The sequence below is a fragment of the Ambystoma mexicanum genome, chromosome 11 (genome assembly GCF_040938575.1).
Source record: "Ambystoma mexicanum isolate Mex_15411 chromosome 11, UKY_AmexF1_1, whole genome shotgun sequence".
In the NCBI taxonomy this organism is placed as follows: domain Eukaryota; kingdom Metazoa; phylum Chordata; class Amphibia; order Caudata; family Ambystomatidae; genus Ambystoma; species Ambystoma mexicanum.
In genome coordinates this window covers 1,216,049,358-1,216,193,536 of record NC_090934.1, presented here as the reverse complement: position 1 = coordinate 1,216,193,536, position 144,179 = coordinate 1,216,049,358, and positions in this window count along the sequence as shown.

Genomic DNA, 144,179 nt, shown 5'->3' with positions numbered 1-144,179 from the left:
GTGCAGAAAGATATGTGATGAGTTCCCCTGTCTGGCTTTGGGGAGCATTTGGGAGGGGTCCGGGTGTTCCCGTAAGCTAGAAATGATCTGCCTGGGGTGGCATGAGGAGGATCCCATGGTCACCCCAAACTAAGGCCCTGTGTTGCACGAGGGGATGGTCATTTGAGGCATAAAGACACTGCCCCTTTAAGAGAGTCAACTCGTGACTAGGGAATACATGTTGAATGGCAGCAGTGATACAATGGGTCTCATTATGAGCTCTGTGGTATTTGGGGAGTAAATCTGCCGAGATACCACAGCACTGTACTACCGTTACAGCCACTTGTCCAGTGGCATTACAAGTGGTGATGGTGATGACAGTCCCAATTTGACGTCTTGAGAGGCTAGCGCAGGGGCAACATGCTCGCCTTGGAAGCAAGACGGCGTGGAGCAACACAGGTTCGATCCCCGGGTCTGCGCTTGGAAATCTCTAGGTATTAAGCGTGTTATAAATACCCTATCATTAATTCCACCAAAATTTGTCAGAAAGGTGGAGGATTTACCTCTAGCTGTGAGCTGGCGGTGAATCTTCCAACTTTCCACCAAACCCATAGTTGGATGGTGCGGTAATGCGGCAGTAACGGTATTGTATGTTTCCTGCACTGCCCAACTCGTATTGAGGCCCAATGTTTCCCCTGACATTGCCATTAATTTATTCAGGAATCGGATACAGTTGAGAACACTGTCCCTTTAAGAGAACAGGGCTCTGAGACGGAAAACATACAGTGACATTAGTCCGTTTTCTCCAGTGCTAACTGCACTCCAACCTTAGGGCTGCTTTTAAGTTTCTAAGAGACTTGCATAGCAAGCCTGCATAAAGCGAACGAGCAGAGTAAATCTTTTCTTGTGTTCCACACTGCCAACTAGCACAGACAACAAACGCATATTTCATTAAATCACATCACGGCACGCGCCTGAGAAGCCAACATGTTTATAGAATGCTGTGCTCGGTCTCAGGCAGCGTCCACACAGAACCGTCGCATAAAAACAGTGCTGCCGCCAACGGTGCTGTGTCTTAAATCACAATCAGTGCAAACTCCATTAAAACTGTGAGCCCAGGCCCCAGCACAGATGCAAATTGGAGAGGCATGGTGGGGAGGACAGAGGCACATAGGAGCCGGAGTAAAATCTGAAATGGCGGCCTAACATACAAAGTCTTCGCCCCAGCTGGATATCCCAGAATCGCACTAACACAACAATTACAAACAGCCAATCACAGGTGCAGATCACCTCTTACAGGGGCAGATCCGCAACAAGTCTAACTCCAGGGAGGATTGCTGGTTTATATAAACACAGGTTTGCATTCCACCTGGCTATAGCATGAGCTGGCAGCAGAGGTTTGGACGAAGTTGGACAGAGGAAGACGTTTGGTTGAGTTTGGAGAGAGGGGAGTACGTTGGGAGGCAATGAGGACATACGTCTCGGGCGGATAGCTCAGGGGCAACGTGCTCGCATTGGAAGCAAGACGACATGGAGCAACACAGGTTCAATCCTCTGGTCCTTAGACACCTCTGGGTGTTAAGCGTGTTATAAATAACCGATCATATCATTAACGTCAGGCGGAGGGGGAGGTGGTAGAGGGAAAAAGTGGAAGAGGTTGTCAAAGAACATCACGATAAAGCGAGAAGGGGAGAACCCAGCTTCTCAGATTAGGAAGGTTTGGAAGACAAGCTTGGCCTAAAGCAGAGATGAAGGGTGAGAACCCAATGAAAAGAGGTGAAGCCCATGGAGGATGGAGGAACAAGCATTTGAGGAGCTGCGAGGAAGAGCATGATGGGGCAGGAGTGGTGAGAGGGGCAGGCAAGGGAGGTGACAGAGGCCCCCAAAACCTACACATCAGGAGAAAGAAAGGCGTGGGAACTCCTTAAGTCCAGTAGCCAGAACCAAACCAGGAGAAGAGCCTGAGATGATCATCGAAAGATTCTACGGGAAAGTAAAAAATCTTGATACAGGGAATCAAAAAGAAACTCTACTACTATCTGTGGTGGCGACGTAGTGATGCCTGCTGGCGGGTACGCGTTATCTAGAGACTGTACCGGACCGGGAGGGTTCAGCATCACTACATATCATCCCCACCAAAAATATTTCTGTATATATGGTCGTATGGAACGGCCATAGGCAATATTTTTTGGGGGGATCATTTTTGGTGTTTTTGGGAGCGGGGGTGCCCCACGCAGGTTCCATGCCTTAATATTGCAACACAAATATGGCGATATTTTTGAATGGCGATAGTTTTGCGGGGATATTAACACATGGAACCAAGAGTTCACTATCTACTGTGAACTATATCCGGACGCATTCAGAGCATTGAACTGTTAATGTGAACGCCATTTTCAATTTGAGATTGATTCCAAGAGGAACTGTTGCCTTAATAAAAAAAATGTGCCTCGAATTTGTATTCAGCTTTTTTGCGTTCCCCATTCATGACAGATGGCATACAGCAGGAACTGGGGCTCAGGGCCCATGTTTCAATAAGTCAATTCTAGGAGGCTGTCCAGGGCAGGCCCTCGGGGAAGAGCACAGCAGAGTGCTATTTTGGCCCTATACATATCTAACATGGCCCCATTATAAGAGAGAGGAGGCCCCCAAATAACCCTTTGCCTGAGGTGGCTACATGTTTGCACCTGTCCTGCTTGGGTTGTTCTCAAATCCAAGAACGCACTTTGTTTGAATCACACACACAATAAGGGATTTGGGAACTCCCAAAAGTCTGTTTTAATTTCCTAAAAACGACTCTACTGGTAAAAGGGGTGCAGGCACTAGATGCAATGGCCTGTAGAATGCAGCGTTGCAACGGACAGAGGCAATGAGTCAGATGGCAACCACCAATGCAAATGATTGGCCTTCACCTGCCTGGTGTGGGGCGAGTGCAGAGCACCGTCCCTCACTCACTTGTTTTCTTTTGTCAGGAAACTCTCCTGTCGGGCAAGGGGATTTGCTGAGACTTCAATGGAATGATGCCATATAGTGGGAGGGTGGACACAGCCATTAATGGGCACCCAGTGGTGCGTGGAAGTGCCCGGAATATTTCTTCTTGCTTAACTCTCTCGTGCAGCAACAACTTTTGACTTCTGGCTTTGCTGCCACTTTTATGTAATTGAAGTCCAGTGTCTGAGAGGTCACTATGACGGAGTTAGGAAAGGAGTGTGCTTTGCATACGTGAATACTGTTGCCTGGGCAACCAGAGTACTGCCGCTTGTTGCAAATCTATAGCCGTGGAGGTGGGGTCTAAATGGTCGTCTAAAAGGTACGTTCATATTAATGCTGGCTGTGCGTTGGTCGCCATGGGCACCCGCGCAGGAGGACCAGCGGGATAGTGACTCAGGCACTTAGAAAGACTTGGTTCCAACAGATGATGAACACAGCTCTCCCCACTTTGCTGCAAGGAGGCAGGGCCTCGGCCATCTCTGCCAAGGTGAGTTGAGTTCCATGCCTTCTTCCGCTTCTTCTAGGGCAGGGGTCTGCAACCTTTAGGTCTCCAGATGTTTTGGAGTACAACTCCCATCCGCCATAGCCAGCATAATCTATGGTGAAGGACCCTGGGAGCCGTCGTCCAATACATCTGGAGAGCCAAAGGTTGCAGTCCCCTGTTATAGGCTCTCCACTCCTTCTCGATCCTCACAGAGGAATTCTGCTTTTTAGGATGATTTTCCTCACGTAGATTAAGAATCTGAAAAATATGTGCCCAAGACAGGCATGAGTAATTTACGGAATCACAAGATGGCTGATTTGTGACACTCTGTCATGTAGAACTCTATGGTACCAGCATCCATTTTATTTTGCATATAAGTGTATCTTACTTTCTTTTCCTTCTATTATTAGAGTTTTGATGCACACAGTGCTTTAAGTGGGCCGGGGCTAGCCGGGACAGTGCACCAATAGTCTCCAAATACTGCCCTGTGTGGCTCCCTCGGTCACCCTTAAGCAGCCCATGGGATTTCTTGTATGCACGTGTCCTGAGTCTAAAGGCGTGTGGTAAGCGAGGTGGACTGGTTGATAACTTTACAAACTCTGTCAAGCTTCTACAGAAAAGAGGCATCGTCCTCTGCTCAACCAGTGCAGCCCATGCTTCACACACATAAAATGACACTGTCCTAATGATTATAGATAGCCTGAGTTTTGCTGACATTTTACTGAGTGGTTACATGTTGCGACACATTAAACCAGCAGGGAGCCCAGTGTGCATCACATGATCAGAGGATGTTCATACTTAATTGAACATCACAGACACATTTCAAATACAAAATTCTGTGGTCATGACAACCCAAAAATACTGTGATGTTATGCAAGTCGCCAGGAAAGCACATTGGTGCTATTTGCCCTTCTTCCCTCCCTTTCTCGTGGGTGATGAAGAATGAGGGTGATGTACTCACTGGTTCAAATATTTATGTATTAAGGGAGAGAGTGATTCATTTACAATACCCAGAAAAGCGAATTTGCAAAATATACTAACTGAGACCATCCTGAGTAACTCAACTACAGGGCCTCATGGTTTATTGTTTGGGTCAGACGGCTGCCCCCTTTAGGGCACGCTCTCTATTCTTAGAGAAACGCCTCGATGTTTAAACCTCCCTTTAAGCAGTGGCGGTAACTGTAGTATTTGAACATCCCCTTTTTTCTAAAATGAGAAAATGTGTGTTCTGTGGAAGAGGGCAACATTTGAACGGCTGCCTTCCCTTGCAACAAACTCTATATAATATCTCCACCACATGGATGTTTTCTGTAGACTCAGCTGATACTGCTCCTCCTGGAGATCAAAGTAGTGTAGCTGAAAGGGTGTGCAGGGTCAATTCGTCCTATACGAGCAATGCTGCTCAAACCCTTCCTCAGGACATTGTAGCAGATGAAGCTGAAGTGGCAGGGATATGGAATTCCTCCCCTACTGCCATTAGAACAAGCAATGTATTGTCTAGTGCTACTGTGGCCTCTAGTTGTTACATTTGCCTGCATGACCAGTTCACGTACCAGGTACAAAAAAAGAGAACCACAGAAAGTTTCAATTTTTAGGAACGGTTTAGAGGAGGTCCCAGCCCCTGCAAGGGGCGCTCGAGGGACGTCCAACATAGCGGGACGCCCCTTCTGGCTGCCCCCCCTTTCTCACTGCACTCCCACACCACTCCTCATGGAGGCAGGGATTTGGCAGTCCCCAGGGCAGGCGGGCACTTCCGGCCCGCCCTGGAGATCATATAAAAGGCACAGGGGGGCTGGACCACAGCCTCTTTTCCAGTCCCCCTGCCGAATTTCCCACCCTACCACACCCTCAGTAGCTTGCCTTGAGCAGGCGGGACTCGCAGGGCTTGCCACTAGGACAGCCATGGATTGAGGATTTGGTAAAGCCGTATATTTGAATTGCTTGGGGCTCAAGGTGTAGGTTGGGTACCATTTCCAGGTTTTGTAGCTACAGTACCACATGTAGATATGTGCGACATTTGTACAATTGTTACTGTGTTTTCAAGCAGATTTCGAGGTGTAAGTTGGGTAATACGGCTTGGTTTTGTATCTACGGTACCAGTGTCAAATATGTGTTAAATACGTACGATGGTTCATTCGGTTTTCAGTGGATTTCGAGGTATAAGTGGTAAACATTAAAAAGCATTTACGTTATGTTCCTTTATTTTCTATTAATTATTCCATTTCTGTCACAGGCAGAGTTCGGGGCAGTCCTAGCCGGGGAGGAGTAGGCTGCGGTTTGAACCGTGGGCTAGTTTCCCGATGGGCGTACTGGAGCCAATCTCGGAGGACAGGCACTGAATCCCTTATGGACGCTGTAGACTCCTCACCTTCAGTTCACTGGGCCTGAGGTGAAAGTACACTGTGCAGCAATCTGGGGCGTATGTCCGGTGCCTTGCGACAGCACTGAGCGGCAAGGGGACACGAGAGCATTCAGATGTAATGCCCACTTTTTTGAGCTAGCTTTTTTGTATAGCATGGTCCTGAACCATGATGCTTTAGGGCTGGGACTCCCCCTGTGTTGTATGTTCCAATAAATTGTTACCTGTGTTTCCAGGAAATGTAAACTTGTGTCTGGCTATTATTTATCAGCAGGTTAGGTTTAGGTTGTTCTCAGGACATGTCATCCCCTACGACAAAAGGGGTGGGTGGGTGTGCCAGTTGTTTGCAGAGTGGTTTGAGGAGATGATTTAAGTGAATTGAGCCCCTTGCCAGTTGCTGAAGCAACTTCATTGATGTTTTGAACCTATGGACCTGTCTGAATTTGTCCATGGTGGTTAGGTATCGTTCTAAGGATTGGCATCAATGTTCTATTTATTTTTTAAACAAAAGAAGAAAAGAACATAGGAAAAACAAATTGAAACACAAATAAAAAGAAGACAAAAAAGAAAAAATGCAATATTTCATACAATATACAATAAATGCAATATACACAATTTATATAAAATTCCACTACATACATAATACCAATTCCAAGAAAAAAAAAACATCTAACATTCTTTCTGAAATGCTTCCAAGCCCAAAGATTAAAAACAATTCACAAATGTAAGAACCGTAGAGGTCATGTGGCCAGCCAGACAAGTCGTACACATCTGATCACCATCCCCATGCTCTTTTGTCCGCAAAATGTCCCCACATATTTACATCTTTGCCCATGAACAGCTGGACATTCCAATAAGATATGTTTAAGAGTTTCAGTCACCCTTGCAGCATCACACAATCTACAATTTGCTGGCAAAAGGTCCAACGGGCTGTACCTAACTAACAATGTTTTAGTTGCCAACATATTCCACCTAAAACGTAAAATGTGTACCTAACATACTTGGCTGGATACATTGCTAGATAAGAAGACAAAATACCCAATCTCTTATGAACATATTGTAACTGAGCCAAAGATGGATACACATGCATCATTTCCACTGTCTTAATCCAGTCATATTCATATAACATCTTCTTTACACTTAAAGGATTTTCCTTAAGATCTTGAAAGGATGGGCCCAATTCTCTCAGAAGGGCTTGACAATATAACGACATCTCATTAAGCCACATGCATGACATAGAATTAAAGATAACCCAAGATCATCATACAGGGTACCCTCAGTGGGACAAAGAATCTTTCAAACAGCTGATAGAATATTCCACTTCCCTCTTGCCTTCAAAGAAACAACACTGAGCTCATACCTAATAGCATGAATAGGCACAGAACTCGGAAGCCGTAACACCTAATACAAATTAATATTGTAGATAATCCACCATTTCCAAAGGATATACTTCAATGTCATAAATGATCTTGGGTATACTTTTACCTTCATAATACCTAATAGCAGGCACAAGTGAAAACCTACAGAAGCAGGTGTCTATTCTTCTCAATTGGTTCGAATGTGCGATAGCACAATTCTTCAACCATTCCTTCATTCTAATTGCATACGGATGAGAAACAAGCAAGAACCCCAAATAGATTAGTGGTGACACTTTCTCCACTGGATCTTTACTGATGTGCCACTTATGTGAACACTTAACCCTACCTTTTGCGCATTGCAAGATTTTAGATTTCATAGGCTTAATTTGAAGGAAGTGTCCATCCACAAAGCTTGAGAAGGCATTTAGAAGTCGTTGCAGCCCAACCGCATTGCAATTGAATAGGAAAATGCCATCAGCATACAACAACCAAACTGGGCACAAATGAAAAAGCTCTGGTGTGACAAAAGGAGCGAATTTCATATACTCGCCCAGATCAGATATATATAAGCTGTATAGCAAGAGGGCCAACATGCACCCCTCCCTAATGCCTTGGATGGTCTTAATCGGGTGCGATAGTAAGCCACTTGGTTTAATCTGACCTGTACTACTGAGTTAGAGTGCAATCCCATCATCAGCCACAGAAGACCAGGTGGTTCCCCCATCCATTGAGCTTTCTCCACAGCAAATTACGATCAACCATGTCAAAGGCAGATGTCAAGTTGATCGATGAAACAAAGACAGATTTATATTTACCACCCCAAGCTAGTCTTGAATGCCCTTAACTATGCAACTATTAAGAGAGGTTTCAAGATTCTTCCTGAACCATATCTGCCATTTATCAAGTCTGCCCGCCCGAACAGGCCTAAGATTCTAAATGGGACAGCAAGATCCCAGCAAAGACCTTGCTGTCCGCATCTAGTATAGCTATTAGCCTCTAATTTATTGGACTTGATCTCAAACTTTTTTTTATATGTAGGGACTATTTGAGATTTCGACCAGGAATTAGGGAAGATACCAGTGCTATCAATGGATTTAAACAAAATCGACAGAACTTGTGCCCATTCATGGGGATCTTGTTTAAACAAGAAGTTTTACAAGGAATTTGGACCAGAGGCACGGGAAATCACATCAAAGACCATTTCTTCCTCAAAATTAGATGGACCCAAAATGTAGTCATGGTCACCGTCACAGCACACATTATTGGGAGCACCCGTCACACGGGAATACAAGGTATTGAAATGTAGCACCCATTTTTCTTCTATGACAGCATTGAACTGTCCATTGAATTGAGGGGAGTTCAAGTTATTAATCACCCTCCACAATGCCTGTGCATTTTTGTTTTGTAATATCTTCAACACGCCTTTGCATCAGCCTGGACCTTTTCTGCCCGATTTTGACAAGACCAATTCCGACAGGACAAACACACTTTTTCAACCATAATATTCTTCCTTACCAGAGTTAAAGCCGTATTCTTCCTAATTTGACTCACCAATCTATGTTCTGCCCATTTTCTTTCGGCAACCTCTAGACTATATACATCTGTATGGCTTTACTTTTTTGCATACTATTTCCACCCCTTGAGCAGATAGACATCAGTTTTTTGGCAAAATCCTCAGCCAAGAGGGTGTCCGTTTTCCATTTTCTAGAAGTAGAACTTAAATATTCAACCATGGTTTTATTGACCCTCGCTGCCGTTACCACATTCCAAGAGATTCTGTTACCTCGAGAATTGACCAACAGATCCCAAGGCCCATATTCATTCGCGATAATGGGCTCATAATCTACTTTGAAAGTGGCCTGTCGCAGGAAATGTTCACTGTATGCCGAATGAATAACCCTTAGTTCAGAGCACTCTTCATGTGTCTTAAAATCTACACAGATATGATCTATGGTTGACTCAGCTCTCCCATGTGACCATGTAGGAGAGGCAGCAATGTCCCCCAAAACACTACCATTAATGGGATACAGACCCACTCCCTCCAAAAGGGCCCACCACATATGACCCTATCGCTGTTTAAGGGAACATGCGGGATCCATAAGATCAGAGCCCTGTAAGTCAGTCATATCTGCACATTCAGAGTTCAAATCTCCCACAACCATAAGCCTTCAATTTTTATTCTCACCATGCCAATCCTCAATACAAATTGCAAGCTTTCCCAGCAATTCCCTTAACTCACTCATACCATTGTGCCAATAGATGTTAAAAATAAGAAGATGACAGGGGAGTCATCACTGAGACGTACGTGCACTATCAGGACACCAAATTAAAGATTCCAGTGCTTCACCACAGAGGTATATGATCCTGACTTAATCAAAGTGATGGGACCCCTATACAGGTGACCCACGTCTCCTCTCCTGCCATCCTGACTAAACACCCCACATCCATCAAAAGATGGGGTAGATTGATGCCAGGTTTCTTGCAGGGACACAATCTAAAAGGGTTCAATCTCTGCACATACCAAGGGGTTCGTAAAAATATGTATATGCCCCCTAGTATTCCAGGACATCACATCCAGGGAGCTACACACACTTTTGGCACTAATTTCAGTGTATCGCCGCCAGTAGCCAGGACCAATCACTCGTCGCTTCTGAAGCCCTTATTTTCCTCTTCAATGCAGATCTTTCCTCACCCAACACGTGTTCACCCTTGTTTTTTTCCACAGCCCATGGCCCTTTTTCTCCTCCGTACTGGGGCTCACATGGAAACCGTGGGCTCGCAAGGCATTGCATTCATTCATAACTGGCTCATACACAAACCTAGAGCTGAAGTAGACCAGAGCCGTATCTGATCGGTTGGAGTCTGCAAAATCCACTCTCTGGAAATCCTGGGTGGTTATGTCTCTCAACCCCTGCACTTCCCAGAATAGACGGAGTATAGTCAAACGATTCAAAATCACTGATCCATTCTCAACAAGTACATTTTCAAGGAGGATTGTATTACATGCGTTCCTATTCTCTTTCTCTCAAATAGGTTTCTTATTCAAACTAGAAGGACTCGCCAAAGCCCGGGTACCCATGGGAAAGTGGTCTGCAGAGCCATTTACCATGGTTTAGGTCTTAAATGAGCCAACATTGCCCTCTGGAACACAGCCAGGGGCAAGATTACACATGCACCTCACCCTCTCGTACACTCCCACAGGCAACACACCCTGAACAAGTTTTGAGGATACCATATGCAGGCCCTCTTTTTCAAATGAGCCACTTAGTTCCTCATTGTGTGTGAAAGACATGTCATCCAAGTCAATTGCATTCCTATTTACATTTACAATTACCAGAGGGGCGTCTCTTTTTGACACACGAGACACTGCCAATCGTGTTGCAGGGAAATGAGTGGACATGTTTGTGTGTTAAGCCCCTTTGTGACTGCCTCTTACAACAATCTGGGCTAATTATCACAGCCGCTCGACAAGCCCCTAAAGAGCGTATCGATCGGGGAACAACCAAACCTAAAGAATGAAGGGTACTTGTGTTGGGTGAGGGAGGCAGATTCACTCCTGCAATAATTTCTTCTTAGTCAGTAATCTGATTAGGAGACAGATTGAGGAGGCATTCCGGAAGCGGCACTACGAAGGGTACGCTGGAATTGCATAAAGTTATTGGACGTCCCAGTTACCAGCCGTGGCACACTAGCTATCCACTGGCCTGGCGGCCGGACTGCCCAGACTGCACCTCTACACAGCTTGTGCCGGTCTGCGGTATGCTGGCATTTTTTTAAAGGTCTCCTCCTCAAGCCGTGACCCTCCTCCAATAGCCCACAGAGAAAGACGTTTTACCTCCTCCATACAGCAAAGCAGCGTTGCAGCAACAACAAAGAAGGACGTAAAAAGGTGCTCTTCCCAGACTGACTGCACCTCTGTGCAGCTACGCAGTGTTCTGTGGCACACAAGCTGTCCAGGACTGCAAGCATTTATCCCATTTAAGGGTTGTCAGTGGACCATAATTCTTTCCTCATCAAGTTTACCCTCATTCATCTGTCCTGCTGTTCATGGAAACCATTTAAGATTTGAGGAAAGTAAAGCGGTAGCGGGTGCATGTTGACACATGCACTGGGATGTTTCCCTCAACCTCATGGTTCAGCTCTAGTTTCTCAAGTTTTCTGCTTTGGTTTGGGGGCCATGGCATAGCCAGTGATAATCAAAAGTCTACAGTTGTGCTTTGTCCCATGCAATTGTGGTGAAAAAAAATACATATGCTACCACTCCTTTACCACCTTCCATGCTTCATAGGCAAGGCTTTGCACCACTCAAGTTTGCCATATTGAATTGTGCTGCACCGCCTCAAACTAGTCTAACCCTTTGTCACAGCGTGCGTGTCCTAACCGAATATGCACCGGGTATCCTGCGAGGAGATCCCTGCTTCTTGACTGTCCACTTCTTACTTATTTCCTGTTTGGCTCAGACAAGCATGTTTTATAACAGGGCCTCGTTTGGCGAGATGGCTTTAGTGTATAGAAATAGCAACATTAGGCGGGCCAGACACTGCCTCAGGCCTTTGAGAACTGTAGGTATACCAGAATCGCTGAAACATATCTGACTATGTCTGCTGCAAGTTGCAGTTTTCTCACCAAGCTCTGAGAGTCTTCTTGTTGTTTGTACACCATGTTATGAGAACCGGGATGAGGATAACCTTATGCATTGTTTTTAATGTTCATTGAAAGTTGTTTTGTACACCCCTTCCATAGAAGACCATGTTATGTAAACATATAAAACCGATGTACACCAGGGAAGGGAAGGGGGGGGGCACTTTATAGCGTTCCGTCAGGACACTGGGTTCAGGTGTTTTGTGTTCTCTCCTGTCTCGTAGCTGTTTGTTTCCTGCTTTGACAACTGCCATTAAAGATGCTTACTGGCCAACCCTGTCATTGGATTCTTTGCTGAATGGTGAATTTTTCCACAACACAATTTTGGAAAAGTGTCCCTTTTGCCCACCGTCTCTACATTCAAGACCAAGTTCTCAGCCGTAAGTGGATTTGCCCATTCCTATTGGGAAATCTAGGCACTTGGCTAAGCGCTGACTGGGCGCCTGGCTACCCTCTGAAGCCAATGGGCCCAGGCTTCTCCACGACCTGCAAGCATCTGTACTGCCTCCACGCACTTAGGGGCTATATCTGTTACCCTACAGACCCCCCTCATCTTTGCACTACCCTGAGTTGGGTCCCCCGGCAAGCGCTGCCCTGACCACACTTCCCCTTTCCCTCCCCCTGGCTCTTCTCCTCTCCCCCGTCTGCACTTGCATAATCTGAATGACACAAGGCCCAGCAAGATGGTTTGTCTCGTCCCCATTTGTCTCCCTACCTTGTCTTGTCGCGTCTAGAAACACTTGTGTACAGGCGCATTATAAATGGCTCATCATATCATATCATATCATGTGACTAGCAATGCAAAACATTGATCTTCCTCAGGGACCACGAAGTGCAAGAGCACGGTCCTTTACTCTGATATAAGAAGGAAAATAACTGGACTCTAGGTGATCCATTTTATTGATGCGTGTACAATATGTGCTACCATTGGACGCGTGCATTACATAGTATGGTGTTAGTAAGCAATGTCTTTGTAGTTTAGGTTTTGTTAAAGACCTTTGGAGCTCTCTTCTAATATATTCCAGATATCCTATTTTATGAAAAAAATGGCTAAGGGCCTGATTTTGTGTCCTTGCTGCTGAGATGTTAGATTTAAATTGTATGCATGATATTCATGAATGTATAAACGTTGCACTTTTGAGATGCCTGGATCTCGCATACGTGTTTAATTTATTGGCCTTTATTTGCATATTGCTATATTTAATATTATCTCTGTATTGTTTTATTTTATTTCTGTATTTCATCTTTTATTTGGCTTATGTTTGATGTTGATGGAGATTATCCGAATGAACTATTACTAACTGACTTAATCCTAATCTTTCTTTTTTTCCTTTAGTGTGGGTGGTCTTGGCGCTGGAGGAGGTCTCTTGATATCAATGAAGCAGAAGTATGTCAATCCTTTTTTTTCCTAACCAGATGAGGGGCTGGGTGAAGTCAGTTTTTCCATTCTTGGTCATCCTTTCCTTGTTGTGGGTCATTTCTTCTCATTGTGAGGCTGTGCATGCTGAGGTCCCCTTCTTCAAGCCCTTGTAGATATTTTCTATTAAATTGATCAATGTCAGCAAACCTTGCATTCTCTGTTACCCATGGTCGCAGATTGGGGAGACCTAAGGCTTTGCTCATCCCTGGGTTTATGAACGGAGCAAACTAGGATGCTGATCCAGCAGAATGTATACATTCGCCAACCTGTAGCCTAATTTTAAAGGTGAACAGGGGTGCCTCGAATAGATGCAGTACTAAGCTGAGAAGCCTAATAATTATGATAGAGTATGATATGATATGTCATTTATAACGCACCTATACACAAGTGTCGCAAAGCGCGACGAGGCAAGGGAAGGGGAACAGAGGGAGGACAAAGACAATGATCTTACTAGGCCAGGTGACATTGAGATCGGGCAAGTGCGAGTAGCAGACCACAAACATTTGCAAAAACGCAGAGAAAAGTTACATAGAAAATGACCTCTTATAATTGCAGCTATGGTTTAATCAAGTTCAAAACTTGGCATTTTCATGTCCTATTCTGAAAGACACTTGTCCTGTCTTCCTCTCTCCCTCATCCTTCCCCTCCCCCCCAGCACTATCTGAATCGGTAGCAGACCTAGTAAAATAGTTGCCTCGTTCTGTTCTCCTCCTTCTCCCTCTTTCCAATTCCCCCTGGCCCACCCGCCTCCTGTTTTCTTTCCTGCACTACCTCAATTGCCATTCGGAATGGTAATGTAGCAGCATGTCTGTCTCACTCTCCTTCCCACCCCTCCTCCCAATCACTGTTCATTTTGCTCTTACTCTTCAGATATGTCCCCCAGAGATATCTGTTGCAGCTTGTTTTGTTTTCCCCTCCCTTTATGTTCCCCCCTCAACCCCCTGCAGCACCATCTGAATTTTCATCTGACATAGTAAAATTGTCCCTTGTTTTGCTCCTCTCCCTCTTTCAAATCCCCCCGCATCACCCTCCTCCTGTTTACTTTCCGGCACTACCTCAATTGCCGTCAGGCATAGTAATGTAGTTGCTTGTCTGTTTCACTCTCCCTCCCTCACTCCCTCCCTCCCCTTAGCACTTGCACTATCTGAAATTTCGTCAGGCTAATTATGATAGTTGATCTTTGTTCTTTTCACATTCTGACTGAAACACATTGTGTATAGGCGCTATACAAATAAACAATCAATCAATCAACCACCATGCTGGCATGTATGGCACACCTTTGAACAGGTTTTGCCTCGACATTGCTATGGCTGGATTGACTGGCTTCTTTGTATTAGTACTTTGCAATTTGGTATTCTCGGGGTACAATACTGGGATTGGAAGAGGTTTCTTGGCCCTCGAATCCAGTAAGGCCATATTCCCTGCTAAACACATACCTGTCCCATTGCCTGCAGATTGTCAACAACCGTACCCATTAGCGATGTCCACCCTCACCCCCTTCCCTCTTTATACCATGAAATGTACCTCAAAGGGAACCCTCCCACCTCCCTTCTACACTATGACTGCTCACACTGCTACCTGCCTAATCTGTTTCCTCTAATCTCTGCACCAACAGTACTATGCCTTATGGTGTGCCTCATACTGACTGCTTCTCAGCTGCTCTCTTAATGCCCTGCTTCATTTGAAAGATGAAAACAAAGCATGTTTAACTCTTTTCTATTATCTGGTTTGCTTCTAACTGCGCATCTACCTTTTTGTACTGCTTTAGAGTGCTTTTTTAGCTCAAATTGAATTCAGGTGTGCTTCCAACCGTGCAGTCGCCAAGCTGTAACCTAATTCCAAAGGTGAACAGGGGTGCCCTGAAAAAAAAGAGCTGTTCACTACTAAGCTGACACAAACCCAATAGTTATGAAAGAGAAGCAGACCACACACATCTCCAAAAACTAAGAGAAAAATGACCTAGCATATGTATCTTGTCATCTTGCCAAGGAGGAACACAGTCCACCTCTCCGTGTAGTTAGCAGTGTCTTCCTGCGCCTGACTTTTCAAGTGTATAAAAGGACGACCCTTTCCTTAGTCCAGCCTATTTATTCATCTCACCAATGAAAAAGAAATCTGAGCAGGAACCCCACCAGCCTTGCTGAAGTTCATTACTGACCGGTCTATTCTCCCATTAATGATACGTTCATGGAAAACAGCCCTCCAAACAACCTGCACCCCACATTTTTCTCAAACCAACTCATAAGCCCCTACTTTGTTGAAGACACAAGTATACTGAAACACTGGAAACAGTACCCCCCAGTGCTCAAAGCAAAACACACAAAGAAAGCCCAAGAGCACAAATGCCACCTATTACGAGTTCTACAAACATCAATAGCTCAGCACAACACCTGTCTGACGCCTCTTTCCACCCTAACCCACCCACTCCCATTTTGCCTGACAGAGCCACGAGAGCTCCTAGACACCATGCAAATGGCAGCGGTGTGCAGAAGAAAGCAACATAACAAAACATAAGCCAACTGTCTCCCAGATTTCTTTTTTTTTTAAATCCCTTCTTCTAGTCACCGATAGACTAACCCAGTGACTCACTGAAAGGGAACCAAGGTCTAATAGAAGCTTGACCCATAAGGAGATGCGGGAATATGACCTGAGTGGCTTCGATGAGAAAGACATGGCAGGATGGAGCTCTAGTGGTTCCATGTAAAAATGTTCCCTGACAAAAAAGTCGCAGATTTTTGCGGCGACATTATTACATTGAACATGCGGGGGGGGGGCACCCCTGCAATCCCTGTTTTTTTAAAAAATGGGAGCAGGGTACATCCCCACAACATGTCCCCAAACATAATATCACTGTATATAATGTGGTCAATGGCTTTTCCCAGCGACATTATGTATGGGGACATTATGTATGGGGACATTATTACCTAATACCACTCTAGTGACGTCGGTGCTAGTGTGGGTGCCTGACGATGTGTGTGCATGTGGTGGGTATTATGCATTGCATGGGTGACACATGTTAAACCCAGGTCTCTCACCATGTTCCCCACCAGCACCCCAGGAACATGGTCCGCAGAGTGCATATCTGTTTTCGTGTTAGGTCTTCCTTTGAAAAAAAGCCTCCATTCAGCACCCAAGAAAAGCCGACAAGACCCTTCACTGGCCAGCACGCTGATCAGGCTACAGAATGCCCAAAGGGCACCCATCTAGGGAGGTTGGATTCTGGTGCTCTCTGTACCAAAGCCAAATACACCTTCATTGAGGAAGTGCCATGCATTGGTTGGTCTTTAGGACCTTGGGGAGGGCATCCCCTCACTGATGTCTCAAGGATCCCACAAGTCCACAGAACCGAGGGAAATGGCGATCCAACAGCTCTCCTTTCGCCTCACCCTCCATTTAGTCTAGTGGTCTGCAGCTAAATGTGTGAATTAGGGAAACAGGCAAGGAGATATGAATATGAGTGCATGCCAACATTTTGGGTTGCTGGTACCCTGTCAGTTGCTGCAGGACTGCCAGAAAAAAGATGCGTTATACACCAAGGGATGCTCTTCAGACACTCCCATTGGACCTGCTGCAGGCTCTATGAACCCGGAAGTCCGCGGATAGTTCAGAATGCCTCATTCCAGGGCGCATCTGCAGCCAATTGCCCAAAACATGCTTTATCAACAGGCCTGTGTGTATACACAGAGTCGTCTTGGCTAACCAGGCAGATCCTTGAATAATAAACAGTAGTCTCCTGCCTACACATGTCCATGTAAATACCAAAAGCGAAGTGGGCAATACCCCCTGGAGGTAGAGAACAATAACACACGTACTATATAAGCATATAAAGGCCTTCCTTTCATTCATCTTTAATGCCCTTTTGTTGACTCTCTTCGTGCTCATGAAAGAGTGAGGGTGTTTATAATAGAATTATGGACTTAGCGGTTCCAGGCGTTATGGGCCCTTAAACCTTGTTTGTTGCCTTCACTACGCTTGGGCTTTATTTCGGCCTTCAGTGGCCCTAACGCCTAGTATGGCCCTAGGACTGACTCTTTCAAGCTTAGATGTATCACTGGAATGTGGGTGGGCCATTGTAAACAGCGATCTACAGAGGGCCTTAACAGTGTTCCAAAGCTTGATGTTTCTCTGCCAACTTTCTGCAGCAATGCTTAGCCTCTTCATTGGCCAACTTTCCACCATGGTAATTCTAACCTGTGGTAAAACGTTTTTTGTAATTTTGACCATGTTTTATTGGCATTGCAACCCGAGGGGCGAGGGTTGTAACAATTGTTATCGACCTTTAACCTTGTTCTGTAACCTCTGCTTCACGTCTAGCCCATAACTCAGTGTGAGCCGAAAACACCTGTTACAACCCTCATGTGCGGGCTATAATGCTCAATTATTTGGAGACAGTATTGGACATTTCAATTAAAAAAGTTTCAGAAATGCGGGCTGGGTTTTCATTTGCTCAGAATATCACAGTCTGTCTAATCTGTGGTACAAAGAAGCGCAACCACACCATAAATTGTTTTTAATATTCTCTTCTCTGTCAACCAGTCAAGCATGGAATCGTATTCAAAATAAGGGCCCTGGTATTTAAATGCCTCCATTCCATAGCCCTACATCATTATTATTACTATTTTGTTATGTCAAAATAGAACAAAAAGCATACTCTTGATACAATAGCTATGATATAATTAAGCCTTATAGAAAGAGTAAGTGGTAATTACCGTGGGATAATGCCCAAAGGCAATATGTTGATGGAGGACATTTTCATCAACTGAAAATGATCCCCTCCCCCCCCAAGATGTATAAGCCTATTAGCACTATGTTGTAAAATAATACAGTGTATGAAATGCCAGCTAAAAAAAGAACAAGAACATGAATTAGACAGTATTATTTTATTTTTGTCTAGTTATCAAATAATGTTTAAGTTGTAAGTACTTGACATTTTTTTAAAACTACATGGTAGTATTGTTTTAAAAATGAGGACAACTTTTGTCAGGCTGCTGCTGAAGTCACAGTGTTTGGAATGAGGTCTATAATATAGATTATTGACCGCTTTCAGAGCTTTCTCATTGGTTTAGAAAAGGTCAGTAATGACTTACTTCTAGTTAATTAGGATTCATGTCTCCATGTCTTGTACTGTTTATAAAGAACTATCTTTTATAAATACATTTGTTTTACAGTTAAACAAAGTTTGCCTCACTTACAAAACACTCCCCTTGGTAATGTTGCTAACATTTTACTCCCTAAAAAATCATTTAACCCAACTTTAAAATAAATATGGAATAAAATACTCCCCCTTCAAAACATATCTGGAGCCCTGCATGCAGACTTGCATTAATACATTTAAATATTGCTTTACACATAATATCCAGAATACCATTAATTTGCACTTGCAGTGGGGTGCAGCAGCCAATCAAGCTGGCCATAACGCAGGGATTTGGGGTTTAATCATGTGCTGTAAGCAGTCAGAGAATAGGTTACAAACCTACCAGTGGATCCTCCGTTCTGCCACGCACCCTCCACACAAAAAGAAACATAAATACAAAGAAACGTACTTGCCACCTCTGGGACCCTTCTCTGCAGGTCGCCTCTGTATCTTTTCTGTCTGCCATAGGAAAAGCCATGTGTCTGTTCCCTCTCTTGATGAATGAATGCATGTTTTATAAGGCTCAACACGCCTAAAGGCCGCAGTGTGCACTGAAGAAGCGATCATAGAGAAAAAAAGAAACCTGAAAATCAAAGCAGAGAACTACGCCACTTTTGGTGGTCGCCCTTTTGATTTTAGGAGCTTTTTGGGTGATCCTATGAGTGATTTCGCACACCCCACACCCTTTTTGCTGGGGTGCCAATGGTTATAATTACCTAGATGGTTCTCCGCCCCCTATCCAGGGCCTGCCAGAAGGTGGCGCTAATCAGGTTGGAGAGGTGCATAGTGCACATTACCTGCCCCATTGCAATTTCTCACTCTAATTGGTTGTATTTTTGCCCATGTGCTTCCAAGCCACTTGTCAACACAATTATTACCCTGACTGAGTCCGAGCACCCTGATTCAGACTACTGGCAGATAGGCTTTGGAACTCCGCTGAAGCTAATTGAGGAGAGTTGGAAAAAGAAACCCTCTCCTAACCACCGCTATGTGCTCTTGGATCAATTCCCTTCCTGATTTGCCCGGGACCTTGCTTTTGACTGCAGTCTCTCTTGTACTGACTCCAGTTTCTTGGCTCCATCGAGTATGGATATTGCATCATCACGCAGGTGAGTATGGGCGCGGACAAAGTGTGCCACAACACCTATGGTTATCCAGTATAAGGATTATCTGTCTCATTTTCTTCCCACCATTGGTTTTACATTGCAGAGCAAACTATCCTAAGTGGAGTGCTGCAGGGACACATTCTGGCCCCTAAAGTTTTCTCAAAGTAACATTTATTTATTTACGTATTTATTTATTTTATTTGTACATTTATATAGCGCATTTAACCCTTGGCCGTCTAGACACTGGTTACAGCTTTGTATGATACAGACAGTTAGCGTAAGTGCTGCTAATGAAATTGTCAGGGTGCATGCCCTGACAATTTGGCCTGCCGCTTGCTCCAAAGACAATACAGACTCTCTGTCCTGTCCGAGAAGAGAGTCCACATCCAAGCCTGTGTCTCTGCTGCCTCTTACAACACGGCCAAACTCTTTAAAATCTGCAAGGAGCTGGCCAATCCTTCTGCAGTCTCCACCTATTCTGTTCCCTCCCAGGCCCTCTGTATAGCCCTGGTTTCTCACTTCACTACTAAAACCCACACAATCCTGCCTCGCTCTCCGCTTCCTCTCCCTCTACTGCTCTCGGCCCCCCTCCGGCTGCCTCTCCCTCTCCTCCTCCTTTCTCCTCTTTCTCTCTGATAACACCTGACAATGTTTCTAGACAAGCCCAATCTATGAAATTGTCATCAATCAGGCACTCCCTTGCTCATCCAGAACCATCAATGAACACATTGACACCCTCGCTCCAGCCTTGGCTGATTTTTGCAATCACTCTTTAACCACTGGTGTTTTCCCTCCTCTCCTCAAGCACTGCCTTGTGCACCCCCTCCTTAAAAAGCCTTCTTCCGATCCTACCTGTCCGGCAAACTTCTGGAAAACTGGCCATCTCGCAGCTTACTTTCCACACTGAAACTGTTGGCTGTCTCCATGACCACCAATCTGGCTTCAGATCAGCCAGAGACACAGAAACTGCTCTCCTGAACCCCCATGAAGATCTGCTCTCCAATCTCGACACCAGCACCCCTTCTGTTCTCATCCTCCTTGACCTCTCCTCAGCTTTCGACACGGTCAATCACACCATCCTGATCAACCGACTCTGTGAGAACCAGGGAATCAGGTCCAACTTGGTCCTTTCTCTCCACCACCTCTCTCTCCACATGTGGTGTTCCCTAGGGCTCTAACCTCTCACCCACACTCTTCAATCTCTACGTGGCCCCTCTGGCCCACCTAATCTCCAATTTCTGCTCTAACTTTCAGTGTTTTGCGGAGGACACATAGCTTTATTTCCAACTCCCTACAGCCTCCTCTCCTCTCTCACACATTCCAGACTGTTCGCAAGTCAGGATTGGTGCGCCTCCAACGATCTCTGCCTTAATGCCAGTAAGCCAGAGATCCTTCTCATCAAGACTCCTTTTCCAGGTTTCCCTCTTGGCCGCCCTCCATGGGCCCTCTTCCTTCGCCTTCCTGTGAGGCACAAAACCTTTGTGTCATCTTTGACTTCACCGTCTCCTTCTCTTCTCACATCACAGACCTTTCCAACAAGGCCCACTACCAGCTGTATCTCCTCTTCCTTTTCTCTGCTTCCCCCAGAAGCTCATAGTATCCCAAGCTCGGGTTCTCTCTAGATTGCACTACTGTAACAGCCTCTTTCTCAATCAGTCTTCCTCTACTCTCCACCCTCTGCAGGTAATCCAGAACAGGACTGCAAGACTTATCCTTGGCCCCAAGTGCAAGGACCATATTTCTCCAGCCTTTAAATCTCTTCACTGGCTTCCGGTGGCTGCAATGATCAAGTTCAAGACCCTCTACATTGTCCACAAGGCTTTCTGGGGCTGGGGCACCCACTACAGTCAACACTCTTCCTAAATACCTTCCTTCTCGAGCCTTCACTCTGCTGCCTCCAACTCTCTGAGGGGCAGACGCTTCTCCAGGCAGAGAGTAGGGGGCAGATCACTTTACTCTGCAGGTGCCTCACTCTGGAACAGCCTCCCTGCCCCTTTCAAACTTGAGCCAGACCGCCTCAAATTCCAGAAGCAGCTCAAAACCTTCATTTTCTCCTCTGCTTTCTCTTGCTCCCTCCCCTTCTGACCTACCTGTCTGCTGTGCCGACAGGTTGCTTGGTTACCCTCTGAATCTCATGGGGTACCTGGGTCCACTTGATCAGTCTCCACTGTACTGCCGCCGGCCTGTTGCACACTAGGGACTGTATCTGTAACCTCTACAGTGCCCCGCCTACTTGCACTTACCTAGAGCCGAGCTGTCCGGGCTGCACTTATTCAGAACAATGCTGCCCTGATTTCACTTTCCCCTTCCCACCCCTCGCACTTCCCTCATCTCCCTCCCATGCACTTTGCGTTCCGCACTTGCATGATCTGAATGACACAAGGCTTAGTAAGATCGTTTGTCTTGTCGACCCTCCGTACCCTACCTTGTCTTGTCGACCCTCCGTACCCTCCCTTGTCTTGTCGCACCTAGAAACACATGTGTACATGCCTGTTATAAATGACATCATATCATAGCATATCACCTTTGTCAGTTCAGTCCATGTGGTAGTTCTTCACAATCGGAAAGTCTGAAAGAGACTGGAAAAGCTGCAGACCAGACCAAAACCAGACACTTGAAACTATGACTGTGTGCGCGATCCCGAACCTCTAGCTTTAAGATCAATGACGAGAGTAGTTGGTTTAAGCACCGATTATTTGCCTGGTTGTATTTTATTCCCTAGTCAGAGGAAGGGAGCTCACATAACTCTTTTGATGCCCAACCTCAGTGCTTCATTTGTAAAAGAATAAGTTTGCGGGCTCAAATATTTTCTAACATGACGCATCAGGACGAGTAGCTTTCCGCTCACTGTTGTCAACACCCACGGCAGCTCCCTTCAATGTCAACATGTATGGGATGAAAGCTGCCACTCCCACTGGTTCATTGGGGTTGATGTATGTAATGACTATGGCAGATGTGTGATTTACATAGTCCAATCAACATAACATGAAATAAAATACGCATTGTGTCTTAATATGTTACAAATGTTTAAGTGTGTCTTTAAACACAATCAGTGTTAACATTCTTTTCTGAGTTTACGGATGCATCTTAGGTGGCTGACAGTTAAAATAATAAAGTTGGCAAAAAAAACAAATACTAATTGAACTGAGTCCGAGACAATAAGTTACAGGGCTAAGAAATATGTGCCCGGGTTTAGCCCTGTCAAACACTGCCACAAATTAAGCACTGCCCAACCTGTCACCTTAGGGATCAAGAAGGTGAATGGTCCTCCCCTGAGGTACCCATACCTGGGCGTAGGTGGTGGAGCTATGGTCTAGGAGTTCTCTCCATGTTCACTCTACTGTCAAGGAATTGGGACTGCAACTTCCCTTAAGAGGAAACCTGTTTTCTACAGCTTGTATTTTCAAAATACAAAACCACAACTGTCTTGATCCTAATTCTTTCCTATAGGGAAAACTTGAGACTGACTCTCCAGTTCCCCTCCCTTAGTTCTCACGTAGGCTTGTGAGATGTCCCATTCCCCATCCGATCCTGTTCTTATGCAGCCCCTGTTCTTGAGTTGGGATGTGAAATATGGAGAGAGAAGAATAAAGCTAGGAAACAAGTAGCAAAGCATAAGGGGCAGTGTGGGCGCTGTAAGGCAACTTCGCGATACATGCCAACGAAGTCAAGGAAAGCCAGAAGGTGAAGATGGTGAGGGGGAGTGAAGTTATGTTAACCTTACAGGGGCCAGCTTAAAGATCTTGGGTTAGTAAAAGGGGTGAATTCTTTACACTAGGCACTGTCCTGCAAGAGGTAGCTGCTAAATAAAATCATGCTTTGCTAGTCAAAGTCATTGGGAGGAATCTTTGTTGATTCATGGCGATGTAATGAGGCAGCTGCATTAAAGGAAGGGACCCCTCCCTGATCTGGACAGATGGCTCGGATGCTTTCAACATTCAAAAAGCAATTCTAAAGGACTTGTATTTATGAAAGTTTTTTTTAGGGATGATTGACCTGGTTCAAATTCAGTTCGCTTCTATGAGCAAAAAAAAAAAAAACAGTTGTCCTAATTGGAGCCGCTTCAATAGAAAAGAGCACCCGCTGGCTTAAACTGATTCTAAATTTTGAAAGATTTTTATATTTTCCACGTAATTTAAATGTTATGTTTGTAAATGTATTTATTTACTTTTATTTGTTTTAATTCTGATAGTATGGCCTAATTCAGGTTCAGATCGTTTCAACCCAGTTATAATCCAATTATGGTTAAGTTTGATTCAAACTGAGCAACAGCTTCAATAAATTAAGCATTTTAAGGCCTGGTTTGTTAATTTGTTTATGTATTTATGTTTTCATTAATAAAGGGCCCTAAATCCAGGGGCATCCAGGTGCAGTTGCATAACAGATTACTCGCGTTGCTTAGCAGGTTAATCCAGGTACTATGGAAGTCTCAGTTTAGGCAAATAGCCACCAGGTTTTTAGGGCTCTTCTAAATGTGCAGTAAGATTGTTCAGCTCGCAGAGCAGGAGGTAGTGAGTAACAGTGTTTGGCTGCAAAGGATAGGAAGCTAGATCCGCCAGTTTAAACCCATTTGAATTTGCCTCAGCAAGGCGGTGGGCATAGGCCAATCTGTTAGGTCTAGAAGACTGGGCTTTCTTAATTTTCTGCGTGAGGTAGGCAGGTGCAGAATTCAATAAGCATCTGTGTGTGATAGAGTTTTGAACATAATCCATTCTCTTATCAGAAGTCAGTGCACATTTCTTCTGGCAGTCGATATGTGATCTGCTTTGGGACTGTTGCATGCAGCTCGGAGAGCGTTTTTCTGGATAACCTGCAGCTCGTGGATGTTTCGATCTCTCATCAGAATTTCAGGTAATCTAGCCCATTCATAGGGGAGATTTTCTGCTCTCGCTCCGGTGCCAGATAAGTCTCTAAGAAGCACAAGGAAATTCTTCTTCCTGCGCAGTAACTTTCTATAGTGCCCAGTCGAGAGAGTGCTGCCTAAAAAAAGGAGGAAAAATAGTCACATTTATGATCCTTGTAATTAAGCTCGATTATCCAGCACCATGGGTATGCAATGGTGCCAGATAACCAAAATGTGCCAGATAACTGAATGCCTGTCTTTCAGTTGCCAGTGAGATTGAAAGCAGATTAAAAACTGTGGATTCTAGAATTTCTAGGCCGTTTACTCAGTTTACCGGAACTCAGAGATCCAGAAACTCAGTTATTGAGCCTGACAACTTTATTATCCGGCACTTCCTTTATCCGAATGGTGCTATTACAGGAAGTGATATATGCTGGTTAATAGGGCGTTCCAGTTAACTGGGTGCCATATAGCAGGGATTAAACTGTATACATATTAGCGATCCAAAGTGCCTTCTCTCCACATTTCAAATTGGGATCTTGGATTATGAGGCTATTTTGCCTCCTGCCCTTTCTCTGGCTCTGGTCTCCACAAACAAAATGGCAGGCCTTAAAATTGAGGCATTTAAAAACGGGGACATTTGGGGTTTTATATAATCCAGGGTGTTGCTTGGTGGATCCAATTTTCATTCAAAATGCAGAATGGATTCTTAGTAGGGAATACATATACATTGCAGAGAATAGAGTCACAGCTGAGAAGGTCAAAGAAAAACTCAAAGATGGCTCCCGGTTTCCCCTCTGCTCTCCACCCCTAACCATGCGAGCGCAATGGGCTACAGTTTCTGAGATTTAGCAAGCAAACTAGCTGAACACAAAACAAGAAAGCTAAGCTCCCACTGCTTCCAGGACAGACGAGGAGGGAGGCCTGCATTCACACCACAAAGCTCTCCCAGCAGCAGCCCATTATCGAACCACCGGAATGTTTTGATGCAGAACCACTAAATTGAAGGCAAAATAAGAAAAATAAATGGTAGAACTATAATGCTTGTTAATACATGGTTGTGGATTAGTTGAGCATTAGAAATGAGTGGAGGTCATCTAATTTCTAATTCCTGGTCACTTCAACCTCTGACCATGGTGATGTTGAAGAATAAACAACACCCGGTCTTAGTACAGAAGAATTACCATAAGACAGCTGCATAATAATTAGTTACAACAGACACAAAAGCATGAGCATCCACATGGGCCATGTTGGGTGTACCTCCATGGGCCATGCAGGGATTTTTTTCCACGTCTTTGTGGGTGAGCAAGGTGCCCTACACACCATGCGGGTCTCGGCACGACTCACACGTGTCCCCTAAAAAACACAGAGAAGAATACCAGTAAATGTCTGGGCATTATCTAGGCAGATATTCTGAAGGCGTGCCCGCTCTGAAATATCAATTTATTAAAGAAGTTGTCAGACCCTGAGGATGGGCCAGATTTTCCAGGGTCATACCCCCATAACTCTGTGAACCCCACTGCTCACCAATGTAGTTGAGCCTCCATAATGTTTGTAAAGTAAGTGGTGTTGTATAGCACCCTTCTGCCACCATTGGTGGCCTCGCTACACGTGGCTCTGTAAGAAAAAGGGTTGGGGTGGTCATTAGTGGGACAGTGGGAGAGGCAGAAGCGAAACCTGTAGTGTTGATGGGTGCAGGTTGGAGGCACGTGGTTCCTGTGTGCCAATCAGCTTTCAGTGGAGTTGGTGGAGAAAGTTAGGGGTACCATAACCATAGGAAAGAGCCCAAGATCCTATAGGGGAAGGCGTAAAGGGCCAACAAGAAGAATGTAATCATGGTTTGGTTAGTGTTGGTCGTCTGGGTGGGGTTTGTGTGTGCAGTGTAAGGTGTTAGGAGATCTTTGAGGGTGGGAGTAGGCCTTACAAGGCAATACAACCTGCAACCCTGTACTCCTGCCAGTGACACTCTCGCAGACATGTCCCATTTCTCTATCTCACATTGCCACTGTGAACCCCTTTCTTCCCTCTGTCTCAAATAAATACATGTTATCCCATGTGCAACAAGACAAGTAGGAAAACCGACAGTCTGGAAACTCTGCTTTGCAATCTCTCTGGCACCTTGCTAGGAAAGGGTCTCTGGATGATGCCATTGCAAAGCTTTTGCCACAGCTAACTGATGAAACCCGAGCACAACAGTCATACTTTATTTATCCATATTTTGAGGGCTTTCCTTCCCATTGTAGACAGGCGTTGTCAGGGACCAGCATTCGGACAAGGTTTGAGATGTTCCCCAGACAGGGGGCTCCTCCAGGCCTGGAAGGTACCACCTCAGCCGTTAACATCTATTTACAGTGTAAAAGAGAGGACGTGGTAGAAAGAGAGTGCAGGTTTCTTGCTTGGTACTCAACACTGCCAGAGTACCAGTGCCCGACAGTAGACTCGCCTGCCACTCAGCAATCTCTGACATCCCCTCCTGTAGTGTAGGCCCTAGTGCTCCTGATCACTTCCTTCATAGCCCTTGCAACTCTCAAACTGCCCCTGCCCCAAAACAGGGAACGCTCTGCTGCTTCTGCTGCTACCACTCATTCATGCCTTTCCACTTACATTCAACACGCCCTTCACCCCATTGTAATTCCACGGGCAAATCAATGTGGAAATGTGTGGTGTGTGACAAGTCAGAATGCTAGTTTACGGGTGTTCATTTGCTTTCTCAGGCTATTTTAGGGGGCCCCCACAATGTGAAATAGTCTTTACAGAGTTAAAGCCTCTGTCGCTATTTTAGCTTTCTTCTCCCTGGGTTAGTACTCAAGCCATTCATCTGACTGGTCTATGAATATTAGTCACACTCACTCCTTTTCCCTGTCCCTGGCTTCCACATTTTCCTTTGCTCCTGTACCCTTTGGTGAGGGCCACTGGCTTTTCCTTTCTGTGCCTTGTCCTTGGCCAGAGATCTGGCCTTTTCTCTTCTCTTTGGCTTTGGCTTCTACCTGGTCTTCCTTTGCTCTCTCCTTGGCTGTGGTTCATCCGTTTCTCTTTCTGCCTTCTCATTGGCCAGAGCCTCTGCCTTTACCATTGTTGCCTTTCCAGAGGTCACGGCCTTCATCTCTCTCCTCTAGTGATACCGTGCATTCAAAAAATAAGTGTCAGGGCCCAAATATTTTCTAGCACGCATGTGGCACTGCAGGCGGGATGTTCCCCACCATTGCTGCCACCACCCACAGCTGCTCCCCACAGTGTTGACACATTTGAAGATAAACTACAGCTCGCACCTGCTCATTGGGGTTCATGGATGCTCTAGCATTACTTCATAATCAATCTGAGTTTGAGATAATAAGTGTCGGGGCTCAGAAATAAGTGCCAGGGCTGACCTCTAGCAAACACCCCCACAAATTAAGCACTGGGTGCATTGATATCATTCTCCTCTTGGGGTGAGCTGCCCCACTCATGCGTGTCTGCTCTTTGGTGTTAATCTCATCAGCATTTCTCTTTCTCTCCATCTTCTTCTCCCCATGTTTTCTCTTCCACTCCACCTCTCTCAACTTTCTGGGCATTCTATTTCCCCAATATCCAAGTTTTCTCACCAACATTACATTCCTGCCGTCCTCCAGGTTTTCTCGTTTACTCCACCTTCCTCCACTTTGTGGGTTTTCCAGAATGCTGCCTCCTCACTCTTTCGATTATGTTCTTTTCCACTGCGCAGCCTATGACTCCTCCGCTAACAGTTCTCTGCCTCTCCAATGTTACAACTCAGCACCCCAAAGCTTCCACCCCAGTCCTGTGAGCTGGCACTTACATAGGGCCCGGACTGAATCACCTCTCCCTAAGTGGCTGGAAACGTCATGTGCGCTGACTGAGCATGCTCAGTGGCAACAATGCTTTGCAGTCTTACGTTGAGAATAGAACCTTTAAAAGGGTCAGCCGCCATTTTGGATGTATTTTCTCTGTGGAGCTGTGAGCTGCTAGGATGGTGCTGCAGTCTTAATGCTCCCTCTCTGGCTGCAGTAGCCCTTCTTGGAATACACTCTTGCTATTCCCTACATTCAGCAGGTTAGTTTGTGTGCTATAAAATACTTTTCACAGACTGGCAGTGTAAAAAAAAAGTTTCTCCTGCATTCTGTGCTGTGTGGGTGTCTCTCCCATTTATTCCGATAGCGGTGTTGGCTGCGGCAGACTTTCTACTGGGATTGTAGCTTTAGGAAAACACGAGATTCCCTTTTCTCAAATTACCCTGTAGTGGGGCAGAAGAGATGGAGTCCTTTCATAGTGTCTGGCTGTTGCACAGGGAAGTGTTGAGCTTCTCCCTCTTATTGTAAGTGCTGCTTTGCAGAGAAGTGCATGTCTCCCATAACTGTTCTCCTCAGGGGTGAAAATGTATTTCTGTGGGTTTATTCGGGATTCCAGAGTTTTCTTTCCCTTGGATCTGTAGTTGAGTTTCCTAAGTCTGCTCCGGGTTTTGCCCTCTCTGAGGGGAATTCTGGGAAATCTAGTCCTTATTTGCGAAGTCTTTCAACATGGCATGGGAATCTTGCTCTTGGGACATGTTCTTAGGAGTACTTCTTGCTACTGGTGGTTTCGAGAGTCAGGTGTTATCACTCCCAGGTCCTTCTGACGATGGCCAGGTCACTTCATTACAGGTGCATACATCAGGAGCTTTCAGTGTAATGCAAAAAATGTGACACTGATACGTGTAGGAAAGAAGAAAAGCATTGCAATTAAAAACGCTGTGGACGCAGACAAAGGGGAGTGTGAAGGAGAGAGAGGGGTAGAGACTGCAGAGAGAGGGCGAAAGAGGCAAAGAGAGAGAGGGAGAAGGAGAGAGGTGAAGAGGGAAAGTGGAGAGCTTCCTCTGGGAGAGAGTGGCAGACAACAGATAAATATTTTTCAAGACCTGCCATGAAAAACAATAAAAAAACGACGAGAGAAAAAGAAAAAAAAACAACAGGCAAAGAGCACAGGTGCCAGAGTGGGTTAAAGAGAAATGTGAGGACAGAAGGGGATAGTGAGTTTTGCATGTCTGCTAATGAGTTTAGATTTAATTGGATATGAGAGAAGTAACAGTGCCATTCTTCGATATATTTAATTTAGCTAATTTGTAATACCCTTGGTAATGTCGGTGCCCAGAGGGATTCTGACAGTATCGCGTCTCCATTATTTAACGCAACCTCAGCGCTTTTCCCATGTTCCCATGTGTTGCAATCAGGAAATCAGGTGGCAGAGAGATATTCCTCTCCTGCCCTCTCCTCGGTTAGTGAATGGTCTGCAGTGCACCTGCGAGGGGAACAGATGGAGAGTTGCTTAAGGGCCTTTAGTAATGTGCCAAACCTGCCATGCATAGTCTTCTAGACTGATCTCCTGTCCTCCCCCAAATCTCTCAAACAAACTATAGTCTCTTGCTTCTTATTTTACCACTCGATAAAAAAACGACATATTTCAATTGTTTATAAAATGAAAAGGAAATCCTGTTAGGGTAGTTCTATGTTCTTAGAGCAGCAGTTTTTGTTTTCGTGGATTTTTTGTCGAATATTTTTGGCTGAAAAAAACTCATCAATATTTTTTCTTATTTATTGGGGGGGTACCCCCAAGTGCTCATTCCCTATTATCTAGTCCCTATTCCCCACACCCCCTATCCTGTATACCTCCTTAACGAGCCCCCATATTTTTTTATTTGTTTTTCCGTCCAAATATTTTTGGCAAAAATGTCGACGAAAAAAAGCCTGGCGATTTAACGACGTCATACAAAGTGGCCCCCACAGTGAAAAAAACATGGGGCTTGATTGGCAAGGATTTGCACTGGATAAAATGCGGATAGGCAGGTGAGCATGTAATGTGTGCCCTCTGCCACCGAATACCAGACTCATGTGATGCATCTGGGTCTGCTTTGGGCATTTACACATGTGACTTAGAGATATTTGCCCCAGGGCATCTCCAAAATGCTCTGTGCCTCTCCAGGTTTGCCCCAGTTTCATGCCTTGTGAATTCGGGGGCAGCCAGGTGCGAATCTGGGATTCTCACAGGCACCTCCTCATTTTCTCCAGTGCAGATTTTTGGCAATCAAACCCCATGGTGTGGCCCGAATATCCAATTAACCACCTCGGAAAAAATGGGCAGGATTCACCCAAAGAACGGGCATCCCTGGAGTTCTCAGTCGGCAGCAGCACAATGGGCTACCGGGCTCCCACTGATAAATAAGTATCTGCAGCTTTTAAGACACTTAAGTAATCATTGGCTTTCAATTGTGGATGGGGAGACAAGAGGGGCGTAATGATGTCAGCTATGCCACTGCCCACAGGGCTAGTAGCACAGTTTCGGATGACTAGCCTTGAAGGTTTGGGGTTGAAAGACCTAATCAGAAATATTCGAGGGAGAAAAGACCGAAAAGATTATTTTTTTCGAAAATAATCTTCAGTCTTTTCTCCCCTGAACATCACTGACTTGCCCAAACCGCTACCCACCCGCCCACCCACACCCCTACCCACACCCCCAACCCACACCTCCACCCCCCTACTTACCTTACATTCCGTCTCGTTGTGTCCCTGCAACGCCTGTTCCCTTTCACTTCCGTGACAGCTGCAGGCGTGTTCTGCTCAAGCCCCACTCACAATACAGTGAGCAAGGGTGCGGGGGACACCCTTGCAGCCCCCAGCACCAAATGCGTGATTTGGTCAAACTTTTTGACGTCAGATTTTTGGAATGGCTGAAATTCAGCCAAATCACGCATTTGGTATTTTTTATTTGGTCATTATGGTTGAAACCGTCTTAAAGGGCCCATCATTCTACATTCAAACATAAAAATAAAAAATAAAAAAATATAAAGCGTACATAACAAAAGGGGAATACATATATTTTTCGAAAGCAGTGGTTCATGCTGCTGCTGCCTCTAGTCAAGGCACTGCACAGGAGGGTAGTATAATACCCTTGTGTGCATTGCTTTGTTCATGTCATTGATCTGAAGGAGTGCAAAAGAAAGAAAAAACGAATGCTCGCGTGTGTCGGTGCATTCCTTTTGTGAAGGCAGCTTCCATTTACAAATGCAATGACAGCACCACATTTCATGTCTTTTGAAATTGCACAACGAGCACTAAATTGCACAGAGAGCACATATGAATTTGCCCATCTATAGGGCCCGATTCATGGAATTAATTGTGTGGAAAATAGGCTATTTGTACGCCATTCTGCGTGCAAATCCCTGTTCGTCGATTCATGGAATCGAATGCACAGTACTTTTCCTGGTCTTGTCTTGAGAGCGGAACACCAAAAATGGGGAAGAACTTGCTCAAAAATGGGCAATTCGAGGGACGGCCTGCAGGCAGTCCCTCGCATGCCCACAATTGCGTGGCACGAGACGTATTCATGGATTCCATTTTGCAACACCTCAGCTGTAAAATGGCTGCGAAAGTCCTTCATACGATCCTCCCCTTGAAGGCAGGAGTAAGTACACTTGTGCGTCAGATTTGCAGCGCTGAGGTGGGGTTGCATGTCGGATTTCGGGCTACATGTATGCAACTGTGGTTCCTAACTTACTTAGGGGAATGTGTTAGCAGTGTAGCAGGATGCAGGAATGGTTTACAGGGGTTCGCACAGAGATTTTTCGAGTTTAGACCGAGTTATGATTTTTCATATGGAGGTTGTCAGCGAGCCGGGAACAGTTACGGGCGACCCTGCACAGTGTCCCCAAAATGCAGGCCTGCTTGCAGAGGACCCCACAAACTGCATGGTGCATGTAATCGCGCACGAGGGGGGCTCAAAGGTGGCTTATCTGGCTGTTTATGCTTTGCGTGTGGGCGTGTTGGGGGCGTTCCGGCTACGACTTGCGAATACGGTTACTTTGCGCGAACAACTCCATCAATACACAGGGCGCGCATTTTTTATCTGCGCTTAGGCTCACACAGTGTCCTTCTCGGCGTGCAGTCCTCACAGGATTTCTGCGCACATTTCCATGAATTCGGCCCATAATGCACAAGTTCAGAAACAACACTTGTCCCTCTACACCCAGCAGATTATTGTATGGTATGGCGCTGAGATTTGAATGGCCTGTGCCCAGCACAGTATACACAATTGTGCGGTATCGCATAGCCGCAAGAATATTTCCCCTGAGCAGGGTCTCGTACTGTCTTTAAAATACTTTAACATAACCCTTTGTTCTGAGCTGAGCAGCAGTACACTGTTAATGGGCTTTAGTCAGACCCTCCAGGATTTTGTGGCACAGACCTTTATTTATGGCGGCATTTTTGCAGCACAATATTTATTGACTGGAGGGTGCAAGATAGGTACATTGCAGGAAAGAGGCCGTGTGCAAGGCTGCAAGAGAGCCAGGGTGTCACTATATGTAGCATTTGTATCAAATAGGTCCTAGATGTCTCTGGCTTGGCAGAACAGTGTTTGTTTTGGCGATGTTTTTTGGTTTAATGTGCATGCCTATTTAATATTATTAACATGGGTAATCATCATCAATTGTAAAGCTGAAGATATTCCTCTTTTTATGTTCCCCAATCCCGCAAGCACCCACACACCTCTCTCTCCCAACACACCTCACACGTCTCACCAATTCCCCATCACAACTTGTATTTTTGAACCTCACCCTCAGTCATACACATACTCACATGCTCTGTCACACTGCCAAGTCACAAATTGCACTCTCTAGTCCCTGCCAAACTCCAAATCATACTCCCAACTCACACCTTACGCTCCCCAATCCCTCCCGCATCAGACAGTCCTTCATTCTTGCATGCTACTTCTGCATCTTTCATCCTTTCTCCCATTCTATCACTCTTCCCTCATCCTTTCTCCCAATCTGCAGCTTACTGCCCCTTTCCGGCCAACCCTCTCTGCTTTTGACCCACTACTACCCCTGAGCCCATGTAGCTTCCACTTTCTGTACCTCCGCTCCCTCTCTGATTTCTGGCCCACCACCCCACTGCATCCACTCTGCTCTCTTGCCCACCGCTTCCCCCTCTGACCCACAGCTCTCCCTTTGAGCTCCCTTTGCTTTCTTGCCCACCACGCCACAGCTCACCCATCACACACCCTCTAACTCCTTTCCCTAACATATTGTGACAATTTTTAAATTTTTGAAGAAAACTGTAGATTTTGGCCTAAAGAAATGGAGCATCTAAAAATAGAGCAGAGGATGTGCTGTTTTTAGATAACCCATTTTTGACAATGAGCAGGCCATCTTAATCTCAAAGGTGACCTGCGCATTTCCACGGGCTGAGCTGTAGCGCAAATGATGCGCTGGCCAGCCACCTTGAATATGTTTGTGTTGGAAGCGCTCTCCCGACAAAGGTCTAGAGGATCCCCGTGCATTTCACACTGACTGGCCCTTAAGGGTCCTGCCACTGTAAAATGAAACCCAAAAAAAAACACATTTCTATCCCATTTGGGGAACTGTCACACTTAAAAAAATTATTTTTTTTTAATGTATTGTATGAGTCTGTAGGGTCAGTAAAGACCCTGTAAACAGTGGCACCCCTCGTGCACATATTTAAAGTGGGCGCATAGGGTGGCCTACAATTTCCGGACATTTAAAAGCGCATCTTTCTTGTCAGTTTTTTTTTTCCTCATGTGATGAGATCTGCTTGCGCATTTCATTTCTTGAGCCTAAAAAAAAGAGTTGCGAAACTGGCTTTGAGTATTTTTTTTTATTTTTTTGTTGCAATAACACCAATTTTTGTGGCTGTTTTTACAAAAAACAGCCATTTTTGCGCTTTTTTTGTACATCTGGGGGGCAGGTGTAAGTGGATCTAGGTCACCTGGCCTAAGCCCCACCCACCTGGTGCCTTCCTGGTTGCTGCTCTTTTTCACCACCTAGCAAACCCTGCACACCTGGTGCCTTCCTGCTTGCCACTCTTTTCCCTACTTAAAGAGCCCTCCAGCCTCTTTTCCTTTGCAGCTGGGGAGCAGGTGTAAGTGGATCTAGGTCACCTGGCCTAAGCCCCGCCCAACTGGTGCCTTCCTGGTTGGCGCTCTTTTTCACCACTTAGCAAGCCCCGCACACCTGATGCCTTCCTGCTTGCCACTCTTTTCCCTACTTAAGGAGCCCTCCTGCCTCTTTTCCTTTGCAGCTGGGGAGCAGGTGTAAGTGGATCTAGGTCACCTGGCCTAAGCACCACCCACCGTCCTAGCCCTGCTTCTTCCTTCCTGCCCGTAGCTCTTAGATCAAGGGCGTCTCTCGCCCGGGCATCCAGAGTGAAGGGCAAAGAAAATGGCAATTCCTGTTTGGACCTGTTCAGACCAGGAGGATCCAGGGTCCGACCCCCTGCTAAGACAGCAGGTAAGCATGCACCAACATGTGTTTAGCCCCTCTGTCCCCACAGGCCATCCCCACCGTCTCTGGTCCCCCCGTATTGTTCCCTTGTGCCCCAGGAGTCTGTTCTGATACATTCTGGTTTCACCATCACCGTCTTTTGGCCAATGCTGGATTTTACTTTTATGGACTTCATTGATTCACAGTGCGTCACCCTTTCTCAACTCTCATGCTGGACTTTCTTTGCATCTTGTAGGTATGGTGGACCTGAATCATGCTGTTCCCATCTTCATATTTTATCCTGGCTTGCAACATTATGTGTTACTACTGACTTCTGCAATTGTATTCGCTCTCCCCTCTTGCTTCTCCACTCTTTTTGACTGCTTACTCTCTGTTCTCTCCTCCCCTCTCCCTTTTCCTATCTCCTCCCCTCCTCCCCTTACTTTCTTCTATGCACTTACTGTATCAGAATTGTCACTGGACCTAGTATGATAGCAACCTCGTCTGTCGCTCCCCCATCCCTTACTGTTCCCCCCTCCCTCCAGCACTATCTGAAATGTTGTCAGGCTAAGTACGATAGTCGCTTGTTTTGGTCCTCCCCTCCCTTCCTTCACCCCTCTCACTCACCTTTTGTTTTCCTCCGGCTCTACCAGAAATGTCATCAGGCCTAGTACAGTTGTCGCCTGTCTGTTTCCATTTCCTTCCCACTCTCCCCCTCCCTTCCTTATCTATGTCTTAGCTCTTGCACTATCTGAAATGTCGTCAGGCCGAGTACGATAGTTAATTTCACATCCTTACTGTTCAGGGCCTGTAAGAATGTCATTATATTTTCCCTTGTTCCCTCCCTTGCCTTGAAGCGCTTTGAAACACATTGTGTATAGGCGCTATATAAATAAACATATCATATCAATCCAATAGGAGGAAAAAGAAGTGACAGATATTGGGCCCTGAAATGGTTAATGGGACAGAAGCCCCACAAAACATGTTGCTTTGTCTTTGCAACAACATGACACTGATAGACGCTTGTGCCTTGCCATGAAATTAAAATGTGTTTAATTTCATGGCAAGGCAACACAGTTTCCCATATTCTTTATAATAGATGAAGACTTGAATTCATGAAGAACAGACGCACTCACAACATGGAGAGTCTCTTCTTTGCCCAAGAACACAAGGCTTCATGCACTCCAGCGCACTCACTCCATCCCTCTTTCTTGATTGCTCTCCTTCCCACCGGCTGTGGGGCCCATGCACCTTTAGAGGCACTCTATGGGGGCTCAGAACATCAACTAAGAACAAGGGCCTTTAAAAAAGCACTCAATATGTGGTGCTTTCTAAGCTGTTGATGTAGCCCCCCCTCGTGGCAAGCTCGTGTCAGACATGTGCCCGCTTGCACCTAGATGTTCATGTGTTTAGAGCAGTGGTATTCCATTTGTTTATACTGGGCATCCCCTTGAGTAAAAATATTATTTCCAGGCACCACCCCACAAACTACAATTGCATATATTGTGTATCAAATGTTTATGTTGTCTATTCAAAACAGCCACATACTCCGTTTTTACAGAGCCCCATGCCCCCTGGAAGTGGGGCGGGGGCAGCCCCTAATTCTGGATGCAAAAACAGTGGCTGCTAGCCAGGGGGCTCACTCATGGGTTGAGTGCTTGACTCGGAGACGCACCTGCACCTTGCACGCATGGGTGTAATTTTAGGGTGGCACAAGGGTGTTTGCCCACCCCCCACACACATTTTGTGGCACACCATTTTGATCCACTCATTTGGCAGGGGCCACTTTCATTTAGATTTCATATCTCCCCAACCATGCTCAACAAACTTACTCCACTGCTCGCAAGAACAGTTCTGAGTCACATTTATCTGACACTATCGGGATGAGATCACCCCCTTTTTACAGGCTCATGGGGATCGCCTGTGACGTGCATCACCTCTTTTCTCACTTTGGTTCATCGTCATTTTTTAGGTCGCTTTTGAGTCCTGCATTGCTGGGTGATTTCCTGGGCAGTGGCCTATATAGCAAGCGCTTGGCCTATCTATTGCAGGGCGGTGAGGCTCTACATTTTCTAGTGGCAGCTAGAGGGATATATATATATATATTCACGCACTTCTCCTGGCTGATGCATTACGGCCATACTCTCAAACTGTACACCACCATAACAAAGAAGAGGGGGAGGAGAAACGCATGGGCAAAGTATCCACCAGAACTACTCTTACTGGAACCCTAAGGCTGAGCGTACTCACGCCACCGGGCACAATCTACTGCATTTCTGCATTTCTGGTCCCTTGTAGTAATACAGATAGCAACATTTTTGGTTTTGAGGGAATTTTGCTCATTTTCGTTCACTCATTTTGTTATTATTTATGTATTTATTTCTTTACTATCTGGCCTGATTATTTGCATAGACCCAGAGGCCAGCTACAGATTATCCTATCCTGTGGCCCACTGCTTAATTTGCAAAACAATAAGTGCCAGGGCCCAAATATTTTCTAGCAGGCGTGGCACTGTGGGGTGGGCAACCCCTTACCACTGTCACCACCATCCACTGCTTCCCCCCACAGTGTTATCGTATTCGGGGTTAAACCTACAACTCCCACTGGCTCATTGGGGTTGATGGATGCACTAACTATGGCAGACATGTGATTTACAAATACCAGTAAACATCACATAAAATAACATAGCACATATTAGTTGTATCTTGAAATGAGACACATTTTTAACCGATTCTTTCAACACACATCATCTTTAGACATTTGCTAAGATTGTGTAGATGACACGTGGAAGTTATGGACCGTCTAGCCACAGAAAATATAGCAAACATGCCCCCCCCCCCTACAATAAATAGTTGGGAAAATGCCAGCAAAGCCATTACCGAGCTGTGGAACTTTCCTGCCAATCACAGCATCAAGATCTGCCTGTGTAGGTTGTCACTATTAATAGGTACTCCATCTCAGAAATGGCCAGTTCCCTGGCATTGCTGCTGTATTCGTACTTCTGGCTGCCCTGTTGTAGCCAACCCAACCCGGGTGTGGCACTGCTGCCATTTATTACAGTAGCAGAGATGCACCAATGTCATTCAGCGCCTCAATATCTCTGGGTTGTATGTGCGCTTTACAAATGAAATAAATAAATAAATGCAGGCTGACTGGAGCGGTGTGTTGGCATGGCCAGCATTGACACCTTGCAACTAATTGCTATTCCTAAACATGTATGACTATAACTGCCGCGCAAGCATGGGTCATCGGGTTCAGGAATTACATTGAGCTGCCCCAGGACGCAAGCACCGGTGCACGCTGTCGTTGCCTTTTGTGAGACTATGGGCCTCATTGTGCGGTAGGCGGTAGGCATGGCGCTATTAGCGCCATGGCTACCCCCTTACCGCATTCTGGGTCTGGGTTCTTGAAATAGGGACTTACCGGGTCATTCCAACCTTGGAGGACCCGATAAATTCCCATTCGAGCCCCCATAGGGCTCAATGGGAATGGGGATGGAGCTAATAACGGTACTGCAATTTGCGGTACCGTTATAAGCTCTCAAGTCCCTTAACGGGTCCCTTCCATAACGCCTGGTAAAACAAGGCGTTGAGGAAAGGACCCGCTAAGGGACCTCGGAATAGGGTGGTAAGATAATCCCTTACCGCCTACCGTGTAATGAGGCCCTATGACTGACAGTTACAATAATCACCTTGCCAAAACACTACTTCATAATCTCAACTAAGAGTAGGACAATAAGTGGCCCCATGCAAACAACCCCACAACTTAAGCACTGCTAGAGCCGCTTCTATGGTTTAGGAATCTTATGTTGTCCTGAGAATTGAAATACAATCTAGCAAGACATGGACATGGCACACAAACTTAAGAACATTTCACTCACATGGTGTCAGGCTCCAAGGTTTGACTCATTCGATTGGACCACACTATCACCCCTACACCTCGTCATCCACGTTTTTAAATGTCTGTTCTTAAGTGGGCCACACTAGGCCGTCAGGCTTAGCAGTGCTAGAATTACAATTCTGAACTTTGACCTACCGTACAAAAGATGGTAAGTCCTGATAAATAATGATAATGATGTGTTTATATGTATAGTGTATAGCGTCTTAATCCAAAGAGCTTTACAGAGCACATATTTACATACACTATCACCCAACCGAAATTGGTACTCATTTATCGACCTCTGATAGATGATAGGCTGAGTTGGCCTTGCCGGAATTCGAACCTGCGTCCTGCAGATCACACTCAGATCGCAGCAGTGAGCGCTCAACCCGCTGAGCTATCTTACCGGCAAGCCAGTGAAACCTCTAGAACTGGCAGGGCACAGCTAAATTCATACTCACAGGTTGGGCGGTGCACAACTGACCAAGTAAGAAAATTTGAAACAATATATCTGTAGGAGTTCATCCATAAAAAAAGTTTCAGGTGCAGCCAGGTGAAATCCCCTGAATATACGGCATAGCAAGTAGAACTGAGTTAGACAAAAGCCAGCGGTTGCCAACTTGTGCGTCTTATGGGACAAATCCCTGACAAATTCAATAGTCATTTTGCATTTCACTGGGAGGATAAAGAAATGAGCCCCCATTTCACAAATCAATAAATCAATAGCAAACTGCTATGCATATAACACAAACTTTACTGACATATACAACTCAGTGCATCGAATATGTAAATCACATGAATAAATGTCACACATCTGTGAATCAGCACCGATGTGTGGCTTACGTGTAAAATGATACACATGGTGTTAAACATAGACAGAAAAATGCACATAGACATGTTTCATCATTCGTTGAAAGGCCGCTACTAGCGGTCTATTGGTAATTCACATCTAATCAAAAAGCAGTTTAAATATGGAGTGTCCAATATACATTATGTCAAACGCAGACACATCCAAATCGCGGACTTGTTTCAGAACAAACGAGGTCCTTTATCAAGGCAGTTAAACTGCTGATCTCAAAAGTTCATTAATATCTGAAAATCAAGAGATATAAGAACCCCATTATTCAAGTGAAAAAACGAGTATTACAATTTCATATTGACAATTCATTTAAAGTACAACCGTGTTGGTATATAACAAACACCAACCTTTTCGTTGGCAAAATCCCATCGTTTGGGTAGATCACCTGAGAACAGATATGGAAAATATTGGTAAACAACCCATAAAGTCATAGAAAAACATTAACCCCTAGTGCACACTCGGTCCAGGGCAAAGCACTCACCCAGAGTAATGCGATCTGCTCAGTATAGGCATTCTGAAAAGTTTGTCTCTTCAAAAACCCTTTCCGTGGTATCTGAAAGGCAAGAAGAAAATCATTGCCCCATCTGTGCTCTAATCCGCCATACTCAACTAAGGATCCTACCTGTATCAAAGGTATGTGATTCCTAAGGTGGACCACGCGACAACCGACTAGATAACCGGTCAGGTGTCCCGCGTCCGCATATGTAACAAAAGGTTGTTGCTAACGAGCATTTCTGGGTCAAAGGAGGTAGTGTCTGTCACAAGGGGCGACCATATTGGAGTAGCTAACGTATCCCGTAAAGTGGCATGAAACGCTATATTATTGGCTATATTTCCAGCGGAGCTCCAGGGGAAATCACAGGAGAGCTATCACGCGTCTAGGCTAGAAGTGTGATTCACACTGTAAAGCTATATCGAGAAGCAGCTCAGACCGTATGGGATGCAACCTCAGCATGTGCAGAGATCACATTGTGCACCACGAATGTCTACCACAATTACAAACTCTTAGCATAAATAGGCGAATAATAACGCTGGCAAGGGAGCCAAGGAGGTAGAAGGCAGAGGAGCCGGGGTGGTAGAAGAAGGAGGTGGGATTGTTAGTTAATGCAGATCTGGCAACCTTAAAGGATACCCACCTGTAACTGCAATGTAACGTAACCCTTATTGACCGCTTTCAATTGCAACTGTAACCAGATCTAACTTATGCGCCCGTATGCCCCTGGGCCTGGCTGCGCTTTATAAATAAATAAATACAAATACAAATACGAGGTGGCTAGGCTAAAGGGTTTTCTCATGGCTATGATCACTTAATGGCCACTAATAAACAGGAAATGAGGGCCATGTTGAGGGTTGTAAAATAATCTAACACTCTACAACAAGAGACATTTAACATAATCTCTAAAATTGCTTCAAAATATAAAAACTGTTCCAAGGGACAGAGATCTAGGCTTCAGAATCAGGATTCACAATCCATGGTGGATTGTATGATGCAAAATAATGCGGGTAGATTTTGGTCCCTAGTCAACGCAGCAAAAGACTATAGAAAGGCGGTGCAGTTAAAAACAGTGCAAGAATCGGATTGGGTAGCATACTTTAAATCTTTGTACTCAACTGACAATGCAGATGAAAGTGTGTTTGACCATGTTAAAATAGAAAAGACTATACAGGAGGTTATAGATTTTTCGATCCAAAGAATCAGGGATATCATAATAAGATCAAGTGATTCTAGGGACCCCAGCCCCAACAAGTTGTCAAATAAACTATTTAAAGAAAATCCATTGTGTTGGGCATCTATTTTGTCTTTCTTATTTGATGACATAAGTAACAGGGATAGATTTCTAGCTGCTTGGAGGATCTCCTATATAGTTCCCGTCTATAAATATGGTTTACGCTCTGATCCGAGGAACTACCATCCTATATCTTTACTCGAGGCTGATAGTAAAATCTATGCAGCTATACTCCATAGTCATCTGTAAGAATAATCAATAGGGCTCCTGGTGACAGCCCTGTTCTACCTAGGTAGGTAAACATTAAAGCACACAAATGAACAGGGTCAAGGAACCAAAACAACACACACACTCCTGTAGTGAATGCATGCATTTTTAGTGATGATTGTTATCAGTAACACAATTCATTGTCATCACAGTATAATGATTTTACAGATCAAGTAAAAACACATGGAAACTCGATTTACAAAAGGAGGAAAGGTCATCAAATGATGAAAGTGATTCTCAACCAAGGACAATCCCTTGGGTAAATGTTTAGACAACAAGTACAAGCCCTGAAACCATAGAAGGAACACATGAGTAATACAACAAACAGTACAAAGTGCTACCACGCACAACAAGTGGTCAGTGGATGGATTCAAACACAGGATTGAAAAGTCAACACAACTGTGTTTTGGCCAGGAACGGCTTCAGTGGTAGCCAGTATTTAAAGGCCTTCTTCAGGACGGAGTGGTAGTGAGAACAGGGTTTTCCCGTAAATTCTGTCAAGAAAATAAGACAGAGATACCAGTCAGGGTGGTGTGTGGGGTTCCAAAGTTAGAATTCACTAATTTTCAAAACACAGTTAATTTGTAGATAATTAGGGGGTGTCTCTTGGCGGAGAAACAAAGCAACCCTTACCGTTTCCAAATGCAACTGTGTTAAAATTATTACACTGTGATGACAATGAATTGCGTTACTGATAACAATCATCACTCAAAATGTGTGAATTCACTACAGGAGTGTGTGTGTGTTGTTTTGGTTCCTTGACCCTGTTCATTTGTGTGCTTTAATGCTCAATATATCTTAGTCAGGCTTCTGACTTGGGTGATAGAAATTTGTTGTGGGCCAAATAAAGTAAATGGAGTATCTCACACGGGCTGTTAAAAACAAACAATGAGTCTTCATGAGTCTACAGTCCTCGAGGTCAGACTTGATTTGTCCCAAGAAATTCCTGCCAAGAACGGTTTAAGGCAAAGGTGCATTCTGGCCCGTTGTCTTTTTAACTTATATGTATCTGACATATGCGATATATAGAACCTCCATCTTTTATTCCCCTCAAAATAGGTCATTTACACATTTTTTTTAGCATTTGCTGATGATTTTTTTTTTATTAGATTGTTCAGTTGTTGGTTTGCAGCAATTATTGAATTCTTTTGAAAATTTTGTTAATAAAAATCATTTAAAGATTAATGTTTTGAAAACAAATATTTAGAATTTTGCTCTGAACAGAGCCAAGATAAAGGGGAACTGGTTCCTGGGGTGTGCAATGTTGCAAAAGATGCTGGAATTGAAGTATTTGGGATTCCAAATTCCAGCTTCACCAAATCAGGGTAAACTGAGAGTTTCCTTTCCGCAGAAAATTGAATCATTTATCTCCCAAATGTGTTTCATAAGAAATAGGTATTGTAAATTTACAATTGCGCCCATCGTAAAAATTCTATGTTGGCTCAGTATTGCTGAAATTGACTTACTTTGTTATAATTTATCCAAGTTGGGCTGACAACTACTTGCCTATCCTAGAAAGCCGTCTTGGGAGAAAAGTACTGGGGATTCCTAATTAAGAACCTGCAACTGCAATTCTTTTTTACTTAGGCCTGTGTAACATTACAAGTACAGTGAGATTGAAAAAAAATGTGTCTTTTATCGTAAATTATTTGTACCATGTATGAATTCTTTATATGTGGAATTTTCTCGATTGCTGAATAAGAATGAAGTACAACCGCTGATGGGTTTTAGTACAGCATGCAATCTTATACTGTGTGACTTGGGTCTCTCTCAACAGGCCCTAGTGACTAATCCACAGAGGGTAAAAAAAGGTTTGAAACTTCATGACTGTTGTATACTAACAGACAGATTCCACCAACAGAGGAGTCTAAGGCATCTGTCACATGAACACAAGGCCATGGGGAATTGGCACTACATTGGAAACTATTTCCCCTTTGAGAAATTGAGGCATGAATGTATCCGATTTCGCTGGATCTTATTAAAGACATGGGAAGTCCTGCGGAAATACAAATTGGTGAAGGAAAATTGTATGTATTGTCGATTCTGTCAGGACTCAGGCACAGTGAAATCTCTAGAACACTTGGTCATGACTTGCCCGCAGCTGGCTGGCAAACGGGACGTTTATTTAGCCAAATGTAGGAGTTGGATGTCGAGACATAATAAGGAGATCTTCTTGAAGAACTGTCTGAGGGGCTCTCCACTTTCTTTAGTGGTGGCAATCATGGAGTTTATTCAATACTTGGGATTGGAAGTGGGGGGTGGAGGAAAAAGAAATGTGAGTGACACAAGTTAATCAAATGTTTTGATGAGATTTATTTTAATTTTTTATATGAATTGGTCTTAATTGATGAATTTGTTTTAGATTTTATATGATGAATTCTGTGGTCTTCCAATATTTTTGTAATGTGTTTTCTTGATTGTTAAAGTTAAAAGGTTTTTTAGCCAATAAACAAATAAAATAAAAAATAACTAAAAAGGTTGCTAACACCTAAATGATATATAGGTATACATGTTCCTTTAGGCAATCCCTACGCCCAATAGGATTTACAATTTGCAACAAAGGATGACATTGTAGCTGACGCATTGAAGTATAAGGCCTTTGTATAACTGAAATAGTGAAGAAAGTGAGTGAACTGCTATTTGTTTGTTCACCAGATTCCCCTCCTTTATTTGATCTGATAATAAATTAGTACTTTGCCATATTCTTTGAGTCTGTCTGGTTATTTTGGTCTGAGATTGTTTATTGGTAATTTAATATGACACTTGGAACGCTCAAGCTGCTACTTCACAGAAGACTTGGATTTATAATGGGAAATTCCCAGAGGACGAGTTCCAAAATGCAAAGGAAAATCCTGGACTTGACTAGTATATTTCTAATTAAATGGGGATTGTCATCACGTGTGGAGGAGCTCCATCTTATACAAATCAAATTTACTTAGAGTTCAGTCAAATTGCTATTAAAATCTAAATGTTTGTGAATGTTATTTGATGTTGTTCTCCCTGTGGAAAAAAAAACAATGAAGTCTATAGCAAATAACTGCTCATGGGACACACACCTAGTCAGCAAATTCCTATTTTTGGAGAAGAAAATGAGGGGAAGAAAATTGATTACACTGGCCACCTAAGCTCAATTATCATTCATTTGCTACCACCCTCTTTTACTGGGATACTAAAAGAAGCTGCTAGAAAGAATGTAGCCGAACCAAATTAGAGCAGGACGTGTAGTGACTGAAGTGCCACAGTGTCTCGTGGCACCAAGGCAAATGTACCTGCTGCTAGTGGCAGAAAAGGGTAATCTCATGGCCATGGTATATATGAATACAACCGTTTTGGCATACGTGAGCCAAAGCAGAGTGGCATGTTCCTGAAAATGAATTGAGAAAAATACATGATTTGAGGAAAGATTAGGGCCCTATGGATGGGGTCTGTATTAGTATTGATATTGATATTTTATTTCTATCGTGCTGGTAAACAAGTGTTTCAGAGCACGACAAGGCAAGGGAGGGGAACAGGGGAGAACAAAACAGCAATCTTACTAGGCCCAGTGACATTGAGAATGCACAAGTGCATGGGAGAGGGGGAGGGGAAAAGTGCATGGAAGAAGGGAAGAAGTGGAAAGTGCAAAGCAAAGGAGAAACAGATAAATAATAATACATAAATAAATAATAAAGGCAACAAACAGTGGTAATGCAGCCAGCAATTTGCAAGTGCTAGGTTTAAGGCAGCAGACAGGGTAGGTCTGATAAGTGCAGGAAGAAAAAGGGGGGCTGTATGGGCACAGATACAGACCCCAGTGCAAGGGGTGGCCCAGAGGCAGTGTGGGAGGGTGGAAGGGTGAGAAGTTACCTGGGACTGGAGGACAAAGGGTGGCCAGGTGCACAGTGCCAAGAGAGAACAGATCAGCAGGGGAGAGGGGGAGCGAAGGCAGAAGAAAAGAGGAAGATCCTGAGGTGCTTCTGGAACCAGAGATGGTTCTCCTCAAGTTTTAGAGTGGCAAGGAGGCTATTTCAGAGGGAGGCCCCAGCCGAACACAGAGGTCTACCCCCATCTAGTTTTTTTGAGAAACAACTGACCCTGAGGGAGTTAGAGGTAGAGGAGCGAAGAGCTTGAGAGGGGAGGTATTTGCGGAGGGATAGCTGAAGGTATTTTGGACCCAGGCCCCAGAAAGCCTTGTGGACAATGCAGAGAGTTTTGAATTCAATCCTTGCTTCCACTGAAAGCCAATGGAGATATTTCAGAGCTGGAGAGATAGGATTGTAGGGCTTGAGGCCAAGGACAAGTCTCGCAGTCCTGTTCTGGATTAGTTGCAGAGGGCGGAGAGTAGAGGCAGGTAGATTTAGAAAGAGCCTGTTACAATAGTCCAACCTAGAGAGAACCAGAGCTTGGGATACCAAGAGCTTCTGGGGGAAGGAGAGGAAAGGCAAAGTACCTCTGAGGAGGTGCAGTAGGAAGTTTGACTTTTTAGAGACCTCAGAGATGTGGGTGAAGAAGGAAAGGGTGGAGTCAAAGATGACCCTGAGGTTCTTAGCCTCGCAGGTGGGGGTAGGAGGAGGGCCAAGGGAAGCTGGCCAGAGAGTAAGGGGAAAGAATGGTGAAAGTGTGCTGGTGAGGAGGATCTCCGTTTTGCTGGAATTCAGACAAAGATTATTGGCGGCACACGAATCTTGAATGGCAGTTAGGCAATCAGAGATGAGAGAGGGAGAGAAGGTGGCCGAGGGTGGCCTGAAAATGAGTTGAGTGCCATCAGAGTAGCACTGAAAATTTGAGTAGAAAATAGCAATGCAGTGGGCGAGAGTTGCCAGGTATTGGTTGAAAAGCAAGGGCAAGTGGTTAGACCCCTGGAGAACCCCACAGGTAGAGAGGAAGATATATGATAGGAAGGACCCAAGTTGGACCTGAGAGGGTCGATCAGAGATGAAAGAGGTCAGCCAGGCCAGAGCCTGATCAGTGATTCCCAGGTTTTCACAGAGACAGTTGAGAAGGATGGTATGGTTGACCGTGTCAAAGGCAGAAGAGAGATTGAGGAGGATGAGGAGAGAGGGAATGTTAGAGTCAAGGTTGGAGAGCAGATCTTCACGGATGTTCAGGAGAGCAGTTTCTGTGCTTCTGGAAGCTCTGAAGCCAGACTGGTGGTCATGGAGACAGCCAACAGAATTGGAATGAAGGTTAAGCTGAGATGGCCAACTTCTCCAAGAGTTTGCCCAGAAAGGGAGTAATGGAAATTGGGTGATAGTTAGCTGGACAAGAAGGATCAGCTGTGGGTTTCTTGAGAAGAGGATGCACAAGGGAGTGCTTCAGAGGGGAGGGGAAGAATCCTGAGGCAAAGGAGTGGTGCGAAAATCAGCAAGGGCCGGATCGAGGGTGTCAATGTAGTCCTTGATGGTTTTAGAGGAACAGGGATGAACCTGTTTTGACGAGTCTTCATAGATCGGACTTGTCTAGCGACCTCGTCAGGGGATAAAAGAGGAAAGGACGAGAAGGATGGTGAGGGGGTGACTAAAGGAGGGTCAGCAAGCACAGATGGAGAGGGGAGAGAAGGGGTGGGGTGGAGAGGGTGGACATGATGTCCTGGGTTTTTTAAATGAAGTGAGAGGCAAGGGCATTGCAAAGAGCCTGGAAGGCAACAGGAGGTTTAGAGACTGCAGCAGGGTTGGCCAGCTCCTTGCAGATTGTAACGAGTTCAGCGAGTTGTTAGATGGTGGTGAGACACGTGCATGAATGTGGACTCTCTTCCTGGTAAGGACAGACAGTCGGTATTGCCTTTGTAGCAGGTGACAGGCCAGTTTGTCAGAGGATGAACAAGAAGCCCTCCATTTCCTCTCAGCCGCCCTACACTTACGTTTAAATGTAGCTTGGTCAGAGTCATGCCAGGAATTGCACTTGGATTTGTACTTCAAAGGGATCCTCATGACAGGAACAAGAGCATCAAGAGTATCAGAAATTGAAGAGTAGAACAGAGACAGGGCTGTGTCAGTATGTGAGACAGCCAGAGGTGGAGGGGGGGAGAGAATGTGGCGGTAAAAAGCCTGAACTGACACACGCTTCATGGGCGGGATGTCCGAGAAGGTATGTGGCAGTGTTGGGGTAGGCTTGGATTGGGGGGGAAGAGAGGGAGAGAGAAGAGGAGAGGAGGGAGTGATCGCTCCAGGAGAGAGGAGTGGTCAGAGGGATGGAGAGGGGGAGGTCAGAGGAGATCAAGACATCGAGTGTGTGCCTTGCAGAGTGAGTCGGGCCAGAGGGGAGGATGGACAGGGAGAGCGAGTCACAGAGGTCACAGAAGAGTATAGAGGAGGAACAAGGAGAGTCTAAATGTGTATAAAGGTCACCAAGGAGGAGGAGTTGAGTGGTAGAGGCCAGGAGGGAGGAGGACATGTCCGCCCACTCACAGAGAAATTAGGTGATTTGACCAGGAGGCTGGTAGATGGTAGCCACAGTAAGAGAATGGGTAGGCGAGAGATAAAGCCTACAGACAAGGCATTCAAAAGAGGAGTAGGTTTGAGTGGGAATGATAGAGGCAGGAATCCACTCAGGAAAGATCAGGGCTTCCCCCCCCACCAGACCGGGAGGATCTGGGTGCGGAGAGGATCTTGTAGCCATCAAGGAGTAGAGTGTCAAAGCTCATGACAGAGCTACCCGTGAACCATGTCTCAGTGAGACCAAGGACATCAAGGTCTAGTTCTTCAAGGAGGTGGCAGATGTCAGAGGAGTGTTTGACAGCAGAGCGAGAGTTGAGAGTGGCAATATGAAGAAGGTTGCCAGCCTTAAAGACCTTCTGGGGAAGGTTCAGATCAGAGGTATGCCCTGCGGAGGACAACGAGCCCTAGGAGGGGCAGAGGAGGAGGAAGAGAGAGAGGGCAAGTTAGCCAAGGGGGGGGAGAGGAGAGGACAGCAGGAGATGAGAGGAAATTGATGAGGTGAGGGAAGTGCCTATCAAAGAGGAGGAGATTGGCCTGAGGGCCTTGTACCATGACAGTGCCATTTAGGTAGACATTAATGATGACTTTAGAGGAGTCGTAGGAAGCCATGAGAACTTCCCAGCGAGTGCCACCATTAATGGGAGAGGAGGAGATAAGACAGAGATTATATGAGGAGTCCATAGATCCGGCAAAGGAATGACAAAGAGGATGTCTGTGAGGGTCTGTCTAGAGGAAGCATTGAAGTAGGTGTCGACGATAGGAAGACCAGGGTTAGAGGCCAAAATATCCTTTTTGAACTTCTTCCTACCAGACTTAGTGAGAAGGGAAGGCTAGTCAATGGAGAAGCAGTTGGAAAAGATAGGAGAAACAGAATGCGCCATGGGGGTATAAGTGTAGAGAGGATGGAGAAACTTGGGCAGTCTAAGGCAGGTAGGTGTTGGACAAAAGAGAGTGGTGATGTCACTGGGCCGGCAAGTTACAGAGAAGCATCAGTATACAAGCAAATACATAGAATTTCACAATGGACAGCAACAAAGCACAAACAGCAAGATTTTACTTTTTAGCACAAAGCAAAAACTCCAAGATTTGACTTTCCAATCAGGGAATCAGATGTTAGGAAAGGGTTTTAGGAAGCACTGTGCATCGGGAAGAAAACATGGGAGTAACAAGCAGAAAGATCAGTGATAGTCAAAGGTGGTACGAGTGAGACCATAAGGAGGGAACTAACCCTTAGTTCTGGAGGAGGAAAAGTCAAGGCAGTCCTGATTGCTTAGAGGAGTGAGGTGGCAGCATCATTGTAGTTAAGGTCCCTAATTGGATGAAAGAAAACACTCAGCAACCAATGGGAGTGCAGCACAGGGAGAGGTGGTTCAGCACAGCCTGCCTACACAACAAAGAAAACCATGGCGGCCATCTTGGAAGGGCCAAAAAACAGTCAAATAAGCAGGCAATAGTGGGATAACTTGTGCTTTCAGAATAGCAAGACAGCTCCAGGTATTAAAAAGCTCATAAAATGGCAGAAAGATGAAAATGCCAAATAAAAAAGTCCTTTCCAACAATGTTATGCAAATTTCGTTTTTTTTTCTTCTTTTTTTTCAGGTTCAATAATTCCCCTGGAGGTGCAGTAATGCACAGAAAGTGCACCTACCTAATGGAATGGTCAGCAGCCAGGCACAACCTCCACAACTCTGTAACTTGTACCTCTCCAGATTGGTATTATTAGTATACTTATTGAGCGCAGACCTAGCTTTGGGAAGCAATGGAGCACTTTACAATCATAGGAGGAAGAACATGGTGACGGAAGCAGAGCTATAAGGAAGCGTGGAGCGGGAAGTTTGGTAGAAAGGGCTCCACAAGCAATCAGGGAGGGAACAGTGAGGAGCACATCACCCAGTCTCAGGGAGGGACTGTGAAATGTGCCAGGGCCTGGGTGTGCATGCACCTTGCACCTAAGCAACTGCAGGAGAAGAGACTCTATGGTGCCAAGCCAACCCCCAGAATTTTCACCACGTGTAAGGGCAATTGCGCTGGAAGGCCGGCTGTGTATAATAGTGTGCCCTTTCTCCTGGTCTGGTTCTGGTTCCCCTATCCCTTCTCTTCCTGCTTCCTCAACGGTTTTACATTATCCCATACCTAGGGAACATGTCTCCTCTGCTCCCCTCCTCCTCACTGTCTTCTCTCAACGCTTTGATCACACCCTTTACCATGTTAACTCTCATGTCGGGTTGCCCGTCACTCTCAGCATTTCATTGGCTAGACCTGCTCTCCTCCAACATCTCCTTTGCACTTCCTTCACCCTGCTTTATAGTTCTCTTCACCCCCTACTAAGATCTTGCTCCCTCTTCTCCACATTATGCTCCACTCTCCACTCCCCAAGTGGCCCGCTCCTCCATGGCCATCACTGTTCTCCGTACTACAAACCCTTCTCTACTCTTTCCTCACATCTGCCTTTCTCCCGCCTCCTATCCACTTCAGCACCTCCTCCTCCTCTCAGAACTCCTTTTGCTGTAAAACACGCTCATTGCACTAAGCTCCCTCAAAATGCCCACAGTCTCTGGAATTTGGTCTTATGTAGGGTCCTGGGCTCTCCTGCGGGGACTGCCCCAACCCACCTACCTTCAGATGTAGGCATTTTCATTTTCTTTTCTGTAATTGGTTACTGATCAGTTGCCCATGGCTCTCCCCCAACTTAGGATATTCTGTCATCCCCTATGGGAAAGTGTGGACCAAGAAGTGGTGTACTGAGTGGAGAGGTAGGGGGCTAAGCTGCCCGCCCTGTGGTTATTTTAAGAGCCAGACCTGGACACTTGCCAGTGGGACACCTCCCTTTCGGCACCTCAATGAAGGTGCCCAACGTTAAAGATGTTGCACTGGCAGGACAATGTGTGCAGAGCAATTCCTGCTCAGCACACTCATTGTCCTCGCAGCAGGCCATCTTACCTTTTACGAACGAGAGAGGTTTCCCGCTAGCAGGACAATGTCCCAAGGAGCTCCGAGCAGCAGAAGGGCTCCCACGTTGCTCTGTGTCAACAGAGCATTACAATGTGAGCCATTAAGCACTAATGGGAGAGGAGTGTACATTATTAGCAGGGGCTTGTGTCCCTTTAGACATGTGAATGGTCAGAAGTGAGAAGGGTGCATAATGTTGCACGCTTTATGAAATAATGACTATGCTTGGCTTTAAAACCCGAGGGGGCTTTGTTAGGTTCACATTAATTTGCATGAGGCTATTGGGACTTTGCATGAAGGATATGGAGAATAAAACAAAAGCCATACTCTTGTTGTTCAACATATTTCTATGACAATGTATATGGTTAGTTTACTATGAAAGGCTAGTTTATTATGCAATGTGGTTTGCTTCCAAGGCATTGTTATGAATAAAGTATTATTTAAGCACATGAAATGCAATGTGCAATGTGCAAAACCTTAATAAATAGCAATATCAACTGAACCTGGGAATATGTGCTCAGTTGCTTAAATTGTCCACATTCTGGTTTCACCATTTAACCAAAGTGTGTGATCTTGGGCAAATCCTTTAGTCACACTGTCTTGTTTGTAGCCCTGTAAGTGATTCTAATTCACTTCATAGCTTTATGTTAATATATCATGTGATTATAAAAAAAAAGCTTGATGACTATAGAGTTGCTCCATATATAATAGTAGTGCAATTTAGGTATTTTGCACCACAAAGTTATTTGCCACTTTGTTTACTTATGGCAACTTATTCTAAAGTCACTTCCATGATGTCTACAAGTATCAAAGACTGATGATACTCCTGGCAATGTCCTGTTCTGTGAAGTCACTTCTATTGGTGCAATCTGTATGCAAATTAGGAGGTTTGCATATATTTTGCCCCAGAGCAAATGGACAGAGTTCTTATAGATGAGTTTCCTGCATCTGTAACGAACCTGCGTTGTATATTGTTTTTGTTCTGTGTTAAAATGCCATCTGCTGGGTGGGTGCTTAGGGGAGCATGAATGAGACCCCGCAGAATATTGCTCGCACTGCATTTGGGAGGTAGCAGCACTTTTCTGTGGTTGCCCCCTCCTCCCCCCGCTCTTGCAATGCTGGATACTCACCTGTGGGCTTTACATGAGTCATCTGTAATCTTGCTATTTCAGACAACACATAGGCAGGTGCTCTATCTTCCTTCCTTATCTCGTCAGGTACAATGAAGCCAGTCTATAACTCCTGAGCATTGTTGCTCGCCCCAAGCAATCCCTGCCTCTCTTACACTGATTTTGCACTTCTCCATTCCCTGCACTGCCCAAAGTGATCCCTCTGATTTAAAGGGCGCAGGCTCATCTTTCCTGCCCCATGATTCTGATATTTTTAAACTCTGCACAAAGGGCAAGTCCTAAAATAAAGGTGGGTTGACTCATTAATATACCACTTGAATGTGGCATCACCAGAAATTAGCATATCAAGGTGCCCTTGGAAAAAAGTGGAGGGACACCTGAAAAAAGTGGAGGGACTCCGTCCACCTGCTTGTACCCTCGACTTGAGTCTCTGCCTGATTTGGTCAATACAGGCAAAAGAGAGAGTTCCTCATTTCCAGCACTGATTTGGACTTTGTGGTTCCCTTTAAGGGACAGAGTGACAGTTTTTTTTTGTGACCTGCCCATGAGATGTGGGGTGAGCCTCCCTGAGCAGTCCCGGTGCCCTAGCAATGCTTAACGGGAGATAGCACCTGGCCTCCATACCTACTGAACCACAGGAGCCAGCCACAGGACAATGTCACACATGCCCGACTGAGGAAGTATGCTCTCCCACTGATCATCCAAGCAATAAAAGAAGAGTATATCTGGGAGAGGCTGGTATCCAGTGATTTTACAGAGATTTTTTTATCCAAGGTATTTTTTAATGAAACATTTTTACAAAAAAAACAGAATGTATGTATATATATATATATATATACACATACATATTCAGTATATGTATACATATATATATATATTCAGTGAAAAAACTTTGTTACAGGGACGTTATGGTTAAGTTGCACTACTTAAAATCTATGAAATTCAGTGAAAAAACATTGTTAAAGGGATGTTATGATGAATTAGTTGGAGGTACATGATGGTGGCGCGAGTTATGGTTGCTTAGCTTACCATAACTGGCGAATGTCTGGGGTTTTTCGGTTTTACTTAAAACCATAACGCCCCTTTAACAATGTTTTTTCACTGAATTTCATATGTTTTCAGTAGCGTAACTTAACCATGACGTCCCTTTAACAAAGTTTTTTGACTGAATTTCATAGGTTTTTAGTAGCGCAACTTAACTATAACATCCTCTTAAAAATATTTTTTCACTGAATATAGATATAGATATCATTAATTTGATAGGTTTTTAGTAGGATTCCCTTAGTTTACATACATGTACCATACAACATATTGAACCCCCTGTCCTACGCTAGTGTTTCTGATGACCACGGACTGTGCGCATGTCCGCGGATGGACTCGGCCAACATCAACACTATCCAAAAAACAGGGGGCATCTTACATTGTTGTATCATGCAATAAACACACTAAACATGGTCAAACTACAGTATGTAAATAAATTACTTTCAAAAAGAAATACAAAAGTGCAAACTGCATATATGTAACACACCAACAGTCCAATTAGATAGTTTATAAACATAATGGGACATACCAAAATAAATGTCATATACCTCCACCTCAATTACCTCACTAATGCTTTATTCAGAAACTACACAACAAATATCAACAGCACACGTACATAGCAGTAAAACGGAAACTAAAAACAAACTGGTTAGTACACTATATTAATTGCTATATTTATAAACTTTCTGTAGAACAATACACTAAAAAATAATATCTTTTGTTTTACACAGAAATGTCTAGTACTTTGTAATGGCTAGAAGAAATGTGTCCTCAAGACGAAATGAGTGAAAACAGTGATACTAATGAGACACAGCACTATTCTAAATAATTTAATTAATAAACATTATTTTATGTGTACCTAACACATTTGTTTTTTTAACAGAACATACAGAAAATAAGAAAAATACTAAAACAGACACTTTGGAAAATCATCTGCAGCGTTTAGAGCAAAACAATTATCAATTAATGACCAATTTCGTTATTTTGAAAAAACTTTGTAGAAAACCATATCATGCAAAAAATTAAATATTACTGTCCGACATGTACCTGTACTCCTTCTCCATGTCCCAGCAGCCAGCCATCCCCACAAGTCCCCATTACCAAAAACGTTATGATGAGACTTCAATCCCTTCCTCCCTACCATCCAACACATAGAAACCACTAATTTGTCTGTATTTGTATCAATTTCTGCTTCCCCCTCTCTTTCATCATTTCTATATTTTTATACAATAATAAAATATTATCTGGGTAATTCATGGAATTTCACACAAAAGTGGCGCACACGGCTGGCGCACAGTGTCCCCGTGCGATACACTCCACCAGCCGCGTGCGATAAAATCCTTTTCATCGCACAGCGTATTCATGGATTTTAGCCTCAAAAACCAGCCGTGGCGCAGAGTGGCGCAGCGACCCTGCAGCAGCGCCAGTTACGCCCCCAAGAACGTCCTCGCGCAAGGAAAAGCCTTCAAAATTCCCAAATCATCGCAAAGGGCTGCGCTAACCCTGGACCAGTTCACAGGGCAGCCAAACAGCAAACGCCAAGCGGGGAACGTGTATTTCAGTGGTTCGCGGGAAGTTTCACACGCGATTGTCCTGGGTACGTGTACATCAGGGGTGCGCGGGAAGTAACACCCGCGATTCCATCAGGGCACGTGTATTCCAGGGGTGCGCGGGAAGTATCACATGCAAAATCAGCATGGTACGTGTATTTCAGGGGTGCGCGGGAAATATCACACGCGATTCCATCAGGGTACGTGTATTTCAGTGGTGCGTGGGAAGTATCACATGCAAAATCAGCAGGGTACGTGCATTTCAGGGGTGCGCGGGAAGTATCACACGCAATTCCATCAGGGTACGTGTATTTCAGTGGTGCGCGGGAAGTATCACACGCAAAATCAGCAGGGTACATGCATTTCAGGGGTCTGCGGGAAGTATCACACGCGATTCCATCGGTGTACATGTATTCCAGGGGTGCGCGGAAAGTATCACACGCAAAATCAGCAGGGTACATGCATTTCAGGGGTGCGCGGGAAGTATCACACGCGATTCCATCAGGGTACGTGTATTTCAGTGGTGCGCGGGAAGTATCACACGCAAAATCAGCAGGGTACGTGCATTTCAGGTGTGCGCGGGAAGTATCACACGCGATTCCATCAGGGCACGTGTATTTCAGGGGTGCATGGGGAGCACTACACGTGAATTGCCTGTGTGGGTGCTCCCAGGGGTTCCCTCTACACCCTTCACGGCCCCTTCAGGCGGCCCACACCACAGGGGACTCCCCTGTACATGTCCAACAGGCAGCCCATCCACCATGCCCCCAAGAAACACCCACATGTCACCTTGCACTACTGCCCACCAACGCATGTCCCCCTGCACCACCACCCCCCTGCACTTTGGTGCACCCTCCACCAGGCCTCCACTCATGTCCCCCTGCAGCCCCACCCCCCAGCATCCAGGGGCACCCTCCACCAGGCCCCCACTCATGTCCCCCTGCACCCCCACCCCCCAGAATCCAGGGGCACCCTCCACCAGGCCCCCACTCATGTCTCCCAGCACCCCCACCCCCCAGCACTGTGGGGCACCCTCCACCAGGCCCCCACTCATGTCTCCCAGCACCCCCACCCCACAGCATTGTGGGGCACCCTCCACCAGGCCCCCACTCATGCCTCCCTGAACCCCCACCCCCCACCAGTCAGGGGCACCCTCCACCAGGCCCCCAATCATGTCCAACTCATGTCTCCCTGCACCCCCACCCCCCTGCATCCAGGGGCACCCTCCACCAGGCCCCCACTCATGTCTCCCAGCACCCCCACCCCCCAGCATCCAGGGGCACCCTCCACCAGGCCCCCACTCATGTCTCCCTGCACCCCCACCCCCCACCAGTCAGGGGCACCCTCCACCAGGCCCCCACTCTTGTCCAACTCATGTCTCCCAGAACCCCCACCCCCCTGCATCCAGGGGCACCCTCCACCAGGCCCCCACTCATGTCCCCCTGCGCCCCCACCCCCGAGCACTGTGGGGCACCCTCCACCAGGCCCCCACTCATGTCTCCCTGCACCCCCACCCCCCAGCATCCAGGGGCACCCTCCACCAGGCCCCCACTCATGCCTCCTTGCACCCCCACCAGTCAGGGGCACCCTCCACCAGGCCCCCACTCATGTCCAACTCATGTCTCCCTGCACCCCCAACCTCCTGCATCCAGGGGCACCCTCCACCAGGCCCCCACTCATGTCCCCCTGCACCCCCACCCCCCAGCATCCAGGGGCACCCTCCACCAGGCCCCCACTCATGTCTCACTGCACACCCACCCCCCACCAGTCAGGGGCACCCTCCATCAGGCCCCCACTCATGTCCAACTCATGTCTCCCAGCACCCCCACCCCCTAGCATCCAGGGGCACTCTCCACCAGGCCCCCACTCATGTCCCCCTGCACCCCCACCCCCCAGCATCCAGGGGCACCCTCCACCAGGCCCCCACTCATGTCTCCCAGCACCCCCACACCCCAGCACTGTGGGACACCCTCCACCAGGCCCCCATCCATGTCTCCCAGCACCCCCACCCCCCAGCACTGTTGGGCACTCTCCACCAGGCCCCCACTCATGTCCCCCTGCACCCCCACCCCCCACCAGTCAGGGGCACCCTCCACCAGGCTCCCACTCATGTCCCCATGCACCCCCACCCCCCAGCACTGTGGGGCACCCTCCACCAAGCCCCTGCTCATGTCTCCCAGCACCCCCACCCCCCTGCATCCAGGAGCACCCTCCACCAGGCCCCCACTATGTCCCCTTACACCCCCACCACCCAGCAGTGCAGGGCACCCTCCACCAGGCCCCCACTCATGTCCCCATGCACCCCCACCCCCCAGCACTGTGGGGCACCCTCCACCAGGCCCCTGCTCATGTCTCCCAGCACCCCCACCCCCCTGCATCCAGGAGCACCCTCCACCAGGCCCCCACTCATGTCCCCCTGCACCCCCACCCCCCACCAGTCAGGGGCACCCTCCACCAGGCCCCCACTCATGTCCCCATGCACCCCCACCCCCCAGCACTGTGGGGCACCCTCCACCAGGCCCCTGCTCATGTCTCCCAGCACCCCCACCCCCTAGCATCCAGGGGCACCCTCCACCAGGCCCCCACTCATGTCTCCCTGCAACCCCACCCCCTAGCATCCAGGGGCACCCTTCACCAGGGCCCCACTCATGTCCAACTCATGTCTCCCAGCACCCCCACCCCCCAGCACTGTGGGACACCCTCCACCAGGCCCCCACTCATGTCCCACTCATGTCCCCCTGCACCCCCACCCCCCAGCACTGTGGTGCACCTGCCAGCAGGCCCCCACTCATGTCCAACTCATGTCCCCCAGCACCACCACCCCCCAGCACTGTGGGCACCCTCCACCAGGCCCCCACACATGTCCCCCAGCCAACATGTCATCACAATCTAGATTCCTGGCCCTTATGGTCAGACTCCAAATGCCAAACACCCACCCGAGTATTGCATCCACCCACTTAGAAATGGCAATTACATGATAGAACCCCAATTGCAAGTTTGGAAATGAACACGTGTCCCTCACATACACCCAATGGGTGTCAGTGAATGTCAAAACCCATATCATGATATGCATGAAACCAATGAGATGAAACTACACATTGAAGTTTGAAGAAAAAATATGTATTAAAAGCAACATAAATTGAATCAAAAATAAACAAACAAAAATGGGAATTAAAAAAAAAACAGCATGTCCGTGAAATAATGCAAAACCACAAATCATAATCCAAAGGAAAGGTGTCCAAAGTCACAGTCCACAAAAGTAAATCCAATTGAAAATTAAAATCGAAAACCATTGCTCCATGGGTAAATCATAAAAAAAATGAAAATCCAACATGCAACTATATACAGATAAACAATCCAGGGTCCATGATCCCAACAGAAGAAATGAAACCTATCTAATAACACTACCTAATAAAAAAAACTATATACAAAAATGTGGCCCATTGTCCAAAAGGTCCAAAAAAAAATGTAAAACCAAAGGAAACCTAACACTAACTACAGAACTATTTACAAGGGCAGCAGGGTAGTCTGTCGGCTCACTTCGGGATGTTCCGGGCCAGGGCATCATCAAACTCCTGCTCAATGTCCCGGAGGCGGTCCTCCTCCATGGCCCCGAGGGTCCGCAGGGCCGTCAACATGTTCACCTCCAACTCCCTGCGGATTGCCTTGAGGCACTCGGCCCGCCTCAGGACCCTCCGCATGGAGTTCTCTGCCCTGACCATCGTGAGCCGTGCCTCTTCCGCCCGCTGCCACTCCGCATCTATGGCGTGGCCCAACTGCTGCCACACGGAAGACACTTATCGTCTTGGGTCCTCCTGCCCTCCGGCCGATGCCTGCCTCTCCGATGTCGAAGACCCTGAGCCATCATGGCTCCCACCTCGTTGCTGCTGCTGCTGTGCCTCTGCCCATGCACTGCCTCCTGCTGCCTGCACATCCTCCACTGGCTGGGGTGCAGTCCTTGATGTGGCCACCCCTGCTGGACGTCCAACTCCCGACTGTGGCAGGGATGCCTCCTCCACCAGCCTGGCCGCACCGTCAGAGACAGCTCCACAGGGCACCCAGGTGACTAATGGGTGGGAAGATGGCACGGAGGACGACTGGCGCATAGGGGGTTCAGTTGAGGAGGGGGTCTGAGCAAGCCCCATCAAACAGAGGAATCCGACCTGGGTGACCTGTCCCAGTAGGCTGACGCGGTCAACGAGCCATTCGAGATGACGTGCAGTCTCCTCATGAAAAGACTGCAGCTCACCTCGCATGGCCCGTTGACGCAACACCACACCAGTCAGGACAGGCTCAACCCGAAACCAGATAGCCACGTCCGCAGGCAGAGGAAGGCCAGTTGTTGTGAGCTCATCCCCTGCCTGAAACCAGGTCTGGACGTAGGCATCCCTGCTGGTGCAAGATGATGCAGTGACAGGATCAGGGACAGGATTGCACACAGGCACCTCCGCGGCGGCCTGTGCTGCCTCCTGTCCCTGGTCCTGCACTGCACCACTAGCACCAGTGGAATCCCCACCTCCAGACCCCGTCTCTGTTGCTTGCACGGCCTCCTCCTCCACCAAACCCCCCACCAACCTGGATGACTCTGTGTCATCTTCCCCCATTGGGCCCTGTGGGGTCCCAGCTGCCCCTTCTGCTGCCGAGGAGTCCAACTCCAACCTCCGCCTCTTGGACCTCCCCCAGGCAGCTGCAGCCTGGGACGCGGCACCGGACTCCTCACTCCCCGACGAGATCACAACCTGGGAGGGGAGCCGGGCCTTGCGTCTCCGGCTGACGGTGCAATCCCTGCCGCTGTGCTCCACAGCACCTTCTCTGCCCTCTTCATCAGTTGACGCTGCAGACAGGGAGAAATAAAACACAGGCATCAGGGCACTGTACAATGGACACATAAAAACATGACAGTTGTACATGAGTGGCATTGGCAAACCTCAGGCATGGCATCACAATCGCCAACACACATGTCATTTCAACTTGCACACATGAGCCATACCACAGCCATATCGTAAACTGCCAGCACCATCCATACACATAGAACAGCATGAGCAGGCAAAGGTGAGCCAGACATCACATGCAACACAGGGAGTGCACTACACATGCACACACACCACCACACTTGCATGCATGTGTACACCTCTGCCAACTGTCGCAGTGTTCAGATGGGCATCCATGTCACATCTGCCAATCAGGCTTCCACATCCCGCTGTCACATGCATCCATGTTGCATCACAGTTGCACCCTTGTCAAATACACACACATGCACATGTACACAGTGCTGATACATGCAGCTAAAAACAACATACATGCGTGACATCACGAACATGCCTACTTACATACACATTCATCCAAACATGTGTGCCCACACAACTGCATTTGGCATGCAAGCCTACACACACAAGCACCATCCATGTCTCACACATGACAGCCCTCGCATGTGTTAGCCTCACGGCCCTGTACACCCCCACCCATACTCGGCCCCATACAAACAGATGTGCAACCTGCACACTACTGGCACATCACCACACGCACAGCTTACAATCAGGATGCATGTACACTTACCGCTCGACTCCAGACGGGTCTGCCTCTCAAGGACCTGGACGTGGAGCGCTGGGGATATGCGTTCCAGGACCCTCATCTGATCTTCCGACAAGTGGCCCCGGCGCCCCTTAGCATCCGCTGCTTTCAAGAGGCGCCGGGCCTTGTTGAGGGTCCTGGACCTGAAGTCCTCCCAGCGCTTCTTGACATATTGGAAGTTGCGGACTGCCACCCCCTCCGCGTTGATGGCAGTCACGATGTCCGTCCAGATCCGAGTCCGTCCTTCCTTGTCGGCGCGGGAACTCCCGAAGAGGGCATCATACTGCCCCAGGACTTGCTCCACCAGGACACCAACTTTGGTGGCAGTGAAGCTGGTGCCCCTCTGCCTCTCTGGCCGGGGGTTGTCAGTGGTGCCAGATGTTGCAGTGCCCGACATGACAACCCCAGAGGCAGGAGTGGGTGGGCAACTGGGACCTGGGGCTGGGCTGTGGAGCGATGGAATCCCAGTCGGGAGTCTTCGGTTCCAGCAGGGGTGGTCACAGCAACAGCACCCCTGGCTGATGTACAGGCAGCAAATGGCAGGGCACGTGGGCAGCAGGCAATCAGGCAGCAGCAGATGGCAGGTGGGAGCGTGCTCGGGGCTATGGGGGGCAGTAATTCGGCCTTCTGGGCAGGAGCGTGGTCTTCCGTGTGCTTACGCGTGGCCAGCTTGATACGGAGTGATTTGGCACGTGAAAATCCAGCACGTCTGTGTGTAATTCGAGGAACGGGCCTTAGCGCGTAAGCACGTCAGCACACGTATGCCAATTCATTGGCCCAAAGGCCAACAGCGCGTATGCGCGTCTGTGGCGTGCATGCACGGGCGTTTCCCTGTACTCGGGTGCATGTTACACGTCCAATGACTGCACGTCAGAGTGTCAGCGTGTGTAATTGGAGGATGGGGCCTTAGTGCATACACGCGGAAGTGACGCTGGACGTGTGGGCATGTTTAAAAGGTACGTGTAGAATGCCATTTCCTTGTACATGCTTTTCGTGGAGAGCGAGTGGGTGAAATCTGTACTTCTTGGCGGTTCACACGCGATTTACTTCACGGCGTTCCAAGTTCGTACTCCCTGTTACCTCTGACAGCTTTTTCTCTTCTTGTCTTTTTCCTGGGCCTGTTTCCTCAAACAGCGTTCACTTCTCCTGTTGTCCTGTCTCCTCAGACAGCATACAATTCTTCTTTTGGAGGGGGTGTTGCCAACGCGCCCACGTGCGTATTTTACACGCGATTTCTCCTGGCAGACGGTGAGTTGTGCACGTATTTGACATCTGTGCTTGCCCCGTGTGTTGCCTACCCCTTCAGAGGTCAGTCTAGGCTGCGTGTGACACGCATATGTTAATTTTTGTGTTTCTGGGTGCCACAGCGTAGTGCAGGTTTTTTTTTCCATGCACGTGGTCTAGGAGGGGTTGCGTGCACATTATCTACCTTTTTCGGGGTGCCTGTGCGTTGCGTGACCCGTCATCTTCCCCCAGGGGTCACATACAGCCTTGCTAGAGCACTAGGGTACGAATTCCATCTAGTACCCTATCCCTTTGACCCCAAATTGCCCAGGACAATAGTTTACTGCAACTCCCATACGCACAACAACATCAGTGCCATGGTTGGGAGGCGAGCACGCGGTAAGGGTGGCAAAGGTGGCCGAGCCACAAGAGGTGGCCGTGGTGGATACAGTAGGGGACGTGGCCAGTACTTGCAGGGTGCCCCTAGCCCCCCATGTGTGGGTGACCAGTCAGGGACACCCATGCCCCCCCCCTGGTTGAGGGTAACGTGGCTGACACCATCCCTTCTCAGCCCTTGTTGGACCAGCCCATTGTGGCACCAGACCTGGCACTGGATGACTCCATGGCTGACTTCCAGGTCAGCAGGTCTAGGCCACATGTGGTGGTGCACGTTGGTGTCACCAGCCCACGTGGATCAGGGGCAGCTATGTCATCTGCTGCCCCGAGTAGGCAGGGTGGGGAGGCTGCAGGAGCAGCTGCGGCTCCATCCACCCCAGCTCTGAGTGTCCCAGTCAGGATAGTGTCGGTCCTAGTCCATCCTGCTGACGTTCCCCCTGACCACATCACACTTCAGCTAATGGCTGCACCAACTCCCATGGTGAGTGTTCATTCCCACACTCCTAGTCCACAGTCCACCGGGGCTCCTGCCCCTAGTGTCCAGAGCGGCGTAGGACACTCAGTACCACCACCACCTTCCAAGCGGAAGAGGAAGAGTGCTCGTCCAGTAGAGGCTGATACCCCAGACACGGCTACACAGTCCGGCCCACCAAGGAAGCTCTGTTTAAATCGGGTCGAACTTGATGCACTTGTGGAGTATGTGTCCGCACATGACACCAAAATGGTGATTACTGCAGGATGCAAGACCACACCTGCACAACGTCAGGCACACTGGCAGACCATTGCGGAATTAAGTGCCATTGGATTTGTGAGGCGCACAGCTAATGATTGCTACAAGCGCTGGAATGACCTTAAGCGCAGGGAAAAGAAAAAGCTGGCCTCAAGTCATGCCGCAACTCTAGTGACTGGAGGTGGGTCTCCGGCAGAGGACATAGAACTCACTCCAAATGAGTATGTTGCTGGGACCTACGTCACGGAGGAACAAATCCAAGACGTGGGAGACTTGCCAGATTACGAGGCATTGTCCCGTGAATGCACATGCATGTGTGTGTCATCCATGCGCATGGCGTGTGTGTGAGTGCTTCTGATTGAGTGCCAGGTGAGGGGGTGTGTGCCTGAGTGGTTTGGGTCACCCATGTGCTTCATCCAAAACATTCTGCGCACCAGGATTTGGGTGTTGCAGTATCCCTTCTGGCAACAGTAGACATTCAGCCCAACCTCACGCCAGTTGCCCTTGAATTGTCATCTTGCCACAACATAGTTGCATGTTATTCTGTGTTCATTCAGGCTGATTGTCTGCATTCCACCACTTTGACTAGGCATTTCTCAGTCCTATTGTCACATGTGTGACATGGCTAGGGTACATGCCATCCGTGTGATGGCATGTGTCATGCATGTGTATTGGACATGCCAATCACAGGCCAATGTGTGATGGCACTGCTAGGCAGCATGCATCAAATTTGTTGGTCTTCCATCAGGTGTCATCAATGTGTGCCATTTGCCTCCCCTTCATACGCAGTGACAGTGCATGCATGGGAGGGTTATAGTCATGTGGGACATGTGTCAACTAAGTACTGTTTCTGTTGCTTCTCAGCCCTAATTGTGTTCCATGTTGCTAATGCCTGTTCCCATTTCTTTTCTTTCATGTCTTTGCAGGGGATGACGCACTTGATACTGCTGGGGTTAAGGAGATGGTGCAGACCCAGGAGGGGTCTCAGGCCCGACCGGGCACCAGTGAGGGACGTGGTGTGGTGGTGGGTGAGAACCCAATCTTGCTGCAGGCTGTCATCTCAAGGGGTGTCTCTGGGTGCACCTCCCCCGAGCTCTATTCAGGTGTCGATTCGGATGATGAGACCTATGTGCCGTCACAGGTACGTGTCTCTGGGAGGGATTCTGTAAAGTCCAACACACCTGCACCAGGGGTCGAACCCTCAATGGGGATGTCAGTGTTGGTAGGTCAGCCTTTGGTGGAGGACAGAACAGCAGCTGGAGCGGCTCACAAGTACGCTCTCAGCTGAGATTCAGGCAACTAGGGCGGAGGTCCGAGCATCCCGTGAGTTGTTGCATGGGGACCTCTGCACAATTATCCTCCAGAACCAGACCTTCCACACCCGCATGCTTGCTGCCATGGAGGCCCAGAATAGGGCTTTGCGTGGGCTGCCTTCGATAGTGCCACCACCTCCTGATGCAGCTGCAGAGGGTGAGGAGAGCGACAGCAGCAAATCTCTCACAATAGGGTAGCCGTGCCCATGGAGGTGTTTTTTTTCACAAGATCCACACAGGTGGGTTTTGGTGTGCACCCTGTCCTCGGACCTCCTGGGTGGCCTCCTCCATCCCCCCCTGGCCCATTCATGGCCATTTTTGATTTTTGATTTTTTTTTAAAGTGTTTTGCCTTGTGTGGCTCCCGTGGGCATACGCTGTATTGTGGCTGGGCACATGCAGGCTTGTCCTGAATTTGGGTCAGATGCTTGGGTTTGTGTGACACACACCCCTCCTGCTTCCCGTTTCCATGGGCTTGCAAAGGGTGTGCCCAAGTGACATTGACATACACAGTGACGTTGGACTCCCATTTGATGTGTGGGCAGTCTGTAGTCAATACTGTGTATACATTCCTAGTGCATATTGTTGTTGTATTGTACACTGCATGGTGTATTGATATGTGTCTCTGCATCCATCTCATCTTCCTAATTTGCAGGTCCATTTCTCATGTCTTCACAAGGCGGTCTACTTTGGGACTGGAGTCCATGTTGTAAGCAGTGCACCTACACTCTTGCGTGGCACTAACACTGTATACTTGGAAGTGTTCGAAGTGCTGGCATTATCAGGTAGTGAGGCTACCAATTTTTTAAGTCTGTACTGTCATGTTTATGGTAGGTTGGAGGTTGTGTAGGTGATTGGTATTCTTGGTAAGTATTTGGTAATGTTTGTTGTTGGTCCTGCATTACTGTGAGCATTTCATGTGTGGTCAGTTTCCATTGGGGACACTGTAGTTGGTGACACATGGGGCATGTTGTGGGGATTAATTCGTTTGCTCTCACATTTGATGACATGCCATGGTGTGTTGTGTGGCCGTGCCAGGGAGGGGTTGGGTGACATGACACTGTTCTCATGTTTTATTTTGCAAATGGGTATTCATTTTTGCTGCATGGAAGTGTGTCTTTTGATGACACTGCATTGGTGGTGTTTGTGTAGGTAGGGATGCCCACATTGTGACACTTCCAGATGAACAATCTCAGGCTGCTATGGTCTGACAGTTGACTGTCCCTTTGTTCATCATAATTGTCAGATTGAGTCATCATTGATTGTCAGATGGTATGTGCCAGGGCTGTGTGCACTCCACAGGGGTGTGCTTTCTATGTGAAGTAATTAGCCCCCAGCTGCGTACGGGCTGCCTCACCCCTTGCCCTTTCCCCTCCCATGCGCAGCAGGCGTGCATGTGGTTGGGGATGTGGGGGCACCACCATGTCCACAGCCAGGCCCCGGCGTGTTGCAACATTGTACAGGACACATGCTGCCACTATGATCCTGCACACTACTGGGGGAGCGTATAACAGCTGCCCACCAGAACGGTCAAGGGAGCGAAAGCGTGACTTGAGCACTCCGAATGTGCGCTCCACTATGCCCCGTGTTGCAAGATGGGCTGTGTTGTATCTTACCTCAGGAGGCGTGATGGGGTTCTGAATTGGCGTCATCATGTGTGTGCTCAGAGGGTAGGCACTGTCCCCTGGGGAGGTGGTGATTGGGATCATTAGTGGGGTATTGGCATTACTATGTATCTGTCATGCATGCGTGTGCTGTGGCATTTCTACTCAACAAGCAGCCATGCATCGCCATGCCGCCCAGCTTCCATGTCCTGGTTTAGGGTTGACATCCTGTAAATGAAGCTGTCGTGGGTGGACCCTGGATAGTTGGCATATACTGAGGTGATGATTCCCTTGGCATCACATACTACCTGGACGTTGATGGAATGCCAGTGCTTGCGGTTTCTTTAGATGTGCTCAGATGCCCTGGGGGGACGTAGAGCCACATGGGTGCAATCAATGGCACCAAGCACTTTGGGGAATTGTGCCACCCTGTAGAAATCCTGGCTGACAGCCTGCCTTTCTGCAGGTGTTCTGGGCAGGTATATGTGCCTGTGGACTGATGGGCGTGCAGTGATGATGGCCAACACCTGGTGTAGGCACCATGACTGCGTGGCCTGTGACACCCCCCCCACTATGGCACTTGTCCGCTGAAATGATCCGATAGCCAAGAAGTGCAGTACATTGAGGACCTTCTCCAGGGGGCTGAGTGCTTGGGAGCACAGGGTGGGTGATGTGAGGTCATCCTCCCACTCACTGACCAGGTCGAGTATTATGTGTGGTGGAAACTTGTACCTCCCATACACCTGGTCATCTGGCATACCAAATAGGCTGGTTCTGGGTGTGAAGATTCTGGCCCTGACTATCCTTCTCCTCCTCCTGCGGTATCCCACGGCCACTGCTGCTAGGAACGGTATATTCATCCTGGCATCTGAGCTTGTTTGTTGTTTGTGCACTCTTTTATGCTGCGCGGGACGTGCGCCTGCTTCATGCTGGCGTACGTGTTTCAGTATTGGTCCTTTTATTTTTTGCCGCGTTGTAGGCGAGCGTGTAAATCTTCCCGCCCACCCCAGGAATACACGTTACACTCTCTCCCAGGCCCAGTCGCAAGTAAATAATCCCACCCACCCCTGGAATACACGTGCCCCACTCTCACAGGCACAGTCGCGTGTGTAACTTCACGCGCACACACCGAAATACACGTAAACTGCAAATTTGCATGTGAAACTTCCCGTGCACCCCGTAATACACGTACCCTGCTGAAATCGCGTGTGGAACTTCCCGCGAACCCCGTAATACGCGTACCCTGCTGATATCGCGTGTCAGACTGCACGCGCAACCCTGATATACAAGTACACAGGCGATTCGCACTGCTGGGGGGGGTGGTAGGAAGGACTGGGGGCCTGGTGGAGGGTGCCCCTGGTTGCAGGGGTGTGGGGGTGCTGGGAGACATGAGTGTGGGCCTGGTGGAGGATGCCCCACAGTGCTGGGGGGTGGGGGTGCAGGGAGACATGATTGGGGGCCTGGTGGAGGGTGCCCCTGGATGCAGGGGGGTGGGGGTGCAGGGAGACATGAGTGGGGGCCTGGTGGAGGGTGCCCCACAGTGCTGGGTGGTGGGGGTGCTGGGAGACATGAGTGGGGGCCTGGTGGAGGGTGCCCCTGGATGCAGGGGGGTGGGGGTGCAGGGAGACATGAGTTGGACATGAGTGGGGGCCTGGTGGAGGGTGCCCCACAGTGCTGAGGGGTGGGGGTGCAGGGGGACATGAGTGGGGGCCTGGTGGAGGGTGCCCCACAGTGCTGGGGGGTGAGGGTGCTGGGAGACATGTGTGGGGGCCTGGTGAAGGGTGCCCCTGGATGTGGGAGGGTGGGGGTGCTGGGAGACATGAGTGGGGGCCTGGTGGAGGGTGCCCCTGACTGGTGGGGGGTGGGGGTGCTGGGAGACATGAGTGGGTGCCTGGTGAAGGGTGCCCCTGGATGGGGGGGTGGGGGTGCTGGGAGACATGAGTGGGGGCCTGGTGGAGGGTACCCCTGACTGGTGGGGGGTGGGGGTGCTGGGAGACATGAGTGGGTGCCTGGTGGAGGGTGCCCCACCGTGCTGGGGGGTGGGGGTGCTGGGAGACATGAGTTGGACATGAGTGGGGGCCTGGTGGAGGGTGTTCCTGACTGGTGGGGGGTGGGGGTGCAGCGAGACATGAGTGGGGGCCTGGTGGAGGGTGCCCCTGGATGCAGCTGGGTGGGGGTGCTGGGAGACATGAGTGGGGGCCTGGTGGAGGGTGCCCCTGGATGCAGGGGGGTGAGGGTGCAGGGAGACATGAGTTGGACATGAGTGGGGGCCTGGTGGAGGGTGCCCCACAGTGCTGGGGGGTGGGGGTGCAGGGGGACATGAGTGGGGGCCTGGTGGAGGGTGCCCACCAGTGCTGGGGGGTGGGGGTGCTGGGAGACATGAGTGGGGGCCTGGTGGAGGGTGCCCCTGGATGCAGGGGGATGTGGGTGCTGGGAGACATGAGTGGGGGCCTGGTGGAGGGTGCCCCTGGATGCTGGGGGGTCGGGGTGCAAAGAGACTTGAGTTGGACATGAGTGGGGGCCTGGTGGAGGGTGCCCCTGACTGGAGGAGGGTGGGGGTGCAGGGAGACATGAGTGGGGGCCTGGTGGAGGGTGCCCCTGGATGCTGGGGGGTGGGGGTGCAAAGAGACATGAGATGGACATGAGTGGGGGCCTGGTGGAGGGTGCCTCTGGATGCAGGGGGGTGGGTGTGCAGGGAGACATGAGTGGGGGCCTGGTGGAGGGTGCCCCTGAATGCAGGGGGGTGGGGGTGCTGGAAGACATGAGTGGGGGCCTGGTGGAGGGTGCCCCTGACTGGTGGGGGGTGGGGGTGCTGGGAGACATGAGTGGGGGCCTGGTGGAGGGTGCCCCTGGATGCTGGGGGGTGGGGGTGCAAGGAGACATGAGTTGGACATGAGTGGGGGCCTGGTGGGGGTCCCCCTGACAGGTGGGGGGTGGGGGTGCAGGGAGACATGAGTGGGGGCCTGGTGGAGGGTGCCCCTGACTGGTGGGGCGTGGGGGTGCTGGGAGACATGAGTGGGGTCTAGGAAACAATCAGAAAATCAGTGTGTGTTAAAAAAAAGAAATACAACGCCAATGTGAAGTTTCACATGATGTTGATCTAGTGATCAAGAGAAGTAACCTACAGTATGTGTTTATTCGTGTGACTTGTTTTGTGAAAAATTTGTTTTCATGTTTTTATGGAGTTTTATGTAATGTGATCATTTTATGAGTAGTATTATCTATGTGTTTAATAAAAAGACATTTTAAGGTTTAAAAGAGAAGTTTGGGGTAATAGATATACCTTTTTTCATAGGAAATCGTGGTTTTCAGACACATATCAGCATACCTTCTTTTTTGGAGAATATATAGACATGAGTGGGGGCCTGGTGGAGGGTGCCCCTGGATGCAGGGGGTGGGGGTGCTGGGAGACATGAGTGGGCGCCTGGTGGAGGGTGCCCCTGGATGCTGGGGGGTGGGGGTGCTGGGAGACATGCGTTGGTGGGCAGTAGTGCAAGGTGACATGTGGGTTGGCTGGGGGGCATGGCCATGGTGGATGGGCTACCTGCAGGACATGTGCAGGGGTGCAGGGTAGTCCCCTGTGGTGTGGGCTGCCTGCAGTGGCCGTGGAGGGTGTAGAGGGAACAGCTGGGAGGACCCACATGGCCAATTCACGTGTGGGACTCCTTGGCACCCCAGAAATACACATAGGCTGCTGGATTCGCGTGTGGAATTTGCCGCGCACCCGGAGTACATGTACCCTGCTGAAATTGCATGTGGAACTTCACGCGCACACCGAAATACACGTACGCTGCTAATTCGCGTGTGAAACTTACCCCGCACACCGAAATACATGTACCCTGCTAATTCGCGTGTGAAACTTCCCACGCACCCCGAAATACACGGACCCAGGGCAATTGCGTGTGGAACTTCCCGCAAACCCCGTAATACACGCACACGCTAATTTTCACACAGCAGGTGCCCGTGTTTGTCGGTACCCCTTTGCACCTCATTTGTCCTAGAGGGCCACTGTATGGACCATTCATCATGGCTGTATATGGGTGCTTTTTGTTAGCGCACATTTTGGAGCACATTTATTTCAGGCGCAGGGACGCTACCGCCTGCTTTCTTGTGGCGTACTTATTTGGCCCTGTGCGCGTCTTTCACCGTGTTCTGGTTTGCGCTATTCGATTCCATGAATACGGGTTGTAGGCGAGTGTGTGGGCGTTCCGCGCACTTGCCTCCTGTACTTCCCCCGTGACGCCCATATTTTCACGCGTTGTTCCCCATTCCGAGTGTTACGCCCCGTGTTCCGCCTACTTTTGTGATGTGCGCCGCGCTATGTGCGATTTCGCAGTGGCCGTGGTGCATGCCGTTGTATGACCTGTGCGCCGGCGTGCGCTGCGCACTTTTTCAGACCACATCCAATGTTTTACTCACGCACGGACTTCCATGAATCGATGTGCGCTGCTTTCCCTGCGATTTTCGCAGTTGCACTGCGATTTTCGCACTTTTACTGCGAATCGCACGTTTTGGCACCTCTGCGCGGGAATTTTCGGCGCACATTAATTCCATGAATCGACCAGTATGTATGCTGTTACTATATTTCTCTGTGTTTTTTTATTTTTTTTTAAAAGGCTGTTAGGGTGTCCGGCAGCGCGGGTTTCCGGGATGTCTGCAATTAACCAAACTGGGGGTGTCCTAAGAACAATATTTCTGTCTGCATGTCCGCTATTATTCAAAATAAGGTATCCTAAGAACATCCCCCCTGTTTGCATTGTCCGCAATCAGAGTGAATATGTCATTAGAACACATAGCCCGTCCGCCTGTTCGCAAAGTTGTGACACACATTTAATTAGTTTGGGGACCTGGACATTGTCCGTAGAACACCCTCAAGCATGCCTATAACACCATCAGGACCTACGAACATCATGCCTGTCCGTAACTGCCGCCACATGTTTGTTGCACATTTAATTAGTTTGGGGACAGGAACATTGTCCATAGAACACACTCATGCGTACAATCGACCCTGTGCATTTGGTGTTCTACAGACACCCGTCCCATTCGCAAACATGTCCGCAACGTCATCATGTAACTACGGCCACGCTAAGGGTGGGTCCTTGTTTGCGAACACAGTCAGGGCCCCTGGACACACAAAACATACTTTTGTGAGCAATCCAAGGTATTTTCCTGTGAAACTTCACCCTTGAACATGTTCCAGACTATGTCCCTAGCGATTGGGATACTTTTTGGAACTTTTTTAACCCTTTTTGGTGTTCAAAGTGTCCACGGAAAGAGCGCTGTCCGCGAAGCGCGCACCAGCACCCCTATAAAAGGCCCCACCCCAGAGGTCCTCCTTATTCTGCTTTTGGATTACCAAGACAGAGCATTGCCTCTTTGGCTTATATTGACATTTGTTGTCATTGCTGTTTATTGGTGCAGCTTCCTGCTATTCCTGATTTGTGGTTGCTGACTTCAATAACCCTCCTGATGTCAGCCCAAGCTGATCCTGCTATTACTGCCTCAGCTTCAGCACCACCCCCTCCCACTGCACCACCACTACCTTCCCAAGGGTCTGGAGAGGGGAACAGGCATGAGGATGCAGAGGCAGATGAAGAGGATGACAAGGATGAGGTAGTGGAAGTCCTTACTACTAGGAGCCACCGTGAATCTTGGGTGTGGAGGTTGTTTGGCACTCTTGAAGGCGTACCGAAAACTCGTGCAAACAAGGTGCGCTGCACTGAGTGCCAGTTGGTGCTCAGTCGTGGCAAACCAGGTTTGTACAGTTATGGCACTGCCTCCATGAAGCGACAACTAAGGTCGCTCCACACTGGCACTATTCGTAGGGTTGTCCCCTGCGATAAACATAGTAGGTTGAGCTCCTCTGCAGCATCCTCCATTTCTGCTCCTGCCACCACAAGAGGCTCTCTGCAGGGCAGCGCATCCCTTCAGCTGCCTCGCAGGCCATATGAGACACAATAGACCCTTACCTTTCAAGGGTCACAGTATTGTGTATGTACTGCGACACCGTACTTTGCAGGGGATAGACCCTTTGAAGTGCTTTCGAGGCTTCGGTCCAGGAGCATGAGAAGGACTGCTCACTACCTGATTGAGGCCCACCCTACATCTTCCTCTCTCCACCTGCCCTTTCTTATCCCCATGGTTGGTGCCCCTTCCTTACCCTCCCTTGCCTTCCTTTTCTTGTGTGTCTTGTTAAAAAATAAAAAATACAAAACAACACAAACAGCCTTGTTGACATTGCGCCTCGCTTTCTCCATTTGTGGACCAAATGAAGAAGAACAAAGCCACATTTGTCTCAGCACAATATGAGAAAAAAATTACACAGGGTTTGGAAACATGTCCATGACTTTCCCAAGTCCTTCTTTCATTGCAAATTGCAAAGAAATTCCAGAGCCATGTCCTAAATTGTTCCCTCCACAAAGAATTATAATAATGTCTGGATGACACTGTGTCACCAAAGTAGCACAAAGTGGTACCAAATCCAGTTACTTCAATACACGCACTCCATGCCAGTGCACATCCACATGAGTGATCCAAGATGTGCAGCCACTCCACAGCGATCTGCATGCACCTCCAACCAATTTATCCACGAGTCACCCAAAATCCAGACAATCTGCCTTCGGAAAGACACAGCCATAGCTATCTGCTCTCCTCTCAGAAACTGACTTTCTGCCAGTCTCTCCTTACACATCACACCAAGTAAAGCTTATTGACCAATCCCTCGCCCTGCACAGTCTCATTTGCATGCCTCTCAGCCTCAAAATCCCTGTATGTAATACGTGTTGTCCACAGACAACCGTGGTGTCCGCGGACAAATCATAAAATATGAGAGTGGGAATGAAAATTTAAATAGTGTGCCCCACTTCCCCTTTGAGGTTGGCTCTGAAAAGGGCCTTTTTGTTTTTGTTTTTTTTGAAGATGCTTCAGAAACACATTTTATTTTGTACTTTTTTGTTTTTCTTTTCTTATTTTCCTCCAAATATCTTCACATTAGCTTCTCCAAAGCATTCCTTTTATTCCAAAACAGCTTGGCATTTCTCATTAAAGATAAAAACATGCCATCTGCTTTAAAGTAAACATTATAAGATTTAATGTTGTCATTATTGCTAAATAACATCCCAGCTCTAATCATGAAAGCAAGCATGTCTTGGTTAACTAAACACTTAGCAACATTTTGCTGAGGACAAAAAACATAACTATTGTCCCATACTGCCCTAGGTAGCAAAGCAGAAAAAATAACCTTGGCATTTGGAAGGACTTTCATGACTGCTGAAACAAGTTTTGCAGATCTTTCAACAAAGTAGGGGCACTGACATAGCCCAAAAGCACAGCACCTCAGTGCCGGACAACTACATCTAGACTATTGAACCTAGCCATATCCTGACAAACTACAAGCACTCCATGCAAATTAAAACCAGGCACAGTACACCACACCACTTCCACTCCTTTTATATCAAAATTGGTAGCCGCATTCTTAGAATTAGCAAACATCTACAAACCATTCACAAATATATCTCCAACCACCAACACCTTGACTTTCTCCACCACTGCCATCTTCACTACACACAGCCTCTCTCAATACAAAGCAGAACCTCTCTCAATACAAAGCATGTCTGTGGAGCGCGTAACACTGAGCCCTTCTTCCCTTTCCAGTTCACTCACTGCACCATTCCCTCATTGGTTAATGTTAAGCAGTCACACAACCATCCACCAATCAAATCCAAGAACTCTACATCTAACTCTTTCATCACAGTTCAGCACTTTAGATGTACTGTTCATCACTCTGAGTACAAGTCTCCTGTCAATGGAAAGCACCTACTGCAAACACTACTGTAAAACCTTCCAAGATTTCTGCCTGCAGATTCATGTACATCCATGAAAACAAACAAAACTGCAGGTATGAATATTTTGTGCACACTACATGTACAACTCTTTTATACATGCATATAAACAGGGTACATGCTACTTACCATGTGTAACCTGTAAAAATGGCTTACTGTCATTTTTCCCATCTGCTATGATCAAGTATCACTACCAAAGCTGTGTGCTTTCCAAATGTTCATTTACCCATATTACTAATTAAAATGTGCAAATTGTTATTCTCTTCATCCATTCTGTCATTTTTGTAACCACTGCCACATATTTATCCAAATTTCAAGCATAATAGCATTTCATACATTATAGTGCATAGGATGTACATGCAGTTTCCTTATGTACATTCTGGCTATTTTACATAGAATCTATCAGTTGAACTTGCTTTAGAAATGATTACAATAGTAATCAGACTTGGCACACACAGCTTTCTTACAAGGTGTAATTTCATATTAAAAGATGGGAGAAATAACAGTATGATTATAAATGGCAAGTACCACATTCAAAAGCATGCAACACAAGCAATATGGGGTTGATTCATGGAGCAAACGTGCGGCGAAAATCCCAGCGCAAGCAGGCGCAAGGTGGCACAAGCGTGAGAAACCCAGCGCACGCGCACGCGTGCGATTCAAGGAAGACGCTGCGCGTGTTTCCCGCTGTCCACGCGCCAAATCCTGCCATGGCACACGCGGGCACATACGGCGTGCGCTACGCGCACAGAAAAAGCGCACATAGCGCGGCGCACACAACCAAAGTGGGCGGAACATTGGGCATAACAGGCGGAATGGGGAATAACGCGTGAAAAAGAAGGCGTAATTGGGGAAGTACTGCAGGGAACTACACAGAACGCCCACACGCACGCGAACAACCCGTATTCATGGATTCGAATACGGGAAACCCGCGCACGGCAAAAGACGCACACAGGCGTCAACACGTCCGCCACACGAAGGCAGTATAAAAGTGCGCGCAAACAACAAACACGTATGTACAGCTACGATGAATGCCCCATTTGTCGCAGCACTGATCGTGGGACACCGCAGGAGCAGGAGAATAGCCAGGGCACGCATTTTCGCACCACGGACAAGCCTTTTTGGGATGCCTGACGACGAGGTCTACGGCAGGTATAGGTCTCCACCCCATATCATCCTAGACCTGGTCAGGGAGTGGGAAGATGACCTTACATCCCCCACCCTTTGCTCCCAAGCATTGAGCACCTTGGAGAAGGTGCTCAATGTCCTGCATTTCTTGGCCACTGGGTCATTCCAGCGGACTACTGCCATAGTGGGGGTGGTCTCACAGGCCACGCAGTCACGCTGCCTACACCAGGTTCTGGCAATCATGACAGAGCGCCCCTGCTTCCGCAGGCACGTATACATGTCCAGAACACCCGCAGAAAGGCAGGTCATTGTCCTGGATTTTTACAGGGTGGCACACTTCCCCAAAGCGCTTGGTGCCATAGATTGCACCCATGTGGCCCTACGTCCTCCTAGGGCCACTGAGCACATCTACAGAAAACGCAAGCACTGGCATTCCATCAATGTACAGGTGGTATGCGATGCAAAGGGAATCATCACCTCTGTCTATGCAAACTACCCTGGCTCCACCCATGACAGTTTCATATACAGAATGTCCGCCCTGAGCCGGGCCCTGGAAGCTGAGCAACATGGCGACATATGGCTCCTAGGTGAGTACAAAGGCCCTTGCACATGCATGAATGTCACAAACACACACATAAATACACAAACCCCAATAATCACAACCATTTACACCTCCCCAGGGGACAGTGCCTACCCTCTGAGCAACCACATGATGACGCCAATCCGGAACCCCACCACACCACCCCAGGTAAGATACAACGCCGCCCATATTGCAACCAGGGCCATAGTGGAGCGCACATTTGGGGTGCTCAAGTCACGTTTCCGCTCCCTTGACCGCTCTGGCGGGCAGCTACTCTCTGCACCCCCAGTAGTGTGCAGGATCATTGTGGCAGCATGTGTCCTGCACAATGTTGCAACACGGCAGTGCGTACCGGTGGACATGGTGGTGCCCCCACATCCCCAACCACAGGCACAGGCACTGCCCATGGGAGGGGACAGGGCACGTGGCGAGGAAGCCCGGACCCAGCTTGTGGCCACATTTTTCACCTAAACTCCCACCCCTGCGGAGTGCACACAGGCCAGGCACATACCAGGTGACAATCGATGATGACAAAGAGACAGTCAACTGTCACAACCCTACCACCCTGAGATAGTTGCCATGGAAGTGCCACATTGTCTGCATCCCTAGCTACTTAAACACACGCTATCCTGTGTGACCAAAAGGCATACATATGACATGACATGATATGGCATTTGTAACGTGCCTATACACAGGTATTTCAAGGTGCGACGAGGCAGGGAGGGGGGAACAAGGGAAGACAGACAACGATACTACTAGGCCAGGTGTCATTTAGATTGTGCAAGTGCAGGGGTAGGGGAAAGGGAAAAGCGCAAGGGGAAGGGGAGGGGGGAGTGCAGTACAGGGTAAGTAGACTAAAAAACAAATAAATAGGCCAGCTGGTGGCAACTGCAAAGGTAAGTGCAGACAAGTGCTGGGAAGGGGGGGCTGTAGGGATAGAGAGACAGTCCCGCAGTGCAGGGGTTGCCAGGGAGGCAGTGCAAGTGGAGAGTGGCTGGGCCAGGGACCGAGGTCGGTGAGAGTGGCCCAGTTGCAGATCCAGTGCAGTTCCAGTGAAGAATTTTGCAAGGGAGAGGGAGAGAGAAAGCAGAAGCAAAGAGGAAGGTCTTGAGGTGCTTCCGGAACCGGAGATGGTTCTCCTCAAGTTCCAGTGAGGCAGGAAGGCTGTTCCAGAGGGAGGCCCCTGCCGCAGAGAGAGATCTACCCCCAGCTAGTTGCTTTGAGAAGCGGATGACCCTGACATGCAAGGTGTGAATCACACACACCTGCAAAACAGACCATGACCACCACTGTTATGTCACTCAAACCCTCCCAAACCACAACATGACATGGCAAGCAATACCCATACACCAATACAGTACCAATGAGGTACACATTGCCATGTCTAAAATGTACAGTGGCATCAGACAATGATGCCTGACATGGAATCAGATGAAATGACTGACCAACAACGTCCCACCCAAAATAAGTAATTCCCAAATGCATTACAAAAGTTGTAGACATAACATAACAATGAATGCCTGTCTACATGCACATTGTGCATTGCATAATCAACACTGCAGCTTCTGTGTGCTGTGTCCAACTCCTGCAACACACTGCTCAGTGCACAGCACAGTGAACAGCCATTGTGTGTGATGCACACCCTGAGCATCACATATAAGCGACAGACCACATCAAAAAGCAAATTAGGCATGTACAGGATCCATAATTGGTCACAGAACATGTGCTGCAGGGACACAGTGGGCACCAGAAGGCAAACAGAGTGTACACGTGGATATGCAAGGGTGGTTGTACATGTAGTGCATCATAGTGCAAGTGTGTGGGTCAGTAAGGACATGCACTCAACATATGCATGTGCAATCAAGTGACCATCAGTGTCCTCTACACATCACATGTGAACATTCACCATGTGTACACCCCAGCATGTCAAACCACAACTATCCCATCACACCTGAAAGGTAAACACAACACATGAACAGGCATTGATCAGCAGAACACAACATGTACATAGGATACCACAATTACAATGTCAGGGTTCCCATCACACTGCAGGGCAAGGCAACTATCAACAACAAACCACCCCCCCTCCCTCACAAATGACCATGACCCACTGAACAACTGCACCTGGGTCATGGAGCCTTCAACCCTCAATTTCACCTGGCCACAGGATCACCCTTCCCCTTCGTCACCATCTCCCACGTTGTGTGTAAAAAGGTGCCTACACCCTCAGAGTCCACCCTCATTTGCAAAATCACAAAATCCAAGCCAGAAAAACGAACCAGAACACCCTCCAGTAGATGACTTGACGTAGCAGTACCTCACAAAGGCCAAGTACTACCACAATGATGTAACAACCAAGGTAGCACAGTAAAACAATGTCACAACAGGATGTGAACCATGTGTGGTACATAACATAGAATGATGCACCATGAACGGATGTGTACTGTCACAGGTCCCGTGTACAGGCGCAGGAGTGGCAGGAAACAACCACCCCCACCGTGTCCCGGGTGCCTGCAAGGTCAAACTCACACAGGCCTCTGAGACCCTGGTGGGGAAGGAGGGTCAGGGATATGCAGTCGGGACAGGTGTTGGCACACTGGATAACTGGAATGAGTGGCAGGAGAGGGGAGGAGGAATGACACATGAAAGTAGGGAATGCACGAAAATGTACTACCTGCATGAACACATACACAATCCGGACAAACTTGGACATCATTGTTATGGCCTTCTGTAGTCCAGGCTTAGGAGTGGCACGAACCAACCACCCCCTCTAGGGTTTTGGCGCCTGCAAGTTTGGGGCTTACACAGGCATCCGCAACCCCAGCGGGGAAAGAGGGTTAGGGAACGTTGCTTGGATAGGTACGGGAAGCAGGAAAACCGGGTAGAGGGTACAGGTTTTAAAATTGGATAGGACTCCGGGTGATTAGGGGAAAACAAACATACCAAATTGAATTACACATTCATCCATGCATTAGTGCACCCCCCAGCAAGCCTATGCAGAGCAGTTTGAAAGAAAAACAACAAGACACTTAGCTCTGGTTTTGAGTGCTGGCCTCCTGCCTGCGCACTCTCAGGTCCGGTTACAGGAGCACTGCAATGCATAACACAAAAACACACCACCAAACATGCCCCATAGCAACAAACTACTCTACAAACAGACAATCTGGTGTAGATGCTTCGTACCCATATATAACATTACCCCTGTGATGGGTCATACACAGTCAATGCAGTAAGTCAGCCACTGGTGGGTGGGTGGCAAATGGAACATCAATGTGTCACAATTCATACAACATGCAATGTTCCCTGGGTAAGCAGACAGACCCATATAGCAAGGCATGACTTCAGAACAAGTCGTGTTCCACCATGACCGAAACAAAGTAGGCAGTGCATGTATCAAAATGTACATGGAAATGAAATGCACTGCACCCGAGTATGTCCCTTGCTGTATGTCCCTGTGAGCTGCCCCTTTCCATGTCTCGGAAGGCTAGATGGTTGATACAAGTGCCTCAATGTACCTTGGTGTACCGGAGGGTATGTGCCACTGCCCCTGCAGGTGTCCCAGACAACCTTACAATCAACAGCCATCAGTCCACCAACATATCTGAGCTGCATTGTGTGCTTCAACACCAATATTCGTCCAAGCTCACCCTCAGTGCTGTAACTAAGCCTGCATGTGCAACTCGCCTGGTGCAAGCTTTGCTGTGTTGTGGCCCCCCTGTGCTGCTCACCTTGCCTGGAGTTCCTTGGAACACGTCAGCAGTTCTAGGATGTAGGTCTGCAATCCCTGTGCCTCTGCTTGTGGGCACCAACAAACGTGTCCAGAATTCAGATGTCCAATGGGCCATGTCTGCTGGCAAAGGTGCTCTGGAGGCTCATCCCCCTGCAGAAAGGGCATGAAACACATGATTAATGCTTTAAAGTCGTCTGTGTGTGTCTCTTCAGGGATCTCATTACTGGACCATGTCAGAGACTTACATCAGAAATCACACCATCAGTCCGTCTTTCACATCCAAAGTGTGGAACACACTATCTACGGCATGAATTGCAACAAGCACGTGTACAGTAAAGATAACAAACATACTACACAATGCATAGCAATGAATGTACACATTAATCATGAAATACCCTATCTAGCAAAAGCTGAACAGTGGACAATAACACCGCAATCAACCCTACTAGGGGTGTCAACACAAGTCACACAGCACCAGACATGCCACAGATATGACAGTCCAAAGCACTTGTGTAATAGGTTGTCACACCGAACCATCCTTGCGAGCCCATGGATAAGGGAGGCAGGAGTGGCATATGTGAGTCAAGGACCCCAAGCAGCAAACACATACACAGGACAAGCCTGAAGGGCCCAGCTGGAACAGACAGTGGATGCCTTCAAAAGCCACAAAGCAACGCACCGTCACATGAAAGCACAATAGACAAGCAATTTTAAACTATATTAACTAATTACACTAACTATGAAAAACCTACATTACCTAATTAAACTAACTATCAAACAGAAACTAAACTAACTAAACTAAAAGAAAAACAAAAATGGCCACATACGACCCGGGGTGAGGGGAGGCACCCAGGAGGGGGGAGGTACAGGGTGCTGCTCACCCACATGCGATGATGCTGAGCCAAAAAAAAACCTCCATGGGCTCAACGCCTGCACAGCCCGACCTATGCGGGAGATAGATGGTCGTCTGAGTCTGACTCATCCTGGAAAGGAAGACATGGCACAGTAGCCTGGTCACTCCTAGCCGCAGCTTGCCCCTCGTCGGCAGCAAGTCTGCCGGACGGGTGAGCTTGGTTCTGTGTGGCGATGTGACGTAGGTCTGCATGCAGAACCTCACGTGATACACATGCTTCCTCTTGCAAGATAGCACGTGTAACACGGAGTTCCTCCTGCAAGGCCTGGCTGGACAACCGCTGCACCTCCCGGCAAGCCTGTAGCTCAGCTGAGATGGTACGCTCAAGCTGTGCAAACCTCTCCTCTGCCCGCTGCCTCTGGGACATCATAAGCACACCCAAAGTGGATTTGAGGGAAGCATACTCCTCCCTCAGGGCATCCATGTGCGCCTCTGTGTGAGCAGCAATTGCTTAACGCAGAGACGACATTTCAGCCTGGCGTGCCCTGTCTGAGGCCGCCATGCCCAGCCTGAGCGAGCGGGCCGTGGACTGTACCGCCTGCTGCTGGAGAAGCACCTGTCTAGCAGGGGGGAGCACAGATCGGGCCACACGCTCCATGCTCTCAGCGATGTTCTCCATTGCTGCCCCCTGCCGTTCTGAATGGGCAGTCATGTCTTGCTCCCACTGAGTATACTGCGGTTGCGCGCGGCGACCCCTGCGGGACCCAAGGACCGGGGGTCCTCGCTGTGTTGGCACCACCCGTGGCTGCACGACTACATGCCCCCGTCGACGTGATGTCCCAGGCACATCAGTGACTGGTGTGGAGGGTGACCCTGCGTCCCGATCCACCACGGGCGGAGGAAACAAGACTGTGTGATCCCTCAGTGCAGGTGTCGCGGACAGAGGAGTGTCCACATCAGAATCACTCACCCCTGACACATGGACTTGATGCTCATCCAACTCAACATGGACGTCAGAGTCGTCATCAAGGCTGGACTCATAGGCAGCCAGGGACAAGATGGACTGTATGTAGCACTTGGGGGTTTTCGTGGCCTACTACCCCACGACCCCCACTTGTGCCGGGTTGATGTAGTGGTAACAACCCTGTGTCTGGCATGACAACACAATCCTCCGCCTCCATTGCATCATCACCTGAAAAATAGAGAGAAAAAAGGTCACTACACATGTCAGAAGCACACAACACACACACACACCGACAACAAACGCATCAGGCAGACATGTGACACACAACATATAACCTGGCATGCATGCTGGGTCAACTTTGAATTGCTTCTGTGATCAGACCTGTTGAAAGGTGCCAGTTTCCATGGAAGTGGGTCTATGCAGGGCAGAAAATGTGTACGCAACTCATGTACAAGGACTCCATGGTGTGTGTCAGGAAATGTGAAGGCAGTGAAAGGTCAAATTCAGGCATCACGTGCATTGTGCATTCAATGTGTACCATATCTAGAAGCCAAGCACCCCTCCACCCCAGTACAAAAGCAGGGATGCCTAGTATGGTAACAAAAGGCTGACCATACACCTGTGTATTGACAGGCAGTGTTGACTGGCATCAACAGCTTAATGTGATTCAAGTGACAAGACTGCAAATGATGATGGGACAGTAAGCAGGACACATGATGAAAACTCTGGAGGCCGCCCATGTGTGAAGAAGACACAACAACAGTTGGACAGAGTCATTGGCCATTGAACAGGCTGAGGCCCGTGAGCCACACAGATTGTCAGACCCTAAACATGTGTGCAACGCAGTACTGAGCCACAGTTGACAAGGGAAGGCTGATGGGAAGGCTGATGAGATGCCATGCAATGTATGTCACCCAGGACTTGTATTACAGTGATCATCCAGTCAAGGACACATAGGGGCATGCGTGCAATGCACATGGAGCATGAATGGGCACTCATGTCCCTGCGGGACATCTGACCTATGCACAGTACAAGTGAGATACCCTGCATCAAGTACTAAGGCTGTACCACACGGCATATGTCTGGCAGATTGTATGCTGGAAGTTAGCATCTACACACCACGCATGAACAGGAAAGTACACATTGGCAAGATTGCAGCAGACCAGTGCAAAGGTGGAACTGGGGTGCAGAGTGGCGGAGGAGGGGCAAGGGAGCATGCCTACATGGAGTCCCCGCATGCAGGCAGAGGAGACATGCACGTCAGTCATGCAATGATATTGTTCCTGGGCTGAGAGGAAGGTCACCCCACGCCACATGCAGAAGGGCCAGTGAGCTGGAACATGGACCGGAGGGGCATACTTGTAACAAGCATGTCAGTAGGGTGCAATAGTGGTGATGCGGACAGTCCCCTTCTGCTCCACATGTCCACCATCCAGCAGAGCAGACATGCATCACGGAAGCATTGCATTACTTACACATCAGAACCATGTACACATCACATGTAGTGGCAATCATGCACAACACATCCCACAAGTGAAACACACACGTCCTCAACAAACACGCATCAACACTCACTGGACTGGGCATCAAAGTCCAGCATCTCTCCCACTCCTTCGACCAATTCAGGTGGTATGAACTCCGCAATGAGTGCCTCATGCGGAGTGAGCTCTTCCTCCTCTGGTGCAGGCCCACCGCCAGTCACCAGAGTCAAGTTGTAATTAGAGGCACGCTTAGCCTTAGTGATGCGTTTGATGTCATTACAACGCTTTTTGCACTCTTGCGCCATGCGCACCTCATGGCTGAATGAACTGACATGTTCCGCAACATGCTTCCAGTGGGTGTCACGTTGGGCAGCCGTAGTCTGACTATTGGCACCCACTAGCATGTCACGGCTGTGGCCCCGCATGTAGCCCACGAGGAAGTCCAGTTCCTGCTTGCAAAAAGGCTTCTTCCTCGACGTGCAGGAGGTCGTGGCTGTGTTTGGGGTCCCAGTCTGTGCTGCAGGTGCAACCTTCCTCCTCTTGGACTGTGGCGCAGACCCTGGCTGGCTAATGCCGCCCTGACCAGTATGGCCAGTGGGTTCGGTGGATTGAGCCAAGGGAGTGGCAGGTGGAGGGACGACCAAAGGCCTGACTTGTGTCAGTGGCATCTGGGTGCCCTCTAATGGACCCTGCGCAGCAACATCAGCTGTGGCAGGGTCATTGACCGCAACGGTCCTGGTTGGCAGACTCACAACTGGGGTGTTGTTGGGTGCATCTGCCCCTGCACTTGCCAACACCCGGCTGTTCGGGGCAGCAGATGACATAACTGCCCCAGGGACACATGTCTTGGTCTGAGCAGCCCTGCCTGCCCCTATGGTTTCCCTCCTGGCCTGTTGGAAATCTACCAAGGGCTCCTCAAGTGCCAACGCAGCCTGCGCTGGCAGACCCTGAGCCTGGGTGGCGGTGTCCACAGCTGCACCTGCAGCTACCACTACCCTTGGGCCTGTGGCAGCTGATGTAACGGACTGCCGGGTCACACGGGCGCCAGTGCCAGATGCAGAAGCTGCATCCCCCGGAACCACACGGGATGGTGGCATGACTGCACCGACACTTGGCACAACATTGTGCTCAAGTGGCGCACCCCTGCCTCTTCCCCCTCTGTGGCCGCCCTGGACACCCTGGAGTCCCCCTACCTCCTGGTCACCATGGCCACGTCCCCGACCATGCCCGCCACGAGGAGTACGCCCAGCTGAGGCGCCCCTCACCTTTGGTGTCCTCCCAACCATGGCACAGATGTAGTAGTGCCGGCACAGATGGAGTAGTGCCAATGGGAGGTGTACACCACAATTGACCTGGGCAATTGGGGTGAAGGGGGTGGGAAGCAAGATGTTAACAGCCCCCCTGCACCTGCAAGGCTTTATGTGACCCCGGTGATGTAGTGACGGGTCATGCAACGCTCAGGCACCCCAAAACTGCAATAAAACCGTGCACGCAACCCTGCAGCCTACGTGCGTGGAATCAACCTCCTGCAGTACGCGGTGGCACCCAGTAACACGAATAACGTGTACGCGTGGGACACGCAGGGTACTATGACATCGAAAATGGGTGCGATACACAGGGGCACTTGCAGTGGGAAAAATAGCGTGTGCGACTCGCCGTCTGACTAGCGCGATGCAGAAAAACACGCGTAGCCAATACCCCCGCCAAAAGTAGAGATACGTCCTTGATAGCTGTGAAGTTGTGATGGCGCACGAATCAACAGGATGCAGCAACACACGTTGGTCTCCACGAAAGGCACGTACAGCGAACTGCTGGCCCCGCTCACCTTTAACCCGTGCTGAGGGAAACGCCCGCGCGCGTCACGTCACTTACGCGCATGTGCCCTTTCCTCGGATTACACGCGTTCGTGCAGTTTTTCACGCGCTCTGAAACGCCCATGCACACCTGCGCACGTCACATCACAGAGGCGCTTGCGCTTGAAGGGCCATCTGTCCAATGAAATTGCGTATGCGTGCAGACGCGCTTACGTGCTAAGGGCCTTTCCTCGAATTACACGCTGACGTGCAGAATTTTCATGTGCCAAATCACTCCGTATCAAGCTGGCCACGCGTAAGCACACGGAAGACCACACTCCTGCCCAGAAGGCCGAATTACTGCCCCCCAGAGCCCCGAGCACGCTCCCACCTGCCATCTGCTGCTGCCTGACTGCATGCTGCCCACGTGCCCTGCCATTTGCTGCCTGCACATCAGCCAGGGGTGCTGTTGCTGTGACCACCCCTGCTGGAACCGAAGACTCCCGACTGGGATTCCATCGCTCCACAGCCCAGCCCCAGGACCCAGTTGCCCACCCACTCCTGCCTCTGGGGTTGTCATATCGGGCACAGCAACATCTGGCACCACTGACAACCCCCGGCCCGAGAGGCAGAGGGGCACCAGCTTCACTGCCACCGAAGTTGGTGTTCTGGTGGAGCAAGTCCTGGGGCAGTATGATGCCCTCTTCGGAAGTTCCCGCGCCGACAAGGAAGGACGGACTCGGATCTGGACGGACATAGTGACTGCCATCAACGCGGAGGGGTTGTCAAGAAACGCTGGGAGGACTTCAGGTCCAGGACCCTCAACAAGGCCCGGTTCCTCTTGAAGGCAGCGGATGCTAAGGGGCGCCGGGGCCACTTGTCAGAAGATCAGATGAGGGTCCTGGAACGCATATCCCCAGCGCTCCACATCCAGGTCCTTGAGAGGCAGACCCGTCTGGAGTCGAGCGGTAAGTGTACATGCATCCTGATTGTAAGCTGTGCGTGTGGTGATGTGCCAGTAGTGTGCAGGTTGCACATCTGTTTGTATGGGGGCGAGTATGGGTGGGGGTGTACAGGGCCGTGAGGCTAACACATGCGAGGGCTGTCATGTGTGAGGCATGGATGGTGCTTGTGTGTGTAGGCTTGCATGCCAAATGCAGTTGTGTGGGCACACATGTTTGGATGAATGTGTATGTAAGTAGGCATGTTCGTGATGTCACGCATGTATGTTGTTTTCAGCTGCATGTATCAGCACTGTGTACATGTGCATGTGTGTGTATTTGACAAGGGTGCAACAGTGATGCAACATGGATGCATGTGACAGCAGGATGTGGAAGCCTGATTGGCAGATGTGACACGGATGCCCATCTGAACACTGCGACAGTTGGTAGAGGTGTACACATGCATGTAAGTGTGGTGGTGTGCGTGCATGTGTAGTGCACTCCCTGTGGTGCATGTGATGTCTGGCTCACCTTTGCCTGCTCATGCTGTTGTATGTGTATGGATGGTGCTGGCAGTTGCGATATGGCTGTGGTATGGCTCATGTGTGCAAGTTGAAATGACATGTGTGTTGGCGATAGTGATGCCATGTCTGAGGTTTGCCAATGCCACTCATGTACAACTGTCATGTGTGTATGTGTCCATTGTACAGTGCCCTGATGCCTGTGTTTTATTTCTCCCTGTCTCCAGCGTCAACTGATGAAGAGGGCGGAGAAGGTGCTGTGGAGCACAGCGGCAGGGAACGCACCGCCAGCCAGAGACGCAAGGCCCGGCTCCCCTCCCAGGTTGTGATCTCGTCAGGGAGTGAGGAGTCCAGTGCCGCGTCCCAGGCAGCAGCTGCTGGGGGGAGGTCCAAGAGGTGGAGGTTGGAGTTGGACTCCTCAGCAGCAGAAGGGGCAGCTGGGACCCCACAGGGCCCAACGGGGGAAGATGGCACGGAGTCATCCAGGTTGGTGGGGGGGTTTGGTGGAGGAGGAGGCCGTAAAAGCAACAGAGACGGGGTCTGGAGGTGGGGATTCCACTGGTGCTAGTGGTGCAGTGCAGGACCAGGGACAGGAGGCAGCACAGGCCGCAGCGGAAGTGCCTGTGTGCAATCCTGTCCCTGATCCTGTCACTGCATCATCTTGCACCAGCAGGGATGCCTACGTCCAGACCCGTTTTCAGGCAGGGGATGAGCTCACAACAACTGGCCTTCCTCTGCCTGCGGACGTGGCTATCCGGTTCCGGGTTTAGCCTGTCCTGACTGGTGTGGCGTTGCGTCAACGGGCCATGCGAGGTGACCTGCAGTCTTTTCATGAGGAGACTGCACGTCATCTCGAATGGCTCGTTGACCGCGTCGGCCTACTGGGGCAGGTCACCCAGGCCGGATTCCTCCGTTTGATGGGGCTTGCTACGAACCCCTCCTCACCTGAAAACCCTATGCGCCAGTCGTCCTCCGTGCCATCTTTCCACCCATTAGTCACCTGGGTGCCCTGTGGAGCTGCCTCTGACGGTGCGGCCAGGCTGGTGGAGGAGGCATCCCTGCCACAGTCGGGAGTCAGACGTCCAGCAGGGGTGGCCACATCAACGACTGCACCCCAGACAGCGGAGGATGTGCAGACAGCAGGATGCAGTGCACGGGCAGAGGCACAGCAGCAGCAGCAATGTGGTGGGAGCCATGATGGCTTGGGGCCTTCGACATCGGAGGGGCAGGCATCGGCCGGAGGGCAGGAGGACCCAGGACGGGAAGTGTCTTCCGTGTGGCAGCGGTTGGGCCACACCATAAATGCAGAGTGGCAGCGGGCGGAAGAGGCACGGCTCACGATGGTCAGGGCGAAGAACTCCATGCAAAGGGCCCTGAGGCGGGCCGAGTGCCTCGAGGCAATCCACAGGGGGTTGGAGGTGGACATGTCGACGGCCCTGCGGACCCTCAGGGCCATAGAGGAGGACCGCCTCCCGGACATTGAGCAGGAGTTCGATGATGCCCTGGCCCGGGACATCCAAAAGTGAGCCGTCGGACTAGCCCGCTGCCTTTGGTTTTGCATTTTTTTTGGACCTTTTGGACAATTGGCCACATTTTTGTATATAGTTTTTTTTTACTAGGTAGTGTTATTATATAGGTTTCATGTCTTCTGTTGGGATCATGGACCCTGGATTGTTTATCTGTATATAGTTGACTGTTGGATTTTCATTTTTATTTATGATTTACCCATGGAGCAATGATTTTCGATTTTAATTTTCCGTTGGATTTACTTTTGTGGACTGTGACTTTGGACACCTTTCCTTTGGATTATGATTTGTGGTTTTGCATTATTTCACGGACATGCTGTTTTTTTTTTTTTAATTCCCATTTTTGTTTGTTTATTTTTGATTCAATTTATGTTGCTTTTAATACATATTTTTTCTTCAAACTTCAATGTGTAGTTTCATCTCATTGGTTTCATGCATATCATGATATGGGTTTTGACATTCACTGACACCCATTGGGTGTATGTGAGGGACATGTGTTCATTTCCAAACTTGCAATTGGGGTTCTATCATGTTATTGCCATTTCTAAGCGGGTCGATACAATACTCGGGTGGGTGTTTGGCATTTGGAGGCTGACCATAAGGGCCAGGGATCTAGATTGTGATGACATGTTGGCTGGGGGACATGTGTGGGGGCCTGGTGGAGGGTGCCCTGCACTGCTGGGCAGTGGGGGTGCTGGGAGACATGAGTGGGGGCCTGGTGGAGGGTGCCCCTGGATGCTGGGGGGTGGGGGTGCAGGGGGACATGAGTTGGACATGAGTGGGGGCCTGCTGGCAGGTGCCCCACAGTGCTGGGGGGTGGGGGTGCTGGGAGACATGAGTGGGGGTCTGGTGGAGGAAGCCCCTGGATGCTGTGGGGTGGGGGTGCAGGGGGAAATGAGTGGGGGACTGGTGGAGGGTGCCCCACAGTGCTGGGGGGTGGGGGTGCAGGGGGACATGAGTGGGGGCCTGGTGGAGGGTGCCCTGCACTGCTGGGGGTTGGGGGTGCAGGGGGACATGAGTGGGGGCCTGGTGGAGGGTGCTCCTGGATGCTGGGGGGTGGGGGTGCTGGGAGACATGAGTGGGGGCCTGGTGGAGGGTGCCCTGCACTGCTGGGGGGTGGGGGTGCTGGGGGACATGAGTTGGACATGAGTGGGGGCCTGGTGGAGGGTGCCCTACACTGCTGGGCAGTGGGGGTGCTGGGAGACATGAGTGGGGGCCTGGTGGAGGGTTCCCCTGGATGCTGGGGGGTGGGGGTGCAGGGGGACATGAGTTGGGGGCCTGGTGGAGGGTGCCCTGCACTGCTGGGGGGTGGGGGTGCTGGGGGACATGAGTTGGACATGAGTGGGGGCCTGCTGGCAGGTGCCCCACAGTGCTGGGGGTGGGGGTGCTGGGAGACATGAGTGGGGGCCTGGTGGAGGGTGCCCCTGGATGCTGGGGGGTGGGGGTGCAGGGAGACATGCGTGGGGGCCTGGTGGAGGGTGCCCTGCACTGCTGGGGGGTGGGGGTGCTGGGAGACATGAGTGGGGACCTGGTGGAGGGTGCCCCTGGATGCTGGGGGGGTGGGGGTGCAGGGAGACATGAGTGGTGGCCTGGTGGAGGGTGCCCCTGCACTGCTGGGGGGTGGGGGTGCAGGGGGACATGAGTGTGGGCCTGGTGGAGGGTGCCCTGCACTGCTGGGGGGTGGGGGTGCCGGGAGACATGAGTGGTGGCCTGGTGGAGGTTGCCCCTGGATGCTGGGGGGTAGGGGTGCAGGGGGACATGAGTTGGGTGCCTGGTGGAGGGTGCCCTGCACTGCTGGGGGGTGGGGGTGCTGGGGTACATGAGTTGGACATGAGTAGGGGCCTGCTGGCAGGTGCCCCACAATGCTGGGGGGTGGAGGTGCTGGGAGACATGAGTGGGGGCCTGGTGGAGGGTGCCCTGCTCTGCTGGGGGGTGGGCGTGCTGGGGGACATGAGTTGGACATGAGTGGGGGCCTGGTGGAGGGTGCCCCACAGTGCTGGGGGGTGGGGGTGCTGGGAGACATCAGTGGGGGCCTGGTGGAGGGTGCCCCTGGATGCTGGGGGGTGGGGGTGCTGGGAGACATGAGTGGGGGCCTGGTGGAGGGTGCCCCTGGATGCTGGGGGGTGGGGGTGCAGGGAGACATGAGTGGGGGCCTGGTGGAGGGTGCCCTGCACTGCTGGGGGGTGGGGGTGCTGGGAGACATGAGTGGGGACCTGGTGGAGGGTGCCCCTGGATGCTGGGGGGTGGGGGTGCAGGGAGACATGAGTGGTGGCCTGGTGGAGGGTGCCCCTGCACTGCTGGGGGGTGGGGGTGCAGGGGGACATGAGTGGGGGCCTGGTGGAGGGTGCCCTGCACTGCTGGGGGGTGGGGGTGCCGGGAGACATGAGTGGGGGCCTGGTGGAGGTTGCCCATGGATGCTGGGGGGTAGGGGTGCAGGGGGACATGAGTTGGGTGCCTGGTGGAGGGTGCCCTGCACTGCTGGGGGGTGGGGGTGCTGGGGGACATGAGTTGGACATGAGTGGGGGCCTGGTGGAGGGTGCCCCCCAGTGCTGGGGGGTGGAGGTGCTGGGAGACATGAGTGGGGGCCTGGTGGAGGGTGCCCTGCACTGCTGGGGGGTGGGCGTGCTGGGGGACATGAGTTGGACATGAGTGGGGGCCTGGTGGAGGGTGCCCCCCAGTGCTGGGGGGTGGGGGTGCTGGGAGACATGAGTAGGGGCCTGGTGGAGGGTGCCCTGCACTGCTGAGGGGTGGGGGTGCTGGGGGACATGAGTTGGACATGAGTGGGGGCCTGCTGGCAGATGCCCCACAGTGCTGGGGGGTGGGGGTGCAGGGGGACATGAGTGGGGGCCTGTTGGAGGGTGCCCTGCACTGCTGGGGGGTGGGGGTGCTGGGGGACATGAGTTGGACATGATTGGGGGCCTGGTGGAGGGTGCCCCACAGTGCTGGGGGGTGGGGGTGCAGGGGGACATGAGTGGGGGCCTGGTGGAGGGTGCCCTGCACTGCTGGGGGGTGGGGGTGCAGGGGGACATGAGTGGTGGAGGGTGCTCCTGGATGCTGGGGGGTGGGGGTGCTGGGAGACATGTGTGGGGGCCTGGTGGAGGGTGCCCTGCACTGCTGGGGGGTGGGGGAGCTGGGGGACATGAGTTGGACATGAGTGGGGGCCTGGTGGAGGGTGCCCCACAGTGCTGGGGGGTGGGGGTGCTGGGAGACATGAGTGGGGGCCTGGTGGAGGGTGCCCTGCATTGCTGGGGGGTGGGGGTGCTGGGGGACATGAGTTGGACATGAGTGGGGGCCTGGTGGCAGGTGCCCCACAGTGCTGGGGGTGGGGGTGCAGGGGGACATGAGTGGGGGCCTGGTGGAGGGTGCCCTGCATTGCTGGGGGGTGCAGGGGGACATGAGTGGGGGCCTGGTGGAGTGTTCCCTGCACTGCTGGGGGGGTGCTGGAGGACATGAGTTGGACATGAGTGGGGGCCTGGTGGAGGGTGTCCCACAGTGCTGGGGGATGGGGGTGCAGGGGGACATGAGTAGGGTCCTGGTGGAGGGTGCCCTGCACTCTTGGGGGGTGGGGGTGCAGGGGGACATGAGCGGGGGCATGGTGGAGGGTGCCCTGCACTGCTGGGGGGTGGGGGTGCTGGGGGACATGAGTGGGGGCCTGGTGGAGGGTGCCCTGCACTGCTGGGGCGTGCAGGGGGACATGAGTGGGGGCCTGGTGGAGTGTTCCCTGCACTGCTGGGGGGGGTGCTGGAGGACATGAGTTGGACATGAGTGGGGGCCTGGTGGAGGGTGCCCTACAGTGCTGGGGGGTGGGGGTGCTGGGAGACATCAGTGGGGGCCTGGTGGAGGGTGCCCTGCACTGCTGGGGGGTGGGGGTGCTGGGGGACATGAGTTGGACATGAGTGGGGGCCTGCTGGCAGGTGCCCCACAGTGCTGGTGGGTGGGGGTGCAGGGGGACATGAGTGGGGGCCTGGTGGAGGGTGCCCTGCACTGCTGGGGGGTGGGGGTGCTGGGAGACATGAGTGGGGGCCTGGTGGAGGGTGCCCTGCACTGCTGTGGGGTGGGGGTGCTGGGAGACATGTGTGGGGGCCTGGTGGAGGGTGCCCTGCACTGCTGGGGGGTGGGGGTGCTGGGAGACATGCATTGTTGATCAGTAGTGCAAGGTGACATGTGGCTTGGCTGGGGGGCATGCCCATGGTGGATGGGCTGCCTGTGGGACATGAGCAGGGGTGCAGGGTATTCCCCCGTGGTGTGGACTGCCTGCAGGGGCCGTGGAGGTTGTAGAGCGAACACCTGGGAGGACCCACACGGCCAATTCACGTGTAGTACTCCCACAACCCTGCTGAAATTGCGTGTGAAACTTCGCACACACCCCGATATACACGTACACAGAACATTTGTGTGTGGAACTTCCCACGCACCCCTGGAATACACGTACCCTGCTGAAATCGAGTGTGAAACTTCCCGCGCACCCCGAAATACACGTACACAGGACATTCGCATGTGGAACTTCCCGCGCAACCCTGAAATACACATACACTGCTGAAATTGCGTGTGAAACTTCCCGCGCACCCCGAAATACACGTACACAGGACATTCGTGTGTGGAACTTCCTGCGCACCCCTGATATACACGTACCCTGATGGAATCGCGTGTGGAACTTTCTGCGCACCCCTGAAATACACGTACCTTGCTGAATTCACGTGTGTAACTTCCCGCGCACCCCGAAATACACGTACCGAAGACATTTGTGTGTGTAACTTCCCGCGCACCCCTGGAATACACATACCCAGCTGAAATCGGGTGTGAAACTTCCCGCGCACCCCTGATATACACGTACCCTGATGGATTTGCGTGTGGAACTTCCTGCGCACCCCTGAAATACACGTACCCTGATGGAATCGCGTGTGAAACTTCACGCGCAGCCCTGAAATACACGTACCCTGCTGAATTCGCGTGTGAAACTTCTCGCACACCCCAGTAATACACGTACCCAGCTGAAATCACGTGAGGAACTTCCCGCGCACCCCAGTGATACACATACCCCGCTTGCCATGCTGGTAAAGGGTTAGCGCAGTCCTTTGCGCTGGATTGGGGATTTTGATGGCTTTTCCCTGCGCAAGGGGCGTTCTTGGGGTCGTAACTGGCGCTGCTGCAGGCTCGCTGCGCCACTGTGCGCAAAGGCTGGTTTTGGTGGCTGGAATCCATGAATACGCTGTGCGCAGAAATGTATTTTAGCGCACGTGGCTGGCGCAGGCATTCGCACGCGCACACTGTGAGCAACCCGCGTGCGCTACTTGTGCGCTGAATTCTATGAATTACCCCCTATATGTTTTCCTTTTCTATATTGTGATACGGTTGAATGAAAACTTGGAAAACACACACCATTGAAAGTGACACTTGATCTTAACAGATGAAAGAAATGACAGGATAACATTTTTACTACTCATCCAGGGTAAGTAGCAGGTACCCTGCATTGTAAATACATATATTGCATGCTTTTCAACAGAGTTCCTGCCATTTAGCCTGTATAAGTAGCAAGAAAAACATACTGTTATCTCTCATATCTCCTAACATCAAATAACACTGCCTTAAAAAGCCAAGTGTGTTCTGTGTGCTTACTATTGTAATCATTTCTAAGGCAAGTTCAACTGACAGATTCTAAGTACAATATCCAGAATACACATAGATAAAAGAAACTGCATGTACATGCTATGCACAATTAACAAAAAGCAATATTACTGCAAAAACAAAGTACATGTCTACATTAACAAGAGTGCTATTAACACACATATGTACTAACTTCTTTGTTTCACAATTGCAGTAAAGACCACTCTCCTGAAAACCAGCAGCGTCTGAAGTATAAAACCGAACTCAGAAGAAACCTCCTCTTTGCATCCAAAAATGTAAATGCAATACAGCCATAATGTTGTTAACTGTTACTCAAACACAAACACTCAAACACTGTCGAATTCTACTATTGTAAAACAAACAATTGCATTAACCCTGCAGCATTAGATTCAGTATTACTGATTGCACCTCAGCAGGTGCACACTTTGTATTATCATCTGAACACCAGTATAGTAACACACAAATACGAGAATAGCCTTCCCAACCTGAAATAACAGCCCATTCCACAATCACTACCTCTACATACATGCATACCATCATAATCAGACACTCACAATGCACACATATATTGCACAACGTCCGAACCCACATTTTTTTTTCCAACAGACCCCAAATAATGCCTAACAAAAACAATTGTGTAGAAAGCAATGCAGCAATAGAGCAAATCTAAATAAAAGTGTACAAAATAAGCATCCACCTCTAGCAGAATTTCTACAAAAAGTTCAAAACAAAACAGCTAATACAGTCACTAAGTAAAACAAAAGCAGCTTCCACTAAAGACATTTTTCCTCCTCTTTCAAAATGTAAAACTAAACAGAAAGTTATTAAAAATACTGCAGCTACCACTAATGCTAACACTGCACCTATAAATCTCGATGTAGCCACAAGTAAGCATACCATAAAAATTATTTTACAAACAATATTCTGCCAGAGTCCTTCAGACCCTTATAAAAACAAGAGAGAAATCATGCACAACCCTTAAAACCTACCATAGAAAATTGATCCTAGAAGCTCTCACAGACAGTGCAATCCTTTTCAAAAGGAAATTATTTATCTTAGTTTTAAACAGAATGAAACCACTAACAAAACTAACTACTAAACTACAAAAAATACTTCTCAATAAATGGAATATCAACAAAGATAGCTTCGCAAACATCTGTGGAGGTGAGTAGAGTCACACCACCAGCACAGAACCATATTTCAATGAAGAAGCATACAAACAAAAGTAAAGAAACCCAATTGCCATACATAGCAGTGGACAAAGGTATGAAAAACTTAATAATACCATTATGGAACAAAAATATCCCCCAAAACTTAGTATCAACTCTCCATTCCACTGTCGGAATGCGTCCAATCCACAAATGGCCGTGTAACATAAGCAAAACATCTTTCACATCTTTACACCAGTTCCTCAATCAGTATGTGAAAAGCAAAGACAAATTGAAAATAAAATTGAAAATAAAACTATTACAAACTATGGACTCCTGTCCAGTGCGAAAATACACAGGACTACAATGGCATTCATTAGCCTGCATTTTTGGACCTATTTGCAAAAGCACCTTCCACCATATCAAAATGATAGCAACACACCATTCAACTATAAGAAATCTGGTTCATAAACTGTACTATGCCAAAAGTCCTGCTTTAGCACTAGCCAATTTAAAAAACAATCTTCTACATGGTACAGCCAAAGAACTAATCAAAGAAGTAGAGCATGTCCAGAGAAAATATTTTGGAAGTGAAAGCCACTTACAAAATCCAATAGCTTTAGAACAGACTAGCAACAACTTTACAGATGGCAAGCTTCTAGTACACACATACAAAAACAAAATACTAAAGTTTAAAAGCACATCTGCTGAAGTACCAAACCTTGTGTGTGGGTGTTGACGCAGGACTTTTTATAAGAATATAAGAATAGCACAAAAACTGTAGACATAATGACAAAATAGAAGACAATGAAGAATAGCAGAAAACAAATATGAAATGACTAACCCCTTAATATTTTGCAGTTACTGCACTGCAAAACCTGACAACAACCACATACCTTCACATACTATCACAAATAACTTGGAATTATTCCCACTACCAAAACCACTGCCACAACCTAACTTGTATGAAAGCATCATAATTAAAACCGTGCACCCATTTCCAGCAAGAATACACCTTCAACCAAAAACAGCAAAACTACTTCCCTCTTAATTACTGAAAGGCATTTGTGGCAAAGTAGTTTATTTGCCATTAGATCTCAAAGAAAATGCACTCACTCTGGGAGTGCAACGTCCAATAGATCAGTCTTAGATTATCTTAGTAAATGGCGTATCTACAAAAGACAAAAAGATTTGGCAACACCTCATGGACTTACATAAAGTTAGAGAAGCCCTGCATTATCTAAAAGACAACAATGAATACTACAAAGAAATAAATATTGAAGAAAACCTGAGCAAAACCACCTAAATAATTCAAGACTCGTCAGGAACTGGTCAATTTCAACTTCTAGATCCTACTACAGAATCCAATATTTTAGACCATTATACAATTCACCCATTGCACTCTAAAGACACCATAGATGATGCACTGGAAACTTACCAAATGCGACAAGCCAAAGGATCTCCAGTCAGCATATGGGAAAAAAAGTATAGAAGCACAAGCCTTTCCTCTATTCTTCCCTACTGGAAAAGGAGGAAGGTAAGATGAAAGACCCACACAAATAACAGCATCAGAATACCGCTCTTTACGAATGCATCCTGAAGACCCTAGATTCAGACAAAACATGAGATACATATTCCACCTTTCCTTTGAAAGTGAACTAACAACTATGCTACGAAGTTGCACACACATTAAAATCAGGTACCAATTTTCAAAATATGTCAGTTACGCAATTACTACAAAAAGTGCAAGAAAAAGATGAAGTTTTACAGTCAAGCATTACAAATCTTTTAGCAAACATGCGTGCTACAAGAGAATACTGGTTCCGACGTCATGCAGATGTACGCTGTATGATAAGAAACCTTGGCCCACCCACTTGGTTTGTGACATTAAGTTGTGCAAAATATGCATGGGACGATTTACACAATTTCCTACACATAGCAAACAAAAACAAAATAAATATAGATATAAAACACCAGGAGAACTCTGCTCTCTAGATCCTATAAATGTATCAAGATATTTCCATCATCGCTTCATTGCTATGCTACACTTCATTTGTAATAAAACTGTTCCTCCCCTCTGAGAAGTGCAACACTTCTTTTGGAGAAAAGAATACCAAGCCAGAGGAGCACCACACATCCACATGCTTTTGTGGATTAAAAATGCTCCTACATTTGGTAGGACAGTGATGCCACTGTTTTGCAGTTCATCCAAAAGTATGTCACTTGTGAAATCCCTTCACAAACAACACATAGTGACCGAACTTCATGCACACATTTTACAATTTCAAAGACACAAATGTGGGAACTATTGTTGTCGGAAATGTAAAAACAAAGGGAAATACTACACCAAATGCTGCTCTGGTTTCCCTAGACCAATTTCAACAACAGGTCAAGTAAACAACTTCATGTCTTCAGTTAGACATAGTGTCAAAGGTAAGTCACCTAAGAACACATATTACATAAAATGAACAGAAGGATCAAAATACATCAATGATTACAATGCAATCATTGCCCTCCTTTGGAATGCAAATATAATGAGCAGTACATTGCAGACAATTCCACTGCAGTTGCACAATATGTCACAGCCCACTTACCCAAAGCAGAAATAACAGAGATCAAAGACCTCTGGGGTGACATATCATCTGACAAAACACTATCACGGAAATTGTACAGCTTAGAGATAAAAATGCTCTCCCATAGAGAATGTGGCTACTATGAAGCTGCAGACTGTTTAACCGGTACTGCCTTGTATGGAAAATGTGAAAATATAATATGGCTAAGCTTTGGTCCTGCTAAATCTAGAAAAAGAGTTCTCAAATCATATGAAGACATAGAAACAATAACCAAAAATTATCCCAACAGCCAAGACATTTTGAAAAACAACTTACTTAACACATACTACCCAAACAGTAGTACAACTTTGGAAACCATGTGTCTATATCACATAGCCCAAAACTTCACATACAAAAATAATATTAAACCAGATGAGAAGAAAGGTAGATACAGAGTGGAAAATTGTGAAGGCAGTTTAGTGAAACTTACCAAACAAAGCTTAATTAATCCTATGAAATTGTCATTAAAAACTCCTCAACATAAAGAACTGTATTACATGACGCTGCTACAACTATTTAAACCATGGAGAAAAGAAGAAGGTTAACTAGATACCTATGACTCTTGTGAAGATGCTTTCAAAGCAAATGAAAGCACTCTAACAGATGTAAACTTTACACAGTACAAAATAATGTTGCACAATGAACAGCAACAAGAAGAAGAAGAACTCAAAGCACCACTCGATGTGGACATTCCTGACAGCAGTCAACCTTCCGTAACAGGAAGCCAAGTATCACTTGGATAGTCACTAATAGCAAATGAGGCAGAATTAACCATGACTGAAGTAGAAAACCCCATGTGTCAGTATGAGCAATCTACAGAAGATTTTGCTCTACTAAAATCATAACTAAACAATGAGCAACATAGCATTTTCCTAGAAATAACAAAACAAATTGAACATGGTGTGCAGCATGAAACTAAAAATTGTACATGTCAAGACTCAAACATATACTGCTATACATGAGTGGTCAAGCTGGTTCAGGCAAAACATTCTTAATCAAAATAATCAGCAAATTCCTCCAACAATTGACAAACACCAAACTGTCAGCTGTTGTAACTGCCCAACAGTTTTTGCTGCCTACAACATAGGTGGTGTCACTTTACACCAATTACTACTCCTTCCAGTAGAACACCAAAACAAATTAGACTATTACAAATTTTCTCCAGAGGCTGCACTGGAACTACGCAGAGTTTTCAAACATATGAAAATGCTGCCAATAGATGGGGTAGTTATGGTTTCCAATCTAGTGTTAGCCTTCATTCACCTCAGATTACAAGAGGTCCTATAAACAGACTATGGAGAACTCTTTGTAGGAAAACACATTATAGTTTTCAGAGATCTTCTTCAATTAACTCATTAAATGTGAACCTATTTTTAAAACCTTAGGGCACAAACTATGCCGTAAAACTCTTGGAAGCATAGGAAATATCAACCTTTGACAACATTTCCAATACAAAGAATTAACTGAAAACATGCATCAGTCTGCAGACTTCACATACGCCAACATTTTAAAAAGTGTTGGAGTTGGTGTACTATCTCAAGAAGCACAATCTATATTAAAAACCAGGCACATACATGCACTGCATGGCCATAAGTCATGTGCTACTGATGTCATGGAAAAATTAGAACACAAAAATGTAAACTGTATGACTTGATGCCAACTCTTGCAAGTTGTTCACAATTCAATGAAACAATGTTCAAAAAGGAAATGCAACCAATAGTTCAAATTTGCTCCACAGACAAACTGGACGTGCATGGTAAGACACTACCAATGTGTGAACAAGCCACAACAAGGCTAAATACCTTAGAAAACTCTATCTCTAACACAGCAGGTTTGGAGAAAATATTAAAATTATCTTTAAACTGTAGAGTAATGCTTAAACGTAACCCTGATGTGGACCAAGGACTAGTCAATGGAGCACTTCGTACAGTTGTTGGCTTTCAAACATACCTACCTGACAACAACATTCAGTTTGCCAATATTCTCTTTGACAAACTATCAGAAGTTAAAAGGATAGGACACTCAACAGCCTGGTGTCTTCTTTTCAAAGACATGTATGTACGCAGTGTATGTACGCAGAGAAAATGTTCTCTATCTCTAGCATACGCAGTCACCATTCACAAATCACAAGGTCTTACCATAGACAAAGCATTGATAGATATTGGTAGCACAGTGTTTAAAGAAGGCATGAGCTATGTAGCACTATCATGCTTACATGCACTTGATGGACTATTTCTAATCAACTTTAATGCAAGTAAAGTAAACACTGATAGTCCTTGCATTCTAGAATACAATAAACTGTGTTCACTCTATGCCCCCATCTGAAAACATATCCTGTTCCTCAAAAAGCAAAGGTTTGCAAAAGAAAACTACTTCAGACTCAAATTATGTAGGATCTCACAGCAATTCCTCCAAAGAAATTAAAAGAAGCTACTACTTCATCAGTGACCACAACCAAAGAAGGATCTAGCGCACAAACAAAGTCAACTACCTCTTCAAAGAAACAACGCACACTCTGAACACATGAATTGGACACAGAACTGTCAGGCCCATTCAAATTTTCAAATACAACTGGTGTAAATTACTATTTAAATGTAGCAATCAATATTCTATTCCAATTGCCATCAATTATTGAAAACATTTACTTAAATGGGACAGACCAAATGTTAGTCCTTCACAGAAATGCAACCAACAATCCTGACAATACTTACAGTGTTTCTGGAATAAGGCAGGAATTGGACTACTGTGTTCTAATGGTCAAATTCACTATAAGCACACAAGAAGATTCACAAGAATTTCTAATGTATTTACTACAAGTACTGGAAAACAAAAACATACCTATAAATGAAATATTTTAGATTTCATAAATGTGGAAACATACATGCACTCTTTGCAGCCCTGTGACACAAGAACAAGTCCCTAATGAATGCTTTATGTATGTATCCATACCTAACTGTGAATCCATTCCATTTCAGCACCTTGTACAAAATGCAAACCATGGCAGGTTATGTACTACCTGCAATTCAGATAATCGCTCCACCTTACAAATACAGACACATAGTAAATACATAATATTAATGCTTTTACGTTACAATGCAGATGGTACAAAAAACAACTGCAAGCTCACTGGATTCACACATGGACAAGTATCACTTGTTAAAACCTTCACAACAGTAGGTATACTCTACCATGCAGGAGTCACAACCAATGCAGGTCACTACACTGCATATATTAAAAAGATTTGTGGATGGTTTGAATCATGCTTAAAACAGAGATTACTAGCAAATCTTGTAAATGCTTACTTAATATTCTTAAAATCAATTTTTTATAACTAATCTGAGTACACCAAGTGGTGTCTAATTGCAACAATACTACCCCCACACCAAACCAAAAGATATACACCTATTCAATTCCTCCTATTGAAACCAACCAAAGAAACATATTGTACCATGACGTAGAAAGGATTTTAATCCAGCATGGATTTTTTGTCCCACAGACACAATGATTTAATTAACAAACACAGGAACTGAGCAAATTGCACAGTACACTGGTTTGAACTATAGTACTTCTAAAGTACTAACAATGGGGATCGACAAAATACAGAAATGTCTACTATGCAATGCAATAACTCATTATAAACTAACTAGACTAACATGTGATCTTTTCTTTTATCACAGAGATTGAAAAAGAATGTCTGCTCCAATTGCCCATGTCAATAAAAAACTGCATACAACCACAAAAAGGCAAACAGTAAGTATATATTGATTAGACTCACAGACACTGCCGCATAACACACCCATTCAAGGAAACACCTGACATAGACCACAATCCAAAATGTTTCCTTCCATGGGTATCTTATGCTGCAGTGCTTGTGGCCAAACCCTACAGTCTTGACTGCATGGCCTGGCCAAAATTCTACATACAGCCTCAACAAAGGAAACAGTAAGTATATACAGTAGGTATATATTGATTAGACTCACAAACACCACAACATAACACACCCATGCAAATTAACACCTGACCACTAAATACAACCCAAAATGCCTAGAGTCTTCATTCTGAACACAATCCAACAAACCAAATAACACACATCATCTCACTATCCTATAAACACTATTATACTACTACCAATCAGTACACACACTTTTGAAAACATATCCCCTAAGCAGCCAACATAGCACAGTCAACATGTTTGCTAACAAGGTGTGTTATGCTGCAGTGGTTGCCATGCACCCAAGACTCTAGGCCCTGGCCACAACCACTGCAGCATAACACACCCATGGAAGCAAACACTTGCCAAATGACCACAACCCAAAACATAACACAACGACCTTAAACCCTATCCACTTCAATTAACATTCTAAAACAATAAACCAATGCACAAACTCTTCACCCAATGCTCTACTAAGTACCCAAAACCAACATCATAGTATATTAAAATAGCCAGTAGTGCACCCAGTGTTTAGTATGTCTGCGGACAACCGCGGTGACCGCGGACACTGCGATTACAACACGGCCTTCTCCCACCTAAAAAAATACAGCATTTGACCCATCCCTCACTCCCCCACCCTCTCCAACCACTCCTACACACCAACACACTCCCCAAAATTGGATTTATGCTCAGTTCCACGTGGCACTGTCTGCGGATCCAACATGGGAGGCGCATCGAGAAAATGTGACGCACCTCACTCTTCACTCCAACTAATCGGTGAACATGTAACATGTCCACGGACACAACGCAAGCCGATTGACCAACCAGTGTCCTGTCCGTGGAGGGAAATGTGTCCGCGGAGCAGACATTGATATCACTAATTTTTTTGGACCTACTTTTTGGTCATTTTAAAAAGAAATTACTGGATGGATTTCCACCAAATTTACAAAAGCATGCTTTCGGGACCAAGCCACGACACCTGCCCCAAATTTGGTGAAAATCCGTCCAGCGGTTTGGGCTGTAGGCGTGAACACATTTTTTCTCCATTCAGTCTATGGGAACAAAAGACATTTTGTGACCCCCCCCTATAACTTTGCCCCTCCTTGACCAAACCTCACCAAACTTTGCAAATAAATTCAGAGTGGGCCATTTACTTTTACATCCAGGGAAATTATAAGCCACCCAAAATGAGCACTTCCTATGGTTTAGCAGCTTAACCATAACTACATGGCCGCTACCACAGGCCATGTAATAAATAAATAAATAAATACATTAATATATATGTATATATATGGTGGATAAGGGGTTAAACCCGGTGGGGAGGAGTTTGGGGGGTTGAAAACATGGGGAAACAGCAGGCGTGGAGGGATGAGCCCCCCCAAATAAAAAAAATAAATAACACATCTGTATTTTTTCAGTAAAAATGTTTCAGTTAAAAATACATTCAATAAAAAGTTCTCAATAAAATCACAGTAAACCGTCTGGCTCTTCCCACGCCTGTCAGTGGAAGGGGGTATTCAATGAGTAGAGGAATCAAGACTTCATTTTAGCAGTTTTCCTATTGAGAGAAACAGTGTTGGAATGTATGTTCCCCATCTATCTTCCCCTTATACAGATCCAACAATTTTGCCCCTTTCATCTTAAAGTCCTTCTCTGATCCAATATTAATCTGCACTTTTGTGATGAAATTATTTTATTACAGTGTTTTTTTAATTGTTAATGTGCAACAGTCAATACAATATGGTTTTTCACATAAGATCTCTCAAACACATATAAATACAAAAATCACAATACAACCATTAAATTAAAACTTTGTCATCAGCAAAAAATGTTGTCTCGACCTAACCAGTCCTCTGGGCATGCATATCTCATCCATTAAATGATATTAACTGAAGCCTAAATTATTCAACAAATTCATTGGGCCTCATTACAAGGTTGCCAGTCCGGGAAAATCGATGCCGCAATTAAAGGAATGGTTCGCCCAAAAAGGTTTATTGCAAAAAAGATGGGCAATAATAAAAAAAATAGATTGGCACTTTTTTTTAAGTCCATATGTAAAATTTTGAGCAAATGAAGCTCAAAATTTACAAAAGAAAGCACATGGGGGCATCCATTTTGTGAAATTGATGCCCGCCTGTGCTTGCTTTTGCTTTTGTGGCACTATTGAAGGAAAAGGAAAAGGAAAATTCAATCCTACTGCAACTTCTCAGAGGTATTCTTCCTTTCCTCTCATTCCCCCAGAAGCTCACTGCCTCCCAAGCTCTGGTTCTCTCTAAACTGGACTATTGCAACAGCCTCTTTCTTAATCTACCTGCCTCTACTCTCCGCCCTTTACAACGTATCCAGAACAGGACTGAGAGACTTGTCCTTGGCCTCAAGCCCTCGGATCGTATCTCTCCAGCTCTGAAATCTCTCCATTGGCTCCCAGTGGATGCAAGGATTAAATTCAAATCCCTCTGCATTGTCCACAAGGCTTTCTGGGGCATGGGTCCAACATACCTTCAGCTATGCCTCTGCAAATACCTCCCATCTCGAGCACTCCGCTCCTCTACCTCTAACTCCCTCAGGGTCAGTTGTTTCTCATAGAAACGAGCTGGGGGTAGATCTCTGTCTTCGGCTGGGGCCTCCCTCTGGAACAGCCTCCCTGCCACTCTAAAACTTGAGGAGAACCATCTCCGGTTTCCGGGAAGCACCTCAAAACCTTCCTCTTTGCTTCTGCCTTCTCCTCCCCTCTCCCCTGTTGATTCTACTCTCCCTGGGCACCATGCACCTGGCCACCCTCTGTCCTCTTGGCCCAGGTACCTGCTCATCTTGCCACCCTCATGCACTGCCTCCGGGCCACCCCCTGCACTGAGGTCTGTATCTGTACCCATACAGCCATCCCCTTTTCTTCCTCCACTTTCAGACCTACACAGTCTGCTGCCATAAACCCAGCACCTGCCACTTGCTGGCTGCACTCCCATTGTTTGTTACCTTTTTATTTATTATTTTATTATTATTTTTGTTTTTTTTCCTTCTCGCTCCGCACTCTCTTTTTGTTCCCCCTTCCATGCACTTCTCCCCCTTCTCCCTCTACCCTGCACTTGCACGTTCTCAATGTCACTGGGCCCAGTAAGATCGTTGTTTTTGTTCTCCCCTGTTCCCTTTCCCTGCCTGGTCGCGCTCTGAAACACTTGTGTATGAGTGCGATAGAAATACAATATCAATCAATCAATCAATCAATCAATCAAAGCCTGCCAGCTGTAGTAAACAAAAGCTACCACTGGGTGGCTTTTCCTTCATTGGTGCCGGGACTCGGAGGACGCAGACCGGAGACTACAGGCAGAAAAGCTGCAGCAGCATCTCGGTAAGTGCTATTTATTTTTTTTTAAATAAGCACTAGCTGCAGGTTTTTTTCTAAGTTTTCCAGGCTCCTTCAGTCCACCCAGTGGTAGCTTTTGTTTACTACAGCTGGCAGGCTTTTCCTTCATTAGTGCCGCAAAAGCAAGCAAAGGCGGGCATCGATTTCACGAAATGGATGCCCCCATGTGCTTCCTTTTGTAAATTTTGAGCTTCATTTGCTCAAAATTTTACATAGGGACTTAAAAAAAAAAAAGTGCTAATCTATTTTTTTTTCATTATTGCCCATCTTTTTTTGCAATAAAAATTTTTGGGTGAACCATTCCTTTAAGTGCACATTAAGAGGTGAACAGGCATGCAATCACCGGCATGGACATGCCGGTAATAACGGATACAATGATGCTGTTATAGCAGAGCAGGCGTTAATAGGAATCTTCTGTGTAGAAGCCAACCACAGGTGCAAACAATCAGCACAGGTCGAGGCAATGGAGTCTGGCACAGCACAAAAGGAACACTCCCACACACCACACCCCACCCAAATTCACAATGCTAACTATAGCACTTGCACGACTGGAGCTGGAGGACATGCTTGCACTGCTACTCTTTCAGGAGGCAGTGAGCCAGAGAATGCAGCAGAGGTGCAGTAGGAGAAGGAGGGTGAGATTGGGCCAGCACATACCCATTGTGCAGGCAGTTGTACCCCTCAGGCAGCCACCAAACCCTCGCCTAAGGGCCAGCCCATTCAACCCAACCCCTTCCCACATCCACACTCTGTACTGGCTGGACAGGGACACCATCACCACAATAGTGGACCTCATCCACGATGACCTGGTGAGCCTGATTAAAATCCAGACAGCCACCCCCCCCCTTACTGAAGGTAGTGTGTGTGCTACACTTCTTTGCCACCGGCACTTATCAGCACACAGTGGGCAGCTGCATGGAATCTCACAACCCTGTTTTCCTGTGTGCTTAACCAGGGGCTAGATGCACTCCAGAAACACGCAAGCAACCACATCAAGTTACCACGAACTGCGCAGATGGTGAATGCAACCAAAATAGCATTCTATGCGCTGGCAGGCATGCCAAATGTAATTGGTGCCCTCGACTGTACCCATGTGGAGCTGATTGTCTGGCATGCTGTGGAGGTAGTGTATCAGAACAGGAAGCTGTGCCATTCCCTGAATGTATGGATGGTGTGCGATGCAGGCACAATCATCACGCATTGCTGTGTAAGATTCCCTGGCACTATACATGACGCCATGATGCTGTGTAACTCCACACTTCCCGCTACATTGCACGACACGCTGCACAGCGTACCTGGCTGCTAAGTGAGTATAACCACAGATCCATGAAGGGTGTCGATTGGGGGAGGGAATCACAAGCATAAACAACGTGACTGCTGGCTGGCCCGTGAGGGGTGTTGATTGGGGGGAAATCACAAGCATTAACAACATGTCTGCTGGCTGGCCCATGAGGGGTGTTGATTAGGGGGGGGGTCACAAACATAAAAGTGTCTGCTGGTTGGCCCATGAGGGGTGTTGATTGTGGCGGGGGTCACAAGCATAAACAACGTGTCTGCAGGCTGGGCCATGAGGGGGCTTGCATGCATGAGGAGCACAAGTGCACACCACAGGCCTGATTCCATCATCACTCCAGCAAATAGCCATAAGCATCACCAGGCATGCAATAGAGTGCAGACAGACTTGTCTGGGCAATAGAAGTCAAAGTAGGATGAGGAATCAGACCTACCAACCTCTACATCCCCAACCTGCATGACATCAAATCACACACACAGAATGGAACCAGAGCCTACACAGCGTCCTAGGTGGTTAAACTGTGACCTTAGTGAATGCAACAGAATGTGCAACACAGGCAATGCTTGCAGATGTGCTAGGCCTACACAGCTGTCTGTACATGCAGTCAACAGACACAGTGCGCACACCAGCACATGCATCCGGAACATCTGTAAACATGAACCACAGGTACCACAATGCACCAGCCTGCAGTCACAATGTATCCAATACATGATCTCAGCAAAGAAAACATGAGTCAGGCTGCCCTGCCAGAGCTAAATCCACCAGCCACACAGAAAAATGTCAGTCACTGCACTCAATTCACAGGTACACCGCAGATCAGTATGGCAGTCATGTCACCTTAAGGGACACCTCCAAGTACAATAGCTCAAGTATGGAAATGAATAACATCACAACACATGTTGTACCACCAAGATATGATTGTGAGGAGCAGGACCCTTCCAAAGTACCTTAGTCCAACCATGCCACCCTCCACCCAGCCTTATCACAGAAACCATAACCCTTTACCCGTGGCCCATAGCACCAATGTGAATCTGACCTAGTCATATAGGTGAAGGTGTTGACGGATATGTACATGGTGACATGAATAAGTAGAATGCATTATGTGGATACCACTGTGTTACATGACACGCATTAGGCAAATGAGTGATTATGCACTGTAAATGCACAGGCCATTCCCATTGGTGACACATAAATGAAATATGAGGACATCATGAAAGTTAGGACTTGATTTGTGAGAGTGCAGGTTCACATTGAATGGTCCTTGGGACGTCAACAGCACCCCCCACCCCCCATGGAACATCCCTAAGCACACTTCGCCGGGTCTTTGAAAATGGAACAAGTCATGTGCAGTAATTAATCCTTTGTTGCATGTAATCATGAACACCGTACAGCCAGTGGTGACATGAAATTCACATATTATTCACAAGCACGCTTCCCAGTGCTCCTATGCAGGTGATGCCGGGTATCCCCTGAAGCCATGGCTCCGGACCCCCATCAGGCAACCAGTCATCAGGCACGAAGAGGACTACAACCGTGCACATGCACTCACTCATGTCACCATTGACATTTGGGCTTTTGAAGGCCCGGTTTCGCTGCCTCAGCAGGTCGGGGGGGGGCACTCATTTATGGTCCAGAGAAGGTGAGAAAATTGTGTTAGTATGTGCCATGCTACACAACATGTGCATCCGGCGCAACATACCCCTACCCCCTGATATGGACATGATGCCACTTGAGGATGAGGATGATGATGGGGAGATGGTGGAATTCCTCAGTGGCACAATGTGAATGAAGGATGTGTGACACCGCAAGATGTAATTGGCCAGTACTTCTGATGGTCTGGAGAGGACAAGAGCACTGGGGATGGGTCTCACTGGGCACTGCGCACTGTACATAATTAAATTGGCACACACTCAAGAAGAAATGTCCAGTCTTCTGCTTTTCTTTCTCATTACTACTGTATTCATCCATTAATAACTATGTACATTTGCCATTGAAGAACTGCCATTACTATACCCTTTAATTGACCCCAATACCCCTCCCCCACCACCCCCACTCCCAATACCCCAACACCCCCAGCACCCCCATCCACAATAACCCAACACCCCCTCTCCCACCATCCCCATCCCAATACCCCAGCACCCCAACACCTCAACAACCCCTCCCCCACCACCCCCCACCCTCAATACCCCAAGACCCCCAACCTCACTACCACCAACTCCAATACCCCAACACCCCCTCCCCACTACCAACACAACAACTTCAAAACTACTGCAACAGTTTTGAGTTCTCATGATCACGCCCTCTTTAAGGAGGGGGGGTGGGGTGAGCCTCTGTGTGTCGAACCAGTTGGTGTGAGCGACGCACAGGGCTTGTTTGAGTCAAACTAGCCAGTCTGCTGCTCAACGAAGGACCCAGTTGGGGGATTGTGGTTGCATTTGTTGCGTTATGTGATGGAATGAGCCTGGGCAGTCATTGCTGCATTCCCTTCATGTATGCGCCTGGCCATGCGGTACTCAGCCCTGCTTACCATCCTTACATTCTCTTGCAGGCCTTACTGCATGGCCTGACGTGTTTCTTCAGAGCCCGACATGTACTGTGTCACCAGGGCCTGCATTGCCTGCTGTCGGCCTTCCATGCGTGTCAGTCGGCCCTCAATGTCCCTGATGTGCTGGGGACTATGTGCTGGGTGGGCAGGTGGGCTGTGAGGGCTTGCAGAGCTGAACAGAGCTTCATCGCTCTAGGTGTCAGGAGCAATGGCCTCCACTGTGCTGTGCGCACCTGAGCCACGTACAGGTGCACTACAGGTGATTGCCTGCCTGAGTGGTGTCGTTTCATACTCCTCTTGCTGGCTGTGGCCTGGGGAGTCTGCCTTCTCCTCCTCACTGTGAAGTGCGGATTGGGCCGCCTCACCCTGCTCACTCTGAACCGCTGATTGTGCCTCCTCGTGCTCACTGCCCACGGGGGATTCTTGCTCTTCCCCTTGAAGTGGATCCTGTGCCCCAGATATAGATTTTTGCCGGGGGCCTAGCGGGCAGGTGTGGATGTTGGTTGGGGGGCCTTGCTGCCAGGAGTGCATGTTGGTTGGGGGCCCTTGCTGCCAGGAGTGGATGTTGGTTGGGGGCCCTTGCTGCCAGGAGTGGAAGTTTGCTGGGGGGCTTTGCTAGAGGTAGATGGTGGCTGCTCGTGCTGCTGGCCAGCCTGTGTGTCCTCTTGGCAGGGGGGCTGTGCCATGGAAGGCATTACACGCTTCTGTCTCGCCATGGAGGTAGACGGCTCCTGGCTGGAGGCAGTGTCTTTGCTGTGGCACCGACGTGGAGCAGCTCTCTGGGGTGTAGGGGCGTTTTCACCCTCGCTGTCTGTTCCTGTGCCTGTGGGGGACAGTGAGGCAGGGCATTAGTCATGGGTGTACATACATCAAACATACATTGATGCTAGTACATTCGGACTCATGCACATTCTCACGGACATGTTGGAGGGCCTGGCATGGTGCACACAGGAATGGGGGGATGCAGTGTCGGCGCATCCTTCTGCTGCGCCCATGTTGTGCATGGTGTCTTTTGGGTGGCCTACAAGTGTGTGATGCTGTGCGTGTTGTGCCCATGCCACAGGGGCTGTTCGCCATGTGGTGTTTAATTGTGAAACTGATGTGTACCCATTCCGTACGTTGATGCATTCATGTTTACATTTACACAATGGGTGTGTCAGGTGCGCTACTGGTGGAGGTGATGTGTGCATCTTGTCATGAAATGGCACAGTGGTGAGGGCTGCAACTGTACAGTGATGTGCATGTGTGTGTGCGCATGCAGATGGTGCTTGTGTTGGCAATTTAGGGGTCATGTGTGGTCTGTCAGTGGGGTTTGTTGGATGTGTTTGTGGCAGGTACATTATATGTGGGTGCAAATGCAGCAGGAATTTGGTGCCACCTGCTTGGCATTTGGACTTCACCATTGGGGTTGGGGAGGAAGGTGTGTGGTGTGACTTTGGGATTACAGTAAGAGAGACTCACCATCATCATCAGTTGTTCCCACTCCCCACTCTGCATGTCCAACACCCTCAATGCCCTCCATGTTGATGACGGTGCTGCAGGTCTCCTCCCATGTTGCAAGCTTGATTGGGGATGGTGGTCTGCCTCCTATGGCCATCCCCGGGCTGTGCTCGGCAGACAGGAGGTTGCGGACCTGTAGATAGAGATTGTCCCACCGCTTGCGATAATCGTGGACACTCTGGGTTGTTGTCCCCATCTCTGAGACGTTGCGGGCCACCTCCTCTCACGCAGCTTTTTTCCTTAGCTGTGCAGCCCTCCTCAGGTCAGCATAGTACACAACGTCTGCATGTTTGACAAGTGTGTCTGCCACCATGTTTAGTTCAATGTCACTAAATCTGGGTTTCCGGCGGCGGACGGTGCCTTGCCTGTTTGACATATTGCTCAGGTTTCTTCCAACGTACTCAGTTCTCCTGTCCACCTACTATAGACTGAGGATTGCAATGGATTGTGTTTTTAAAGATGGCCACTGGAGCATTTCCCGATGACGTTGTCTCTGGTACTGTTATTACCAGCATCGTGGTACCGGTGATTACGGCATCGCCGATGCCATTGCCTGCGGCATCGAGGATGCCGGTATCGTGGCTTCGGGGGCTGTTACCGGCATGCCGGTGCTACCGTTACCGGCATGCCAGAATGCATGTGCACGCTGACTCAGAATCTACCGTAGTTTCCGGCAGCAGTTCTAGACAGACACGGTAGCACCGGCGTGCCGGTATCTTACGATTTTTATCAGCAAACTCGTAATGAGGCCCATTACCTCTAAAGTTAAAACAATCTTGTGTCCAGATAACAACAGCAACCAAAACTCTTCTGTTGCCAGCCATTTGAAATTGTTCAAAAAACGTAGTTCTAACTACAATGGTTTTTCGGCATTTTATCAGAATGTGGCAGGACATCTATACGATACCTAAATTATGCAGCATACATTTAGAGTTAGCAACAGGTTCTTTTTCATGCACTACTAACAGTAGGCAACAAATGTACGTGGAATTCGAGAAAGTGTTCTTCCTTTAGCATTTTTTGCCAGTTTGTGATGACATAGTGATTTCTTTTTCCAACAGATGTGTTACATAAATGGATTGTTTCATGTGTATTAAACACTTCACAGATCCAGACGTGGGATCTTAAAGACATGTTGATTTTCATAAAAAGCTTTTTAATCAGCATCCTCATTGCACAGGTTTTTCTTTGCTTAACATTTTGAATACAAATGAATACAAAATGAGTTTCATGCGACAGCGCAATAAAATCCTCAAGTATTTACATGAGTAGGAAAACTTGATGATGGGGTTCACATGCATTTCCATAATTTGCCAGGGAAAATGAAGGAAATTGGGTGTCAAAGAAAAAGATTTTAGAAATTCATGCAGCAGATCAGACATAGACTTGTAACAAAATACTGTTTAACTAGAAGAAGCTACCAAAACACTGAGCCTCATATGAGTTGGACAGTGTGGTAAAAAAGTGCAGTAATACGGTGGTAATATTCTATACTGCTGCAGTACACGAGTTTGGGAGTAAGATGGAGGAAAAACCTCTATCAAGAAGCTGTGTGTAATTCCTCTGCCTTACTGCCAAAATTCGGCCAAATGGGTAGAATTACAGCCGGCGGCAATACCGCTGGATTCCTATGGGGACTAACAATGCCTACCACCGCTTGTAATCTAGCGGTAATACTGCCAGACCAAGTGGCAGTAACAGTAATTCTGTTTGGTGGTATCTCAGTGGATTTACTGCTGAGATACCATCAAACTTGTATTGAAGCCTAGTGTTGCTTGAGGCTCACCATATGCAAATGGTGATAACAGAACAAATCCACTGTGAGCAGGACCACGCTGACGCAATGACCTTGTCAGTCTCGCAGCAGGAGGGGCAGACCACTGACAAGTGGGGAGGCTTGGAAATCCAGCAGATACCAGGCAGCAATCCTGCACCTGCTGCATGGTAGTGTGTGTACCCATTGGCTGTAGATTTCGAGAAAGCTAATTGCACTGCAATACAGTTTGGTGAAGCGGCCGCAAGCAGGAAGTCACCACTGGGCATCTGCCATTAGAAGTGTGACCCCAGTCAGCATCAGAAAGAATGAGGTTACCCTCTGACAGCTCCCATGAAACCCCAGAATAACTGTGGCAGTTCATCAGTAGCACTATGTGATGGCCTACAGCCCATCCGAACGGTGAGGTGCCAAGCCCATTAAAGGAAAGGACCACTCAACATGGCCACGCTGGAAAATGATGACAGAAACGGATTGAAGCACAGAAAAATGTTATATGTAAAAGAACATATGGTAAACTTGTAAATATAACTTCAGATGCTGCCCCTTTCATCTGTGCAGGCTGGGCCCTGGCCAGTGCAGCACAACCAGCGAACAGGCGGACAACAATGTTTGATGAAGCAATTGCCGCTTGGGCTGGCTGGTTGTGAACAATAGTTTGGGCCAAGTCCAGTTTTGAGCATAGGCTGTGTAAGCTTCCATCACTTTTAATGTTCCTATTTGCTTATTGACAGGCCCTGCTTCGTAAGACATTCTTTGATTAACGTATGACTTCTACATCAATTGGACACCTTGCTCTAAAGCCCCTTAGTTATATAGTCCCAACGCACAATTCTGGGCAAGAAACAGGTGGTTTTTCTCAAAACTAGAATTGTTTAAATATATGAATTAAAGGTGAAATCAAGGCAAAGGGGACCCCCAAATGTATGCAGGGGAAGTAACCACAATGTTACGCAATCACAGAGAGCTGGTCTACAAAAACGAAAATACCTGTCTGCATTTATCTCACTATTTCTCACAGACATGCATTATTTTCTATAATCAATTCGGTACTGAGGTCTGAATAATTAAAATTATCTAAATGTAACTCTGCCAGTTGCCGGACATGGTGATTAAATGTACTACACAGCAATCTAGATGACAGATGGGTCGTAATAGCAATAGAATTCTTCAAAACACTTTGGCTTTTCTAATATGCTATCATCTTTAAACTGCACATAAAGGTACAATTGCACATAATACTCCAGCAATGTCCTTTCCCCAAGTATAACCAACACATGCTGTTATAAGGGTTATCTATTCGATACCTATCCCCCTTGCCCCCTTTCGCTTGTAAATATGGTGCTGAGGTTTGCTAGTGTATGTGTCATTTAAAGTTATCTCATAGTGAATGACAACAGCCCCTGTAGGTTTCAGATTAAAGAAACTGTGATACCTATTTAGAATGCATACCATTTCTGCTCACCCACTCCGACCAATGCTTTTCAGGTTGCATTGAACAGGTGTAAGTACCCCATCCCTTTCTCTTAACATGTGAATATCACTGTGCAAATTCAGAATGATGGGCTGCATGGGATTTAAATTCACACCATTTTTATGAGAGTGGAAAGGAGACGATTAAACTCGCTCTTCTTTCCCATTCTTTATTAAACAGCTATGGTCTTCACAGAACATACACGATCAAGAAAAGTCTTCATTAGGCTGAATGCTCAGGAGTGCTATCTATATCATGGCAAGCACAACTCAGGAATGTATTTTAAGTTGATTTAATTGATATCACACTTAATTCTACTCTCAGTGAGGGTGCACTGTTTATGTCCCATTATAGTAACACCTGCCCAAACAACCCTCGTTCTGGGACTTAGCAGGACACTAGCATTGGAGAGAAAATGTAATTTGTTTTGGAGAAAATCTCATACTCACTTTTGAGAAGATGTGTTCAGTTTTAGGAGCAGCCTGGACACTTCCGATTGAAAATCTCCCAGTCATCCGGGGCCTTCCAGGTCTGCTTGCATGAATTTAGACCTGCCTGAGATTTCCTCTTTTCAGGTTCCTTTGTGGACAGAACTCATTCCCTGGAATAGGAATCTTCCTTTCTGCACCCCTTAAATAGGTCCCTCTCTGGTTCATCCATCCAAAATCATAATGCTAGTTGGTGTTCTTGCCTGCAGCTTTCCCAGTGTCCGAATCATATCCCCTCTCTACTCACACGTTTAAAAGTGTCAAATATTGCTATGCTTTGTTATACTTATGTCACACTATGTGAATGCTGCACAAACTAGGAAACCGGCTATTACCCCCAAAAGCAGAAGACATTCAAATAATGTGCACATGTACCAGTAGTCTGTTAAAAACAGTTTAATAATTCACTTATTAGAAAGAAATCTGTAGAACACATCTTTCAAATGGAAAACATAATACAAAGGTACCAACTATTTCAAAGTAGGTTTACATCATGCAAACAGTTACTTGAGCGAACAAGGTGAGAAAAAAAGAATGTTTACATTGTGGGGTTAGTACATCAAATATGTGTGAATAAAATGTTTAGATACCACACAAAATAAAATGTGCATGAAATATAGTGACAAATGGATCACATGTTCAACTTCTCATGTACAGGACATACACAATGATCTTATACGTAATACTTTTGCAGCCCTTCTATTGGGTAATGGGTGATGCAGCTCTTTCTTGTTTGGTGAGATTGTTGTGAAAACATTTTTTTCAACGCAACAGTTTTTTTTGTTTCACAGAGGATCATATTCTCAAACATGAAGATTTCTTCACTGGTCATGTCCGTGGTGGAAGAAAGGATGAAGGAGATTTCAAACCTGCTGCACTTTCTCCTATAGGTATTTCTTGTGAGGGATCACGGAAGAAATACTTTAGTTTGAGAACTCTAAAGAATGTTCTCAATTCTACCTCTGTCTGGAATGGGCCTGCTCATGTGCTTGGGACAAAACTGAGCCCTTCACTGAGAACGCTATTTTTATCATGAGACAATATGTTATTAGCAGGATTAAAAATGTTTGCTACCATTCTTGTTGCTGCCTCATGTTCCACTGCCTGGTTCTCATCCTGTATTGCCCTTGTTGTCTGTACCTGCCTCGTCTCCCTCTCCCCTGAAAAAGTTGTGTTGTTGGTTCTGCGGCCCTTCATTTGAAGTTGAGGGGCCTTCACTAGCTGCTTCAGAATCACTGCTGTTGGAAGTTTTCAATGTCTCGGAGAAAGTAACAAACTTCTTTTTATAGATGGAATTATTAAACCTACTTCTGTTGCTTGCATTTTTGTTCTGTTCCGGATAATAATCAGGAGCCAAATAGAAGTAGGTTTTTTTCTTCTTTGTAATATTCAGTCTTTTTCAACTTCCATATTATTTAACCAAGTGTAAATTGCTTGAATTTACATATTTTGTCATTTATTTTGTCTAGTTTGGTTTTAATATCTTGGATCACAGACCATGGGCCTCATTAGGACCCTGGTGGCCGCAGAATGTACGGTGCCGGTAAGGGACCGGCATGGTTCATTCCGGGCTGCCTCATTGTGAGGTCTGCTGCAGGTCCTGCTCAGGACGCCTTGCCAGACCAGGCATCCTTAGTGGGACCCGCTAGCAGACCAGGATGCTAAAACGGGCCCGTCATTAACAGGCCCATTGTTAGCATCCTCCCCATTCCCATTGAGCCCTATTGGGCTCAATGGGAATGGGGATTCATTTTTACCGGAGCCCAGAAAAGGGCAATTACCGGGTCTGCCAAGGTCGCCATGACAAGGTTATTGCCTGTTTCTGGGCGCCGGTAAAAAATCATTACCGGCGGCAGCCGTGCCCTTACTGCCAGGGTCGTAATGAGGCCCCATGTCTCTATTCTATTTTTCATTATGTCTAGATCATCTTTTTGTTTCATAGCCTATTCTATGGCCATCTCAATAATGAGAATGATCCAATCCCTTGAGCACTTATTGCCAACCCCACTGAAATTAAGTTTACATTTCGGTGAGAAATGTACATACTTCTGAGATCTGTGAAGGTTCTCATAACAAGATCAGTAGATATTAACTTCTATGAGTACATAGCTAGCATTGGCAGATATGCAGTTATAAATGATTAAGTTGACAACACACTCATAGGGTGTTATCTTTTTCCAAGTAGCCCTCTTGATTCAATTCAAAAAGAGAAGATTAGAAAATAATTCCTAAATACTTTGCAACAAGACAAAGGTCGGTCTTAGGTCACAACCTTCATCAGATAGACACTTGAAGTATTCTCAAGTAGTCAGATATTCATTTTTAGTTTAATTGTGTTTGTTTTTTGCTTTCTAGTTCCCCTTTGTAAGGAAAATGGGGTTGCCATATGTGTATCCACACCCAAAGAATGTTTGTGTCCTGATGAAAGCTCCCCTCAAACTTCTATAAGAACATCCCAGTATAGACATAGCTTGAATATTGTGCCAAAACACAGTGTGTCGACCCGCAGTCTGACTAAATACTGTTTGTGTGCTAGTGTGTTCCTTTGAGGATTAATATTTCTTTTCACAATGGTCCAGATCTCTGTACTCACCCATTTGAAGGGCTACAAAGTATTACATACATGGCCATTGTGTATGTCCAGTAAATGAGAAGTGGAACATGTGCTCTATTTGTCACTATATTTTGTGCACATCTTATTTCATCTGGTATCTAAAAATTGTATTCACACATATTTGGTGTACTTATCCCACAGTTTGAATATTGTTTTTTTCTCACCTTGTTCGCTCAAGTAACTGTTTGCATGGCGTAACCCTACTTTGAAATAGTTTGCACCTTTATATTAGGCTTTCCATTTGAATTATGTGTTCTGAAACATTTTTTTTTTTTTTAAGTGAATCATGAAACTATTTTTAACAGACTTCTGGTACATGCACATACGATTTGAATACCTTCTGCTTTTGGAGATTGTAACAAAATATCAGTGAATGTGTATAAAGGGTGGCGTGGCGTGTTTTCTAGTTTATGCAGCTTTACGTGTATCTTCCCCTGATGAGGCAACCCCTGGTTACCAAAAAAGTGGAAAGCACCCATAGAAACTTCACATTACACTATGTGAATGGCCATCCTTTCTATTGACCTGCCTCATAATCAGACACTCCTATTGAATACACACCCCAATCTTCATTGGATTATTATAATTTATATAATGATCGTCCATCTAATCGGGCGGTGGCACAGCAGTCATCATCAGAGATACGTTTATTTCATGTTCTTGCAATTCCTCACCTATTGATGATTGTTAATATACCCTTATTAAAATTGCTATGGATTGCAAGACTACAATCTGCTTTCTCACCATCTACACCTACCTACACCCACCTTACTCACCCACCTACACATATGCCAATGTTTGAACAACAGTTGTTTATGGTTCTGGGTGATTATATTAAATCATCCTCCTATGTAGTAATTTTTGGTGATTTCAATTGCTGGGCGCATAGCGCAGATGATCATGAAACAACCAATCTGATTCTATCGTTGGAGGCTTATGGCCCGTATCAATATATTAAGACCCCTGCTCATAGAGAAGGGCATATTTTCGACTGGGTGCTCTCCCATCATTTATTTTTGAATAACTTTGAAGTCTTTACATGTCCTTGGTCAGATCACTGCCTCATTTCTTTCTGGATGGATCTCTGGCTAAAGTTAACAGGTTGATCTCCAATCCTCGTGTTAAACAGACGAATAAGAACAACCATAAGATTACACCTACGGCTTTCTATGAACTTGCCTAATCTATGTTAGTGAACCGGATGCTTTCAGGTTTTACAAATACTTTGGTTGGCCAATATAAAGCCATTATTTCATCTATCATTGATACTCTTGCCCCTCTTCTGTTATACTAGTAAAGACTGAAACACTCAATAAAACATGGTTTTCAGATTAAATACTTGGCCTTAGAACATTAAAAAGGAAAAAAGAGCAGGCCTGGCATAAAAATTCCTCTGAGGACAATTTTGTCTCATACCGTAAATCAACTTCCGACTATAAAACTGCCATGCTGGCAGCAAAACATTACTTCTAAAATGGTCGAATCAATGATGTCAAGTCCTCTCAAAGAGAACCTTTTATTATTCTTAAGGAAATTGAGGGGAAGGACAATTTTTTTCCTGCTGTCACCAAGAGTGGTGCCTCGATATTCAACAAGGCTTCAATGCTAAGCTGAATCATCATCACAACAAAATAGTTTCACTACAAGCAAAGCTAACTTCTCCTACGAGTAATACATCTGATAATGTTCTCGGACTGTGTCCCACTAACACTACCATCCCTATTTTTCATTTTAAAGAAGTATCTGAAGCTGAGCTGTCTGACATTGTTCAGCACCTTAAGCCATCGTCCTGCCCTGATGACATCTGCCCCCCCCCGCTAAGATTAAGGATGTCTTTATTTGTCTGGCCCCTCTTGTTGCTAAATTGATTAATTAATCTTTTGCTAGTGCTAATGTTCCTGATTCTTAAAAATGTTTGGCTCGCTCCTGTTTTGAAAAAGGCCATTCTCGACCCAGCCTCTATGGATAATTATCGCCCAATTACCAATGTCACTTTTCTGTTGAACATTTTAGACAGGGCTGCCTACACACCATTACACCAACATATTGAAAGCAATCACTTATTGGGTTCCGTGCAATCAGTTTTTCATGCTCTCCATGGCACTGAGACTGCCTTGGTCAATTTAAAAGCCAATTTATGTCACATTGTTGACTCGGGACAGGTTGCTCTTTTGATGCTCCTGGATCTCTCTGCGGCTTTCGATCTTGTTGATCACTCACTGCTGTTGGAGAGACTAGGAACCATTGCAAACTGTTCAAATAATGCTCAGTGCTGGCTGTACTAATGTTTGGGTCCTAGAGCAGCCTTTGTCTCTTCTGGGGGCTTTAAATCTCCCGCTTAATTTCTTAGATGTGGTGTTCCGCAGGGAGCTTGCCTCTCTCACACTCTTTTAAACCTATTCACACGCCCTTTCTTTGATCTTTTCGATAGCATTGGCGTAAGTTACACTAACTACGCCAATGATACTTAGGTGTTGATCAAACCGACTGGCAACTATTACCAAGATCTTATAAAAATACCCTCCATCTATGCTACTATCGAAGGTTGGATGATTAAGAGCTCCCTTGCCCTGAATGGTAATAAAACTGAGTTCATGCTCGTCAGTACCTCTCAGCGCCCTTGTAAACTGGAATCCAGATACGCTGCTTTTGTCATCTCTGCAGTGTCTATTAAGACCATTCCATTGGTGTATACCTCGATTCTAGCCTTAATATAAAAAAACATGTTAGTCAACTGAAGGCCTCTTGTGCTTATGCAACATGTCTTATTAGACAAATCAAACCATTTTGTCTGATTCTGACACTGCAGCCCTTGCTGTTGCTTTGGTGAACTCTAAACCTGATTGCGGAAACAGCCTTCTGGCAGGCACCTCACAGTATAACCTGGTCTGCTTACAGCTGGCACAAAATAATGCTGTCTTAGCATTGTTTGATCTGTCTAGAAGGAATCTCTGAAGCACGTAACTCTCTGCATTGGCTTCCTATCGCTCACCTTTAAGTGCTTTACGGATAAGGCACCATTTTACCTGAAGGCAAGGATCAAGCATTCTCGTACTTCCCACTCACTTCGGACCAGTAATCTCAACAAACTTGAGCAGCCACGTTACAGGCTCAGGAGACTTTTGTTTTGACATCGTTGCTCCAAGCCTCTGGAACTCTGGAACTCTCTCCCGCTCTCTCCTCGTCTTTGCTCAGTTTCTTCATTTTAAGAAATCTCTCAAAGCATTTCTTTTTAACTCTGATGATTAAACCTTTTTAGTGATTCCGGAATCCTCTGCTGGCTTCTTTGTGGCTTCTCTTCCCTTTCGTTTCTTCTTACTTGCTGCGCACTGAGGCCTTTGGGCGAGTTGCGCCTTATACAAGTTGATTAACATTAACATTTACATTGTGACCAGAAAAAGGTGGGGTTCCAATCTGCTCTTAATATTCTTGACTGCAAAATGGCTTTTGTGCTATAACTACATTAATATACTGATTACTGCACTTCCCTTTCCGAGATGCACATCTGAATAAGCAGCATGAATTTGTGCTGTACATTGTCATAGTATATAATTAATAATGTTATTGTTTATTAAAAATCATAGCAAATGTGAATTTGGTGTCAAGAGGAGAGTCTTCGCTCTGAAATGTCCCCACTCTCATGTTCGTACCTGTATGGTTCCAAAGTTATGAACCGAAATTGTTTACAAATGAGACATGTGATTGTAAATGTGAATTCACTTGGAAATGATGCAGGGTTCCCTATTGCTTTCCAGCCTTGATTTCATTTCTAGGGTAATGAAACTCATGATGATAGCAGGTCTCTCAGCCAATAATTGATTCAGGTCCTGTGACAGGACCCTTGTTCTCATTCGTTTAGAACAACCATGTGTTCTACCTGATGGAACACAGAGTTGAAAGGTGAACACTCCAAGCGCCATAATGTATTCTTTGAAGTTTGACCAGGGAAATGACGCTCTGTCCACTTCAGACCATAATCTCTGTGGACACCACAAATTCAATTTTGGCTCATGTTTTAATGTTTATTTATAGAAGATCTTAAACTGACTTGCAAAGGAGGGTGTTGTTAATTATTCTGAAGGCCTGTTCACAAGGCCATTTGCCATGAGAATGTAATGGATTCTTCATGATTAAAGCACACAATACATCTTTCCATACTGGAATGCCCAGCTAGTCCCATAGGAGTCTTAACATTTCCTGCACATAGAAAGCTGCAAGCAAGGCTGAAATTGAGTGAGTTCATCAATGATTTTACTGGAACACTATATGGCATTGCCCCAAAACAACTCATGTCATCGTATGTTTCTGAAAGGTCTACTCACATCTCTTCTAATGACAAAATGTGAACCAATACAAAACACTACACAGTGTCATGCACATAAAAAGGTTTTTGTAACTCTGAAAACAACCAAATTTGGCAAATGAAATGAAACATTGTTTAAATAGATTTTCTCTGGTATGAAGTTTAGAATCTGCATTTAGGTAATTTCTACTTGTACAGTAAAGAGGCACTTCTTTGAAAACACTGAATCATCCTATACATTCACAGGATGATATTGCTTGACTTTTTTTCAATCTAATGTTTATTTTTGTAACACAGGCTGTGTTCTTCTTTTACCTGAATTACATTTCTGGCACACTTGGGCCATGGCATTTTTGAATGTGCAGTTAATTTGCGACAGGCACAGTTCTCTATGAATGAAAGTGTTTTCCTTGTGCCGGTAGTAAGGCTGCCGGCATCGTTGTTTCCAGACCGGCACAGTACGGGTTTGCCTGCCGGAGCCGCTGTGCCCAACAGGGCAGGCCCTGCCAGAAACAGTGGCTACCGTAGGCAAGCCATAATGGAAGCACCAGAACTTTTATTAACAATGTCGGTGCTTCCGTGGTCCCCACTCCAATCAGACTCTATGGGAATGGGGATTAACAGAATCACCAGCGCCTGACTTCCCGGCCACCGGGATTGTAATACCCCGGTATTAGCAGCAAGCCAGGCACCAGTAATTATTTTGGGGTCTATCGGCAACCCGCCGGTATCACCGGCAGGGTTACCGCTAGACCCGTAATGAGGCCCATTGGTATTATGGGAACTGGTTGATAGGGTTGTGATTATATGGACCTTGGAGGACATCGGTCACACTGGTGCTTAATCCTGTAACCTGAAAGTTACTCACACAGCGCTTGGGAGAGCATAACTCCCTGAGCTGCATTACCAATGAGAAGCTAGATGGTGATGGCAATTCAAACTGTTCTGTGCTTCATTGGGAAGCTAAGTAGTTAAACGGGGGCACCCCAGGGGAAATCACCCTGTGGTCTAGGTAATGTAGTATTTAGTAAGAATTCTCCCTTGCATACAAACTGAGTGGCATCATGTTAATATAGGGAGGCTTCATTTGTAAGATTGGCCAATGTATAGAAACTGAAAACGTTATGAGTTACAGGCCATGAAATGCAAATGAAAACAAGGGTCTTCAGACATGGGGAAAAACAACAAGATAGATCCACCTCAGCATCAAGCTCATGGTTACTCTTTATGCGATGCTCTAGATGTTCTGGAGTACAACCCCCATGATTACCACCACCCACTATGCTGACTAGCGACTGGGGATCATGTCAGGAACATGCCATCTCTTCCCAGGTGTTTTTGGACTACAACTCCCATCAACCGTAGCTACCATGCTCATGTTGCCAGGCATCCCAATAAGAAGGGCATTAGGTTGAGAAATAAGCCTCAATGATGATAGCTGTATATTTTAAGGTCACAAAGCAGTAAACAGGCACACAATTAACTTGACACTCTCACTCTTGGTGATGGTGTAGGAGACTGAATTTGTGAATGTAACAGTTTCAGCTACTGGCTCCAGAATAGGCCTCAATAGACAGTAAGCAGATATATTAATGGACCAATGTGTTGCATTAACAGTTGTGGTGCACTGTGGCTTCAAGCTTCTACCTGCCCTGCAGAGAAGGAGAGGGTACAGCCAGAGAAACATAGCACGGAATGAAACCGAGCTAGCCCAGAGACAAGTGTGTTAGAAACGGTAGCAACTTTACTTTCCAGTGGGACACAGATCAATACTGTATGCCAAACACATGAGTGCCCTGCGACCTACTGTACCCAATGGAGACAGAGGGTAGCTACATGTCCCTGTGTTATAGTGAGTAGGTTTGGGGGGGCAGCTGCTAGAGCTTTCCAAATGAAGCCCAGTCGAGAAATGTAAAAAAGGAGCACAGTGGAAATTCCAATGCCAGGAAGAAAGCTAGGAATAGGTACTGTAGAACGAGGACGCCCACACGCTTATTATTATTTTTATTATTATTATTATTATTATTATTATTATTATTAAGCGTGGTCCTAGCTTCAAGAAGCAACGGGGCACTTTACAGAGGTGTAAACCATTACAGATACATAACAGAGCGCTGTTCAGTGGTAGCAACCGAAAATATACACAGCGGGGTAGGATACAGATGGGGGACAGAGGAGGGGTACAGCTGTACCGGGTGGCGGGGAGGAGCAGGGCAAGCGGCGTCTAGCAAATCAGGTGTTGAGGAGGAGAGACTCCCTGTAGAGGTGGGTCTTGAATTATTTCCTGAATTGTAGGAGCGTGGGGTTGAGTCATCGTCCATATCCCTGAGAGTCACATTATGTGCAAGTGCCACAGTCAGACACCCCTTACTATTCATGAAGACAGGGTCATTGTTTTAGGAAATACTACCCTCACCTATTCCAAGACTTACAGAGGTCATTGTCAATCAGAACTTGCAGTTGAATCAGGATCAGAGTATTGGTGACCAAGCAGGTCCCTGTTCCCATTCTCCTGTTGCGGATTATGAATTTATTCTATTTTATTATATTTATATTTTATATATTTTTAATGTGCCAGAAGCCTGCAGGCATCAGGGCGCACGTGCTCCGAGGTAGATGGAGGCTTTACTCCATTGGAGATTGTGAGGGACGTGAAACACCTGAATGAAAAGCTGCCTTCCACAAAATGGCTTCCAGAGTAAAGAGTCCGTAGCAGCTATGTTATGTGCCACTTGAGAGAGAAGGTAGGGAGAAACCCAATTTCCTTGTATCTTTGCAATGATCCAACCAGTCCTCAGAGCACCATCATTGCCCTTGCTGGCCATATTTCCAGGATACACAGATTTTACCTATCAGACACTCGTGTTCATCATGGTTGATCAAAAAGTGGGGTTCATCTGATAACGTCTTCGGAAGGTGTTATTTTCTCTTGCACACCACCAGCGGTTCCAGTATCCCGAAGTCAGAGCATTTGACATCAGTCTGAAGGGGTGTTAGTGCAGTCCAACTGTTGACTAACGCACACAGGGTATGGCCAGGAACATTCAAGACCTGACTCACTAGCCCGAAAAAATTGGGAAAGTTGCTTCCCTTTGTCATTGTATGTTTCAATACTACTTTGCTCAAAGATTTTTCCAGGTGCCACCAGAGGAATTTGTGAGATGTCCAGTATATCATCAACGTGCGCATGAATTAGCAAGCATGATCGGAGGATCTTAACGTTAAAACAGCCATTAGTCACTGCTACACAGCCAAGCCTTGTGAGGAAACCTTAGAGGGTACGGTAGGATAGTAAAAGGCAGGCATGTGCATCTGGGGTGGACAAGCAAGTGCAAAGATCCCAGGGTTAGGAGAAAAACCTCCTTTCATTGGGGCCACCTCCCCAATGAGACAACCACATGGTCCATCACTAGTACTCATGAGTTATGTTCACAACATGCTCTCCATACATGCTCATAACACACTGTACATACCCATGTGACTCAGGCACATGGCTTTATTACAGTGCTGACTCACCTGCCTGACAACCTAGACACCAGGCGTCCAAGGGCTGGAGTGAAGACCTCATCCTAGCCAATTGGCTAAAAGTAGATGTGCATGCTCTTATAGAACAGACATTACACTTAATCTTGGCCAAAAGACAAAGGAGTGATCAATGGCATAACAGATATTGCAGCCATTCCTTCTTCAGATATTTTTAGACTGTCCAAATCAATACACATGATTCAATGATAAAAATATTTCAATGTTAGGGTGAGTGCTTGTGAAAAACGAAATGAGTACCAAGTACTGTGTGCACTATGTACTTTGTGATTCAAGCATGCAACCATTTAATCCCAGACATATTTGTCAAATATGGATCAGTGGTCATTCTTGTGTTCCCAAAATGCTCTTTGATTTTATGCAAAGCAACTAACAACCCTCACTGCTGTTATTTGCCCGTTCCCCTTTTTCATACGGGTATTTAAAAAAAAAAGTACAATCCAAGTGTACAATGCTGTCTTTCTGGGAATGCTAACCTATCAGAAAATAATGTATATGTTATGTTATTGTGAATTTGTATAGCACCTTATATACCATTGGTATTATCTCAAAGCGTTGTGGGATGAATGCCCTTGGGGACCATAGTCCAGGTCAGTGGATAGAGTAGGGTAATTTAGAGTGCTTGGGTGCACTCGGTTTATGTTCAGCCGCTGCAGTTTGGGCAGAGGTAGTCGTATTCTAATGCTAGGTGCAGTGCAGTGATTGTGGGAGATCAGTGGAATGTGTGCAGCAAGGTAGTTGGTCTCCGAGTCTGCATTCTGGCAGCCATGGGGCCTGTGTAAGAGATTATGTGTGCAGCTAGGCTGATTTTTCTGCGAGGAATAACTGCGTTCTAACAGACTGTTGAGGTGTCTAAGGAGTGGTGTTGGTATGTGTGCAGCTAGGCAGAAATTGATCGAGGGGTATAGCTGTGTTCGATTGTTGGTGTAAAGTGGAGAGTGAGTATATTGGTAGGAGTGAGCATCTGTGCTTACTGGTAGAAGGCTCCTGTTCCTGGTTACTTTCCGGAACCCGATGAGCTGGCCGTGTCTGCCCTGATGGTTCGTGGTAGTGGATCTCCGTGAGAGATTCTCTGGCTGGTGCGGAGTATGTTGTGTTTGCCCGGTTGGAGGGTTTTTGTTTCTGAGGCTCTTTTGTAGGTGTCAGAGGGTCCATTTTCCGGGTCCATGGTCATAGTTTATGGCCGGTGGTAGGGAAATTCCTGACATGTTTGAGGTTACAAGTGTGGAATTATATCACAACAACATTGTCCCATAGAGAACACGGGTCCTAGAGAACCGATTGGCTGGAGGCCGTAGTGCAGAATTCTCAGGAGAGTCCAACCAAGCATAGTTTCTATAGCGCCTCGGGTGAGGCCATTCTTAGCATTATTCCTTGGTAGGCCACAGTTGCCTGACTTCAGCATATATCGCCTTGTAGGTGAGATAGGTGACATGATATGGCCCAATCGTTATGTTTGAAACATAAGTGCTATGAGGCTCTACAGTAGTAGCCCTGTGGGTTGATTCCCAGATAGTTAGAGCTTGACACAAGGTTAACAGGAAACCAGGCAAAAATAGTTGTCTGACAGCTTTTGATAATGTGCCTTTCTCAGTAAGACACATGCATCTTTCTTATTATTACTAAAATATATACTGGAAATGATTATTAGAAATTAATATTGTCAAATTTCAAAACAGTACGTTTTCAATGTTAGTACAATTAAATTGTTTTTTTTAATAAAGGCATTTGCACAAAAAAAAGAAATCTTGCTGCTGCCCCACCCCACCCCAAAAATATTGTTGCTCATTCTGAGTTGGCCGGTGTATGGTAAAGTGCTGGTAATAAAGTTTACCAGGACTTTTACCAGACCGGCCAAGCACGAGTGTTCCAGAACACAGTTGCCGGAATTACTGGTGCCAGTATCGGCGCATCTGGAATTATCGGTGTTAGTACTACTAGAACTGAAAATACCAGATGGTCCTGAAACCAGCGTCAGTAATACCAGCACAATGGTATCACCAGCATATCCTGAGCTTGGATTTGCAAGTAAAAGCAGCTGATATTTGCTGGTATTACCGGCAAAAGCAAGGGGGACATACCCCTATCTGAAAGCAGTCAGTAAAAGCAACCAGATGTGGGAAATTGAGCCATACGTGCACCCAATGCACCCAGGTGCACCCAGTTCATCCTGGAAAAAGGTCATACATTTCCCCAACACACAACCCTACACCACCATGCTGTCACTGATCACAGTCAACATTGACATGAAGCTGATCCATGCCAACATAAAGCTGCGGGGGCTGGAGGACCACGAGGGGAAACAAGAGGCAGTGGAGAGGAGGAGGATAAGGAGGGGGAAGATTGCATACCCCATGTAAGGACCACACCATGGACACTTACGGACACGCAAATCCTCACCCTGTGCCTCCTTGACAGGGAATACATTGCAGATCTCCTCAACCTGATCCAGGAAGACATAGGGAACAGGATCGGCATCAGGACATCCATACCACCATTGTTAAAGCTGGTGTTGGTTCTGCACTTCCTTGCCACAGGCATGTTTCAGCTGGGTCAGGTGCTGGACACACTCATGCGGCATATGAAACAGCTCATTGCACTCCAAACCAACCTGGCACAGGTGAACGCAGTGAAGGCATGATTCTATGCCATTGCATGCAAGCCCAATCTGGTGGCAGCCCTGGTTTGCATGCATGAAGAGTTTGTGGCACCTCAGACCTTGGAGGAAGTCTACAGGAACCAGAAGCAGTCCCATTCACTTAATGCCCAGATCACCTGTGATGCTGACCTCATGATTACCCACTGCTGTGCCCGGTTCCCAGGATCAATCCATGATGCCATGGTCCTGCAGAACAGCATGCTGCCAGCGTACATGGAGGAGCATAGTGGGTAACGGACCTGGGCATTGGGCGAGTACATGTTCCATTACACTAACCATGATGTACAAGTGACATGCAATGGGTGGAGGTGGGAGGTTACCCACACATTAAGATTGCATGCCCTAACAAGGCCATATACATGCAGGACTCACGCCTACACCCAACACATGACATGCTGCAACTCACCAGAGTAGGACATGACTCACGATGCAGCAGTATATGGCCAATACATGGTGCCCCAACTGGCCAGCCACACATACTGGACCAGAGGTACCAGAATGCAACATCACACATTGCACTACATGCATGCTCTGCAAGGGTGGGGTATGGTCCATCTAGCGGTGTCCAAAGTATGTCCAGGGGGGTGCCTCAAGAGCCATGGAAGAGGTGCTAAGATGATAGATGGCAACATACCCAATGACCAAGGCTACTATCCATGCAAAGTCAAACAACACATTACAAAATATATAGAAGGATAATAGTCGCTACTACAGCACCCTAGACATATGAACAGTCTGCCCAGCTCCAGACACCCTTGCTGCAAGCTGAGGGGAGTAGGGAATAACCAGGGGTAGGGACCACCAACACCAATTGAGCTCATGGGGTGTCTGCCATATCAATACCTGAAGAACGTTGCCATACATGTAATGACATCCTGATAAACTGCAACTGAGGACATTACACTGGAATTTGACATTGCATGTAATAAAGGCACAATGCATTTGAAACCATCAACTCATCCACACAGATTACCTGCATGTGTAACCCAGACCCCCTTCAGGAACCATGCATGGGAGCAATGCACCGCCCCAAACCACACAACATGGCATGTTGCCCTGTCAATCACCGAACATGGAAGCTACGAGGTTCAGCGGTGAGCTGTGTGCAAAATGTACCATGACAGATCGAACAACCCCCTGAGGCCACCAAATTTCACTAACCTTGCACCTTTGTGAATTGAATATTAACTGTACACATTAAACACTTTTATTCGATAAGAAATGTCCCCTCATTGCTATAAGTGAATCTTTTCGAATCTAGCAACGTGCAACATGAAACTAACATACCAACATTAGCATTGCCCCTTCCCAAACACCCACCCTCAGAACACCCTCGCCACATACCCACCACAGAATACCCTCAGAACACCCTCCATACACCCACCCTCAGAACACCCTTCCCACACAGCTACCCTAAAAATCGCCCTGCATTGTCAGTGTCCTATCCTTGGCCTCTTGTACTTGGGGCCTGCTCCTGCTCCCAAGTGGTGAGGTGGTGCAGTGAATGGCGCCTTGGGTGCTTGATAGAGAGCTCTCAGTGGGTGTGTCAGAAGTGGATGGCTCAGACCCCTGGGTACAGGTGTGTTGGAAGGTCAGCTGAATTGCCTAGTTCAGCGACTCTGTTGAGGTCAAGGAAGAATCTGTGTGCTCAGGAACATTTTGACTCAGTGTTACCATGGCTGCGGTGGCATGGCCCAGTGAGTGTGCAATCCTGTGGCTGCTTCCCTGCAGACAGTCCCTCATCACCTGCATTTCCTACAGCTGCTGGCCCACCAGTGTCTGTTTGTACACCAGTTGCCTCTCAATGGTATCCAGCCTTGCGCGTATTGTGCACAAGTTGGACTCAGGCAATGGTGGTGGGCTACACGGCCATTGTGGCTGGACTTGGCTGAATCTTGGCGTTGCGTCACCACCATCCTCCTCCTCCTCTTGCCCTTCAGTGGTAGGGACATGGGTCTTGCCGCACAGTGCCAGGGGCTGCTCTCTCTCTCTCTCTATCTCTCACTCTCTCTCTCTCTCTCCCTCCATGTGGGTGAGCTTTGCGTTATCAGATGCACATTTTCTAAAGCCACCACAAATATCAGCGTGCGGGTATTACCGAAAACAGTGGGGAGATCATCGAAATTACTAGAGTACTACGAATCCACAGGCATTTGCACATCCCCCTGCCGGAAACGGTGATACTGGCACCAGCGAAAGGGGCAGAAACAGATGTCAGCTGCATTCAATACTATGGGCTTTTTAGAGATAATGCCTCGTTCTCCTGGTAATGTTTGGAGCACTAACAATCACTCCTCTACAAGGTATGTACCAATGTACCACACACCATTACTAAGCCACCCCTTCTTCGTTGTGCACCAGTAATACAAGAACATTAATGACCCTTTGCCCTTGAATTTCTGTAATAAACAATCGTTAAAATAGTCACTGTATAATAAATCACTAGCTGTACCCGCCATATCATATGCTTTATTAGCACCTAATCACATACTCTGACACAACACAACCAGGCCTCGCCACATGCCACAGGAAGGCAGGTGTAGAGTTTCTTTTTCCACCTGAAAACATACATGGCGATACACGGGGAGAAAAAAAAGACTGCTCTGCGCTTGCGAATTGAATTGCAAGCATTTATGTATTACTGAAACGAGGAGGTCCGTTGGTGCTGATGATCAGATCACAGGTAAACACTGGAACCGAGGGAACCCGGGACACAGTGTATGTGAACTTAGACTGTGCATGATTGGTTTAGAAAGAGCCGAAGGACCCTAAAGAAGGGTTATTATCCTGCTGCCTGAACGTCCTGGGTTGTTTCAGGATTGCCGAAGGCTCACTCCATTTGTGGGATGCTGACACATTATCAGATTATATCGTTTCCATCTTTGTGAAGCGTTAGAGTGTTCGAGTAAGGGAAAGACAAGGTGTAGGACCTAGTGTAGAGGCCTATCCCACGCACACATACTTTCTTGAGAGGGGTTGCATTAGGTGTCGTGGGATTCTATTTTATCGAGTCAGCTAAACAGTTGTAATTAACTCCTACACCCGTTCAAATGCAAGGCTGTTCTTCCGGTGCATTGCCAATTAGGCTACAACCACTTGGACATACAACGTATACATTAGATTGCTTTATTAAAACCTTAGCAAGCCGTGCACCACTCTCAAGTCAACTGCGTGCCAATCACTTCCTGCATTATGATATGATAGGTTATTTATAACGTGCTCTATACCCAGAGGTTTCTCAGCGCGACTCAGGGTTCGAACCTGTGTTGCTCCGTGTCGTCTTGCTTCCCAGGCGAGCACGTTGCCCCTGAGCTATCCCTCTGAAACCATTGGGGAAAATAGCACAAATATCCGTAATGTGATGAGAACATTAGTAACATTTGAAAACTGGCAGCCCTAATTATGAGAGAGAAAAACTGCAGAGGAGAAAAGAAGAAAGGACACCTATAGCCATGGGAACAAGTCGAATCCAGCATCCTTCTGGATCCCTCCCAATCTGGCTTCAGACCACGACACGGAACCAAAACCACTCTGGCCTCAATCTGGGACGATCTTGAGATCACCGCTGACTCTGCAGGATGCGCTGCACTAATCCTTCTAGACCTCTCTGCCGCGTTCCACACAATTAACCACTCAATCCTACTTGACCGCCTCCACTCCCAAGGAATCCATGGAACCGCTCTCAAATGGATCGCCTCCTTCCTCAACAACAGGCAACAAATAACCCTCCTCTCCACTTATGCCACGGCCGCTCAAGGAGCATGCCTATTAGCCCCCCTATTCAACCTCTATATCTCCACCCTCCCTGGGATCATCCGTCCGCACAATATCCTGTGCTACAACTACGCCGATGATACACAAACCATCCTGAAACTCCTCAACTCAGGCCCCAACTCCCAGCCCGACCTCGCAGCCTGCCTCCTTGACATCGACTGTTGTCAACAATCTCCTCGTAAACCCCACTAAAACCGAAATCATGGTGTGCAGCAACACTGAGCTTCTCCCCCGCCCTCTACCTTGGCCCCCATCCATGGGCCAGCCACCCACCCCCGCTCCCACAGTAAAAAACCTTGGATGCACTCAGGACTCTGACCTAATCCTCTCTCGTCAAATCAACAAAGTATCTTAAGTCTTGTCATTACCATCTCAAAATTCTCAGATGCATTCTTCCCTACCTCTCCTTTCCTAATAGACTTTCCGCCGTCAAGTCTATTGTAATGTCAAGACTGGACTATGCCAACTCTCTTTACCTCCGTGTCAGGGCAGACCACCTTATTAAATTGCAAAGAGTGCAAAACGCTGCTGCCAAAATGCTACTAGCACCGGGCCCAAGAAACCACACCTCTCCAGCTCTCAGAATGCTCCACTGGCTCCCAGTTGGATGAAGGGCCACTTTCAAGACCCTATGCATCACTCACCATGCAGTGCACAAGACCGGCCCTCTATAAATGCAAGACAACTTTACCTCCCACAGTGGACCCGAAGATCTAGCTCTGCCCTCCTTTTATTGATCCCAACCACCAACTCGGTCAGGATCGGAGGATCCTCGTTCTCAGCCTTGGCCCCCACTATATGGAACTCACTTCCACCTCACATCTGACACACCAAAGTCTATTTTTTATTCCGCAAACTACTAAAAACATGGCTCTTCCCATAAAAATGTGCCTTAATCCCCCAACAACCGAACAACAAAACACTCAATGAGACGATTCTACCTGGTGTTCAAAGCCTGCGACGCTACCCACAGGATAGGATGGAGTGGATGGAGTGGATGAAGTGGATGGAGTGGTTAGAATGGATGTAGTGGATGAAATGGAAGGAGTAAGTGGATGGGATGGATGGGATGGATGAAGTGTACGGAATGACGCAGTTAATGGAGTTGAGGGAATAAACGAGTAATTGGAGTGGATGTAACATAGAGAAAAGGATGAGTGAATATAATCGGATGGTGTGGAAGGAATATATGGTGTGGACAGAGTTAGATGGAGTGTAAGGAATATATGAAGTGGTTCGAATGAATGGATGTAAGTCCATAGAGTGAATGGAATCTGATAAGAGTGGATGGGGTTGGCTTGAATCGGATTGAATGCAAGGAGTGTGTAAAATGGGTCGAATGGAATGAGTGGAATGACTAGAATGAGTAGAAAGACTGGAATGAGTGGTATAAGGTGGATGGAGAACAAGGAGTAGGTGAGCAGATGAAGCTGATGGAGCGAATAGAGTGCGTGGAGCGGATTGGATCAGTCATACTGAGTGGAGTCGATGGAGAGGATGGAGTGGATAGAACCAACAGGAATCTAGATGGAGAGATAAAAATTGGATGAAGAGGATAGAGTGGATGGAATTGATGGAACAAATAGGTTAGATGTGACGCTATGAGTGGTTGGAACGGACAGAGAGGATAGAACAGATAGAACGGATGGAATAAATTTAACTAATCGAAGGAATAGTACAGATGGATCAGATAGAACGAATAAAACGGATAAGAGCAGCAGGAGCAATCAGACTGGATGGATCAAATAAAGTTGATAGAACAGATAGAGCGGATAGAGTGGATGGAAGAGATCAAGCGGATAGAACGGACAAAAGAGAGATAACAGAGTTGAAGAGTTGATGGAATGGAAATGAATGGATAGAACACATAGAATGGATGGAACAGATAGAGTAGATGGAATGGATAGAGTAATAGGAACAGACCGAATGTATGTAATCAATAGATTGGATGAACAGATAGAGAGGATGGAATGGACTGAGTGGATGGAACAGATAGAGAGGATGGAACGGACAGAGTGAATGTAACAGATAGAGTGGATGTAACGGATAGAGTAAAATGGAGCAGAAATAATGTATAGAACTGACAGAATGTACGGAACGGGTAGAGTGGATGGAACTGATAGAGTGGATGGAAGGGATAGAGCAGATGGAACGGATAGAGCGGATGGTACGGATAGAGCGGATGAAACTGACAGAGCGGCTGGAATGGATAGAGCGGATGGAACGGACACAGCGGATGGAACAGATAGAGTGGATGGAACGGATAGAGTAGATGAAACGCATAGAGTGGATGGTACGGATAGAGCGGATGAAACTGACAGAGCGGATGGAATGGATAGAGTGGATGGAACGGACAGAGCGGATGGAACAGATAGAGTGGATGGAACGGATAGAGTAGATGAAACGCATAGAGTGGATGAAACAGATGAAATAGATTAAACGGATGGAGTGGATGAAAACAGAAGGAGTGGACAAAACAAATGGATTAGACAAAATGGATGGAGTGGACGGAAATGATGGAATGGTCAAAACTAAAGGAATGGACGAAACGGCTGGAGTGGACGAAATGGCTGGAGTGGATGAAGCAGCTGGAGTGCACAAAATGGCCGAAGAGGACAAAACGGATGGAGTGGACGAAACAGAGGGAGTGGACGGAATATATGGAGTGGATGGAACAGATGGAGTGGATGGAAAGGTTGAAGTGGATAGGATGGATGAAGTGGATGGCATGGATGGAGTGGATGAAAGGGATGCAGTGGATGAAATGGACGCAGTGGATGAAACGGACAGAGTGGATGAAATGGACGGGGTAGATGAAACGGACAGAGTGGATGAAACGGACAAAGTGGATGAAACGGATGCAGTGGATGAAACAGATGTAGTGGATGAAACGGATGGAATGGATGAAACGGATGGAGTGGATGGAACCGATGAAGTGAACACAACGGATCAAGTGGATGGAACGAATCAAGTGGATAGAACGGATTAAGTGGATTGAACGGATGGAGCGGATGAATGGATAGATTGAGTGGAACAGATGGAGTGGACGGAACGGATGGAGTGGACAGAACGGATAGAGTGGATGAAAGAGATCGGGTGGATGAAACGGATGGAGTGGATGGAACAGATGAAGTGGATGGAACAGATGGAGTGGATGAAATGAATGAATGGATGAAACGGATGAAGTGGATGAAACGGATGGAGTGGATGAAGGTCTAACATCTAAGGCGCTTTTACAGTTAACCACCATATCACACCACTACGCTTACTCTCTACTATACACCATCATTCAACTAGAACACAGCTATACCCCTGATAATTCGGCCTAGCTGTTCACATATGAATACAACCCCATGAACACCTCATCACCCTAATAAAACGCAGCTAGCTGAGAACATTCCAGTTAACTGATCACATACGCGTTACTCAGGCCTAACGCAGCCAGAACCAAGTCTGCGTGTCCACCCACCAGACTGAACACATCCAACTGATATCCTCAGCAGCACACCTATTGCTTGGAAGCAGCTATCCTCCAACAACTACACCAGCTGCACACATATCTGGTGCACCCATGCACCATACAACACTATCTCTCTCTACTAACTTGAACTATGGCCCCCAAGGGCGTTCAACCTACCAGCGCTTTGAGGTCATACCAATGATATAGAATGCGCTATATAAATGCCAAGTAACATAACATGAAGCAAGTCCCTGAGCCCAGGTTAAGACCATCCTACTGTCTGCTGTGGTGATTTGCCTGAACTTCCTATTGTCACAGATAGCCTCGAGAACACACCTGTTCCCAAAGATGCTTTAAGGGTTTTTATTATGGATTGAAAGGGTGCCCATCTAAGGGCGGGGTCTCTCTGGCGGTCTGTTTCAGTGTCCTTCTCACTCTTTAGCTCTCTCTCTTTTTCTCCTCCTCTCTCATCTTCCCCGGATCTCCCTCCACCCTACCGAGAATTCCCTAAACCCCATGGTGGTCACTAGTGATTGCTATACTACTATCTAGAATCTGGCTGGGTAGTGGTGAAGGCCGAAAGGCAACCTCCTTATCAAACTCATCTGACTCACTCCTTCCAGAGTTTTAAAGGTGGATCCTAACCGGATGTCCCACAAAATGACTGATAACAGAAATAGGTGCTTTCAGAACTTCTAAATCTCACTTGACCTTTACCTTTCACACCTGCCACTGGTGTTCTTTCCTTCATTTCTCTTCCCCCACACTCTCCTCTCTCTCTCTTTTACTCTATCCCTCCGATGTTATTCCACCTCACGTCTACTCCTAGTCTCCCTCTACTCCCCGCTCCATGCCCTTCTCCACTCCCATTACTCTCCACTCCCCTCTCCCACTGCTCCCACAATCACCTCCCTTTTACTCTGTCAATCATCTTTCTCACTTAACCTCACTAACTCCCCTTGCTCGCTCACTTTCCCATACATGCACTCTCACGTCCAAATACCATTTTCTCTGACCAACCAATACCTCACCATGAACATGCTCTCTGTAAGTCACTTCCATGCTCCGCTTCACCGTCCTGCTCCGCTTCACCGTCCTTCCTTCATCTGGTCTCTCGTTCCTCCTTCTCCTCCCTTGACCTCACCCAAAGAATCCACACATAGTCTCTCCACCATCGCTTTTTGATGGTACTACCATCCTGCAGTAGCTCATCCCTCCCCGTCTGTGTGCTGCCACTCTCACCTCGCCACTGTGAGCCAGCCAACCACTAACTTCCTTTTTGTGCTGAAGAAATTTCATAACATGTCTTTTTAGCCCTTGCCCATTTTCCAGCACAGAGCTGAGGGGACTCCATGCTGTTGGTATTGCAGGTTTCGGCGACCCTGCCAAGCCACAGCAAAGTGCTGTCACTGCTGATGCCTGGTGAATGGGACATTTCATATTGTTTCTGATTTCTTCATCGAGAATGTTGCAGCTTCTTTGGTCTACCATTGGGCCTTCTGCTAGCTGGAGTTCTTATCGCCATAGTGGCTCTGAATGGTATTGCTTAAGGCTTGCCGTAATGGATCTGAAAGAAATCAGTGAGAACACTTGCCACCATTTTGTACTGCAGACATGGGGGGATTCTTGCAATGCATCTGGGGAAGAGACTGGGGCCCCCCGAACTCCCTCACCCCTACACCACATATGATATAGGTTATTAATAACGTGCTTAATACCCAGAGGTTTCTAAGGGTGGACCCGGGGATCAAACCTGTGTTGCTCCGTGTCATCTTGCTTCCAATGCGAGCATGTTGCCCCTGAGCTATCCTCCCGAGGCAATAGTGCCTTCACATTATTTGGCACAATTGCAGAGGTTCTATTTGTGGAAGATGCTGCTTGTGCCACTGGTCTGAACACATCAACTGAGCATTGCATGTGGCATATCCGGTGGGGATATGCTGGTATATCATACTTCATGCCAGATTCCTCAATGTATCAACCTTGGAAAGGGCAAAGCGCTCTCCTCTAACATGAGTCTAGTCTGCACTTGCGAAGTACGTGTAGTGGCAGGGCCGACATAGCCCTACATTATTCCGAGGTCGATACAGTGAGTGCCATTAAATTGAGTATCGATAGTTTTGATTACAGCGCATAGAAGCACAGGACACATATTTGGTGGGTGTTTTAACTGATTTGGAGAAGAGGAAAATGATTACACTATGTACCACAATACGAGTTCGACAGTGCGCCAACTCGTTGGCACCAATTTTGTTACCACCTCTTTTTAAAGGTTACAGAACTACCACCAATTTCACCACACTGCCGGATATAGCTGGACGGAAATCCTGCAAATTTCATCCAAAAATCGTCAAATTTACTGCATTGGAATTACTGCTCACAGTAAATGTGACGAAATCCACATATGGATTGCAAACACAGGGAATACAACCACCTCAGTGCCACTCAATCTTGCGGTAAATCTGCAGTACTGAGTGGGGGGAATACTTAATGGGAGTTCACCTTTTTATTAATTGCAAGAATGTAAGCTAAAGCGATGAACCCCTGCTAAAGTCAGCAGGAAGATGATGGCAATCAGTCCTGTGTCCGGATGTCGACATGGCTGGCAATGGCCCGCCAGCCTGAGCCTAGGCGATGGCCATGGGCTTTTACTGGCCATGTCCGCCCCCAATGTGGGGGTGATGGCCATTCGCACCCCGGGGTTCACCCGGGGTTGCAAAAAGTTACATTTTATTTTTACAGCAGATTGGCTGCACACATATTGCGGCAGCCCAATCTCCCATAAAATAAAAACAAGATGGCTGCTGCCATAGGAAATTAGTCACAAATTCCCATTTCCATGTCCATTGAGGCCACGGGCTGGAGGAGCACCCGTACTGAAGCACAAAGCCAGCTGATAAGTGGGTAGGTAGGGATAGGGGGTTTGTGGGGAAAGGCTATATTATATTTTTGGAGGTGGGAGGGGAGTGTGGGGATGTGGGTAGGCAACACTGGACAAGGCCCTCGGTTGGATGGAAACAGCAGGCGGTACACAATGTGTTCTCACCCCCTGTTCCAGCCACCTAATTGGCTGAGCACCCTGCCTCGGGTGTGAATGTTCTTCATCCTGCAAATGAATAGTAAGGCTCATTTAGATTATTTCACTTTTTTATATATGTTAATGCAGACCTAGCTTCAAGCTTCAAAGATGTAGTAATGAAGATTGCAGAATACAGAAGTTCAGTGATCATCAATATAGGATATGCATCAAGGCAAGGGGTATAGCATTTTATTCAGGGAATGATTGAGGCACTAGGCATCAGGGGGTAAGACAGGCAGTGTGTGTATAGTAGGAGGCCTGGTATGGGTTAGATGGTAGAGAGGTTGGGGTAAGAGAAGCTGATGGAAGGTTTTGAGTTCTCACCGGAAGTGGAGTTGGCAGGATGCGCAGAGGATGTGTGTGTATGTGTGGATGGGGGATGTTTCCGATCCTGGCAGTGCTCTAGGATTCCAGCTGCAAGGTCTTCCTTCTGAAGCAGTCCATCCATCATCTGCTGGACGGTTCAGCTTGTGACACACAGTTTGGCCTTTAATAACAACTTAGTCGTTGATGGGTAGATCAAGAGCCATTGGAGAAGGCAAGGGACGGTGGCTCAACGTGCATTGGGCAGATTCGACTTTAGCCCCCACCGACATTTTGGGTTATTTTGACTTGACCTGGCTGACCCACAGAGCCCTGGCAGGATAGCACACAGACAATAAATAGCAAAGGCCCACCAACTACTAATGTACAGTAATTCATTGTGAGCACCTGCATTCGTATGCATACATTTTTAGGCAATTTTAATCATGATGGGGTTAGTACTTGCATGTCAGGGGAGTGGTTGTAAGGGTGGGGACAGCACACTCTCACAGCAGTCCTTAAGTGTGTGGTTTCAGACACGAAGGAAAGCGTTAACTGCGTGTAACACTGAAGCTGTACCAGAATAGTCTCAGAATGCGTAAAGAGGTTAGATGCCCCCACACAAGTAAGTTTGCACCTTCCCCAGAGCCCCTTAAGCATGTGCATCTCCCAACATTTGAACCGCTCACCGGATATGTTAGTTTAGTTGCACCCCTGGCAAGGGATATTACTCAGCAGTAGAGGGGGGCAGAGGTGCCATTCAACTTCCTACCCGTGAGCTGGATTTAACTGTTGTCTTTCAGAGCAGCTTTCTGGTAGGACCACACATTCAGGCCCAGTTGGGTGCAGCCTGAGATACAATGCTGACATGCTGGAGTGGATGAAGCTGTCCTAGGTTGCTTGTGTACATACACCATCATACCCAATACCTGCATTTACCCCTTGAAAAACTACCCCAATCAGCTGAATGGGGTTGAGGGGGAGACAGTGGCAGGCAAAGACAGCAAGTCCTTAGGTGTGCATGGTAATGATGGGACTCAGAACCCCAGAAAGCAAGCTGGTTTTGAATGCTGCTATTTACTTTTGTTCAATTTCATTTTATCCCCCTCAATATTTATTTATTTATGTATTTATTTTTACAAGTATAAAGCACACCAAGCCCAAGGGCTATCACCTTCGGTGCAATACATTGGACACATTTAAATGAATCAATTCCATCGCAACATTCAGTGGCCTAAGTTTAAAACAAATGCTCCTTTTCGTTTTGTTAAGATTTGCCCGAAGCTACCCTTGAACAGAAGCTCTCCCCACACCCTCGTTTAATCACACCATCCCTCGCCTGTTGCCCTGGCCACTGCCCTGTCAGCTCAGCCCTCTCCTTGCATTAATCTTTAGACCCTCTGGGACCCTCCTGTTAGTGAAGTGACAGCAAACTTCATCTACTGCTGATGAAATGGTTACCCTGCGTCATTTCTACTAATGTCACCTTCCAACCGCCTGTACGACTCCTTCCAAGGCTTGTTGTATATGAAACTGCTTTAGAATATTGGCGATGACGGAAAGTGACTATTAGGAGGTGTCAGGAGAGTATCAGAGGACTCCTTGGCCTCTCCGCTGCAGAAGGATGCTGCAGCCTCTTGCCCTGTATTCTGGTGTTTGCATGGTGTGTTCGCCCTGGTGTCTTTGGTTGCTGCATGTACAATTAGGCAGCGAGTTGTGTGACACAAGCGGCCATCTGCAAGTACACCACCAGTGCCTGTAGAATGCAGTACTTGTACCCAAGTATTCATGTTTAAAGGGACAGTAGCGGGCTGGTTGTGCATTTGTCTGTGGCCCACCATATTAACAGGGACTCAGTGGGAGGGACAAGAGGGTCCTCACCATAGTACCCTCTGGTCCCTCATCCACTGATTCCGGGGGGCATCCCAAAGTCCCTGCTCACTCAATAAGAATCACAAGAGTTACAACTTCTCATGAATTCATTTTTTGTTAGATGAAATCGAACAAATACTTTCACAGCAGACCATTTCCTGTTGCAACCATCACTAAAAAAACAAGCATTGGTGAAGCCACCATTTTTGTCTTTTCCAAGGGTATCCTGGGGAGGCAGTCTGCATGGCTATGGGGGAGGGGAGGACCATCATTGCACTACCCCCGGGCACACCTTCTGGTCCCGCCCATCTCACCACTCCAAGTGCTTTTTAGTGCCCACTGTCTTCAGCAGAACTCATCTGATATATCTATACCAATATTCTGTGTTGCCTCTACTAGATGCACAACTGGCACCCAGAAGCCAAAATCAATGGAGGCACAAAAGGTGCCACATGGGTCAAAACTACGTAGCCCAAGGACACCTGCAGACCTTATCTACACACCAAGTGCGATCCTTCTGTTTACACAGTCCATACGAATGTCTGTACCTCACTACGTTTTGGTATGTCTTCCAATATTTATACTATAGAGATGTAGTGTACACTGGCTGCCAATCAATCAAAGAATTAGACTTAAAACTCTATCACTTACCTTCAAATGCCTAAATAATCTAGCACCTAAGTACCGGTGCAACAAATTCAAACGAAACTCCTCGGATCGACCGACTAGATCCCCTCAAGTTAACTGCTTTAATTTCCCCAGGTTTAAGCTCCAAAAGGCAGGAGGCCGAAGTTTTCCGGTCCTAGCAGCCAAGATTTGGATCTCATTACCTATGACCCTTAGAGTTAAATCGTCCTATAAATTCAGGAACAATGTAAAAACCTGGCTCATACTGAATGAATGTTAACAACTAGTTATCAGTATCTACTCTTTTAATTATTCTTTGTGCTCTAACATATTCCGTGTACATGATCCTTACATTGCAACTTAGACTGTAAATCTGTTGCAAGCTTGTTGCACATCTCCTGCTAATTTCAACTATAACTTGTAAAATTAATGTCAATTGCAACTATTGTTTCGGTGGAAACGTAAGTACATACTCCATATAACTGTATATACTCATACAATGTAGCTTTAAGAAATGTGCCCAGATGCTTCAAGGCTTAGCGCGCTATATAAATAAATACAATACAATACTGTGTCCATCACCACCGCTGTGGTTTTAGGCTTTGGCTTTTGGCTTTTAGGCTTTGGCGGCTGGCCTTGTCCAAACTGTGGCATATTGTGACCCTGCCAGGGTGTCGCCAGATCTTAGTCTGTGGAAAGGAAGGGTAGGTTTGGGGAGGAGGTTATAGGAAAGAGAAGCTAGACAAAAGAATGACCAAAAACAGAGAGAATGAACAATTGGGAGGAGTGGGGAGAGGGATATGATTGTTGAAGTAGGGATGTGTGTTTCTGAAATGTTGTAAATTATTAGGAAGCAGGTGTTTAAGCCACACAGAGTGGGAACTTTAATAGGGAAGTAGAGGAAGAGAGATAAGACAGAATGAATGTGGGAGAGGGGTAGCCAGAGTGAGTGTGCCTATAGGAGAGATAGATAAAGGGGGAGAGTGAAAAAAGAGAGGGAGAGGGGAAAGGTTGGGGGCGGAGAGAGAGAGAGACAGAGAGAGAAAGAGAGAGAAGGGAGGGATTTCAATGGTTTCTGTCTGAAACCAACGCTATGTTCACTGCGCGACATGATAGAACCAAATCACAAACACCCATGGTCTGTAAACCCTGAAGCCAATATTGCCCAGCGTTTGCCAATGTGACTGGGGGTCTGGTAATGTCTGAAATGGAGACGAGAGGGAATCAACAGCTTGTAATGGGCTTTGCACAGTCATCATTCAGCCTGAATGTGGAAAGGAGAAAGGGCAGCAAGGCCCACACAACCTCTTGCTCCGTATCCATGGCCTGCAGACCTGGCTGGGACAAATTCCAGTCACCAGGAGTGATGCTAGGTAACACGAAGATAAAGGAGCTCCACTATACGGGTGTGCTTAACTGACACACCCACTAGTGAGGCCTGGGGCTTTGCTTAGATGAGTGAGAAGCGCGTCGCCGAGCACATGCCTCAGTTACAAGGTCATATCTTTCAGCTATTATTGCTCGGCGCAGCACCACGCTTTATAAAACCGGTTCATGTTTTAAGTGTACTCACGTTTAAGAAAGACTCTGCACTGTGTCTTGAGAAGGGGACGTTAAGTCGTTAATAGAGTACCGGGAGGAGAGCCAGGTTTCTGTTGCTTCAGTGTTGAATGGTGAACAGAGAGAGAGAGTACTCTGCATGAGGGTAAACCTCAAAGTATAATTTCTGAGAAACGTGGTGATTTGTTTGTTGCCTCATGCCAGTTGGTGGCCCGTGTTTGTGTGCTACTGTCAGGAAGATGTTTGATCGTTTAGTAGGGTGCAGTGTGAAGTTTAAGAAGAGTGTGAGGGTGTTGTGTGGTGGTGGGGACCAACCCTGCTGTCCTGTGGGATATGGGTTGTTTGACCTAAAAAACATGACCAACTGCCCATTTCACCTACATTTTTCGCCTATTTTTTTACCTACAGCATAGGGAGACCTCCCTATACCCCCCTCTAATGCGGGGGAAGACCCCTGTGCCCTCCCCTTCCGACTTCTCCCACCTCGATCTAGTCCCTTACCCCACCCCGCAAGTATTTTTTCATTAAAGTGTACCATTTGACCTACAGAATTAGGTCAAAAAGATGCTGCCAAATGGCAGTCGGTAAAATTGGCATTAGGTCAAATTGGACAATACCGTCCTCTGGCTACCACAATATGTGCCCAGGGCTCCCTTGTCTACCCTGAATGCCTGCTAAATCAGAAAGGCTATTTTCCTGGTGTACACAGGAGTCAGGGGTGGCCTCAAACACACACCAACTCTCGGAGACTGTTCAAGGGTTTTTATTTGTAGATTAGACAAGGGGCTCACTAAGGGCCGTTCCTCTCTCTCATCTAGAGCGGGCCATGTCATCCGCACCCAGGCACCGCTCAATCCCAGGTTTGTCACTAGAGATTAGTAACCCCTACTATCGTTGATGGCGACAGTCCGACATTGAACAGTGAACGGTAAACACCTTCTCTCTAATGCCCTCTGGAAACAATCGAGGTGGTCCCTAGTCAACGTTTCCCCAGTGTGGCAGAACGTCTGGATTGGTGCCTTCAGATACGCATGCCCTACTTGGTCCTTTCCATCCATTCTCTGGTTCCTCTTCCTATGTATCTCTGTTGATACTACACCTACTACATCTCCCCTTTCCTGAACGCTGCTTATTTCCCTGCAATGTTCTTCTTGCCACTACCTACCCCACCCTCCAATCTTATGCTCTACTTCTACTCTCCTCTCGATACCATTATTCCTCCCCTCTTCACACTGCTACTCCCCTTTTCACACTATTACTACTCTCCTATCTGCACTACTACTATTCCCCTCTCCACACTACTACTAGTCTCCACCAACACCTTGTACTACTATTTCCCACCCAGACCTATCACATTTACTTGTTTTTTCACTTCCCCACTCACCCCCATTCACTCACTACTCTCCCTCTATCAGGCACACACCTTGCATGCACACTTACACCACCGTACCACTTTCTCTTACCAATCAATAATCACAAACGTGATGGGTGGAAGATTTTGAATTAATCTGAACCACTGACATTGCTCTGGGCAACCTTGCACACTGCTGTTTTTTAGCCTGTCTGCACAATTGCAAAAGGGGTCCAGCCATATGCAAATCAGTCAGGTACTGCCACCAATGGTTGTAGCCCAGCCCGAACTTCTAGGCCAGTTCCCCTCTGCACTGAAACACAAGCAACCACAGACATGTTTCGCCTTGTTGGGGCTGTTCAGTGAGGTGCAGCTTGATTCCCTATGGCACAGCGGGCAAGAGACCGATGTCTGGGCCGAAACATGTTTGGGGATGCTTGTGGTGTCATTCAGAAGGGATGTGAGCTAGTAGTTCGGGCTGGACTTCCCCTTCCGGGGTGGCACCAAGCCTGATGTGCATATGGTCTTTCCCCTTTTGTAATGGCTTGGCAGGCGAATAATGATGGCCTGGAGGGTTGCCCAGAGCAACGCCAGTGGTTAAGATTGATTCAAAACCTTCCAGCCATCACCTCTTTTGTTTTGCTTTAGACACCCAGATTGTGACGGGTATTCCCAGACGTCTAGAGACCCAAGCTAATCCTCAATGATCAGGCACAACAAGGTCGAAACATGTCTGGGGAGGCTTGTGGTCTCATGCAGAAGGCATGTGACCTAGCAGTTCGGCCTGGACTTCCCCTTTGGGAGTCACACCAAGCCTGATTTGCATATGGTCTTTCCCCTTTCTGTAATGGCTTGGCAGGTGAAGAAGGAGGGCCTAGAGGGTTGCCCAGAGCAATGCCAGAGGTTAAGAGGCATTCAAAACCTTCCAGCCATCACCTCTTTTGTTTTGTTTTACCAATCAATACCTCACATTGTCTACTCCTTCTGCAGTTCTCCTCCACACTAGCCTACACAATCATCCTCCATTTGGTCTCTTGGTCCTCCTCCTCTTCCCTTGACATCACCCGAATCACGCACGCCTTCCTGTTTCTTGTGCCCACTTTTATACACCCCTCCCTTCTCCACTGACTCTCTTCCTCATGTTGTACTGCGGGCCATCCACTGACTTTCCTTTCCCCAGGGGAGTTGTTAAAGGCATGGGGTGATCAACAGTGGTACATATTGTACACATGCAGGCATATGACGAAGGAACAGAGCCTGGCGCCCTCCCAACTGCCACACCCTGGATACGGGCAGGACTAGCTCTGGGAATCATTGTGGTAGGCCTCCTATCCAGGTGGAGGGGATCCCATCCCCTCTTGACAAGGTCAGCTCTCTGACCTTGTACCAGCAGAACACAAGGATCACCCCGGATTCATAGATCTGCAGTCTGGATTCACAGACTCGTTGGGGTCAACAGACCAGCAATAAAACATTGGAATTCACGACAACAGTTTGTGATTCCACAAACACACAGAATCACTTAAAAATAGTAGAAAAAACAGGTAAACCAAATAAGCAGCATTCAAGCAACATAAGCAGGCATATGATCAACCTGACACATCCCATAACACTAGGGCACATGGCCCAATCAGGAGGTAGACCAAACCCTTCAGCACATGTGCAATCAAAATGCGCTGGCCACATCCAATGGGAGGAGAACTGGTCTTTAAAAGCAAACCAGCCGAACTCGAAGTTGTAAATATGTGGGAGAGTTACCAGCAAGCAGACTATGTAAGAGACCCCAACCACAATGCTGGGGCCTAAGGAGTGCCATCAAACTAGGTACTGGAGGGTGGTAAAGTGAGAGAAGCATGAGGAAGTTAGAGATGGTAAAACGATGGTTACGGAAAGTTGAGGAGGGATACGTTTTCAAGAGACATGAATATGACTGAGCAGGGAGAAAGCTACAGAGTTAGATCAGGAAGGGGAGTTGGAGTAAAGAGAATTAGTGAGGTTCATTTGTCGAAGCAACACAAGAATAATGCCTATGAAAGTGAGACGGTCATCTTAAAAGAGAGCATGAGAAAGATAGCACAGGACACAGGAGGGAGAGAGAATATTGGAAGGGCATTAACAATGAATGTTGAGTGTCATAGATTGCCTCAGAAATTCACAGACAAAGATATTAGATTTAAATAAGCAATATGACCCTCGCGGCGGGGGCATTACCGACTCAGGTAATTACCTGAGTCGGTAATGCCCCCGCCGCGAGGGTCATATAGCTTTTAGTACCCCGGCCCGCATTATGTGCGTGACCGGGGCACTAAAAGCATTTTTTTCTGTCCCGAAACGCTGCGGCGTTTCGGGACAGGGAAAAAAAACAAAAAAACAAAAAAAAAACCGACCAAGAAAATGGCCGCCATGCAAAGGGAAAACGGAGTCCGTTTTCCCTTTCCATGGCGGCCATCGGGAGCGGACGCGCTCATGAAAAAGAAGCAGAAGGTAAGTGGGGTTTGGAGGGAGGGGATGGAAAAAAAAAAAAAAACGTATCTGCGTCCCCGGCAGGGGGCCCCGCTCCGAGTCTCCACACTGCTGGAGGCTGCTATCGTCCCCCACCGGGGATGCAGGAGCAAGCAGGTAAGAGGGGTGGGGAGGGCAGAGAGGGGGGAGGGAAGGGAAGAAAAAAGAAAAAAGAAAAAAAAAAAGCTTACCTGAGTCGCCGGCGGGGGACGA